Below are 126,333 nucleotides of genomic sequence, written 5' to 3'. Positions count from 1 at the left end.
TTTCTGTGACCGACCCAAACCCAGGGTGAGTGTTCTACAGACTCGATGGGTAGGCTGTATCACTCAGCTGTGTCTCACTCACAAGACGAGTGCGAATTTGGGGGGACTCCTGGAGTAATGACTCGAAAAGTCGGGGACGATTACTCACACGGAGCCCGCAGGTGCTATGTTTGCCGGGCCTGGGTGACTCTGGGATAGCCTGTGGACTGACTGGGAAAGCCTTGACAGTTCCACAGCAACGTGATATAGAGCGTGCTACATAGCCCTGTCACGTAGTCCCAAACCCGAATGGATCTCTGTAGCATTTTGTGTGTGTTTGTTTGTGTGTATTTGTCTGCATAACAGAAAATCACTGGGAGGAATTCCCAGCACAAAAATTTTATTAAAAAAAAAAAAAAAATAAAAAAGAATAAAAAAAAAAAAAGCTACATCAATAATATTTTCAGGACAAGTGCGCTTTGGTATCGCAAATGCATGTATCAAATTATATTGAATTTGAAGTATGCATTCTTGAGATCTAGCCTAATTACCGAAAACCATTAATTATGTAAATTTCTTGTTAATATTCTTGGGATGTTTACCGAAACCTAATCAGTTCTTGTCACTACCCTACAGAACACATGCAATAAATTCCGTTTGAATTGAGCCAGTCGTGTTTTAGAAAAAGGTGATAAAGTCGCACCACTTTAGACGACATTTCCTGATGAGAAACTATTTTTTTCTTTTTTGTGGCCAATCGAAAATATGCCAATAACTTATTAAAACTAAAAGCTACATTAGTAATATTTTCAGGACAGGTGCACTTTGGTATCACAAATGTGTGTACCAAGTTATAATGAATTTGAAGCGTGCATTCTTGAGATATAGCCTAATTACCGAAAATCATTAATTACGTAAATTGCTCATTAATATTCACGTGATTTTTACCAAAACCTAATCAGGTCTTGCCATTACCCTACGGAATACGTCTTCAAAATTTCGTTTGAATTGAGCAAGCCATTGTGGAGAAAATGATAACACAGACAAACAAACACACACAGACACAGACTTCCACCCATAAATATATATCTTCCTTACGGAAGAAAAATAACAGCGGTGACCAAGTTCAGCATCCATACATAATAAGAGATTTCTTTCATATTGGACTCTAACCTATACTTGAAGATACTTAGCCAGCAGGGTTTCCCCTTCAATCTTGATTTTGGGCCAAAACAGCATCACCATGATTGCAAGTGGGAGGCGGTGTCCCCTCTCATGGTGAACACTTTTTTTGAAAAAAAAAATGACTTGCAGGAAACCATTTAGAGGCATAACATTTCAAACAATGCACATTGTTGAAAGTCAAAGAGTACTTTAACATTGCCTTCAATACCCAACTTTTACTCTCAATACATTATTTAGCTATCATCATTATAATTATCTACATATTAACTTAATTGATTCATTATTGCCTCATAATTAAATATATGGTAGGTAAATGTAGTGAACAATTTTGCAAACATACAAGGTAAACAATTATCCTTGAGGTTTGATTCTGTTTTTTCTCCACAGAAATATATAAATATATTAAGGCATAGACCAACGCACACTGAGATGCTCCTGAAGTTGCTAGATCATAGAGAACTATTACAACTAGACTTTAAGATACGTCGTGACGTTTCGCCCTCACCGGCCTAGGGGTTGGCCGATGGTTGAGGGCGCCCCGTCACGGCGTACCTTACAGATTATATTACAACGAGAATTACGACAACTAATGTATGTTGATGTAATGGCTATATATAGACTCAGCCCAGTGTCACGTGAAGAGGGGAATTCCTGTCTAGAACACCCAATCAAAGAATAGCCTCAGTATCACATGACTTAATATATAAAAACGAAAGAACCCGGAAGAGACGTTCACTCGTCGCAAAAACTGCAGACTTGCCATGCGATCAATGACGACAATTTACGTCTGTGTGATGTAACAGTGTTACTATCGTTCACCCTATTGCAGTTTTATTTAACACTAGTACCTCGAATGTCGTGTGTCTATTGGAGCTACTGTACTGAACACGTACACGTACAGTATACTAGTATTACCATATCACTATAGTTAAAGTTATAAGGCAACCCACATCAACCCGTTGTGCACATGTGCCACTCGACATCAGCCACGGAGATACAGCAGGTAAGATACCTCGTACGAGAACACCAACAGTACAATACTTTCGTCTTCTGGCCTACCTGAGTTCAAAGTATATCATATTTGAAGAACTCCACAGTTCTAGTTCAGTGTATGGCATTCTAGGTTCATATATCATATGAGATCTGGGTAGGCAGATACAGAGGCAGCTGCGCCGGAGCCTAACGTTAACTTTTTTTTGCCGGTGGGTTTATCTTTTTAACACTTAAAGCCGTGAAGTAGGTAATGAGTATACATATTCCATCGGTTATTGGTCAGAGTTCGGTTTTTATAGTTTTTGATGGGTGTATTCGAGCTCGAGTTTTAGTCCCCGGGCTGCGTATGCCTCGCGACCGCGCCGGATGCGGATTGACAACGACACGGGACACTGCACTGCAATAACAAGGTCACCTACTTTTGATTTGCATTAGCGATCGGGTGAAACCCCAATCTCAATCTTTATTCAACTATCTCTGGACCCTGGGTGTAATCCGTCCATAATCTAGTCGGCTAACACGTCAGACCACTATCGATAAATCACCAATTTGCGTCCGTGCACTCTGTATGGTTATTACATGTATATGTAAGCATTTCATGTAGAGTCTAATGATTGTAACTCACAGACAAGGAAGGTATTTTACTTGTCTTGGAATATTACTTTAGTTATTTTCCACTCCGTGTTGATTTACATATTGGGATATTTTGACAGGAAATAAAATAAATTTAAAAAAAAAGAAAAGAAAAAAATAAATTAAATAAAACATGATAAAAAGAAGCTGCAAACAAATGCTACACATACTGCATATATCTAAACTTCCAAGCTAGCTACCAACACAACTTTCTACTAGCCAGACGTTAGGTATCACTGTGACTAGATTAAAGACCTCTAGAGATTATATATGGTGATATTTGAAGAATTTCACGGTTCACTGCATGACCTTTAACCCGTCATTTCGTAGTTACATAGTGTAGCGTCAAAAACCCGCGCAGGAGTCAGCCGCTACTCAACTGTTGCGTCTTATTTCTATTTTGTGTCTGTGTGAATGGTGGCTAAATCGCCACAGGTTATAATGTGTAAAAAGAATGTTCATGTCAAAGTGGCCGGATGTCGATGTTAATTTGTCTAAAGTTGAAAATTTATTTTGAATGCATATATATTTCATAGTTATTTTCTCTTGAACATAGAAAGGAACTCAGGTTGATAAACAAAAACTCCATTTGATTAAAAGTATATCTTCTCATACGTGAAAGCAGTAAAATAAAAATAACCCTCCCGAAACGACTCTTTATTAAATCAGTTACTATTACCGGCTATAAGAGCGTCCCCAGGTGGGGTGTGGGGCCGGGGGTGGGGTGGGGAGGGGTGGGGATTATGTATGTGGGTATATGTATGTCGACCCCTGTTCTCTGATAAATTATTATTGTATTTTGAACAAATTTACAACTTTCTAAAACAAAGAAATTGTCTACCCATACTGCCTAGCTTTCCTCCCAACCCTTCAGTAATAATTTGCAAACAAAAATTTCTCCTTTCAAACTTATTTTGTGGTAGTAAAAAAAGGTTCAATGTTACATTTTAATAAAGAAAGAAACCATGAAGTCAATTTTAAGTGTTTTGTTTGATGGATGTTGTGAGTTAGATAGTAATCATTATAATGGATATATTACAGGAAAAATTATGATAAATAAGGACTCGAAGTGTAAGCTCCGGTGCACCCAAAAAACTCACTGGGTCGCCTTTAGCTCCTTAAGCGTGTAGTGGTGACGCATGCGCAATGCGTAATGGTATTGTCGGTTCAGTTCATGGATCTATTATCATGTTGTATTCGTCATGTACGTTGGATACTGGTAATGTGGGGGAATTCCCAATATATATCAACCAATCAGCGAATAGAGTTATAAATAAGCTAAGTGTCACGTGAATTAACAAATAAAAACGAATAAACCCGGAAGAGCTGTTCAAACTTTGCTCAGAACTCTAACAACCCGCACCACCGCATATGCGCACCTGTATGTGAAACTCCAACTATATCGTATAGCTCCGAGTATTCTCAACGGGTTGAACGTTATTGAACACATACGTACGCTATCATAAAATTTGACCGCATTACATCGCTCGACATCTATAGACTCCAGTCCCGGCCGGCCCGCCGGGGTGGACGACTCGGCGACCACCATTCAACAGGTAAGCTACGATTGAAATTAACTACCAGTCTGAGTACCGCCTTCACGTCTATTCCTAACTACGGGCGTTGTTAATCGCCTCGACTTTAGACTGCTTGAGTTATAATAGTTGAACATAGTAGCTAGTTGAGTATAGTGTGATATTGAAGTCCGCAGGAGTCAGACGCTATGCAAACGTATTACATGTATTAGGACGTCGACAGTCGCTCGTCGGTCACTTATTTTCGCAACTGATAAATAAAACTCTGACGTGATGAGTGGTGATAAAGCAGGGTTGAATTTATTTCCTTATTATTTTTGAAAACCTAACTGAATTTTTTTTCTGTAATTCAAATTAATGTATGTTTTCTTGAACAATAAGTATTGGTTGAACAATAACATATCGGCTGCTGAGCGTAGCTCTGCTGGTCCATGGTTGATACGGTGCGCCGGAGCTTTAACTCGAGTACTCAGTCGGTGTTTTTTTTAATTATCTAAATTTCTCCCCAAACAAACTGAATTCTATCTATACACTGGATATATTATTTCAGAGGTTATATACAGCAAGCGCAGCATGAGTAAAGTATACAATAGTACATGTTATTCTGAAATATGTCCGACTATGATGATTACCCAGTCTCAGTTTTATCTAGACTGACAGAGCCGTCGTTGTGGGCGCTGTCTAAACTCCCTTTCTCCATCAGCATGATCAGAGCAGGCTGATAAGCCCGGACCGATGACGTCATTAATCTAACGCAAAACTGCACTCCGATCTACAAGAGACTCGAAAAATAATACATACCTTGGAACTGATGGTATTTACGAATTTATGACTTTCTAACACTAGGACATAATCTACCGATAATACACCCCCCCCCCCTCCTCAGCCAGTAAAAATACTCATTTGCAAAGTTAGTAGCAAAAAAAAATCAATTCAATTTCAAATTTCCAAGAATGGTTGCATTTGGTAGGACCAACACGTGAGGAAGGGAATCTCCGGTATAGATCTAGCCAATCAGCGAATAGGAAAGTGCATGTGTGTCGACGTCATACAAGGTATGACATAGACTGTCGACAGTCGCTAGCGCCTTTTTTCCCTACGTTTTACCTAAAACATAAGTCAATGCGGGGCTCCGATTAGTCTATCAGCTAGCCCTCGGATGTTCTTCCGATAAAATACGACACGCAGCCGAACAACGCTATCGAGGATGGAACATCCGTGTTCGGGCAGGCCCTCACATGCGAACTTCGTTCGCTTATAGTTAAAGCATCGAAAGAAAGCCCGAACGTCTAGCAGCAAGACTAGGCTCCGATCCGGCGCAATACTACTATAATCGCACACTGATATCGAGGGCCGAAGGCCCGATCTCTCGGGCCTTCGGCTGTCGATATCAGGATGCGATTATACAGACTAGAGGGCGATGATAGTAGTGTTGCGCCGGATCGGAGCGCGGCGACGACTTAAGTTTAGATAAAACGTAGGAAAAAAAGGCGCGAGCGACTGTCGACAGTCTAGCTATGACAATACTTATAGGCGTATGTAGATCCAGCATCGCGTGACTCTAACAACATAAAGAGGCAAAGGAAATCGTAAGTGCTGGTCATTTTTTCGCAGAGAATGTGTAATTTCACAATCTGAACTTCGGCGTTCTCTGAGTGTGTCTTGTAAAACGTAACAATCTACAGTAGTATTCTAGCTCGAGTATGCCTCGCGCCGGATCCATCTAACTCGTATTTTTATTGTACTGTTTCCTTTATTGCTTTTTTCCAGTGTTTTTTTTTTTAAATGTTAATGTTGATGGCTAGAACGCAAGAAAAGCCGACGTGTATTTCAAGACAAGTCGTCTTTCTTTGCTTTCTTTTAATGTACATGCATCACTCCCGTCAAAACGCGTACATCTTATTTCTCATATCAAGACAGTGTACGCGAATCACATTTAAACCCTTCCTATGATAAGTTCATTTCACTTTGAATTCTGATAATGTAACCTGTTTCAATAATTTAGCTTCATTTATTGATAGAGGAAATTCCCTCAATGAACTCAAACATTTGTAACATTGTTTGCGCTTTGGCCCTTGGCCTTATTGGTCTTAAAATAAACAATCGACTGATTGATTGATTGATTGATTGATTGATTGATTGATTGATTGATTGATTGATTGATTGACGATGATCATTACCTGTATGTCAAAGATTTTATCATTGTTCTGTAATAACTCATATACATAGGGTTATCTCCTTAACTAGTGAAATCAGTTATCATATCGATAATATCTCTCAAAGATAAACGAATATGAACATATAACTATTACTCCTATAATATAGAGTTTGTGAACATCTGCCACGCTCCGTTGTCGTAAAAACAAATGCCCCTTTACGGCACCATCCAAAACGTGCTCACTCACAGTCGCTAAGCTCTAGCTTGGGAAAATGTCGCTCTCCCCCATTGGTGTACGAGTCAATTTGACAATTTTTGAACATTATAAGATATTTGCTATAAACATTTAGTGTGGTACTTGGTAGCACATGTTATGATTGGACTTGGGGACTTAAAACCGGAGTAACTTTTTACCATGAGACTGCTATTGCCACAACAAGCATTGCTTTATCATAGTTATTTTCATTCCGATTTGATTTCCAGACTTTATCTATTATACCAAAACATTCTGATATCCGATATCCTCCAGGATTAATCATGGGCATCATAACTATGTACTAGTTATCAGTGACAATGATGAGCTTTCTTCAACCACAAATAAGTAACTTTCATGTGATTAGAGGTAAGCTATTAAACATTTTCGCACATTTTGTGGTTTTTCAAAACAGTTAAATTCACTGCATTTCAAGTCAGAGAACAATTGTCGAGTAATGCTGGAGTAAACTGTATTTCTGTGTTAGTGGGAGTCACTGAGCAAACTGATCACTCCAGACTTACTAAATATTGTCAGGTGCAGCCAATAAAGCTATCGTGCAAAAAGCTGTCCGTACGTACACGATTTTTCAGTGGGAGGTATTTTGTTGTCGTGGGTCGATCAGGGAAAACATCCAATATTTAAGTGGACAAAGCTTATATTTCAGACTGTGTGGATAAGGAAGGGGGGAAGGTAAAGGTACTGGCAATGCTGAATGATGGAAGAGGGTAGTAGGGAGTATTCAGATATAGGGGGAGAGAGAGAAATGGGATGGACACAGCTATAGTTTTTGTATATTGGGAGTGGGCATGTGGATACAGCGGGAGGACATTTATACTGTAAGCAGGTTGTAATTTAGGGATGAAAAGTGCATGCTTTAAATGCTATATAATTTGGTACATACATTGGTGGTAACAAAGTGCATGTGTCATATAAAGTTTGATAATATAGCTCATTTGCATAATTAATGATTTTCAGTAATCAGGCTATATCTTAAGAATACATGCGTCAAATTGAATATAATTTGGTACATATTTTTAAAAAAGGACGTATATCCTGAAAGGCTTGTTGATGCAGCTTTTAGTTTTAATGATCAATTTGGATAATCAATGATTTTCAGTACTTAGGGACTTAAAAGGATAGAGGTCAATATAAATTATGTGAATGCTTTAATCGTATGCGCTTACAGAGGCTGCAATGGATTGTATGTTCACCAGGGCAGGGAGTTGAGGATGTTTTTTGGACTGTTGCGCCGACATATAGATCTATGCTAAGGGTAATAATTGTAAAGGGCTATGATCACTCCTGTAACTGTAAATCAGTGTTTGCATATACTATGAAAAGGGTGCATTTCAGTTGTGGAAATAGGGGGTGTGATATATGAAAAGAATTTTCATTGGTGATTAGAAAAACAAATGTGATCAAATTAAACCAAACTGTACATAGAGGGCGCTGTGAAGAAATCGACCAGCCCATTTTGAACTTGGTACTGTACTTTGAAATGATCATTTGTAAGCTATTGATATTGAATGCTCGAGTCATTTTTGTGTCTTGCTGTAAGAATCTAACTGAATATCAACTCATTCAGTCTACATTCTTACATACTCAGTGATTTTTCAAATTTATAATTTAAGATTTATTCATACTGTATACCATGTAATGTGGAAAATATTGACCTATAAAGATAGAGTTGCTGAGGAACATGTAAAAAGCAAACAAAACTTAATGAGAATAAACCGTTCATATCAAAGCATGTCAAAATATCAAAGACATATAGCTATAAACAAAAACATTTCTGTTCAGTTCTACTTCTGTAAAACAGTCAGACATGCCAAGTCCATAAAAAGACAACCTGATATTAGTACAATATGTAGACAAAGATTCAATTTGACTGTGTGTGTTGTTAGCAATATATTTATATCCATTAATTATCTAAAATTGAATACTAATCTTTTAAAATTCTTTCTTGATAAAAACAAAGCATTATTAGATGCAGCTGAAGCTGGAGACGATGAAGGTGTAAAGAGGTCATTGGAGGAAGGGGCAGATATTGAATCAACGAAATCAAAATATTACAACGTAAGTGTATATTTGACAATATAGTTGAAGAACAAAGTTTAGATGTTGAATATAAAATATTATCTTCTCATGGCCCTACTAGTGAAGTGAGAAGATGTTTAGTTTGAATTTGTTTAGTTTTATGAAGTTTGTCCATTCTGATAAAATAGTGGTTTAATTTCTTCCTTACCAATACCACAATAAGATTCCTCATAGTAGAAAAGAAATTGATACTTGATTCCAAATGGCATAACATCATTACGTTGATGACAAAAACGACATAGTCACTTCAAAAACTAGACTCCACAATAAAGTAACTTCACTACTACTATGATTCATGTTCTGTGTCTAACTCTGATAAAATGTCATCACTTTCTTAGAATGTTAAATGCATATGAAATGAAAATACTGACATCATGTGGTGTGATATATCATTATACTGGTTATATCATAATAATGAACAAGAGTCAGCCATATTTAAATCTATCTATAGAAATACATGTAGGACTATAGGGCTGTTTCAGTTTACTTTTGATGACACTAAAATCACCTGTATTATATTTGAAAGTGAAAGTGACTGACTCTAAGTGTAATATATGCATTATTATTTCTACTGCAGTCTGATTATACCGCACTACACCTAGCTTCCAAAAATGGTCATGATGCTGTTGTGCTGACACTGTTGGAGAAAGGTGCAAAGATTGAAGCAAAAACAACAGACTTGGTAAGTCTAATTACAGCTATAATGTATGGACCTCACTGTTATCATTCTGTAAATAGATGTTAATTCTAAAAATGCATTCAGGTGAAAATGATCCTACAAAACTGATATCTCTAAATGAATGATATGAAATATTTACAACTCAAAATAAGTAAATGAAAATTCACATTATGTTGTTATACCTAATATTCTCCCTAAAAACCAAAACTTATAATCTTAATGATTGTTTGTACAACTGTGATTAAACATATGCATGATACTCTTGTTATTCTATGAATAGATATGAAGTCCAAGAATATATTCAGATAAACCATGAACCTGAAAAATGGATAACATTAAATAAATATAATATTTACAACTTACGTCAAATTAATATGAATCCATATTATATTGGCATACCCGAAATACTGCATAAAGTTAAACAAATCTTTTAGATTGCTTCTACAGATGACAAAGTCTAACAAATACTGAAATAGCTATCCATAATCATGCAAATATTTGGCAAGTTCATCATATGTAAACACCGGTGAACGACATATCTGCCACTTTTCATTTAGTTTAAAAATCTTGACTACTTACATTGGATTCTATATGAAGACAAAGATAAAATGTACAAAAATCTTTTTTTCAACAACACTTTAATCATCACTTGTACATTCAATAGTTTATGTGAATAAGATATGATAATTATTCTCTACGATAAAGTAACTTCACTACTACTATGATTCCTCATGTTCTGTGTCGAACACTGATAAAATGTCCATCACTTTCTTAGAATGTTAAATGCATATGAAATGCATACACTGACATCATGAGGTGTGAGATATCACTACACTGATCATATGTTAGCAATGAACAAGTCAGCCAATTTAAATCTATCTATAGGAATACTTGTAGGACTATAGGGCTGTTTCAGTTTATTTTTGATGACACTAAAATCACCTGTATTTTATTTGAAAGTGAAAGTGACTGACTGTTAGTGTAATATATGCATTGTTATTTCTATTGCAGGATAATTATACCGCACTACACCTAGCTTCCAAAAATGGTCATGGTGCTGTTGTGCAGACACTGTTGGAGAAAGGTGCAAAGATTGAAGCAAAATCAGCATGCTTTGTAAGTCTAATTACAGCTATAATGTAAACACCTCACTGTTATCATTCTGTAAATAGATGTTAATTCTAAAAATGCATTCAGGTGAAAATGATCCTACAAAACTGATATCTCTAAATGAATGATATGAAATATTTACTACTCAAAATAAGTAAATGTAAATTCACATTATGTTGTTATACCTAATATTCTCCCTAAAAACCAAAACTTATAATCTTAATGATTGTTTGTACAACTATGATTAAACATATGCATGATACTCTTGTTATTCTATGAATAGATATGAAGTTCAAGAATATATTCAGATAAACCATGAACCTGAAAATGGATAACATTAAATAAATATAATATTTACAACTTACATCAAATTAATATGAATCCATATTATATTGGCATACCCGAATTACTGCATAAAGTTAAACAAATCTTTTAGATTGCTTCTACAGATGACAAAGTCTAACAAATACTGAAATAGCTATCCATAATCATGCAAATATTTGGCAAGTTCATCATATGTAAACACCGGTGAACGACATATCTGCCGCTTTTCATTTGGTTTAAAAATCTTGACTACTTACATTGGATTCTATATGAAGACAAAGATAAAATGTACAAAAATCTTTTTTTCAACAACACTTTAATCATCACTTGTACATTCAATAGTTTATGTGAATAAGATATGATAATTATTCTCTACGATAAAGTAACTTCACTACTACTATGATTCCTCATGTTCTGTGTCTAACACTGATAAAATGTCATCACTTTCTTAGAATGTCAAATGCATATGAAATGCATACACTGACATCATGAGGTGTGAGATATCACTACACTGATCATATGTTAATAATGAACAAGAGTCAGCCAATTTAAATATATCTATAGGAATACCTGTAGGAATAAGGGCTGTTTCAGTTTAAATTTGATGACACTAAAATCACCTGTATTTTATTTGAAAGTGAAAGTGACTGACTGTTAGTGTAATATATGCATTGTTATTTCTATTGCAGGATAATTATACCGCACTACATCTAGCTTCCGAAAATGGTCACGATGCTGTTGTGCAGACACTGTTGGAGAAAGGTGCAATGATTGAAGTTAAAACAACATGCTTTGTAAGTCTAATTACAGCTATAATGTATAGACCTCACTGTTATCATTGTGTAAATAGATGTTAATTCTAAAAATGCATTCAGGTGAAAATGATCCTACAAAACTGATATCTCTAAATGAATGATATGAAATATTTACAACTCAAAATAAGTAAATGAAAATTCACATTATGTTGTTATACCTAATACTGTCCCTAAAAACCAAAACTTATAATCTTAATGATTGTTTGTACAACTGTGATTAAACATATGCATGATACTCTTGTTATTCTATGAATAGATATGAAGTCCAAGAATATATTCAGATAAACCATGAACCTGAAAAATGGATAACATTAAATAAATATAATATTTACAACTTACATCAAATTAATATGAATCCATATTATATTGGCATACCCGAAATACTGCATAAAGTTAAACAAATCTTTTAGATTGCTTCTACAGATGACAAAGTCTAACAAATACTGAAATAGCTATCCATAATCATGCAAATATTTGGCAAGTTCATCATATGTAAACACCGGTGAACGACATATCTGCCACTTTTCATTTGGTTTAAAAATCTTGACTACTTACATTGGATTCTATATGAAGACAAAGATAAAATGTACAAAAATCTTTTTTTCAACAACACTTTAATCATCACTTGTACATTCAATAGTTGATGTGAATAAGATATGATAATTATTGTCTTCGATAAAGTAACTTCAAATAAAATGAATAATAACTCCTAATAAATAAATGAAAATTCACATTATATTGTTATACTTAATATTCTCCCTAAAACCAAACGTATAATCTTAAAGATTGTTTGTACAACTGTTATTAAACAGACAACATATGCATGGTACTGTTATTATTCTATGAATAGATATGAAGTCCAAGAATATATTCAGATATACCATGAATCTGAAAACGGATAACATTAAATAAATATAATATTTACAACTTACATAAATTAACAGGAATCCATATCATATTGGCATACCAATAAAACAAGAAAAAATAAGAAAAAATAAAACTTTTAGATTGCTTCTACAGATGACAAAGTGTGACAAATAGACAATATACCATAATTATGCACATATTTCGCATTTTCAGCATATGTTAACAGCAGTGAAAGACATATCTGCCACTTTTGATGTAGTTTTGAAATCTTGACTTAGTTTACTATGAATTCTATAAAGACAAAGATAACTGTACAAAAATATTATTTTCAACAACACTTTAATCATCACTTGTACATTCAATAGTTTATGTCAATAAGATATGATAATTAATGAATAATCCAAGTTGGCTGGATTAGAATATAATATTCCCAATCACAATTCATTATTATGGAAAATGGAGAACACAAACTTCAGCATAATGTTAACACCAGAGGAAGACATATCTGTCACTTTTCATTTAGTTTTGAAAAGTTGAGTACTTATTATGACTCTATGAATACAAATATATTAATTTTAGCAACAATTAAATCACTACTCCTACATTTGATAGTTTATGTGAATAAGGTATGATAAATAAATAAATAATCTAAGTTGGCTGGATGAGATTATAATATTCACTATCATTATAATTCATTATTATGGAAAAGGCAGAACACTAAGTAAAATAAAACATTTATAACTTCCATAAATTAATGGGAATCCATATTATATTGGCATAACCAAAATGTCTCATTAAAAGAAACTCAAAACGTTTAAGATTGTTTGTAACACTCTTATTGAAACAAAGTGTGGCCAGACAGACAACATAACACTACCATATAAATATGTATGAAATTTCACTGTATGGAGAGTCGGAGACATCACTAGAAAATGTATATGTGGGTTTTCTTGTACTTTTAAATTGTTGACTAACTATACTAGATTGATTCTACATGTATGTAAAAGTCTTTTCAAGTCTTAAGTTATCATTTGTATATTCAATAGTTTATGTGAATAAGGTATTTAAAAAGGAATAATCCAAGTAATAAATTGAATGACAATATGATACATTCATTATACTTCACAGGAAAGAAAAAATTCTCTACTCCTAGCCTCGGGAAATGGACATAATACTGTTGTGCAGACACTGTTACATAAAGGTGCAGATATTGAAGCCACAGATGGAGTAAGTAGGATTTATTTTATGATTTATAATATGCATCATACTGCTATTATTCTATGAATAGATATGAAGTCCAAGAATGCATTCAGATAAACAATGAACCTGCAAAACTGATAACATTAAATGAATAAAATATTTTCAAGTTGCATAAATGAAATTGGAATCCATTATTGTTTTTGTTAGTATCTTCTTTACCCATACCATAATATGATTCCTTATGTTGTGTGTCTGACACTGATAAAAATCACCACTTCTTAACATTAAATGTACATATTGACATCACATAGTACAATCACTGATTAAATGTCAGTAATGAACAAGAGTTAGCCATATTTAAATTTATCTGTAGGAATACCTGTAGGAATAAGGGCTGTTTCAGTTTAAATTTGATGACACTAAAATCACCTGTATTATATTTGAAAGTGAAAGTGACTGCTCCTATGTCTAGTATAAGTGTTGTTATTCTACTGCAGTATACCACACTAGACCTAGCTTGCAAAATGGTCATGAATACAATATTTTCAACTTACATAAATTGACAGGAATCCTTATGTTATCATGGTATGCCAAAAATATTACATAAGAACAAACAAAACTTTTACATTGCTTTTACAGATGAGAAAGTGTGATATATAGACAATATACCATAATCATGCAAATATATGGCAAGTTCACCATATGTAAACACCGAAAAAAGACATATCTGCCACTTTTCATTTGGTTTAAAAATCTTGACTACTTACATTGGATTCTATATGAAGACAAAGATAAAATGTACAAAAATCTTTTTTTCAACAACACTTTAATCATCACTTGTACATTCAATAGTTGATGTGAATAAGATATGATAATTATTGTCTTCGATAAAGTAACTTCAAATAAAATGAATAATAACTCCTAATAAATAAATGAAAATTCACATTATATTGTTATACTTAATATTCTCCCTAAAACCAAACGTATAATCTTAAAGATTGTTTGTACAACTGTTATTAAACAGACAACATATGCATGGTACTGTTATTATTCTATGAATAGATATGAAGTCCAAGAATATATTCAGATATACCATGAATCTGAAAACGGATAACATTAAATAAATATAATATTTACAACTTACATAAATTAACAGGAATCCATATCATATTGGCATACCAATAAAACAAGAAAAAATAAGAAAAAATAAAACTTTTAGATTGCTTCTACAGATGACAAAGTGTGACAAATAGACAATATACCATAATTATGCACATATTTCGCATTTTCAGCATATGTTAACAGCAGTGAAAGACATATTTGCCACTTTTGATGTAGTTTTGAAATCTTGACTACTTACTATGAATTCTATGAAGACAAAGATAACTGTACAAAAATATTATTTCCAACAACACTTTAATCAACACTTGTACATTCAATAGTTTATGTCAATAAGATATGATAATTAATGAATAATCCAAGTTGGCTGGATTAGAATATAATTTTCCCAATCACAATTCATTATTATGGAAAATGGAGAACACAAACTTCAGCATAATGTTAACTCCGGAGGAAGACATATCTGTCACTTTTCATTTAGTTTTGAAAAGTTGAGTACTTATTATGACTCTATGAATACAAATATATTAATTTTAGCAACAATTAAATCACTACTCCTACATTTGATAGTTTATGTGAATAAGGTATGATAAATAAATAAATAATCTAAGTTGGCTGGATGAGATTATAATATTCACTATCATTATAATTCATTATTATGGAAAAGGCAGAACACTAAGTTAAATAAAACATTTATAACTTCCATAAATTAATGGGAATCCATATTATATTGGCATAACCAAAATGTCTCATTAAAAGAAACTCAAAACGTTTAAGATTGTTTGTAACACTCTTATTGAAACAAAGTGTGGCCAGACAGACAACATAACACTACCATATAAATATGTATGAAATTTCACTGTATGGAGAGTCGGAGACATCACTAGAAAATGTATATGTGGGTTTTATGTGGGTATATGTGGTGAAAGTGACTGCTCCTATGTCTAGTATAAGTGTTGTTATTCTACTGCAGTATACCACACTAGACCTAGCTTGCAAAATGGTCATGAATACAATATTTTCAACTTACATAAATTGACAGGAATCCTTATGTTATCATGGTATGCCAAAAATATTACATAAGAACAAACAAAACTTTTACATTGCTTTTACAGATGAGAAAGTGTGATATATAGACAATATACCATAATCATGCAAATATATGGCAAGTTCACCATATGTAAACACCGAAAAAAGACATATCTGCAACTTTTCATTAGCTCCGCTGTCAGCGAAAGCTGAAAGTGTAGCTTTAGGTATAGGTTGTATAGAGTATAGAGAGTAGAGTGAATCATAGGTGTCCATCAAACTTTTATACTTTCATCATCTTCTCCGAAAGTGACAGTCAGAATTCTTCGATATTTGGTGTGCATGTTCCCTGGGGGGAGGCTATTCAGATTTGTTCATGCCAAGTTGATTTGTGCCATTTTCAATTTTTTATGATTTTTTTTCATAAAATGACATTTTCATCATCTCCTTACGTACTTCTTGTCAGAATGCTTTGATATCTGGTGTGTTGATGCGCAGGGGGTAGCTTACTCAGATTTGTTAATTTCAAGTCAGCACATCTTCTTTTCTATTTTATATGATTTTTTTTTGTAATTTAAAGAAAAAATGAATATGTTAATGAGCATTATGGCCGACGCCATACTGGAAATCAGACTTTAGGTAAACTGCCACTTTTCAAAAGACACTATTGACGTCAAACAAGCAATGTAATATGTGCTATAGTCATAATTCTATGCATTGGGCGCCCAAATGACAAGTGTTTGTTCGAAACAGGGTTGTAAACTCCAAATCCAAATTTTGCACCCTCCTACAGAATGGTTCATTCCAGTATACGCACCTCACGATCAAGTGAGAAGTCGTGCATGCCTGAACTGAAGTGTATGGAACTATTTTTGACAGAGTCAGTCGTCAATAAAAACGATAATACTCTTTCTAAAATTACCACATTTTGAAAGGGAAAGTACTTTGTGGTTCATTTATGGAGTTTTGTTTTTGTACGATCAATATTGGTGGCAAAATTACAGCATCAAAATTGCCAATGTGGTAATGCACGACAATCCCAAGTACCCGGATGCACGAAGGACTAACCCGGAAGCAAGTCGTTGTCAGCCATACATTACAGTGCAGTGGTAACGTCGTCCGAGAAATCGCTGCGTTCAGAGTGTCATTATTCACAAAATTGTAACAGTTGCTTTTGAGTGAAAACCCGTCTTGAATTGTATAACTCTAACAAATGAAGACATGTCAAGTTATATTTTGAAAGTTGTATCGCTAGTTTGAGACGATTTTCTCACGTACTATCGGGGCTTACTTGGACTTGGACCTTACTCCAGTTCATCGGGAAGTTTAGCCAGTCCGATAATTCTTTCTGGTTTAGTTTACAACACTTTTGATCACACAGATTTTGTTGTTGTGATGAAAAGAAATTAAAAAAAAGATCACTTCAACCATTTCGTTGTGTTTTCTTTATGAAAGGTAATCGAACATGAACGAGTGTTACCACTGTAACGTATGGCTGAGAATGACTCTCTTCCGGGTACTTGGGATTGTCGCCGTACGGAAACTAAGATGGCGATTAATACATTTCTTCCCTATATATATCTACTACAACTAGTACAAGTTGAATGTTGTTGACTTGGTAAATTTGTTAGAAAATTGAAATTCAATTTGCCTCAAAATTATTTTAGATCCCTAGTTTATTTCATTCAACATTAAAATTTTCCAGGGTTACATCTGTAAGACACTGGAATTATTTATAGCCAACCTCAAAATCCTCTTTTTTTCCTTTTCATGTGTGCATTTCCCAGTCATTTTTTTTCTGAGATTTTGTGCAATTTTTCATAACAGAAGATTTTTGTTATAAAATGGTGACTATGGTATAAAAGTACAATACATTACCAACTTCTGTGTAAAATGTGTTTTATAGTGAGACATCATATGAAACCACTAACCACTTTATTGCATCGCTAAAACAAAACTGCATAGTGAAGAGCTGAAGAACTGAACCACTTCTACATGTCACCAAAATAAAAAATAAAATAAAAAATACCGCCAATGGCGTTGTAGCACAACTGTAGTTTTTAAAAATATTTATCCATATGCTAGTCCATGCTAACAATAGGTGTTTATTTGCTGAATAACTATCCAGTTGCCTATCCAACCATGTTGCTATCTTTACGATAAATGCTATCATTTGGCTGTTGCTATGGGCGTGGTCATGTTGTTAGATATATTTGCATACATTTGTGTATGTTTTTGTTCACTTGTGTATGAATTCCTGATATTGTCTTTGCAATATACGTGATCATTTGGCTGTTGCTATGGGCGTGGTCTTGTTGCTAGGAAAATTTACATACATTTTTTGAATGTTTATTCAATTGTCTATTAAACCCTGTTATCTTTGTGAAATACACCACCGTTTGGCTGTTGCTATGGGCGTGGTCATGGTTACTAGGGTATTTGCATACATTTTTTGAATGTTTATTCATCTGTCTTTCTATTCCTGTTGTTATCTTTGCAATATACGTGATTATTTGGCTGTTGTTATGCGCGTGGTCTTGTTGCTATGCAAATTTACATACATTTTTTGGATGTATATTCAATTATCTATTAAACCCTATTGTTATCTTTGTGAAATACACCACCGTTTGGCTGTTGCTATGGGCGTGGTCATGGTTGCTAGGGTATTTGCATACATTTTTTGAATGTTTACTCACTTGCTTACCAGATGATGTTGTTATTTGACCAAAATATACTGTCATTTGGTTGTTGCTAAAGGGTGTGGTCATGGTTGCTAGGGCCAATTTTGTCAAAATGTTTTTAAGAAAATCTGCAGAATAACAGTTTCAGAAACATCTTGCCAAGTTTCAGACTAATTGACCAAGTACTTTTTGAGATATAAGTTTTTGACCAAAAATGAACATTTTTACACCTAATTTGCATATCACTCATGGAATCATGGTATGCTTAATATTTCTTCGTCCATACATCCCTAGATACATTCCCATTAAATTTCAGCCCAATCTGCTCAGTAGTTTTAGAATTATAGATTTTTAACCAAAAAGACACATTTTTAGCTCTAATTTGCATATCACTGATGGAATCATCCCGTCATGAACAAATCTTACTTTACACCCCCTTAAGAATGTTCCCACCAAATTTCGCACCAATCTGTCCAGTAGTTTCTGAGTTTAAGTTTTTTGACCAAAAATCACATTTTTTTACCCAAATCACACACCTGTGATGCGATCATTTTGATTTGAACAATTTCCCAACTAGACACCCAAAGTAATGGACCCACCAAATATCGTGGCAATCGGTTCAGCGGTTTTTGACTTTAAGTTGTTTACACACACACACACACACACACACACATCCACACACACACACAGACAGACAGACGCCGGACGATCCCTATAGCACTACTGAACAAGTTCAGTTGTGCTAAAAACAACAACAGCGGAGCTCTTCTGATCGATAGGTCGCTTGTTTAGTTTTGAAATCTTGACTACGTACATTTGGATTTTATGAAGACTGTAGAGGTACCAACTAAATAACTTAGGCGAACACGGTCTTTATACTGATGGTATTCCTTTATTAATGAACTCTGCTTACACCAACGTAAGATCTGGTGAATCAATCAAATGGAACTTACATGAGAACTTGAAACATATTACAAACACTACATGACCTAGAAATACACATGGTCAAGTATACGCTGAATGTAATTACAAACTGGTGCTTGGTAAGACTTATAAGCACTCTATACTAACAAATTATGAAACAAAATGGTTTCTATCATTATAATAATCAAATATATAAAGGTTACACTACCTCGTGGGCCTTTTAGCTGGCACTCTAGGTAAATATTGATGACAAGTATGTTACTTCATCTTCGTTCGTTACAAAATGTGCTATCTGTTTACATACACTACTCTTTGTATTACTACATGATGTATGAAAGGAAATATGTACTAAATATCAATCTGATTGTCTCAAAACTACATCTACCACAGACTGACCATAAACAAGGTATAAAATGTTACAATAAAGTCAAAAATCTATGCATACCTTACTATAACCGTGGAACTATGTTTCAGTGCGTAAGAACATCTTTCATTACAAGTTGCGAGATATTGCTTTCAGCGGCACTGATTCATGGGACCAAAACATCAACAACTAGTCAGATATAAACTTTGTACAGAAACTACTAACAACGTCGATGTCCTTGATAGAGGGTGCTGTTGATGAAAATACTTTACTTCGATGATAAGTGCATTAAGTCCGTTACACTCCCATCAAATTACTCAGGAATAATTACTTATTTCATAAAACAAACACTGATTAATAACCTAATTGTAGTTAAAGATCAAGTCTGACAGTTATGGTAATTATAAGTAATTTCTAAGATAAACCTTAAATGTTCTATATACCAATTTAAAAACTTTGTTCGCTATATATCAAAGTCTAAACACAATGAAAATGTCCACTAATTTAACACTAATTAAAGTTATTCATTTCCCATCAACAGAATCAGCTTTTGGATTGGTCGCTCAAGGGTTGTGAGTCTTCCTTCACGTTTTCCCATCTTGTTCAGGTTCCTTGTACCAACTTGAACCTTGACCTTTCTCACTAAACCATCATCATCTTCTGTTGTCTCGATTACAATTGCTAATGGCCATTCCATGCGTGGAACTTGATCATCCTTTAGCAAAACTATATCTCCTCTCTTCATATTTCTTCTTGTTGTATTCCACTTCTGTCGTTGAGTGACAACGTTGAGATACTCCTTCCTCCATCTGCCCCAGAATTGCTCAGCTAAGTACTGCACTCTTCGCCAACGCTTTCTAATATACAAGTCCTCCCTAACAAATTTACCTGGCGGGGGAAGAGCTGCTCTTGATTTCATGGTGAGCAAATGATTGGGTGTCAGTGGTTCAGGACTCATTGGATCACTTAGATTCTCTGTTGTAAGTGGACGACTATTCACTATGGCCATAACTTCGTAGAGGAATGTTCGCAAAGATGACGTATCAAGTCGACCTTGCGATTGATGTATGATAGATGATAATACACTTCTCACTGTCTTGATCTGGCGCTCCCATACACCACCGACATGACTAGCGTGTGGAGGATTCATCACAAACTCACACTGATTCTCTGTGAGGAACACCTTTATCCTTTCTGTATCCAACTCTTTCAATGAATCTTCGAATTCATTCTTCGCTCCTACAAAATTGGTACCTTGGTCTGAGCGGAGTCGCTGTACTCTACCTCTGATGGCAATAAAACAGCGCAAACCATTGATAAAGCAATCTGTAGACATATCATCAAGGACTTCAATATGAATAGCTCTTGAACACATACAGGTGAAAAGCAATCCATATCTCTTACACTCCCTTCTTCCATCCTTTATCATAAAGGGACCAAAGCAGTCCATACCGCAAAAGGTGAAAGGTGGGGAAGGTTCTACTCTGTCTTCTGGAAGGTTGGCCATTTTCTGTTCAGCTACTGGACGGCGAAGTCGTCGACATTTGATGCACCTGTAGACATGAATAGCTACAGCCTTTAATCCACCTACTATCCAATAGCCATTGGCTCTTAGCTCATTGAAGGTCATTCCTCTTCCTTGATGCTGGACCTTGTTGTGGATGTGGGAAATGAGCAACCTTGCAACTTCACTATCTTTAGGAATGATGGCTGGATGTTTCACACTGTCTGAGACACCTGCCTTCTCTAATCGACCTCCCACTCTCAATACACCTTTGCTATCAAGGAATGGGTTTAACCTGTATATGCTACTGTTGCTCTTCATTGTATTCGATGATCTCAATGAATTGATTTCCGTGCCAAAAGTTTGACCTTGGATGACTTTGATTATATATGTTTCTGCTTCTTGTCTCTCTTTTTGGTTTGATGACTCATCACTACCTTTCTTATTCTTTAGAAGTCTTCTTATTCGTGCTACTGCACCAACAGCTTTGGACCATGTCGAGAAGCGTGATAGGCGATTCTCCAATCTGAATGGCTTTGGTGATGCAGCAGTCGTAAATGTCATCACGTTTCTCACCTCTGGATCACCGACACTCAACTCATAAGCTGGTTCTTCTGCCGTGGTTAACTCTGTATCCCACAGAAATGTAGGTCCTGTAAACCAGTTTGAGGCAAGCAATTCAGGTATGAAGGCACCTCTGGATGCAATGTCTGCAGGGTTTTCTTCTGTTGGTACATAGCGCCACTGATTGGGTGTAGAGGCTTGTCTGATTCTCTGGATTCTATTCGCTACAAACACATGAAACCTTCGAGCTTCATTGGCAATGTACCCTAACACCACTTTGGAGTCGGTCCAGAAGTATTCTCTATCTAACTTCAGCTCTAGTTCTTCCTTTAGAATGCTGCTCATGTTCGAAGATACCACTGCAGCTGTCAATTCTAAGCGAGGAATTGTGACAACTTTGATTGGCGTTACTCTTGCCTTGCCACAAATTAAGGAGCAGTGTACTTTATTCTCACCAATCAACCGTAAGTATGAGCACTGACCATAACCATTTGTACAGGCATCTGAAAAGTGGTGCAACTCTGCAGCTTTAATGCATCCGAATTCAGGTGGCTTGTAGCATCGAGGAATTTCTATTTCTCTCAGGTTAACAAATTCGGCTTTCCATCTCTCCCACCGTGGACGTAAGTTGTCTGGTAGGGGTTCATCCCAGTTGATCCCATTTCGACACATCTCTTGTAGGATTCCCTTGCCTATAAGTATGAATGGTGCAAGAAAACCCAATGGGTCATAAATAGACGCTACTGTGGACAGGATGCCACGCCGGGTAGGTGGTTGTTCCTTGACCTGAATTCCAAACTTGAATGTATCTGTCTCTACGCACCACTGGATCCCTAATGCTCTCTCTATTGGTAGACTGTCAAGACTTAGGTTGACATTCTTTATTCCTGCTGCTCTCTCACTAACAGGGATGGCTTCCATTACTTCTCTGCTATTAGATATGAACTTATGAAGATGCAATCCTCCTTTTGCACACACAGCTTGTGTTTCATTTACTAACTGGATTGCTTCTCTCTCTAACTCTGTACTGGTGAGGCCATCATCTACGTAGAAGTTCTTTCTTATGAAGTTTGCTGCCACTGGAAATTCTGCCTCATGTTGGCTTGCAAGATACTTCAATCCAAAGTTGGCACACCCAGGAGAAGAAGCAGCCCCAAATAGGTGTACCTTCATTCGGTAGACAACAGGCTCATTAGTAATGTCACCATTCTCCCACCATAAGAACCGTAAATAGTCACGATCTTCCTTGTTGACAAGGAACTGGTGGAACATTCTCTCTATATCGCACATCACTGCTACTGGATTCTTCCTGAACCTGCACAGTACTCCAACTAAGCCATTTATTAAGTCAGGACCAGTGAGGAGATGATTGTTCAGTGATGTTCCTTTGAATCGTGCAGAGCAGTCGAACACGACTCGTATCTTCTCAGGCTTTTGAGGATGGTAAACACCATGATGAGGGATGTACCACACTCTATCTTCTTCCTCTTTACTGCTAACTCTCTCTGCATCACCTTTATCTATGATGTCATCCATGAATTTCTTGTAATCATCATAGTACTTGGGGTTAGTTGTAAACTTTCTCTTCAGGTGATTGAGACGAACAACTGCTGTTCTCTTGTTATTTGGCAATGTAGGCCTTGTAGACTTGAAGGGAAGAGGCATACTGTAGTGACCGTTTTCTGTTTGCTGAATGCTTGTCTCCATACTGTTGAGAAACTGAAGATCTTCTTGAGATATGACTTTCTCTCCATGACCTTTCTCTTTGAAATCTGACTCCAGTGCACGGATTACCTCTTTGGGGGATATACATGGTGCCTCCTTGACTATTATACGATGACATACACTAGCAGCATAGCTACATGACTCTATTTCAGTGTAGCCAATGATACTCCATCCCAGATCTGTTTTGATAGCATATGGCTCTTCATTTTTTCCAACTATGGTTTCTCTTGGGGCCAATGCTTGTGGGCAATTATATCCAATAAGTATTCCAACTTCACAGCCTTGTAGGGGTGCAATGTCGTGAGCTATTCTTTGGAGATGTTGCCATTTCTGTGCTGTACTTGATGTAGGGATGTGTGATCTATCAGCTGGTATGAAGTCTCTTGTGTATGCCTGTTGAATCATTATGCGGTCAGGTGTTGACATTCCTCTGACACATAGATCGGAGACAGCATAGCAGTTAGTAACAGATGATGCTGAAGTCATCGTTGAAAGCTTCAATCTTACTGGCCGAAGGTTAACGGCTAGAGACTGTGCTATATCTTCCAGTACAAATGATGAGTCACTCTGGGTATCCAATAATGCATAAGTTAGGACTTCATTTGATGGTGACTCCCTGGATGAAACCCATACTGGCACAATCATAGACGTACTAAAGCCACTTCCTGATTGAACATTACATGACACCACTGAAGCTTCTACTTTACTCTCTGTGGTTGTCTCAGTAGATGCCTTTTCTCTCTTCTCATCGTGTAGAATAGTTGGGTGCCTCTTCTTACACTTTTCACAGGTTAGTTTTCGACGACAATCTCTTGAATTGTGTCCTACCTTGAGACAGCTGAAGCATACTCTGTTTTCTTGAATAAACTGCTTTCTTTGCTCCAGAGTCTTACTCTTGAATTCAGGACATGTGCTAAGTTGATGATCCGGCTTCTTACATAGCAGGCAAGGCTTAGGCACATATGTATTTTCCTTACTTTGTTTGTTGTTGACTTCTGTTGAACCTGTAGCTAGTGTGGTGCCTTTATTTCTGTTTACTCTTCTCCCTGTATCTTTCGTCTCCTTTGGTTCTGCAGCATTGCTGTATTCCCTCATACATGATAATGATGATATGGGGTTACATGCTATACGTGCTTCTTTGCTCGTATAGGTGACAAAGTCTTCAAATGTTGGGTATTCACCTGTACGATCCATTATGTCTGTGACCTGCCTATTCCATCGTGCAGCAGCCCAGTCTGGCAGTTTGGCCAATAACTTTCTATTCTCTTCACAATCGTCTAAGATCCTTAAACCTGGTACATGTGGGGTAGCGTCCCTGCAAGCCCTCAGAAAATCGGCAAATTCTTGTAGACCTGCAGAATCTTTTGGTCCTATTTTCTGCCACTTTGACAACCTGTCTCTGAATGCTTTCTGCACTCTGAATGGATGACCATAACGTTCTTCTAGGAGTTTCCATGCTCCCTTGTATGACTCTTCAGAAGTACTGTAGAAGAAACCTTCAACTGCCTTGGATGCTGTTCCTCCCAAATACCGCTTTAAGTAGTACATCTTTTCAGCTGATGAGATATTTCTGTTATCAATCAGTGTCTTGAAGCTTGTTTTCCACTGCACATACTGAAGTGGATCTCCACTGAATACAAAGGGCTCTGGCGTTGGAAGTCTGCTCATTGTTAAACTGTCTTGTAGAGCACGAGTTATAGACAATGTATCATCTGGAGCAGAAGTTTGGTGCATGAATTGGTTTGGTGTGTTGTGCCTTGAGACTGGAGTTGAACTATATGGGCCATTTGCCAGGAATGGTTTACTTTCATCAGCAATGCTGACCTTATTGAACTCTTCATCATATACTTTAAATCTGGCTCTGGCCTTCTCTATCTCCTTTTCCTTCTCTAGGCGCTCTATCTCTCTTGTCATCTGCTCCTGTTGATATTTAATCGCATCCAATTCATCTTGCTTTTCTTCTTTAACTTTCAAAATCCTTAATTCTGCTTCCTGTGCTGCAAGTTCAGCTGCAGCATCTGTGCGTTTTGCTGACGTGCTCTCTGAGGTTCTATGTGACACCGTACTGAATATAGAAGCATTGTCGTCACATAACAATACCTCTTGTAGTTGTTTAACAAGCTCCCCTTCGTTTCCCTTTCTTCTCGTTGTTGCTGCTTGTAGGAGTTGGCGAGTAACTGCTGTACATGTGTCAGTTCGTCGCAGCATCTCTTGGCCTGGAGGGCAAACTTCACGTAGTGCTTCATATGCTGTGATCACTTCATCTTGGGCCATTTCTATAGCAGTGTATAACTCAGCAATGGTGTCTTCTGGACACTGTCCCTTTAAGTTTCTACGTCCTAACTTGCTTGCTTTTTTCCAGGAATCATATTTTTGGTCAAATGCCCCTTTCAATTTCCTTTCCTTTTTCACCTTCTCTGTCTGTTTATATTCAGCCATTTTTTGTGTTGGTTTGTGAACTCTGTTACTTCTGCGTATTCTCTGGTTACCATCCTCTTGGCTGAATTCTGATTTCTTGTCTTCTTTTCTTTGCATGATACCTGGTGTTTTCTCTCTGTCAGTTGGATCACGCATTGTTTCTAAAGTGTCTTTATAGTACTCTATTTCCCTTTGCAGTATGTCCGCCATTCCTGCAGTTGCCATAGTGACACTGTTCACATTGTACACAAGTAAATTTGATACTGTATAAAGTTTGTCCAAAGTAGTGTACTCTAATTTAGCAGGCTTGGTAATATACTGGTAATACTGTATACTTCAATTACGTTTCTCCTTTTTCACCACATGAAGGGATGCGCTTCACTTGACAGTCAGTCTTCTTGGCCTTGCAGCTGTTGTATGATTTCCTTTCCTTGTAGTTGACAGTTTAGTTTCTTCTATGTCCTTTAATTAATTCCACAGACTTTGTGTCTCTCTTTTCTCTCTCTCTCTAACATCAACTATGGTCCATAAATCTTCTCTCACTTCATGAAATTTGACTCTCTCTTTGAAGTTCGAGGTTGGCTCTGCTCTCCCTCTCTCTCTCTCTGCAAGTTGATATTAAAGTTTGTTTCTTATCAGTCCCCTGGGACCCTTTCCGGTGGCTGTGGAATTCACACTGGCGACATGCTTGAGTTCTCAGGCTGCACAGATTTTACTTTAGGCTGAAATCTTACTTCTCTCTCTCTCTATGTTGCCTTGGTTGGCTGGAGATCTTACTGTAGAGGTACCAACTAAATAACTTAGGCGAACACGGTCTTTATACTGATGGTATTCCTTTATTAATGAACTCTGCTTACACCAACGTAAGATCTGGTGAATCAATCAAATGGAACTTACATGAGAACTTGAAACATATTACAAACACTACATGACCTAGAAATACACATGGTCAAGTATACGCTGAATGTAATTACAAACTGGTGCTTGGTAAGACTTATAAGCACTCTATACTAACAAATTATGAAACAAAATGGTTTCTATCATTATAATAATCAAATATATAAAGGTTACACTACCTCGTGGGCCTTTTAGCTGGCACTCTAGGTAAATATTGATGACAAGTATGTTACTTCATCTTCGTTCGTTACAAAATGTGCTATCTGTTTACATACACTACTCTTTGTATTACTACATGATGTATGAAAGGAAATATGTACTAAATATCAATCTGATTGTCTCAAAACTACATCTACCACAGACTGACCATAAACAAGGTATAAAATGTTACAATAAAGTCAAAAATCTATGCATACCTTACTATAACCGTGGAACTATGTTTCAGTGCGTAAGAACATCTTTCATTACAAGTTGCGAGATATTGCTTTCAGCGGCACTGATTCATGGGACCAAAACATCAACAACTAGTCAGATATAAACTTTGTACAGAAACTACTAACAACGTCGATGTCCTTGATAGAGGGTGCTGTTGATGAAAATACTTTACTTCGATGATAAGTGCATTAAGTCCGTTACAAAGACAAAGATAAAAGCACAAAAAAAGATTATTTTCAACAACACTTTAATCATCACTTGTACATTCAGTAGTTTATTTGAATAAGATGTGATACTTAAATCAATAATCCAATTTGGCTGGATGAGAATATAATGTTCATCATCATCATCATCATCATCATCATCATCATCATCATCATCATCATCATTATAATTCATTATTATTGAAAACTGAGATCAATAAGTGAATAACACATTTACAGCTTACATAACTGAATGGAAATACATATTATATTGGCATAACCAAAAGGTCAAAATGTTTAAGTTTGTAACACTCTTATTAAGACAAAGTGTGACAAAATAGACAACATAATACTACCATGTAAATATGTATGAAATTTCACTGTATGGAGACATCACTAGAAAATGTACCTGTGGGTTTTCTTCTAAGTTCAGAATATTGACAGTTTAATGTATGGACTCTACATGTATGAGGAGAAAAATGAATGTGTGAAAGTCTTATTTTCATCAATGCTTAATTTATCACCTGTATATTCAATAGTTTGTGTGAATAACATGTGATTAATGAATAATCCAAGCAGACTGATTGAGAATACAATACATTAATTTTTTGCAGTCTAATTCCACCTCTCTGTTCCTAGCCTCAGAAAATGGACATGATACTGTTGTAAAGACTCTTTTACAGGAAGGTGCAGATATTGAAGCCATTTATTATTCTATGAATAGACATTAAGTCCAAAAATCCGTTCAGATAACCATGAACCTACAAAACAGAGAACACTAAAAGAATAAAATATTTTCAACTTGTATAAACTAATGGGAATACATATTGTATTGGCACACCCAAAATTCCCGATTAACAATACAAATCTTATAGATTGCTTCTACTAGTATCATTATCACAAAGTGTGACAAAATAGACAACATTACACAACTATGGAAATATTGGTGTACTTTCATTGTATAACACCAATGGAAGATGTATCTGTCAGTTTTCTTGTTGTTTCAATATGTTAACATCTTACGATGGATACTATTAAGACAAACATTAATATAGAAAAGTATAATTTTCAACAATTTTACTTTAATCATCACTCATACATTTAAATAATTTGTGTGAATAAGAAATGATAAATAAATAATCCAAGAAGGCTTAATGAGAATATTTGAAACTTTTAGATTTCATTTACAGATGACAAAGTGTGATAAAATAGACAATAGACTACAACCATTCAAATATTTTCCAATTCAGCACAGTGGTGAAAGATATATTTGGTAGTTTTCATTTAGTTTTAAATTTTAACAACTTACTATAGATATACTGAAGACTAACATAAATGTACAAAAATATTACTTTTAGCAACAATCAAATAATTACTCCTACATTCAATAGTTTGTGTCAATAAGATATGATAATTAAATGAATAATCCAAGTTGGCTGGATGACAATATAATATTCACTATCATTATTGAGAATACTAAGTGAATGAAACATTTACAACATACATAAATTGATGAGAATCGATATTATATTGACATAACCAAAATGTCTCATTATAAAAACAAACTCAAAATGTTTAAAATTCTTTGTAATACTCTTATTAAGACAAAGTTTGACAGAATAGACCAAAAAACACCACCATTTAAATATGTATGGAGACATCACAAGAAAATGTATCTGTGGGTTTTCTTGTACTTTTAAAATGGTGACTAACTATACTACATGGACTCTAAATGTATGAAGAGGCACATCAATGTGTAAAAGTACTAGTCTTGTTTTCAACTCTTAAGTTGGCATTTGTATAAAGTGTTTAAAAATGAATAATCCAAGTAGGCTGAATGACAATATGTTACATTCATAACACTTTACAGGAGGAAAAAACTTCTCTACTCCTAGCCTTGAAAAATGGACATAATACTGTTGTGCAGACACTGTTACATAAAGGTGCAGATATTGAAGCTACAGATGAAGTAAGTAGGATTTATTTTATGATTTATAATAGGAATCATACTTCTATTATTGTATGAATAGCCATGAAATCCAAGAATGCATTCAGATAAACAATGAATTAAATATTTTCAATTCGAATAAAGGAATGGTAATCCATTATTGTATTTGTTAGTATCTTCTTTACCAATACCATAATATGATTCCTTATCTTCTATGTCTGACACTGATAAAAATGTCATCACTTTTTCACATTAAATGCATATATTGACATCACATGGTATGATCACTGATTAAATGTCAGCAATAAACAAGAATCAGCCATATTTAAATCTATGGACTAAGGGCTGTTTCTGTGTACTTTCATGACACAAAAATCACTTGTATTATATTTGAAAGTGAAAGTGACTGACCCTAAGTCTAAGCTACATTTTGTATGTATTGCCAAGTCTACTGCAGTATATCACACTAGTCCTAGCTTGCAAAATGGTCATGATTCTATTGTGCAGAATTTTGAAGAAAGTTGCAAATATTGAAGTTAAAGCAAACCGGATATTAAGTGTAATTTCAGCTATAATGTATACACCTCACTATTATCACTCTGTAAATAGATGTTAATTCTAAAAATGCATTCAGGTAAAAATGATCCTACAAAATTGATATCTTTAAATGAATAATAATAAGTAATGAGAATTCACATTATGTTAATTGTTATACCTAATATTCTCCCTAAACCCAAACTTGTAATCTTATTGGCATACCCAAAATAATACATAAGGACAAACAAAACTTTTAGATTGCTTCTACAGATGACAAAGTGTGACAAATAGACAATATACCACAACTGTGCAAATATTTTCCAAGTTCAGCACAGTGGTGAAAGATATATTTGGCAGTTTTCATTTAGTTTTAAATCTTGACAACTTACTATAGATATAATGAAGACAAACATATGGGAATGGGAATCCATATTATATTGACATAACCATGTCTTATTGAAACAAACTCAAAATGTTTAAAATTGTTTGTAATACTCTTATTAAGACAAAGTGTGACAGAATAGACCAAATAACACTAACATTTAAATATGTATGGAAATTAATGCACTGTATTGAGACATCACAAGAAAATGTATCTGTGGGTTTTCTTGTACTTTTGAAATGGTGACTAACTATACTACATGGACTCTAAATGTATGAAGAGAAACATCACTGTGTAAAAGTCTTGTTTTCAACTCTTAAGTTGGCATTTGCATAAGGTGTTTAAAATGAATAATCCAAGTAAGCTGAATGACAATATGTTACATTCATTACACTTTACAGGAGGAAAAGAATTCTCTACTACTCCTAGCCTCGAAAAATGGACATAATACTGTTGTGCAGACACTGTTACATAAAGGTGCAGATATTGAAGCCACAGATGAAGTAAGTAGGATTTATTTTATGATTTATAATATGCATCATACTGCTATTATTCTATGAATAGATATGAAGTCCAAGAATTCATTCAGATAAACAATGAAGCTGCAAAACTGATAACACTAAATGAATAAAATATTTTCAAGTTGTATGAATGAAATATGAATCCATTATTGTTTTTGTTAGTATCTTCTTAACCAATACCATAATATGATTCCTTATCTTCTGTGTCTGACACTGATAAAAATGTCACCACTTCTTAACATTAAATGCACATATTGACATCACATAGTACAATCATAGATTAAATGTCAGTAATGAACAAGAGTCAGCCACATTTAAATATATCTGTAGGAATACCTGTAGGATTAAGGGCTGTTTCAGTTTACATTTGGTGACACTAAAATCACCTGTATTATATTTGAAAGTGAAAGTGACTGCTCCTATGTCTAGTATATGTATTGGTATTTCTACTGCAGTATACCACACTAGACCTAGCTTTCACAATGGTCATGATGCTGTTGTAGAGACACTTTTGAAGAAAGTTGCAAATACTGAAGTTAAAACAAACTGGATATGAAGTCTAATTTCAGCTATAATGTATACGCCTCACTATTAGCACTCTGTAAATAGGTGTTAATTCTAAAAATGCATTCAGGTAAAAATGATCCTACAAAATTGATATCTCTAAATGAATGATATGAAAATATTCACAACCCATAATAAGTAAATGAGAATTCACAATACATTGTTATACCTAACATTCTCCCTAAAACCAAACTTATAATCTTAAAGATCTTAAAATTGTTAAACAGACAACATATGCATGATACTGTTATTATTCTATGAATAGATATAAAGTCAAAGAATATATTCAGATAAACCATAAATCTGAAAACGGATAACATTAAATGAATACAATATTTTCAACTTACAAAATTTAAAAGGAATCCTTATTTTATCATGCCATACCAAAAACACTACATAAGAACAAACAACACTTTTAAATTATGCTTTTACAAATGAGAAAGTGTGATGAATAGACAACATACCATAATCATGGGTCTTCTTCTAAGTTTACAATATTGACAAAGTTTACTGTATGGACTCTCTACATGTATGAGGAGACACATGAATGTGTCAAAAGTCTTATTTTCATCAATGCTTAATTTATCACCTGTATATTCAATAGTTTGTGTGAATAACATATGATAAATGAATAATCCAAGCAGACTGATTGAGAATACAATACATGTATTTTTTTTGCAGTGGAATTTCACCTCTCTGCTCCTAGCCTCAGACAATGGACATGATACTGTTGTAAAGACTCTTTTACAGGAAGGTGCAGATATTGAAGCCAAAGATTACGTAAGTAGATGATTTATATTTATTTTATAATTCATGCATCATACTTTTATTATTCTATGAATAGACATTCAGTCCAAAAATCCATACAGATAACCATGAACCTGCAAAACAGAGAACACTAAAAGAATAAAACATTTGCAACATGCATACATTAATGGGAATACATATTATATTGGCATACCCAAAATTCCCTGTAAACAATAACAAATCTTATATTGCTTCTACTACTATCATTACCACAAAGTGTGACAAAATAGACAACATTACACAACTATGGAAATATTGGTGTACTTTCATTGTATAACACCACTGGAAGATGTATCTGTCAGTTTTCTTGTTGTTTCAATATGTTAACATCTTACAATGGATACTATAAAGACAAACATTAATAAAAAAATGTATTATTTGCAACAATACCATAATCATCACTCATACATTCAAATAATTTGTGTGAATAAGTAATGATAAATAAATAATCCAAGAAGGCTTAATGACAATATTAGAAACTTTTAGATTTCTTCTACAGCTGTCAGATTGTGATAAAATAGAAAATATACCACAACCATGCAAATATTTTCCAAGTTCAGCACAGCAATGAAGATATATTTGGCAGTTTTCATTTAGTTTTAAATCTTGACAACTGACAGTATATACTATCAAGACAAACAAATGTACAAAAATATTACTTTAGCAACAATCAAATAATTACTCCTAGATTTGATAGTGTGTGTCAATAAGATATGATAATTAAATGAATAATCCAAGTTGGCTGGATGAGAATATAATATTCATTTTTATTATTATTTTTGTGTAATTCATTATTATGGAAAACGCAGAACACTAAGTAAACAAAAGATTTACAACTTACATAAGTAAATGGGACTCCATATTATATTGGCATAACCAAAATGTCTCATTAAAACAAACTCAAAATGTGAAACTCATCTTTTCATGTCCCTATACTAGTGAAGTGGGAAGAGGCTTAGTCTGAATTTGTTTAGTTCGGTGAAGTATGTCCATTCCACTAAAATAATGGTTTAATATCTTCTTTACCAATACCACAATATGATTCTTTATAGTAGAATTGAAATTAATACTTGACGCCAATCGGCATTACATCATTACGTTGATGACGTCTCAGTGATTCGGATGATATCTACATAGTCACTTCAAAAACTAGACTCTACAATAAAGTAACTTCACTACTACTATGATTCCTCATGTTCTGTGTCTAACACTGATAAAATCACTTTTTTTTTAGAATGTTAAATGCATATGAAATGCAAATACTGACATCATGAGGTGCCAAAAAAATCTATCTATAGGAATACTTGTAGGACTATAGGGCTGTTTCTGTTTATTTTTGATGACAATAAAATCACCTGTATTTTATTTGAAAGTGAAAGTGACTGGCTCTAAGTGTAATATATGCATTGTTATTTCTATTACAGTGTAATTATACTGCACTACACCTAGCTTCAAAAAATGGTCATGATGCTGTTGTGCTGACACTGTTGGAGAAAGGTGCAAAGATAGAAGTTAAAACAACAGGCTTGGTAAGTCTAATTACAGCTATAATGGATACACCTCACTATTATCACTCTGTAAATAGATGTTAATTCTAAAAATGCATTCATGTGAAAATGATCCTACAAAATTGATATCCCTAATAAAATGAATAATAACTCATAATAAATAAATGAAAATTCACATTATATTGTTATACTTAATATTCTCCCTAAAACCAAACGTATAATCTTAAAGATTGTTTGTACAACTGTTATTAAACAGACAACATATGCATGGTACTGTTATTATTCTATGAATAGATATGAAGTCCAAGAATATATTCAGATATACCATGAATCTGAAAACGGATAACATTAAATAAATATAATATTTACAACTTACATAAATTAACAGGAATCCATATCATATTGGCATACCAATAAAACAAGAAAAAATAAGAACAAATAAAACTTTTAGATTGCTTCTACAGATGACAAAGTGTGACAAATAGACAATATACCATAATTATGCACATATTTCGCATTTTCAGCATATGTTAACAGCAGTGAAAGACATATCTGCCACTTTTGATGTAGTTTTGAAATCTTGACTACTTACTATGAATTCTATGAAGACAAAGATAACTGTACAAAAATCTTTTTTTCAACAACACTTTAATCAACACTTGTACATTCAATAATTTATGTCAATAAGATATGATAATTAAATGAATAATCCAAGTTGGCTGGATTAGAATATAATATTCCCAGTCACAATTCATTATTATGGAAAATGGAGAACACAAACTTCAGCATAATGTTAACACCAGAGGAAGACATATCTGTCACTTTTCATTTAGTTTTGAAAACTTGAGTACTTATTATGACTCTATGAATACAAATATATTAATTTTAGCAACAATTAAATCACTACTCCTACATTTGATAGTTTATGTGAATAAGGTATGGTAAATAAATAAATAATCTAAGTTGGCTGGATGAGATTATAATATTCACTATCATTATAATTCATTATTATGGAAAAGGCAGAACACTAAGTAAAATAAAACATTTATAACTTCCATAAATTAATGGGAATCCATATTATATTGGCATAACCAAAATGTCTCATTAAAAGAAACTCAAAATGTTTAAGATTGTTTGTAACACTCTTAAGTTATTGAAACAAAGTGTGGCCAGACAGACAACGTAACACTACCATGTAAATATGTATGAAATTTCACTGTATGGAGCGTCGGAGACATCACTAGAAAATGTATCTGTGGGTTTTCTTGTACTTTTAAATTGTTGACCGACTATATACTATATGGATTCTACATGTATGTAAAAGTCTGTTCAACTCTAAAGTTAGCATTTGCATATTCAATAGTTTATGTGAATAAGGTATTTAAAAAGGAATAATCCAAGTAAACTGAATGACAGTATGATACATTCATTACACTTTACAGCAGGAATCTTCTCTACTCCTAGCCTCGGAAAATGGACATAATACTGTTGTGCAGACACTGTTACATAAAGGTGCAGATATTGAAGCTACAGATAGAGTAAGTAGGATTTATTTTATGACTTATAATAGGAATCATACTGCGATTATTATATGAATAGATATGAAGTCCAAGAATGCATTCTGATAACCATGAACCTGCAAAACTGATGAATAGAATATTTTCAACTTGCATATTAAATGGGATTTCATTATTGTTGGTCAGTATCTTCTTTACCAATACCATAATTTGATTCCTTATGGTGTGTGTCTTGCACTTATAAAAATGTCATCACTTTTTAACATTAAATGCACATACTGACATCACACCGTATGATCACTTATTAAATGTCAGCAATGAACAAGAGTCAGCCATATTTAAATCTGTCTGTAGGAATACCTGTCAGATTGAGGGCTGTTTCAGTTTACTTTTGATGACACTAAAATCACCTGTATTATATTTGAAAGTGAAACTGACTGACTCTAAGTCCAAGAATTCATTCAGATAAACAATGAAGCTGCAAAACTGATAACACTAAATGAATAAAATATTTTCAAGTTGCATGAATGAAATTGGAATCCATTATTGTTTTTGTTAGTATCTTCTTTACCCATACCATAATATGATTCCTTATGTTGTGTGTCTAACACTGATAAAAATCACCACTTCTTAACATTAAATGCACATATTGACATCACATAGTACAATCACTGATTAAATGTCAGTAATGAACAAGAGTTAGCCATATTTAAATTTATCTGTAGGAATACCTGTAGGAATAAGGGCTGTTTCAGTTTAAATTTGATGACACTAAAATCACCTGTATTTTATTTGAAAGTGAAAGTGACTGACTGTAAGTGTAATATATGCATTGTTATTTCTATTGCAGGATAAGTATAATGCACTACACCTAGCTTCCAAAAATGGTCATGATGCTGTTGTACTGACACTGTTGGAGAAAGGTGCAAAGATTGAAGCAAAAACAACAGACTTGGTAAGTCTAATTACAGCTATAATGGATACACCTCACTGTTATCATTCTGTAAATAGATGTTAATTCTAAAAATGCATTCAGGTGAAAATGATCCTAGAAAATTGATATCCCAAATAAAATGAATAATAACTCCTAATAAATAAATGAAAATTCACATTATATTGTTATACTTAATATTCTCCCTAAAACCAAACGTATAATCTTAAAGATTGTTTGTACAACTGTTATTAAACAGACAACATATGCATGGTACTGTTATTATTCTATGAATAGATATGAAGTCCAAGAATATATTCAGATATACCATGAATCTGAAAACGGATAACATTAAATAAATATAATATTTACAACTTACATAAATTAACAGGAATCCATATCATATTGGCATACCAATAAAACAAGAAAAAATAAGAACAAATAAAACTTTTAGATTGCTTCTACAGATGACAAAGTGTGACAAATAGACAATATACCATAATTATGCACATATTTCGCATTTTCAGCATATGTTAACAGCAGTGAAAGACATATCTGCCACTTTTGATGTAGTTTTGAAATCTTGACTACTTACTATGAATTCTATGAAGACAAAGATAACTGTACAAAAATCTTTTTTTTTCAACAACACTTTAATCAACACTTGTACATTCAATAATTTATGTCAATAAGATATGATAATTAAATGAATAATCCAAGTTGGCTGGATTAGAATATAATATTCCCAGTCACAATTCATTATTATGGAAAATGGAGAACACAAACTTCAGCATAATGTTAACACCAGAGGAAGACATATCTGTCACTTTTCATTTAGTTTTGAAAACTTGAGTACTTATTATGACTCTATGAATACAAATATATTAATTTTAGCAACAATTAAATCACTACTCCTACATTTGATAGTTTATGTGAATAAGGTATGATAAATAAATAAATAATCTAAGTTGGCTGGATGAGATTATAATATTCACTATCATTATAATTCATTATTATGGAAAAGGCAGAACACTAAGTAAAATAAAACATTTATAACTTCCATAAATTAATGGGAATCCATATTATATTGGCATAACCAAAATGTCTCATTAAAACAAACTCAAAATGTTTAAGATTGTTTGTAACACTCTTATTGAAACAAAGTGTGGCCAGACAGACAACGTAACACTACCATGTAAATATGTATGAAATTTCACTGTATGGAGCGTCGGAGACATCACTAGAAAATGTATCTGTGGGTTTTCTTGTACTTTTAAATTGTTGACCGACTATATACTATATGGATTCTACATGTATGTAAAAGTCTGTTCAACTCTAAAGTTAGCATTTGTATATTCAATAGTTTATGTGAATAAGGTATTTAAAAAGGAATAATCCAAGTAAACTGAATGACAGTATGATACATTCATTACACTTTACAGTGGGAAGCCACTTCTCTACTCCTAGCCTCGGAAAATGGACATAATACTGTTGTGCAGACACTGTTACATAAAGGTGCAGATATTGAAGCCACAGATGAAGTAAGTAGGATTTATTTTATGATTTATAATATGCATCATACTGCTATTATTCTATGTATAGATATGAAGTCCAAGAATTCATTCAGATAAACAATGAACCTGCAAAACTGATAACACTAAATGAATAAAATATTTTCAAGTTGCATAAATGAAATTGGAATCCATTATTGTTTTTGTTAGTATCTTCTTTACCCATACCATAATATGATTCCTTATGTTGTATGTCTGACACTGATAAAAATGTCACCACTTTTTAACATTAAATGCAAATATTGACATCACATACTAGTAGTACAATCACTGATTAAATGTCAGTAATGAACAAGAGTTAGCCATATTTAAATCTATCTGTAGGAATACCTGTAGGACTATAGGACTGTTTCAGTTTACTTTTGATGACACTAAAAGCCCCTGTATTATATTTGAAAGTGAAAGTGACTGCTCCTATGTCTAGTATAAGTATTGTTATTCTACTGCAGTATACCACACTAGACCTAGCTTGCAAAATGGTCATGAATATAATATTTTCAACTTACATAAATTGACAGGAATCCTTATATTATCATGGCATACCAAAAATATTACATAAGAACAAACAAAACTTTCAGATTGCTTTTACAGATGAGAAAGTGTGATAAATAGACAATATACCATAATCATGCAAATATATGGCAAGTTCACCATATGTAAACACCGGAAAAAGACATATCTGCCACTTTACATTTAGTTTTCAAATCTTGACTACGTACATTTGAATTTCATGAAGACAAAGATAAACGTACAAAAAAGAATATTTTCAACAACACTTTAATCATCACTTGTACATTCAGTAGTTTATTTGAATAAGATGTGATACTTAAATCAATAATCCAATTTGGCTAGATGAGAATATAATGTTCATCATCATCATCATCATCATCATCATCATCATCATCATCATCATCATCATTATAATTCATCATCATCATCATCATCAACATCATCATCATCATCATCATCATCATCATCATCATCATCATCATCATTATAATTCATTATTATTGAAAACTGAGATCAATAAGTGAATAAAACATTTACAGCTTACATAAATGAATGGAAATACATATTATATTGGCATAACCAAAAGGTCAAAATGTTTAAGTTTGTAACACTCTTATTAAGACAAAGTGTGACAAAATAGACAACATAATACTACCATGTAAATATGTATGAAATTTCACTGTATGGAGATTTCACTGTATGGAGAAAATGTACCTGTGGGTTTTCTTCTAAGTTCAGAATACTGACAGTTTACTGTATGGACTCTACATGTATTAGGAGATAAATGAATGTGTGAAAGTCTTATTTTCATCAATGCTTAATGTATCACCTGTATATTCAATAGTTTGTGTGAATAACATGTGATTAATGAATAATCCAAGCAGACTGACTGAGAATACAATACATTAATCTTTTGCAGTCTAATTCCACCTCTCTGTTCCTCGCCTCACAAACTGGACATGATACTGTTGTAAAGACTCTTTTACAGGAAGGTGCAGATATTGAAGCCATTTATTATTCTATGAATAGACATTAAGTCCAAAAATCCGTTCAGATAACCATGAACCTGCAAAACAGAGAACACTAAAAGAATAAAATATTTTCAACTTGTATAAACTAATGGGAATACATATTGTATTGGCACACCCAAAATTCCCGATTAACAATACAAATCTTATAGATTGCTTCTACTAGTATCATTATCACAAAGTGTGACAAAATAGACAACATTACACAACTATGGGAATATTGGTGTACTTTTATTGTATAACACCAATGGAAGATGTATCTGTCAGTTTTCTAGAAAATGTACGTGTGGGTCTTCTTCTAAGTTTAGAATATTGACAAAGTTTACTGTATGGACTCTACATGTATGAGGAGAAACATGAATGTGTCAAAAGTCTTATTTTCATCAATGCTTATCACCTGTATATTCAATATTTTGTGTGAATAACATGTGATAAATGAATAATCCAAGCAGAGTGATTGAGAATACAATACATTTATTTTTTTTGCAGTGGAATTCCACCTCTCTGCTCCTAGCCTCACAAAATGGACATGATACTGTTGTAAAGACTCTTTTACAGGAAGGTGCAGATATTGAAGCCAAAGATAACGTAAGTAGAGGATTTATATTTATTTTATAATTCATGCATCATACTTTTATTATTCTATGAATAGACATTAAGTCCAAAAATCCATTCAGATAACCATGAACCTGCAAAACAGAGAACACTAAAAGAATAAAATATTTTCAACTTGCGTAAATTAATGGGAATACATATTATATTGGCATACCCAAAATTCCCTGTAAACAATAAAAATCTTATAGATTGCTTCTACCAGTATCATTACCACAAAGTGTGACAAAATAGACAACATTACACAACTATGGAAATATTGGTGTACTTTCATTGTATAACACCAATGGAAGATGTATCTGTCAGTTTTCTTGTTGTTTGAATGTTAACATCTTACAATGGATACTATAAAGACAAACATTAATATAAAAAAGTATTATTTCAGCAGTACTTCAATCATTAGTCATACATTCAAGTAATTAGTGTGAATAAGAAATGATAAATAAATAATCCAAGAAGGCTTAATGAGAATATTAGAAACTTTTAGATTCCTTTTACAGCTGACAAAGTGTGATAAAATAGACAATAGACTACAACCATTCAAATATTTTCCAAATTCAGCACAGTGGTGAAAGATAAATTTGGTAGTTTTCATTTAGTTTTAAATCTTGACAACTTACTATATATACTATGAAGACAAAAATAAATGTACAAAATATTACTTTTAGCAATAATCAAATAATTACTCCTACATTTGATAGTTTGTGTGAACAAAATATGATAATTAAATGAATAATCCAAATTGGCCGGAAGAGAATATAATGTTTATTATCATTATAATTCATTATTATGGAAAATGGAGAAACTAAGTGAATAAAACATTTACAACTACATAAATGAATGGGAAACCATATTTTATTGGCATACCCAAAATGTCCTATGAAAAGAAACTCAAAATTTAAGATTGTTTAAGGTAATAGGTATTATATTATACCAGTACACTGATGGCGCAAATCGAGAGATCTGATTGGTCCAGACATCGAACTAGCACGTCTAAAATGAGCGATAATGCACAGTTGGCACTAATCCAAATTTTTATGTTCACTGTTTGTCATCTACTACAAACATTGTACTGGTACTCAAAGGTGATAGTGAACTCTGCAAATTTTCAGAGGAGGATTTGCTAAATTTTCTAGTTTATAGGAAGTTAGTTTGTATTTGTACAATTATCGCCTACTAAGGTCAAGATTGTTTGTACACTTCTTATTAGACAAAGAGTGAAATAATAGATTACAAAGAACAGCAACCATACAGATATTTATGTATAACACTGCTGGAAGGTGAATTTGCCATTTTTCTTTGAGTTTTAAAATGTTGACTACTTAATTACTATGGATACTAACATCAACATATATATTTTCAACAACACTTAAATCGTCACTTGTATATTTATTAGTTTATGTCAATAAGGTATGATAAATGAATACTCCAAGAAGGCTGAACAACAATATATTTACTATCTTTTTTTCAGTACAATTACACTTCTTCACAAACCTCAGAAAATGGGCATTGTATGTCCAATTTACTGTATAATGTATACATCGACATACTGTTATCATTCTATATAAATATAAACCATTATTATTAACTTCATATTCAAGTTTTGAAACAAATATTCCATTTTCTGTTTTGTTGACATCAATCTAATGATATTAACAAATAAAGGTATGTCATTTTATAGGGGTAATCAAAATTTGAACAAAAGTTGATTTACAAAAGATTACTTTAATAATATTTAGATTACTTAATAAATATGTTGTATAAAACAGGCACCAATAATATACATGTACTGAGAAATTGTCACAACCATGCATCTTTGTTTAAAATTTTGTATATGGCAAACACTGCTGAGAGAAGTATACCAGCCAGTGTTCCTGCACTTAAAAGTCTACTACTTGTTAAGGTTGTTATAAAGCGAAGCATCAAATTAAGTGATTATTTATGTCTTCACATTTCAACTATCACCCCAGTCATGTGACATTGACACTAATGTGTAAGTTGTATATAAGAATATAAGTTGATAAATGAATAATCCAAAAGTACGGGTAGGCTGAATGACAACATAATACATTCTGTATTGTTTGCAATCAAAATAAGTAAACATAGAGTCTTATATTGTGCAGACACTCTTGCAGAACAATGCAAATATTGACGCTAGAGACGAGGTAAGTCTGACATGTATTATAATATGTGTGCATGCACCACACTGTTGTTTGTAAATATTTACTTCTAGTTATAGGATTACACTTGCATACAGATATGAAGCTGTCAAAAAGAGAACTATTACTAATCCCTAGTGTTGTATTGTCTGGAGTCATGCAAAATGACATTATTCAATCACATTATCAAAACTGGTTACGAGTTCAAGTGTAAATTTTATATCCCTTGTTTTAGAATGATGGCAGTTTCCACATCCACTATTTCTCATGAGACTTCAACATTTTTGCGATTTTGTGATTTTTTTCTTGAAAACATAAAAAAAAGTTTAGGGTTGGCAGTGAAAAGCTAGGTGGGGTCGGGTAACCAGAACCAATGAATTATTTTGTTTAGCCCTTATGCAAAGCCCGGGAGTTAAGACACAAAATGTTCTCTATAATGAAAGTGGACTGCTCTACATTTAAGTTTTTACTATGGGTAAGACTCGCCAGTACAACACTCTTGCAGAAAGGTGTAAATATTGAAGCTACTGATCAAATAAATTAAACTGATAAAACACATGGTTTGTACACTCATTTTTCAAAAATACAATTTATTTAAACCCCCCCCCCACCCATGAAGTAATATTAAAATCACCATAAAGACTGAAAATGTATAATTGAGAATATATAACATACAAGAATAACATCTGATAATGATAGCAAATCCCACTAGATATTTTTACCTGTACAGCAGCGTGTGATTTAACATCTGAAGTAGTGGGTGTTTGTCAAATTTACTTTGAAGTTTGAACCTCATTACATTGATATTATTAGATCATTTGCTAAACCTCATCCATTGACCAGATTTAAATAGAATGCCTCCCATAAGGGCAAAACGTAATGCAAAATTCTAAACTATAGCTTTACACATGATGTAGTACTTAATTTGAAAATAAATTATATGCACCAGTATGAAATTTGAAGTTAGCATTATCAAAAGTAATTATGCAAATTATGCTTTAAAACTGTAAGCTACATCATCAACTTTATGGGACATAATGTGCTTTGTAGTGGTTAACTTAAGTACTAAATTATATTAAAATTGGAGTGTGCATTCTTAAGATATAGTCTAATTACCGGAGTTAATTAATCATGCAAATCATTCATCAAAGCTTTAAGCTAAATAGACGAAATTCATATGACATATGCACTTTGTTTTGGTTAACATATGAAACCAAATTATATTGAATTTGAAGTATGCATTCAAAAGATATAACCTAAACTGTACTAAAAAAACACTAATTATGCTAATGACTAATTAATGTTATTTGGATGTTTACCAATATCTAATCAGCTGTTGCCATTAGCATATGGAAGATGTGTACAAGTTTCATAAGAATCGATGAGATATCAGGTCCACAGAAAGACAGACAGACAGACACACACACACACACACACACAACCCTTACCAAAAATCCACTAGTTTAAAAAGTGTTCTAAACAAGTACAAAACAAGTTTGAGTGTTTCATTTTTGTGTTTTAAACATGTACATAAGTCATTAGTCAACTCATTTGAAACTAGTTTTAAACATGTTTTAAACCAGATTAATTTCAACACTTTTCAAAGTGTTTAAAACATGATTCCTTAATGTTGGATAATACACGTTGAGGAAATATATTTGATATATATCACAGGACTGACCATATTTGTTTTGAAACATATTTCAAACATGTCAGTTTCACAAACTGATAAAGTTTATTCACTTACATGTTTGAAACATACACAGGGGATAAGCATACATACATACGTACATACAACACACGCAGGCACATGCTTTTGCAGCCAGTAAATCATGCAGAAGAAGAAAATTCAATGAAAAGAAGAAGTAACTTTATTGCTTTTTCAAAATATCTAAAAGACTGTCTGTAGTGAAATGACAGTACCAACATACCTGAGTTGTTCATCACTACCTGTATTTATATGGATCCCTGGATTAGAATACAAATATTTTTGTTTTTCTAATTCATGTCACTTTGGCGTACTAATGATGGGCTGTGCCAAAAAATACAATATGTGGCTGTGAAAATATATGAACGATCTATATTCAAAGATATATATGTGTACTATATATATAAAAATGTATTTAAAAATGGATACATTTTGTGTTACAGGTAAAATACAGTGTGTGAGGTATATATATATATATATATATATATATATATATATATATATATATATATATATATATATATATATATATATATATATATATATATATATATATATTAAATGTAAATCTGAATAAAATATCTGACCCTTCTTCAAATCAAATCTAACAAATTGCTATGCATCTGGTCATGAATGCAGTACAGGAGCTTTAAAGCTATAATGTCACCAATGTTTCCCTAATAACAACTTCACATGTACCCGGTATTTGTTTCATTTCCCCAACCAAGCTTGGAAACAACATTCATTGCATTTGATATCATCAAATTATGGCTGAAAACCACAAGTTTTTGTGGGTGCAGCTATACATGTAGAACAAGGTGACAAGTCTGGACTACATGCAAACTCTACCAATCAGACTGTCGCCTTGTTCTTCCAAGTCAAGCTAGGGAAGCTGATGTGTTTGTTTGAATGACTAAACCATGAACAGTGAACATGTCGACTCCCTAACAAATTGAAAGTGTAAATGTGTCCATTGTTCCCAAGGGTTTTCTGAATGAAGTTTATCAGCCCAATACTTCTCCACAGGAATCTTTTTGGACACTAGCATTGAAAATATCTTGATAACTATGGCCTCATGACAAGACATTTTACAGATTGTCTGACTCATTAAAACCAACAACTTCATTTTGAAGATACTCTAGTGTATGTTTAAAAATATAAAAATTGAATTTTTGCTAGAAAATAAGTATATAAAACTGCTCTTGTAGACTTCATTAGTACTTTAAAGCTTAAGAGAAAAGCTGAGACCCATTTTCATGAATATTGCACAACAGCTATTCTTAATTTAAGTGTTTAACCCCACTGACAGTGTCTCCCTGACTGTATTACATTAGATTATATCAGTTTATGTTTGGTAAAAGTTGTATGGTTGGAAAGAAATGCTACTTAAAATATCTGTACTTGTCTTCAAACAGGAAATGAGGTGAAAGTGAAAATTTGTGCACTTTTGGTAAAGTTAGAATGCAATGTTCTAAACTAAAAATATTCAAACAAAAAGTCTCCAAAATTAGTTTAATTAAACCTTTTCACATTCTGAGAACAGTTGCCTATATACTTTGGAAGGGTTAGTTTAATTCATGATGTCATTTTAAATTTACTTCTCACCAATAGCAGCTTAGCATGTGGAGTTTCAAGTTATTAAGATTAATAGAAATGTAGTTGGAAATACTCTTTTAAAACTACAAAGACTATACAGCTACTGATCCTCTAATTACCTAAGAAACATTTCTATTGATATTGACTAATTTTTATGTTTATGTTTCTTTTTTGGTTTGGTTAGCTCAGAAATCATACACCATAGAAAGTATTTCTAACACTGTAACAGCCTGCACAGTTTAGAGACACAATGTAGTCTGAATCACAGGTTAGCCAATTTTGACCATCTCTTTTAATTAGTAGTACTAGTAATTGTTGAAAAACAATCCCACCAAAATGCTTCAAATTACAGCAAATCAGTACTCCCTCTGTCAAAAATTATATTTTAAAGTAAAATCAAGCAATAATAACAGTAAAAAAAATCAAGTAATAGTTAAGGTATTATTAAGTACAAGGTAAAATGTAGTGATGAATTTATACAGGACACAGCTACCATCATTTGATTTAACTTTCATTCCATCAAACTAGATGCAAGTCATGTAATTGTTATAGACAACTTTTTTTCTCAATTTTAGCGTTGCTATTCATTTTGCAGTAAAAATGACAAAACAATTTGTTCTTATACCATAATTAAAAATGTTTACTAATAGGACTGATTTAGAGGACAAGACATTGAATGTTTCAAAAGAATGGCTGAATGCCATGAAAGTTTTCTTATGAAACAAAATATCTAAAAGATGGAAACTGCGCCTCTTTACATGTCAGCACTAGAGTTACAAAGTACCTAAAAATGACAAAGTAGTTATCCAATAAAGTACAGCCAATAAGGCCTCACAACAAATGTTCAGTTACATTACCCAACTAAAACATTTTTAATAAGCACACATGTTGTAATATCAAAAGACTTTTAAAATGTCATTATTTGGGGCTGCACATCAACAGCAAGGTTGCTGAAAGTAACATAATGGGCACCTGAAGCTAAACAAGCTTGGGAACATGACAAAGCCAGCCTTACCAATTCTCCCATCAACAATTTTTAGTTATATACATATGCATGATACTAACTTACATATATCAAGTAATTCAAATGGAGTTAACTACGTTTGTTTTAAATGACAGAGAGAAGTGATCTTCCGGTCTGCATTATCTTGACAGAAGCCTATCAGAGAGATTAAGAAAAACATGAACTGGGGGTGTTATCATGGCAATTGATTATGGAAAACATTTTCATTTAAAATAGTGCCAATGGTATTGTAGCACAACTGTACAGTTTTTAAAAATGTTTAACCACATGCTGATCCATGCTAGGTATAGGTGTTCATTCGCTGGATGATTATCCAGTTGCCTATCCAACCCTGTTGTTATCTTTGCAATATACGTGATCATTTGGCTGTCGCTATAGGCATAGTCATATTGCAAGACATATCTGCATACACTTCAGTTACACAGAAGTCAGGTTTTGAATATTGCATATTGCATATTTAGAATTTATAGAATATGGTCACTAATTCATGAAGCAATCCAGTTGCATATAATTGAAATAGTGCCATTGGCGTTGTACCACAACTGTATTAGATAGATGTTAATGTGTGTCTGTATGACAGAGGGTGATAAACAGCTTGCCAGATATTGGGTCTTTGTCAAATGTGTGCATATCATTACAACGATTTTCTTATTTCTCTAAATGTGTTCAGGAACATTTCACACAATTATGTGGATGATTTATGATATTAAAGATAAAGCAGATTGATATTTAGATGAGAAATAGCAATTACTTTAAAAATAATTTCACACAATCAGAGTTTAGAATATGGTCTGTAATTCATGAAGTATTAAAGTCAATTGTATGTAATTAAAGGTGATTATGATTGTGGACATTCTACGTATGCGATATGCAAAGCTGGAGGTTAACATGTAAGTTGTTCTCTGGAGAAATAATGAACTGCTCTACATTAATGGTCTTACTAATGGGAACAATTCCTCAATACCTAAACTCTTACAGAAATGTTCATATAGTGAAGTAGAGCTATTTTTCAATCAATACAAAGTATCCCCTCTCCCCAAAGAATGAAGTCATAAATAATCACCATAAAGACTCAAAGTGTATTAATTGAAAACATACACAACATAACTCTGATAATGATAGTGAATCCTAGTAGATGTTGCTTTGTACCTCAGTGAAAAAGCATGTGATTTACACTGAATTAGTCACAACTGATTGGTCATCTCAGCCTGGTATGTTTAATTCCTGTTACATTGTTATGATGACTACCTGCATATTAAAGTGTCTGAATTTGTAGGTTAAGATTTGAGAATCTGAGCCAAAGTGTATATCAGATGTATTGGGAAATATTAAGTCGATACTGTTGTGGTTATTGTTACAAAAGAGCTACAACTTTGTCATTGATATATTTTTTCACTTAATCATTTTCAGGAGAAGAGGACTGCTTTACATTATGCTTTGAATGACAGTGTTGTTAGGATACTCTTACAGAATGGTGCAAATATTGAAGCTACTGATAATGTAAGTTGGACATATCAAGGAGAATATTTGTTGAGTGTACCGGTAGGGTATGGCAAGAGTTGTCACTGCAATACTAAAATGTGTTCACAAACATTAGGTACATGTAGCAAGTAGATGTTTTGTAATATCAAAAGTAAAATGGAACCTTTGTATTTCAATCAATACAAAGTATCCCCTCTCCCCCAAAGAATGAAGTCATAAATAATCACCATTGTAATCACATATTAATTGAAAATATACACAACATAACTAAATAATATAATAACTAAAAACATGTGTACACAAATGTCAATCAGTGACAATATGATAATAATATGTTCTATGATATTCCAGTCACATTTACTACACATATCATTCATTGAAAAGGGAATATTTTCTATGTGGACTTCATCAGTCACAATACTGGGTCTCTGAAATAAACTTGCCAGTATCATTGGCATTGTAGCACAACTGTATTATAAGTTTATGTGTTATTTGCAATGTTTATACACACCATGTTGGTAAGAACTGCCAGTATCATCTTTGCTAGGTGAATTATGCCAATTTTTTTAAAGCTTATCCATTTCCCTAACCACCCATTTTTAGCACAACTGAACTGAGGTTCAGTAGTGCTATAGGGATCGCCCGGCATCTGTCTGTCTGTCTGTCTGTCTGTCTGTCTGTCTGTGTAAACAACTTAATGTCAAAAACCACTGAACAGATTGCCATGATATTTGGTGGGTCCGTTACTTTGGGTGTCTAGTTGGGAAATTGTTCAAATCAAAATGATCGCGTCACAGGTGTGTGATTTTGGTCAAAAAATGTGATTTTTGGTCAAAAGACTTAAACTCAGAAACTACTGGGCAGATTGGTGCAAAATTTGGTGGGAACATTGTTAAGGGGGTGTAAAGTGATGATTCCATCAGTGAATTAGGGCTAAAAATGTGTCTTTTTGGTTAAAAATCTATAATTCCACAACTACTGAGCAGATTGGGCTGAAATTTAATGGGAATGCATCTAGGGATGTATGGACGAAAAAATACTAAGCATACAATGATTCCATGAGTGATATGCAAATAAGGTGTAAAAATGTTCATTTTTGGCCAAAAACTTTTATCTCAAAAAGAACTTGGTTACCGAGTCTGAAACTTGGTGAGATGTTTCTGAAAGTGTTATTCTTGAGATTTTCTTCAAAACATTTTGAGAAAATTGGCCCTAGCGACCATGACCACGCCCTTAGCAACAACCAAATGGCAGTATAGTTTGGTCAAATAACAACACTATCTGGTAGGCAAATGAGTAAACATTTAAAAAATGTATGCAAATACCCTAGCAACCGTGACTACGCCCATAGCAACAGCTAAACGGTCGTGTATTTAACAAAGATAACAACAGGGATTAATAGACAATTGAATAAACGTTCAAAAAATGTATGTAAATTTGCCTAGCAACAAGACCACGCCCATAGCAACAGCCAAATTATCACATAAAATGCAAAGATAACAACAGGGATTAATAGCCAATTGAATAAACATTCAAAAAATGTATGTAAATATGCTTAGCAACAAGACCACACCCATAGCAACAGCCAAATGATCACGTATATTGCAAAGATAATATCAGGAATTCATACACAAGTGAACAAAAACACACAAAAATGTATGCAAATATTTCTAACAACATGACCATGCCCATAGTAACAGTCAAATGATAGCATATATTGTAAAGATAGCAACATGGTTGGATAGGCAACTGGATAGTCATTCAACAAATGAACACTTCTTGTTAGCATGGACTACCATATTGATAAACATTTTTAAAAACTGTACAGTTGTGCTACAATGCCATTGGCGGTATTTTTAATTTTGCAATACACATCACCATTTCACTGCTGGTCATGTTGCTTGATGTATGTGTATTCACGTTTTGGATGTTTATCCACTTGTCGTACAGTCCCTATTTCATGTATTTTATCATTGCAATATACACCCTCATTTAGCTGTTGCTATGGGTGTGGTCTTAGTGCTATGCATATTTGCATATATCTGTTGAGTGTTTATTCACTTACCTACATGTACCTATCTTTGTAAATATACAGCATTGTTTGGTTGTTGCTAAGGGCATGGTTATGGTTGTTAGGGCCAGTTGTGAGAAAACATTTTTGATGATATTTGCAGAATAACACTTTCAGAACCATCCCCACCACATTTCAGTCCCATTTGCAATGTAGATTTTCCAAACATAACATTTTGACCAAAATTCAGATTTGTAGACCTAATTTGTGATGGATCATCATGTTGCGAAGAACTCTTATCTAGTCTGAGAGAGTTGCCACCAAAATTCAGATTAATCTGCCCAGTAGTGTTGGCATTTCAATTTCTTGACCAAAAATCATGTTTTTTGACCCAAAACACACATCTCTGATGCAATCATATTCATTTGAACAATGTTGTATCTACATGTATATACTCTATGTTATATTCCACCAAACACAATTGGTCTGGTGGTTTTTGACTTCAATTTGTTTTATACACACACACACACACAGACATTTCACCATGCCTATAGCACTATAGTGAACCTAAGTTCAGTTGTTCTAAAATGGATGCTACAATGGCATTCCAAGTATGATGTAGTTTAACTTAAAGGTGATTCAAAATCTCCTATACCACAATCTTGACAAATGTTCTTTATATGTCTCTTAATCAGTAAATGCAAAAGCTAACTATTCAAAATTGCATGAAGAAGACATTAAGCTTACAATTTCATATTATTTGACCATAAACATGGATGATAACAAAGTACATTTCTTGAATCATGAATCATTTGCGTAATTATAATGAAATTTACAAATTAAATCAAATACAATGTATTGAAGCTAAAAAATTGAAGGGACTATTTGAGAAAGAGAGAGCGCAAAGGTGCAAATAATATCACAACAGAAAACGATACAAGAAGTACATGTTAGTGTCACAGTAATGTGATATTAATCCATATAGGTAAACATAGAGTTGTATATTATACCAGCACTCAATATTGTTTTCAGTGTCATAGTACTGTGCTACACATTTCCCCATAAAACCCCTGCAGAAAGGTACATAATGATGAAGTTAAACCAATAGGTAATACACAAATGTTAATTATTAACATATATATCTAATGTGAAAGTCTTCAACTGTTAAATGTTGAAAAAAATAGCTGACACAGATTTGATTACTAAACAGCCTTAGTATATTTATGATAAGAATGCCACTTGAATAAAATCTACCTTGTACATTCAATTTAGTCTTACTAGTTACACAGTGAAGGAAGGAGTTTCACACTCTTGGAAGTCTGGCACAGTATATCAGTTGTACGGTGAAATATACACTGTTGTGGTGATTGGTATAAAAAATACATTTGTTATTTATCAGATTGAATGAGTGTTTAATCGGTGGATGGCGTAAATTGTTCAATTTCCTGTGTAGTTTATTAATATATTCCTGTCACATTAAAATCATCACCGCATTTTTTAAACCTTAAAATTTCATTGATAGAGAGAGAGAGAGAGAGAGAGACAGAGAGAGACAGAGAGAGAGAGAGAGAGAGAGAGAGAGAGAGAGAGAGAGAGAGAGAGAGAGAGAGAGAGAGAGAGAGAGAGGGAGCGCAAAGTTCCAAATAATATCACAACAGAAACAATACAAGAAGTACATTAAGTATCATAATAATGTGTGACAAATTATATTAATCCATATAGGTAAACATAGAGTTGTATATTATACCAGCTAGCACTCAGTATTGTTTTCAGTGTCATAGCACTGTGCTACACATTTCCCCATAAAACCCCTGCAGAGAGGAACATAATGATGAAGCATTTAGTTAAACCAATAGGTAATACACAAATGTCACTTCTGAACAAATATATCTAAAGAGAAAGTCTTCAACTGTTAAATTTTGAAAAAGCTAGTTGACAAAGATTTGATTACTGAACAGCTTCCCAGTATGTTTATGAAAAGTACCACTTGTCATTTACTGACTAAAATCTACCTTGTACAATCAATTTAGTCTTACTAGCTACACAAAGGGATTCATACACTTGGATGTCCGCACTGTATATCAGTTGTTCAGTGAAATATTAAGTTGTGGTGATTGTTACAAAACATCTATAACTCCGTCATTGATATATTTTTGCCATTCTCAAGAGAAGAGAACTATCTGATATAAAGTACTAGTATTTCCAAAATATAAAGACGGAATATAAGTTTAATACTGCTTGAATACTCACCATTCATCATAGATATCTAACCAACATGAAGACTTGGATTGTATTAATGGATATAATGACATCATATATTTCACTAGATGGATATTAAAGTGTGTCTGCATGACAGAGTGTGATAGACAGCTTGCCAGATAGTGAAGTATAGATAATCAAATATTTGTATATCATTACATTGATCGATGTTCTTGCATTAGTTCATAAATTTTTAGTTGTCACTGGGAAGAGATGTATACCCTTTTTTCAGGATGGCCCAACTTGAAATTAACATTGATTGATGAACCATATAATTTTTTCAGAGTTTGATACTGTTCACATTTGTGTGTAAATAAGGATCTCAATCCAAGTATATCATCTGTATTGTGACAAGTGTTGCCAAATCACTAAGCCTTGTGATTGATATCTTTTCAGATGAAGAGAACTCCTCTTCACTTAGCCTGTAAAGAGAGGCATGCAGGTGCTGTTGTAAAAATACTCTTACAGAAGGGTGCAAATATTGAAGCTACTGATACTGTAAGTTTGCATAAGATCGTACATTTGTTATTTATCAAATTGAATTGTTTTGAATGTGGCATTCAGAAAGCATGATGGTTATTTTTTGGATGGCCCTAATTATCCACAATTGATTTGTTGACTCAATTATGATTAACTCCAACTCCTTTCATGTTTACTTTCTGTTACATTGCAGTGATTACTTGTATTTTTAACTATCTAAGTTTGTATATGAGGATCGGAGACCCAACTAGCATATCAATTGTATAGTGAAATGTTAAAGTTGATGCTATGTCATACATAAGTGTTGCAAAACAGCTATAGCCTTGTGGTTGATATTTGTTTGCCTTTTTTCAGACAAACATGACTGCTCTCCACATTGCCTGTGAAATTAAGGGGAATGATGCTGTTGTAGAGATGCTTCTGGAGAAGGGAGCAAATGTTGAAGCTACTGATAATGTAAGTTTTAATTATCATGTACATGTGATTATGTATTGGCTATTCATCATACATAGAGTACACTGAGTGTTGTTCTGCGAATATGAAGATTACAATGGATGTTTGCACTGCAATAACGAAAAACGCTCATAAACAGTTCACACAGATTATGAGTGGATGTTTTATGATAATAAAGAACTGTATTTGTAGGAATGACACGGATGTTACGTATGTACTTGAATAGTTACAAAACCAACTGTTAGTGCAACTATTTTGTCAGAATACAGAAAAAAAGTTTACAACACATGGAGATTAATTGTTTATGAACCACTTCATCATCATTGCAATATAATCATGACCGGTATCTCGGTGACATTTATATTTCCCATATTAAAGGGGAAGATTTAAAATGGAGTTTGTCTGTCTGTTCACCCATCTGACTGTGTTTGTCTGTCTGTGAATCTGTTTACATATCCTTGTCTGTCTGTCTAAGTCTGTCTGTCCATCTGTCTGTCTCCGTCTATATGTTCTGACTCTGTCTGTCTGTCTGTCTGTCTGTCTGTCTGTCTCTGTCTGTCTGTCCATCAATCTGTCAATTTGTCTCTGCATCTCTCAGTCTGTCTGTCTGCGAGAAGCTGTAAATAAGCTTGAAAGTGCAGAATTTATTTGTGCTTCAGTGATCTTCCGGTCTAGATTATCTTGATAGAAGCCTATCAGAGAGATTAAGAAAAAACATGAACTGGGGGTGTTCATTTGCTGGATAATTATCCAGTTGCCTAACCAACCCTGTTGTTATCTTTGCAATATACGTGATCATCAATACAAAGTATCCCCTCTCCCCCACAGAATGAAGTCATAAATAATCACCATAAAAAAACTGAAAGTGTAAGAATTGAAAACATTCACAACATAACTCTGATAATGATAGTAAACCCTAGTAGATGCTTTGAACCTCAGTGCAAAAGCATGTGATTTTACACTGAATTAGTCACAACTGATTGGTCATCTCAGCCAGGTATATGTTTAATTCCTGTTACATTTATATGAGGACTTCCTGCATATTTAAGTGTCTGAATTTGTAGGTTAAGATTAGAGAATCTGATCCAAACTGTATATCAGATGTATAGGGAAAATATTAAGTCGATACTGTTGTGATGATTGTTACAAAAGAGCTATAACTTTGTCATTGATATATTTTTTGTGAATCATTTTTAGGGGAAGAGGACTGCTCTGCACGTCGCTAGTCTAAAGGGGGAGGACACTGTTGTTAAGATACTCTTAGAGAATGGTGCAAATATTGAAGCTACTGATAATGTAAGTTGGACATATAAAACAACATTTGTTGAATGTAAAGTATGGCAAGAGTTGTCACTGCAATACTAAAATGTGTTCACAAACATTAGGTACATGTAGCAAGTGGATGTTTTGTAATAACAAAAGTAAAACGAAACATTTGTATTGTAGAAATGACAAGGATGGCAAGCACTTTCAGAGTTACTTACCCAAAAAATTACTATAAGATGTTGATTCTGGTAATGAATTTCTTAAAGTCTCGAATTGTTTATGTAATAGAGTGACAATATGTGACATAGCTATTGTTCATACTCAAACCAAGTTATTATCTTTGAACAGTTATGTCATGACAATCTGTGTGTTACCTTGGTTGTTCTATGTCATGACAACCTGTTGCCACTGGTTTTGAGGTGCACAAAATATGAGTCAAAACGTTCGAACTCGTCATTACTTTTCCTGATTTTTCATAAATTATGCTTGAGGAGGTATAATTATATTATTCTCCAATATTTTACTTCATTCAGCCAGAAACTAGACATGACCAATGGGTTTGCCACTACTTGTCTAGCAACTCGAAGTGCCCTAAGATCACTCGTATTTTCCTTGGCTGAATGAAAACAAATATTTTAGAATAATAACTAAAAACATGTGTACACAAATGTTAATCAGTGACAGTACGATAATAATATGTTCGATAATATTCCAGTTATATTTGCTATGCATATCATTCATTGACAAGGGAATGTTTTCTATGTGGACTTCATCAGTTATAATACTGGGTCTCTGAAATAAACTTGCTAGTATCATTCCGGTTACACGGAAGTCAGGTTTTGAATATAGCATCATTGGATATTTAGAATTTATAGAATATTATCAGTAATTCATGAAGCAAGCCAATTGCATATAATTGTAATAGTGCCATGGGTGCTGTAGCACAACTGTATTACATAGATGTTAATGTGTGTCTGCATGACAGATGGTGATAGACAGCTTGCCAGATAGTTGGTTATTGTCAAATGTTTGCATATCATTACTGTAGCAATGATTTTCTTATTTCTCTAAATGTGTTCAGGAACATTTCACACAATTATGTGAGTGATCTATAATATTAAAGATAAAGCAGATTGATATTTAGATGAGAAAAATAATAATTACTGTAAGAATAATTTCACACAATCATCAGATTTTAGAATATGGTCTGTAATTCATGAAGTAAGTCAATTGTATGTAATTAAAGGTGATTATGATTGTGGGCATTATATGTATGCAAAGCTGGAGGTTAACATGTAAGTTGTTCTCTGGAGAAATAATGAACTGCTCTACATTAACGTTCTTACTATGCGAACAAATCCTTGATACTGACGCTCTCACAGTAATGTTCATATAATGAAGTAGACCTATTTTTCAATCAATACAAAGTATCCCCTCTCCCCCAAAGAATGAAGTCAGAAATCACCATAAAGACTGGAAGTGTATTGAATGAAAATATTCACAACATACCTGTGATAATGATAGTAAATCCTAGTAGATGTTGCTTTGTACCTCAGTGCAAAAGCATGTGATTTATACTGAATTAGTCACAATTGATTGGTTATCTCAGCCAGGTATGTTTATTTCCTGTTACATGGATATGATGACTACCTGCATTTCTTCGTAAATTGTTAGTTGTCACTGGGAAGAGATGTATACCTAATTTTTCAGGATGGCCCTACTTGAAATTAACATTGATTGATGAACCATGTAAATTTTTCAGAGTTTGATACTGTTTACATTTGTGTGTAAATAAGGATCTCAATCCAAGTATATCATCTGTATTGTGACAAGTGTTGCCAAATACCTAAGCCTTGTGAATGATATCTTTTCAGATGAATAGAACTCCTCTTCACATTGCCTGTACACAGAGGAAAGGTGCTGTTGTAAAAATACTCTTACAGAAGGGTGCAAATATGGAAGCTAATGATACTGTAAGTTTGCATAAATATCATACACTTGTTATTTATCAAATTGAATGAGTGTTTAATTGGTGGATGACGTAAATTATTCAATTTCCTGTGTAGTTTATTAATATATTCCTGTCACATTAAAGTCATCACCTGCATTTTTTAAACCTTAAAATTTCATTGATCGAGAGAGCGCAAAGATCTAAATAATATCACAACGGAAACAATACAAGAAGTACATGTAAGTGTCATAATAATGTGTGACAAATTATATTAATCCATATAGAACATAGCGTCATATATTATACCAGCACTCAATATTGTTTTCAGTGTCGTAGTACTGTGCTATATGTTTCCCCATAAAACCCCTGCAGAAAGGTACAAATTTTGAAGCTATAACGATGAAGTATTTAGCTAAAACCGAAAATAATATATTGATAGGGAATACACAAATGTCACTTCTTAACATATATATCTAAAGAGAAAGTCTTCAACTGTTAAATTTTGAAAAAGCTAGTTGACAAAGATTTGATTACTGAACAGCTTTCCAGTATGTTTATGAAAAGTACCACTTGCCATTTACTGACTAAAATCTACCTTGTACAATCAATTTAGTCTTTCTAGCTACACAAAGGGATTCATACACTTGGATGTCCGCACTGTATATCAGTTGTTCAGTGAAATATTAAGTTGTGGTGATTGTTACAAACATCTATAACTCCGTCATTGATATATTTTCGCCATTCTCAAGAGAAGAGAACTATCTGATATAAAGTACTAGTATTTCCAAATTATAAAGATTGGAATAAGTTTAATACCGCTTGAATACTCACCATGGATTGGTTGACTCAATTATGATTAATTCCAACTCTTATCATATTTACCTTCTGTTACATTGCAGTGATTACTTGTATTTTTAACTATCTAAGTTCGTATAGGTATGTGAGGATCGGAGACCCAACTAGCATATCAGTTGTATAGTGAAATGTTAAAGTTGATGCTATGTCATACATAAGTGTTGCAAAACAGCTATAGCCTTGTGGTTGATATTTGTTTGCCTTTTTTCAGACAAACATGACTGCTCTCCACATTGCCTGTGAAATTAAGGGGAATGATGCTGTTGTAGAGATGCTTCTGGAGAAGGGAGCAAATGTTGAAGCTACTGATAATGTAAGTTTTAATTATCATGTACATGTGATTATGTATTGGCTATTCATCATACATAGAGTACACTGAGTGTTGTTCTGCGAATATGAAGATTACAATGGATGTTTGCACTGCAATAACGAAAAACGCTCATAAACAGTTCACACAGATTATGAGTGGATGTTTTATGATAATAAAGAACTGTATTTGTAGGAATGACACGGATGTTACGTATGTACTTGAATAGTTACAAAACCAACTGTTAGTGCAACTATTTTGTCAGAATACAGAAAAAAAGTTTACAACACATGGAGATTAATTGTTTATGAACCACTTCATCATCATTGAAATATAATCATGACCGGTATCTCGGTGACATTTATATTTCCCATATTAAAGGGGAAGATTTAAAATGGAGTTTGTCTGTCTGTTCACCCATCTGACTGTGTTTGTCTGTCTGTGAATCTGTTTACATATCCTTGTCTGTCTGTCTAAGTCTGTCTGTCCATCTGTCTGTCTCCGTCTATATGTTCTGACTCTGTCTGTCTGTCTGTCTGTCTGTCTGTCTGTCTGTCTGTCTGTCTCTGTCTGTCTCTGTCTGTCTGTCCATCAATCTGTCAATTTGTCTCTGCATCTCTCAGTCTGTCTGTCTGCGAGAAGCTGTAAATAAGCTTGAAAGTGCAGAATTTATTTGTGCTTCAGTGATCTTCCGGTCTAGATTATCTTGATAGAAGCCTATCAGAGAGATTAAGAAAAAACATGAACTGGGGGTGTTCATTTGCTGGATAATTATCCAGTTGCCTAACCAACCCTGTTGTTATCTTTGCAATATACGTGATCATCAATACAAAGTATCCCCTCTCCCCCACAGAATGAAGTCATAAATAATCACCATAAAAAAACTGAAAGTGTAAGAATTGAAAACATTCACAACATAACTCTGATAATGATAGTAAACCCTAGTAGATGCTTTGAACCTCAGTGCAAAAGCATGTGATTTTACACTGAATTAGTCACAACTGATTGGTCATCTCAGCCAGGTATATGTTTAATTCCTGTTACATTTATATGAGGACTTCCTGCATATTTAAGTGTCTGAATTTGTAGGTTAAGATTAGAGAATCTGATCCAAACTGTATATCAGATGTATAGGGAAAATATTAAGTCGATACTGTTGTGATGATTGTTACAAAAGAGCTATAACTTTGTCATTGATATATTTTTTGTGAATCATTTTTAGGGGAAGAGGACTGCTCTGCACGTCGCTAGTCTAAAGGGGGAGGACACTGTTGTTAAGATACTCTTAGAGAATGGTGCAAATATTGAAGCTACTGATAATGTAAGTTGGACATATAAAACAACATTTGTTGAATGTAAAGTATGGCAAGAGTTGTCACTGCAATACTAAAATGTGTTCACAAACATTAGGTACATGTAGCAAGTGGATGTTTTGTAATAACAAAAGTAAAACGAAACATTTGTATTGTAGAAATGACAAGGATGGCAAGCACTTTCAGAGTTACTTACCCAAAAAATTACTATAAGATGTTGATTCTGGTAATGAATTTCTTAAAGTCTCGAATTGTTTATGTAATAGAGTGACAATATGTGACATAGCTATTGTTCATACTCAAACCAAGTTATTATCTTTGAACAGTTATGTCATGACAATCTGTGTGTTACCTTGGTTGTTCTATGTCATGACAACCTGTTGCCACTGGTTTTGAGGTGCACAAAATATGAGTCAAAACGTTCGAACTCGTCATTACTTTTCCTGATTTTTCATAAATTATGCTTGAGGAGGTATAATTATATTATTCTCCAATATTTTACTTCATTCAGCCAGAAACTAGACATGACCAATGGGTTTGCCACTACTTGTCTAGCAACTCGAAGTGCCCTAAGATCACTCGTATTTTCCTTGGCTGAATGAAAACAAATATTTTAGAATAATAACTAAAAACATGTGTACACAAATGTTAATCAGTGACAGTACGATAATAATATGTTCGATGATATTCCAGTTATATTTGCTATGCATATCATTCATTGACAAGGGAATGTTTTCTATGTGGACTTCATCAGTTATAATACTGGGTCTCTGAAATAAACTTGCTAGTATCATTCCGGTTACACGGAAGTCAGGTTTTGAATATAGCATCATTGGATATGTAGAATTTATAGAATATTATCAGTAATTCATGAAGCAAGCCAATTGCATATAATTGTAATAGTGCCATGGGTGCTGTAGCACAACTGTATTACATAGATGTTAATGTGTGTCTGCATGACAGATGGTGATAGACAGCTTGCCAGATAGTTGGTTATTGTCAAATGTTTGCATATCATTACTGTAGCAATGATTTTCTTATTTCTCTAAATGTGTTCAGGAACATTTCACACAATTATGTGAGTGATCTATAATATTAAAGATAAAGCAGATTGATATTTAGATGAGAAAAATAATAATTACTGTAAGAATAATTTCACACAATCATCAGATTTTAGAATATGGTCTGTAATTCATGAAGTAAGTCAATTGTATGTAATTAAAGGTGATTATGATTGTGGGCATTATATGTATGCAAAGCTGGAGGTTAACATGTAAGTTGTTCTCTGGAGAAATAATGAACTGCTCTACATTAACGTTCTTACTATGCGAACAAATCCTTGATACTGACGCTCTCACGGTAATGTTCATATAATGAAGTAGACCTATTTTTCAATCAATACAAAGTATCCCCTCTCCCCCAAAGAATGAAGTCAGAAATCACCATAAAGACTGGAAGTGTATTGAATGAAAATATTCACAACATACCTGTGATAATGATAGTAAATCCTAGTAGATGTTGCTTTGTACCTCAGTGCAAAAGCATGTGATTTATACTGAATTAGTCACAATTGATTGGTTATCTCAGCCAGGTATGTTTATTTCCTGTTACATGGATATGATGACTACCTGCATTTCTTCGTAAATTGTTAGTTGTCACTGGGAAGAGATGTATACCTAATTTTTCAGGATGGCCCTACTTGAAATTAACATTGATTGATGAACCATGTAAATTTTTCAGAGTTTGATACTGTTTACATTTGTGTGTAAATAAGGATCTCAATCCAAGTATATCATCTGTATTGTGACAAGTGTTGCCAAATACCTAAGCCTTGTGAATGATATCTTTTCAGATGAATAGAACTCCTCTTCACATTGCCTGTACACAGAGGAAAGGTGCTGTTGTAAAAATACTCTTACAGAAGGGTGCAAATATGGAAGCTAATGATACTGTAAGTTTGCATAAATATCATACACTTGTTATTTATCAAATTGAATGAGTGTTTAATTGGTGGATGACGTAAATTATTCAATTTCCTGTGTAGTTTATTAATATATTCCTGTCACATTAAAGTCATCACCTGCATTTTTTAAACCTTAAAATTTCATTGATCGAGAGAGCGCAAAGATCCAAATAATATCACAACGGAAACAATACAAGAAGTACATGTAAGTGTCATAATAATGTGTGACAAATTATATTAATCCATATAGAACATAGCGTCATATATTATACCAGCACTCAATATTGTTTTCAGTGTCGTAGTACTGTGCTATATGTTTCCCCATAAAACCCCTGCAGAAAGGTACAAATTTTGAAGCTATAACGATGAAGTATTTAGCTAAAACCGAAAATAATATATTGATAGGGAATACACAAATGTCACTTCTTAACATATATATCTAAAGAGAAAGTCTTCAACTGTTAAATTTTGAAAAAGCTAGTTGACAAAGATTTGATTACTGAACAGCTTTCCAGTATGTTTATGAAAAGTACCACTTGCCATTTAATGACTAAAATCTACCTTGTACAATCAATTTAGTCTTTCTAGCTACACAAAGGGATTCATACACTTGGATGTCCGCACTGTATATCAGTTGTTCAGTGAAATATTAAGTTGTGGTGATTGTTACAAACATCTATAACTCCGTCATTGATATATTTTCGCCATTCTCAAGAGAAGAGAACTATCTGATATAAAGTACTAGTATTTCCAAAATATAAAGACGGATTATAAGTTTAATACCGCTTGAATACTCACCATTCATCATAGATATCTAACCAACATGAAGACTTAGATTGTATTAATGGATATAATGACATCATATATTTCACTAGATGGATATTAAAGTGTGTCTGCATGACAGAGTGTGATAGACAGCTTGCCAGATAGTGAAGTATAGATAATCAAATATTTGTATATCATTACATTGATGTTCTTGTATTAGTTCATAAATCTTTAGTTGTCACAGGGAAGAGATTTATACCCTTTTTTCAGGATGGCCCAACTTGAAATTAACATTGATTGATGAACCATGTAAATTTTTCAGAGTTTGATACTGTTTACATTTGTGTGTAAATAAGGATCTCAATCCAAGTATATCATCTGTATTGTGACAAGTGTTGCCAAATACCTAAGCCTTGTAAATGATATCTTTTCAGATGAATAGAACTCCTCTTCACATTGCCTGTACACAGAGGAAAGGTGCTGTTGTAAAAATACTCTTACAGAAGGGTGCAAACATGGAAGCTAATGATACTGTAAGTTTGCATAAAGATCATACACTTGTTATTTATCAAATTGAATGAGTGTTTAATTGGTGGATGGCGTAAATTATTCAATTTCCTGTGTAGTTTATTAATATATTCCTGTCACATTAAAGTCATCACCTGCATTTTTTAAACCTTAAAATTTCATTGATAGAGAGAGCGCAAAGATCCAAATAATATCACAACGGAAACAATACAAGAAGTACATGTAAGTGTCATAATAATGTGTGACAAATCATATTAATCCATATAGAACATAGAGTCATATATTATACCAGCACTCAATATTGTTTTCAGTGTCGTAGTACTGTGCTATATGTTTCCCCATAAAACCCCTGCAGAAAGGTACAAATTTTGAAGCTATAACGATGAAGTATTTAGCTAAAACCGAAAATAATATATTGATAGGTAATACACAAATGTCACTTCTTAACATATATATCTAAAGAGAAAGTCTTCAACTGTTACATTTTGAAAAAGCTAGTTGACAAAGATTTGATTACTGAACAGCTTTCCAGTATGTTTATGAAAAGTACCACTTGTCATTTACTTACTAAAATCTACCTTATACAATCAATTTAGTCTTACTAGCTACACAAAGGGATTCATACACTTGGATGTCCGCACTGTATATCAGTTGTTCAGTGAAATATTAAGTTGTGGTGATTGTTACAAAACATCTATAACTCCGTCATTGATATATTTTTGCCATTCTCAAGAGAAGAGAACTATCTGATATAAAGTACTAGTATTTCCAAAATATAAAGACGGAATATAAGTTTAATACTGCTTGAATACTCACCATTCATCATAGATATCTAACCAACATGAAGACTTAGATTGTATTAATGGATATAATGACATCATATATTTCACTAGATGGATATTAAAGTGTGTCTGCATGACAGAGTGTGATAGACAGCTTGCCAGATAGTGAAGTATAGATAATCAAATATTTGTATATCATTACATTGATCGATGTTCTTGCATTAGTTCATAAATTTTTAGTTGTCACTGGGAAGAGATGTATACCCTTTTTTCAGGATGGCCCAACTTGAAATTAACATTGATTGATGAACCATATAATTTTTTCAGAGTTTGATACTGTTCACATTTGTGTGTAAATAAGGATCTCAATCCAAGTATATCATCTGTATTGTGACAAGTGTTGCCAAATCACTAAGCCTTGTGATTGATATCTTTTCAGATGAAGAGAACTCCTCTTCACTTAGCCTGTAAAGAGAGGCATGCAGGTGCTGTTGTAAAAATACTCTTACAGAAGGGTGCAAATATTGAAGCTACTGATACTGTAAGTTTGCATAAGATCGTACATTTGTTATTTATCAAATTGAATTGTTTTGAATGTGGCATTCAGAAAGCATGATGGTTATTTTTTGGATGGCCCTAATTATCCACAATTGATTTGTTGACTCAATTATGATTAACTCCAACTCCTTTCATGTTTACTTTCTGTTACATTGCAGTGATTACTTGTATTTTTAACTATCTAAGTTTGTATATGAGGATCGGAGACCCAACTAGCATATCAGTTGTATAGTGAAATGTTAAAGTTGATGCTATGTCATACATAAGTGTTGCAAAACAGCTATAGCCTTGTGGTTGATATTTGTTTGCCTTTTTCAGACAAACATGACTGCTCTCCACATTGCCTGTGAAATTAAGGGGAATGATGCTGTTGTAGAGATGCTTCTGGAGAAGGGAGCAAATGTTGACGCTACTGATAATGTAAGTTTTAATTATCATGTACATGTGATTATGTATTGGCTATTCATCATACATAGAATACACTGAATGTTGTTTTGCGAATATGAAGATTACAATGGATGATTGCCCTGTGATAATGAAAAACATTCATAAACAGTTCACACAGATAATGAGTGGATGTTTTCTAATAATAAAGAACAGTGTTTGTAGGAATGGCACATGCCATGTACTTGAATAGTTACAAAACCAACTGTTAGCACAATGCCAGTGGTAATTAAAAATTATGCGTACTAATGTACCCATGTAACAGACAGTGCCAACTCAGACACTCGATTAGTGTGAATAACTATCTTGTTAGACTAAAGAAAAAAGTTTACAAACATTGAGATTAATTCTTCTATATGAACCCCTTCATTATCATTGAAATATAACCATGACTGTGGTATCGCAGTGACATTTATACTTTCCGTAAGGGGAATATTTGAAATGGCGCCTGTCTGTATGTTTGTTTTCTGTCTTATCCATCTACCTGCCTATGGTTGTCTTTGTCTGTGAAAGTCCATTTGATTATCCCTTCTGTCCATCTGTCTGTCCATCTGTTTGTCTGTCTTTCTGTCTATATTTATCTCTCCATGTCTGTCTGTGTCCCTCTGTCCATCCATTCACCCGTTTATCTGTCCATTTGTCTCTGCATCCCTCTGTCTGTCTGTCTCTGGCTGTCCATCCATCTGTATGTTTGTCTGTGTCATCGTTTTCACTAAAAACGGATGGATCAACTTAAATGAAACTTGGTTCATATCTTCCGTATGGGAGTGATCAGGTTTTGATAAACATCTGATACTATGTGTAATTAAGTATCTATCAGTACTGCATGGCGGAAATCTAAATGTTGCCCTCAGTGGCAGTTGTAAATGCTGCCCTCAGTGGCAGTTGTAATGTACTGCAATAAACTATCAGTACAGTATAAGCCAGAAATGTAAATGCTGCCCTCAGTGGCAGTTGTGATGCACTGCTGATGGTGTAATTTGACACATTAAAAAAACGTGAAATAGTGCAAACATTATCATAAATGCAAATATCACCAATATGCTTCAGTTTTCCTTATTTTCTGACATTTCCACATTATTTGTAATGACCACAGCCTCCTTGAATCATCTCAGCCTTCGAAGCATGATTCAGTTTATGTTTGGTAATATGATAAGGTAAATCTAATTTATCGCATTTCCACTCAATGCCTACTCATCCTGTTTGGGTGTTGATCATGTGACAGATAGTGATGTGCAATATGAATTATCTATTATGAAATATATATACTCGAAATCAAGTTGATATTAAAATCAAGCTTAAAATGGGTTGTATTAGTATTTAGAATTGCTTCGAATAATGAGTTTATGTCCTTCCTCAGTTTTTCTAAATTTGGCTTACATGTCACACTTAGTTTGAAATTTCTGCAAAGTGTTTTCACTTTATGTTCCAAATACATATGTTTGTCATTTATAGGATGGTATGACTGCTGTACAACTAGCCCATCATCATGGCCATGATTCTCTTGTGAACTTATTTGTGAAGGCAGAAAATACAGAAGAATCTGAAGATGTAAGTGAATTAGCCTGTTAAACCAGTGAAAAGGTTTAACTTTGAAAATGCATCAAATAGTAATTGCTACTGGATTATCAGTATTATAAGGCATTATGTAAACTGTTCGTTAATTTTAAGTACATAATACAAAAATGCAGCTGGCAACATTCAGTCCCTCATTCAAAAGTACATTTATACTTTAGCATTTAAGCTTAAAGTTATAAACCCAAGCATTTAAGCTCCTATATATATGGCCATGGGTTGCTAGTGTTTTATTAGTCTTGGTTACCCAGCCTCTTGCCATTTAGGGCATAGCCCCCATATCCCTCAACGGCAAGAGGATGGGTAACCGAGACTAGTGTTTTAGAAGACGAGCATAAGGATTTCTCTTTCTTTTTCGAGTTAAAACTTGTTCAACAATTCTCTTCACAGCTGCATACTAACCACATAAGAATGCAATCCGACATTGCTTTCGGGGGTATTTAGCCACAATTAAGTCTAATTTGATATCAAAATGAAACATTTTCTGGTTTATCAATGCAGTTATCAATACCCTTGAACAGTATGTGTTCAAAAGTGAATTATTTTGTATTGAGTCTCTCAAAATAACAATTTTTGCAATTTGTTTTCTTTATGTTAAAAAAGGATGAGATGCTGACAACAACCCTTGATAGTTTAGCTGATGAAAACAATTTGATGGACATTGGTAAGTTTATTTTTGTTAACTTTGTAGAACTGGTGGAGGTTCTTTATCTTTGGAAGAGCAATATTTTTACAAGTATTGAATTAGTAGCAGTTACTGACATTGTGTGACATTTATAGGAACAATGGCGTTAAATTTGTACTGTTTTCATCAAAGGAAACAAAATATATTCTCCCAAGGTCACCATGGATGGTTCTGAATGCAATCCATGTCGCTATTAAAATTTAAAATTTAGCATGGTGATAAGATTTTGTGAAGACATGATACTTGATTACACCATAGCATACATTAAATAAGGCCTAAAAAACTGTTCAGTAGTGCTAAAACTTTACCTACCCTACCTGTTCTAAAATTTAGTGTAATCGGAATCACACAATTTAATTGTTTAGACCTTATATAACTTTAAGTTTAATGCATGCTATGGTGTAGTAGTGCTGCCATAGGTATGGTAGTGTGTGTGTGTGTGTGTGTGTGTGTGTGTGTGTGTGTGTGTGTGTGTGTGTGTGAATGAACAATTTAAATTGAAAAAATCTACTGGAGCGACTGAGATAACACACCATGCCTATAGCACTACTGAATCTTATCAATTCAGTTGTGCTAAAAAGTTCAGGGTTGGCAGTGAAAAAGTAGGTGGGGTCGGACAATTTTAAAAGGTCTAATTGGGTGAATAAATTATTCACAGTTTCCAAATTTGCTGAAAGTGAAGATGATGTAGGTTCAACTGATCAGAGATTGAATGGGTATAATAACATCTCCCCGAAAGAAAGTAAATCATGGCCCATTTTTCGGAAATCGGTATGTATGTTATGTGACATGTTACTTATATATTCCATGTATTCATATTTTTAAAGAAAATACTTTTAAGCTTATTTGACGGAAATCTTACAATTTTATGACAGGAAAATGATAACTGTGAGACAAAATGGCAAACTTCTGGACTTAAGGTCTTTAATTTGGAGATATGTTTTCTGATAAGTGCCAGATTATATCCAATAGAATTACACTGAAATGTAAGGTGTTTAGTACCTGCACTCGTTGTTAATGACCCTTTATAATACTCTTATTTGGTATATACTTTCACATCTATTATACTTTGGAATTCCTTTTTTTTAAAAACATGTTATGATCCTCTTTAATTTAGGTGTCCCACGGCAAGGGGGTGTATAAGAAAAGGCCTATGAAGTGTTCAAAATGTTCATTGAGATTCTATGATTCAAAGCACAAGAATGAACATGAAAAAATACATGCTACGGTGAGAAACTTTGGCATTTCAAATAATATTCATTGAAGTAATAAATTTGAAAGCCATGTTCAGATATGGTTGAACATTAAAATTTTTGAAGAAAAAATACTTCGATTTTTATTAAAAGTTTCATTGATAAGCTTCAAATGTAGTTAATGTATGAGATTGATAGTTTAAGCAGCGATTGCTTTATTATAATAAGAATATAGTATACCAAGAACTTTGAAAGGAACAAATGATTATGTCCATTAGTTTGCAGCTGTGAAGAAAGCTATGAAAAAGACATCCAAAAAGGGTGATTATCCACAACTTGAACAGCAAACCATTCAGGTAAGATTAAGACTATATTAACCTGATGCACATATGACAGTGAGTGTGTACTAGGAGTATTTGCAAGAATGTTTGTTGCGTTAAAGAAAGTCATGAAAAGGATATCTAGAATTTAGAAAGGGTGATAACCAACCACAGACATTAGATAGCAAACCATCAGGGTAAAAATTACAGCGACATTACATGATTTCAAGGTATCTGTATGACTGTATTATGGTGTTCTATGACGCTGTATTTTCTTGAACAAATTGAGTGAAAGTACAGCAAAACAACCTAGAGAGAGGAAATTGCACCAAGCAATACTAATACTCAACCATCCTATGCATTGCATACAGGTGTGCAATACTTTTTGGTATACAAATAAATATAGATTTGATTGATTCTCTCATTTGGTTATTTATTTATATTGATTTCTGTATCAATAATTAATTATTGATATTCATATATTAATTAAATCAATGATATAGAAAACCAAATATTAATAATAGTCTTTATATCATTATAGTAACCCATTCCCTCCATCCATGATGTTGGATTATAATTATATTACATACTGAATAGTTCTATCATATTCATTGTCATTTAATTATTATTTTGAGATTTGGGTTCAGAACCTTGACAATCTTTCCTGTTTTTTTTTCTTATATTTTGTCACTTATCAGCTTATTCAGAGAAAAACACGAGGTAAATGTTCAGTAAGCTGTCAATTCTGTAGCGAGGAGTTCTTCAGTACTCAAGAAAAAAAAGAGCATGAAAAAATGCATGCTAAGAAAACAAATACTGGTGATGATGGAGGAGAAGACAAAATGCCTTCAAGGGCTCATAGCGGTAATGTTGGTGATACATATATTAATAAGGTATGTTATATTTCTGGCAATTCTATATCTAAATGGATGGAAAAACCTTGAAATTGTTTGTCTTATGTTGTGTTAACTTAGGACACACTTTCCTAGCATGAATTGTACTCAAGGAAACAATTAAAGGAGAGTGCCAGTCCAGGAAGTAAAGAGATTTTCACAAACTATTGGTTATAGAGAGCTGTTTCATGATTTTATATCATCTACAATTATACGGTTTCAGGAAAGACATGAAGTTAATTTTTTGCCTTTATAGAGTATCTTTGCTATTGGCTATTGCATCATGGGAAGTCGGCGGAAATAATGCATTGAAGTTGCACACTGAATATTCATTAGAGATGTTTTACACTGCTAAGGTATAGGCACTCAGGACTCATGAATATTCAGTGTGCAACTTGAATGATTGACCTAAGGGGCTTTGTTTGCCTTTTTGTCAAAACCCTCAGGTAACGAGTATTTTCCAGCTGATTGAAGAGAAATATTGGAGAATAATAATTATACCAGCAGTAGTAATAAGAAAAATTCGGGAAAGTAATGGTACTTTTGAACATTTTGACTCTTATTTTGAACACAGCAGAACCAGTGACGTAGACCCATGTTGTCACGACATAAATGTGCTTTGTCATGATGTTAAGACAACAAGGTATATATAGAAAGTATATAGAAAGGCAAGTGTGAATAATAAACACATGTCACGTAGATTAACAAGAACGTCCAGCTGGTCAAGTCAAGATTATCAAGTGATTCACTGTCGCTCAGCAGAGTAAATAAAAACAGAAAGCACACAGATAAAAATGATAAAAGGTTAAAGATTTAAAATGCAGATAACAAATGTAGTAGCCAGGGCTCTATCAGCTTACTTCTCAAATCATTAATTTAATATTTTATTTCATTATGCGTTAATATTGCAGATAGTCCGAAGAAATGGGAAATGTGTATTGAAGTGTTCAACGTGCAATGAGTACATCTTCAGTGTGGATGATAAAAATGAACATGAGAAAAGACACATCGCAGAAACTATATCTAGTGGTGCAGAAGACCACATAATCGAGAGATCACTGAATGATGACATGGGGGTAAGTCAGTGTATATTACAGAGAGTAAACTTTGTAAGTATTCATATGTTGGTGTAGGAAAACATGTAATTTACACTGTAACAAGAAAAGTTCAAATCAGATTTATTTCTGCCCTTAGTACATTAACGTTTGTATTGGTTACTGCTACAAACTTACAGTATGATTTTAGTTGATAACACAACACTTAAGTAATTTGCTACATGCTTCGAAATGTTGTAAGATGCAGACTACATTTTACATTTGTTCAACCATATTTATGATTTCCTGCAAGGGTGTATGGGAAACCTCTGTTGATATCACAAATACCCCTATCTCTCTGTTTCTACACTTTTTTACCATTTTACAAAGAGCTTACGTTATTTCTTACATTATGAAAGGCATTCCTATTAACCCTTGCAGGAAATTCGCAAAATATCCAAACACATGTCAATTGTAGTTACAGGTTTTATATATCAAATTCAGGTGAGTAACTGAAGTGATATTTTGTTATTCCAAATCAGATGCAAGTTGATAGTAGTAATCAATACAATCTAAGTTTACTGAAGACAGGAATAAATCTGACAGAACCTTACCTTTAATGTACAACTGTTTAGTTGTAGCAAAATATGATAATTTGACAAATGAAAAAAATGCCTCTTTGTCTCTTTCATGTCTTTTGTTTTACATAACATGTATGTTATTCCTTCTTACCTAATTCTTTCACCTTCAATATGGCTTATTATACCTTTGTTCTGTGTCACAAGTTACTGATGATATTGTGATTGTAGATATACTTAATACTGGAAAACTAGCTTCTTTGTACTGAGTTGAAAAATGACCACCTAAGATTGCACCTTTTGATAAAAGTATATCACTTTGAAAATACCAAAATATGGACCCCATACCTTGTACAGTGCTCAGTGTCCTATGTTTGATACAGGCACAAACTATTAGATTTCAACTTGTATTATCTTGTACATAATCTAATATTTGCAAAACAGAGCTAAGAATGATTGACAGGCCATTGAATTTCAATTTTTCGAGTTTGAATCAATGATTCAGAAACACCTCTTTTGCTAGGTTGTGGACACAGACAATTCAACCAAGCCATCACAGAATGAGGAAAGTTTGACAGTGGTTGAGGATAGCGAACCATCCCGAAAAAGGAAGAGTATTCATGGGAATTGGGACAGTGTTTGTCAAGATAGCAATACCATAGGACATAGTGACAAGACAGAAGCAGAATGTGAATTGTTGAATGAAGTTAAAAGCTGTGATACAGACCATGCAGAGACTGTTGTGAAAAATGTGGTAACAGAAAGTAAGGAACAAACACAGGTTATACCAAGAGACGGGCAAGAATGTAGTAGTACTTATGTACGCGATGATGATATTGTCCCTATCAAGAAGCAAAAGAAAGGACACAAGCTACAAGGTAGCGCACCTTCAGGAAAACTTGCCAAACATTTCATGCTAGTGAATGAGTTGTCATCTGGAGTCAGAAAACGAAAGAATACCATAAAGAACAAAGGTTGTGAGACAAAGGAAACTCATACTATTGATGTTGTAAAACCTTTCAAGAAGCAGAAGATGGAATCTTCTTCACTTGACAGAGCACTTGAAAGATCTGTTGTCAGGTGTGCAGGAAAACCTTCAAGACCTGACTTGTTAGAAGTCTTATCTGGAGTGAGAGATCCAAAACAGATTAGTGACAAAGGAAACCAAACACCATGTGACACTGCCAGAAACAGAAAAAGAGCTAAAAGAAGAAAAATAGCAAAGAATGTAAGTGAGTTAAAAGAGCAGCCAGATTGTCCTATCCCTCCTGAGAAAGCTGCAGTACAGAAAAGCACTCTTAGTGAAGCACAGTTACTCCTCCATCTGTCAACATCTCAACCAATAAACTCACCAGTTCAAGATGTTAATATACCAAGGGAAGATCAAGAGAAGCAAACCGAAGATTCTAAAGTAAAGACGACGTTAATATCTACAAACAACGCAACCTCTTCCTGTAACTTTAACACTGCAAGTGATGAAGTACCCATTGGCTCTACTACATTAACTGAGAGCCCTGAAACCCTTGTACATGATGAAAAGTCAATACAGTATGCCAAAACCAGGGATAAAACTATTAGTGTTAGTGAAAGTTATGAGACTCTGTTACGTAATGACGAATGTGTAAGTAGTGGAAGTGTAGAAATTAATGTTCCAATGGGGGAAACTGTCAAGACTGGAAAAGACCTTGGAGAGGCCAGTGAAGACTGTATGCAAGATACAAACGATGACAAACCCACAGAAAGCTGTGTTGATACAGTCCCTCCCACACAAAGAATGGGATACAGAGAAGTGGAGAGTGGTATTAATCTGATTTTTCCAGATGCTGATCCTGGGATGACTATTGAAAATAATGCAGCCACGGTGAATGTTGAAACAGTGAGAATATCCATGGAAACCTCTTCACGTAAGCACAATTATTCAGATGATGCCGAAGAACATCATGACATGCACAACGAAAATGAGACAAAAGCAAGGGATACAGAAATAGAGGTTGCAAATATGGATGGAATTGACAAAAACACCACAAATGAACTGAGCCTCGATGTTGGGACAATGAAGAATGGACAGGTATCAGTCAGCAATCAAGTCATACAAAATGATGTTGAGAAACAAACAGGCAGTGCAGATGCTTTGAATGAATCTGTTGACACAACTGATGAGAACTCTCATAGTACATCGAAATCCACAGGCAAGATGGAACAAGCTGAACAAATTCCTACAGATGAAAATCTTGCGGCTAGCCAAGGCCAGGAGGTGCAGGCAGTGACTCCTAGAGCACGATCGAAGACCAATGGACGAAAATGTGACATCTGTGGGAAAATATTCTCTAAAAGTAGCAATATGCTTCGTCACAAACGTCAACATTCTGAAACGTCTACCACAGTCACGTGTAAAATATGTGATGCTACATTTACAACTAAACAGAACTTAAAAGAACATCTGGTTGTCCATAATGATGCAAGAGCTTTCATTTGTGATATTTGTAACAACAGTTACAAAAGAAACAAGGATTTACTAAGACATAAGAGGGAGAAGCATTAAACAAACATATTCTAGTCATAAATGACGTCATTCTTGTACAATGTGGATAGGATCATTATTGGAATGGGACCTCAAAGACATATCAAGACCGGATAAGACTTTCCTTTGATGTTTGCCGCAGTAGCAAGCCATTTTCCGCCACATTGTCTATGATTAAATATAGTCACAAATTGTTACCTTAAAAGAGACTTTATCATCACAGATTTCCAACAAATGTTGTATTGACAAACGACCAACATTTCAAAGAATTTGGTCTGACTTTGAAGAGCTTTGCACTATGCCATGAACGAAAGCAACGTTTGAGTGATATACTTTATTCTGTTTTGCATCTGGAAATCCGTAACTATTTTGTGTGTGGGTTATTGTTTTAAAATTCTGTACACTACACTACACTACACTACACTACATGTACACTACACTACACTACACTACACTACACTACACTACATGTAGGGAGAGATCGTACATGTAGGGAGAGATCGTACATATACATATCTGACAATTATTCTCTCAATAATTGTTTATCTCAAGCTGGCTAGCTGTTACTACTAAAAGAAATGGGTATACTGAGTATGGCAAATGTATGATGTAAATTATCTATCACCAATCTGTGTCTACCCATAACATGTTTGTATATATGCTTTCACACATACAGCACACATACTTTCAGTGAGCAATATGTTTACAAGTATCATCTCTCACACAACACATAAGATCCTAAGCATACATACAGTACTTTGAAGTTTGAGTGAGCATTTGTTTATATTTCAGCTGAGTAGGTTTTGTTAGGAAAATAATTTGGTTATTACAAAGATGAGTACTGCAGTTTTTTGTCTGTCAATAAATATACTGATGTATTTTTGAAACAAAATTATAATCTCATTCTTCCTAACGCGTTTAGTATGACTTGCATATTTCTAGGCTAGTACAGGGACAGGGGTTGTTTTCAATTTTCACTCATCTGGGATTCCATGCTTTTGTCACATGATTCCAGCACTGAGTCATGTGACCAACCCAGAACATCAGACTGGTGAACAAGTCCACAGATGTGGACGAAAGCTTCAGTTTTGCATTTATTAATTATATATTGTGTGTAGTGTTTCAAAACTTTAAGTTCTATGTTAGTACTTAGGCATTCCTTTATATAGTTTTATAACATGCTAATGAGCATGTTTTCTATCTTCTATGAATACCTTTGGTCTTCGTTGAGTATTTAGACTCCCTGTCTTAAACCACATGCAAATAATTTTGATATTTTTGAATACTGATCGCAGCTTTTGCATATTTGATGTCTTTTGGTATTCCTTGATATTCAGACATTCATCATATACACCTAGAAATACAAATAGATCTTATATCTTTACTAATGGTTTAATTTAATATTGTCTGGAAAGCGGTTATTGTTTTAAGTTCTTTTGTTTTTTATTCAAAGGGTAAGGGGCACTGAGGGGCAAAACTACTTGACGATCCAAGCCACATTTATATATTCATGTACTGAATAAAACTTTTCATAATTTCCATCATAATTTCCATGATTTGCCAATTAGATAATTTTGTTGTTTGTGGAAAAATAAACTTGTCTTCTTAGATAGCATTATATATGCTTAGTTCTGGTTCAATATAGTTGACACACCAAAAAGTAACACAAAATACAACAAAAACACAAACTCACCTTATGCGCCTCTTTTATGTCTGATCCTTAGATAGATAACGTTCTTTTTCATGTTCTGTTTACCCGTGTTTTGCTGAAGCGACCATATGTACGAGGATTTGGTATTTATTTTGGATTTTTCAATTATAAAACAATATAAAACATCGTATCATGGCTTCCTACTTGAAAAATCAATGTGAAACAAGATATGCCAAGTCTTTGTTTGTAACTCAGTAAATTGCAAAAGATTAATAGATGAGTAAAATATTTGTCATTATGCGTACAATAACAAAAACTTTTAGTCATATATCTTTCAAATTTGGATTACAAACACAGACTTGGTCTATGTTTGTTTCACCTAGATTTCAAGTAGGAAGTCATGATAAAATTGTTTTATACATTAAGAATGCAATTGAAATCCCCAATTTTCACCCATATGGTCACTTTAAACAGAGGGAGAATTCTTTGAATAAAAACATCTAGAACATATTAGAGTGTCTGGTTAAATTTACTTTACAATCTCTCGCCGTTTCCCTTCCCAACCTCTACTATCAAATATATGTATACTGCCATCGTTCTTGTATGGCCCATCTCCTTGTATTTACAACCCTAATACATATAGACTTTCTTACATTCCTCACTGACTTAGCTAAATTGACTATGTTTACATTGACTTTGTCCAAGCTTATATACAAGTACCTTCAGGTTAATGGTCTCGATTGAATTAGGATCAACGGTTATGTGTTCCAATAGTTTCATTCACTGTGTAGAATTCTCTACAAATCTTAATTCCGTCAATCAACAGTGCAACAAAATATCATAGTCTTCCAACATTTCTACGACTGACAGCCATCTTCATCTGATAATGAGGCAATGACCTAAAAAAGACTAAGGTGGTGTAAAAGTTATGACCGGTTCCACCGAGTCTCTTCCCGTAGCAATAGTAGACACGGATCTGGTAGAATAGATCCACCATTTCTGTTCAGTGTTCTTTCCTATTAATTTGATATGTATAGCCTCATCAAGCACTTTTCTGTATTGATCTCTTGATTCCTTATCTAATATTGTTACCTCTGATACCCGTCGATACCTATTGATTGATGAAATAATTAAGTGTTGTTGGGATAAACAGTTAGGTTTGTTAAACAGTTGTCTTGCAGAGCTTAAGAAAAAGTTGGTCCAATATCTTTAAAAAATGATCCCCTGTTAATGATGCCACTGTAAACATAGCAATAATGCAAGAATCTGGATTGATCTCTAAGAAAATCTGTCTTCAAGCCAACACCCACATGCGGTGCGCCCTCGACGGTTACATTGCAATAACAACTCACCTAGCACGACGAGTGGGTTGTCTACGAAACCGATGAGGGCTCACTGTACAACTTACAAGACTTGGATTGAACTTGCGATTGACCCAAGGTCGTAGCTGCAAGGTCAAAGTGAATATGGCGACAATTTAGCCAAGCTGGTGAATGCTATGAAAGAGTTTAACCACCCCTGTCATGACGGCTAATTGTTTGCTAAAACCCCATTCAATTCAAGACGAAAATGACACAGAAAACTACATTTTGTTATTTTATAAATTTATTCATTCATATCTTTTATATATAGAATATTATGGGATGTCAGCCATTCAAATGTATATGTGGACCGGGAACATATGTATATACAATATCGTGAATACATAAATGATCACACGTGATAAAAATCTATGAAAACTGGCCAACAAAAATTACACAAAACGATATTTACAAATATTTTGTTTGAGGTGTTTTGTTTTATACTTTTATAAGTTTTAAACGTGATATGTATAAACATATGCTACATAAAATGTAGAGGTGAAAATTAAAATGAACAACGATAGATACATTCAATGGATCCAGGATACGAAGTGTTAATTGATATAAAAAACCCAAATAAAGTTACGACAATCTCAATTCAAATATCATACAGGAGAAATGTTGTAACCCTGATATTTCTGGTGAATTTGGGCTAGGTGGTTGTAGTAGTAGTAGTAGTAGTAGTAGTAGTAGTCTGTCTGTCTGTCTGTCTGTCTGTCTGTCTGTCTGTCTGTCTGTCCGTCCGTCTGTCTGCCTGTTTGTCACTGTATGTCTGTCTGTCATAAAGTAAAGGATAATTTTGAAACTTGTCATTGTTCATCTTGTATAACTGTTCAGTTACATCCCTTAGTTTTTAGATATATATTATTTGTATGGTTTCATGACAGCGTCAACCATTCACTCTATACTAAGTATTGACAAATGGGAACAAAGGTGAGACTAATGTTAACTTATCTGCATTTATTTACATAAGGGGACCCAGAAAGATCATTTTCACCAATTCTGCATCGTGCAACCTCTCTTTGTTACAAAATTGGTATATTGGTTTAGAAGAAGCCCGCTGTTCACTGAGGCATTCTGGGAAATAAACAAAGTTAGGAAATCCTCTCCTTTCGAAACACTAGCAACAAAATACGGACAGTTGTGAGACTAAAGAGAAGCTCCTAACATTGTGTATTTCCCATGATGCCAGACATATAGCAGGCCTTTTACTAGGCTAGGTTTGTTAATTTGTGTAACTCTGTCTTAGATGTCCAATTGGTGAAAATGTCTTAAAGTGGCCATATGGACGAGAATTTTGTATTTATTTTGGATTTTTATTCGATAAAACAACTTAACTGTGTTTTTATACTTGAAAAAATAACGTGAAAGAGCATATACCAAGTCCATGTTCATAACTCAATACATTGCAAAAAGGTGGAAAAAGTGTAAAAAGTTTGTTATTGTACGTACAATAACAAACATTTTATGCATTGTTTAATGTTTTGCAGTTTATTGAGATGTGAACATGAACTTGGTATATGTTATTTCACATTGTTTTTTCAAGTAGAAAAACATAGTGAAGCTGTTTTATCAAATAAAAATCCAAAATAAATACCAAATTCTCATCCATATGGCCACTTTAATATTTTGTGGTCTTAGGTGGTATACAAATGGAGTATTTGGTGGACAGGGAATATAACAGTCACAAATTTAAATATCCTGATACGATTAGAAACTAGTATTACATTTGAATGAAATCTATAGTTAACGCAAAAACGCACAGACTTCAAAAGTTGCATACCGCAAGACATCAATGTTTACACTCGTGCTGTCCAAAATCTCAATAACTTCATATACATATAATGTTCATATCATTTATAAAAGACTTTGGTCTTTTTCCTATTTACAAATATTTACATAAAACAGGTGGTGAAATATTAATTTATGCACTGCATGATCCGAAGTCAATGAATATTCAACATTTATAAGGAATCCTTACAATCGAATTTGCAAATGGTAATAATTTTCATGAATATAATTTGCATAAATTGTTATCCAACATTGATAACGAATCCTAGCAATCGAATTTGCAAATGGTAGCAATTTCCATGCATATAATTTGCATAATTTAATACTAATTACCTCTGGATCGCACACTAGATGCGGTTCTGTGATTAGCGCACCGAGTCCGAAAACCGCGGTGTACTTTATGCCTGATTATTTCCCTCTGGAATGTGTCATAAATATCAAAATGTGCACGGTTATAAATAGACCACGTGATGAAGTTTATGTTGCTAGTATATTGCAATCAGTTAAGTAAATTTTGGATAATAGGGAACTTGCAAACCCGCCGTGTTGAATGTTGCATTACGGGAAATGTGATAATAAATGCTAATCAATTAGTATTATGAACAATATTTTTATATTGTTGGTAACAATAATCAATTCATAGTCAAGCTGACCATTGTGTGTGTGTGTGTGTGTGGGGGGGGGGGTTATTTTATCGGTAGCTCCAGATTAGGTAATACGATAACCTCAGATAATCCCATAGACCTTTGCGTCTGAGCATGCTCAGTCTGGATTGCAAGTTCCCTATCAATCAGCACGGAGACTTTAATCTTTGAATTTCGTATAAAATTGGTTTTCATTACTCAGGGACTTGACTTCATTGTTCACAATGTAACAGTTCAAGTATACCAAATGACTGGTTAACAATTCAAGGTGGTTTCTTCTATCTCTTCAAGTAAATTAATTTATGTAAATATTTATAGCTAAACCCTAACAGGTTCGAATATATAGTTCTCTATTTGTATTAACTCTTTTGAACTGATTGGAACACTATGTTAGTAGTTATGCCCTCTCTCAGTCCATTTTCAGCAATGAAACTACTGAGATATTTTCAAAGAAAGTTCAACAATGATTTGGAAGTCTAGATTTATCTTTCAATCATAAATTAGGCCTGGAAATATTTGCATACTTGCTCCAATTTTGTATTCGGTTTACGTTTATCAATCACTAGCTATAGTGTGAAATCTCACAATATATGTAATCACACATGATACAGCTTTGGTTGCCAAGACCATTACAGGAGGGATCTCCCGATCACCCAAGGTACTTTAGTAGTACCATAACTATTAAATTAAAAGAATAGTCCAACAGTCCTTTGGATCTGAGCATGCTCAGTCACGGTTACCCAGACTGCACTTTGAGTTCTGACTTCTGCCGCTGGGCTATGTCATAGAATAATCATAGAAGAAATCATTTCCATAGTTCTTAGCATACTATATTTTCAAGAGTTTTCATTTCATTGCCAGAACCTAATTTGCACAGATTTAGGAAAATCCTTGGTAACTATGATGCTATTTTCACGGATTTTCATTTCGTGGCACTATAGTGGAAATGGAAAATGTAGTATATACTTTTTGAGCGGCGAAAGTGAGCTCTCCAACTGAATTTTGGGTAACCGAGACTAATTTACATTTAGGTTAATTGACGTGACAACGATTACGCTTTTGTGACGTATGCGGCTGGCGAAACGAAGACTACATCTTTAGTACTGACGTTAGCATTTACTGAACTTTGCTGTGACATCACACCTTTCCTCTTGTCCTCATTTTTATTTGTCCAGTTGTTTTCAGCAGTTGGTGTCATTGCATCTGATGATTCATCCAGTGTAGTCGAATACTTGGAATAACTAGCTATGGGGATCTCAATTGTCTTGATTGCCGGCTGCAAACTCACGTAGCGTGATTTCTCAGTTTGTTCCTCTGAGGGCGCTGCAGTTGTACTAGAATTTTCACTGACTGTACATATGTCGGTTTGCTTGCGACTGCTCAGAGCTGGTGGGTAACCGACGTTACTGTCTTCGTATCTTTCGGAAGATACCTCAACAAGTACGCTTAATTTGTCTTCCTTGAGGCTGTAATGCTCTGTACGTTTTTCATTTTCGGTTTCAGTTTGGAAATCAACTTCGGTGGTACTGTCTTGTTTCTTGTCGTTTTTTCTCTCCTCAGAATCAGACTTTTTGTCATCGTCGAGGTTAACACTCTCTGGTTTATTTACTTCCTCCACTTTTTCATCCGTAACAATATTAACTGCTTCAATCAATATTGGCGATTTCATATTTTTAGGACTGTCTGTTTTTTGTTCCCTCTCGTTTGTTTCACTTTTGACGCTGGTGGCGTCATGCTTCTCCACCGGCGTGGGAGGAGGTTGTCTGGTGAAAATCATTCCTTTATTTTCTCTGTATTGCGCATGCTCAATAGATGCTTGTAAATCAAGTTCATCGTCTTCACCAGTATACTCGTAGACGTCAGAAAAATTGACAGTTTTTAGATGAGGTGGAAAAGAATCGGTTATTTCGTCCCGAGGTGATTTTTTATTCCTCCGTTTTGACCTCTTTGTGATCAGAGTTTCTTGTCCGAGAGAGGAGGGAATCCTGAACATTTTACACTGTACAGAACTATTAGCAGTACTACTACTCGATATTGTGGACAGACTTTCTAAGCTTGGCATTTTCCGCGGAGTTTGGTTGCCAAGGTAACTACCGATACCGTTATAACTTTCTAATGATCGATGACGACTTTGCAACTTCGAATCATACATCGGATACAGGGATCGCAGTTCTTTTTTCTGTTTGTCTGTGAAATTTTTGGGAATATGTTTTCCGACCTCAACTTTGTGAGTCCTTGCATGACGAGGTGTAAGCTCGTCAACTATTTTCTCTGACAGCTGTTCATGGTTTTGTAAACAGTATACATCGAGTGATTTCACTGGCTCGTCTTGGTGAAGTTGACCTGTACCTTGAATATGTAATTTCCCGGCATCCTCAGCTCGCTTTTTGTGAGTTTTGTCCTCACCTTGCACATTCGGTAGTGACATTTGTTTCAAATAGTTAGAGTAACTCATTTTGTTTTGGAACGATTTTGTGTATGACGTCACAGGATTAAACCGATCTGGGTTTGTAGACATGCGCACATCATTCCAGCTGTTAGTGTCGTCAAAATCGTCTTCGGAATTTGACCTGTCGTCAGCAGGATGGTGATTTTGTTTTCTTTCCGACCAGGTGAGCTGTTTGTTTTTGTTTATATGTGGTAATTTAGGGTGTGAAGTGTTCACATTGTTTGATTGTCTCACAGCTTCGATGGGATCGGTGGTAACGGATCTGTTCGCCGCAACAGCGTGCACTAAAACGGGTTCAATCGGAGGGATACGTGCGGGAACACGGTTCGTGGCGTCGGTCAATTTGTTTTTCTGAGCCTTTTCATTCTTGTCCCCTTGTTGTTGGATTTTCCAATTGTTACCTTCTCTGTCCGTAATTTCCATGATTTTAGGCAGACGGAAATTATCGTCGCTATCCCGGGGACTCGTTGCTGCCGCTGGTTTAGAGATTTTTACCGTTCGTTCTACTTGTACTTTCAGTGGCCTATTACTTTGTGTGATTAACTCGCGAACATTAGATGTGGCACCTAACTTTGAGATCGTCGGTAATTGTAACTGTACTGAGGTTCCTTTGCCGTTCTCGTAACTGGTGTTCGTTGCAGTAAAAATGGCTGGGTTAGCTTTAGCGTACAGTTCCTCAGCGGAGAATCGTTTACTGCGGGCCGTGTCCTTATGCAGAGCTTTACTCACGCTGTTGGTGAACTGGTGAAGAAACATCCCTGTTTGCAGACTCCGGGAGTCCATATTGTAGGAGTGACGGTGAAGGTTTTCTCGCCATTGTTCGTATGCGAGATTGTCTTGTCTGTAAATATAAGAGAAAGAAAATAGTTTTAGAAATATATTCTCCCAGTGAATGTCATCTGTCATTGTAGTCGTTTCATACACCACAGAGTGACAAGGAAGACACATGTTCTAAGATTATGTTTAGTGATGTGCTATATAATGTACGTCTCGTCACTAATACGCTGAGAGAGAGAGAGAGAGAGAGAGAGAGAGAGAGAGAGAGAGAGAGAGAGAGAGAGAGAGAGAGAGAGAGAGAGAGAGAGAGAGAGAGAGAGAGAGAGAGAGAGAGAGAGAGAGAGAGAGAGAGAGAGAGAGAGAGAGCAAACAGATAAACAGACAGATATACCATGAGACAGGCAGAGAGAGGGGTAAGATACACAGAGACACCGAGAGAGATGGGACAGATGGGGTGAATTTCCTTCACGATATGACATTTTCTTCAGCTGAATTTCTACAAAATAATATCATCCACGTGTTGTATTTGTATCACTGAGAGAAACAAAATGACAGTAAATACACAGTATAACTCAAAAATACATGTCAAGTTGAGATCAACAAATTTTACCCATCGAGACAGATTTATGAACGTTCAGCAATTGTAGTGCAACATTTTTACACGGACGCATTGCTTTGAACCTATTCCGCGCCAAAACCAAATTGAGAGGTGTCGAAACATTAACTTAAACGTATAATTTTCTTTTCATGAATTTATAGAGGGCGCTGTAATGAAAGTAGTAGCGCAATCAAGTAGTTTTTAATGGGCATTGAATTAATTCAAGTACATAGTTTGTTGTGAAAAGGGCAAGCTGTACGTTTCAGTATTTGTTTGTTTTGTCTGTTTATTTAATTCAGATACAATAGTGGTAACAAACATTGAATAAATATCTTCAAACACTGAGTGTACTTTCGTCGCTATGAATGGAAGAGTTACTACAAGACCTAGAAGACTATAGGGTTTCAATTAGGTGGCATGGTGTTTTTTATTTTTTTATTTTTTTATTTTTTTTTTACATCTGACACGTTTTTTTTTTTTTTTTTTACCAATTACGTATACACAAACAAAATACTGGTGCTAATAGTGTGCACGTGAAATGTCACATTTTATCTAGATCTGTGAAAACATATGATCAGTTTTATGTTTGAATCTTCCTTGAGTACATCCGACATTGATGTTGATTTGTGTTCACAGTCAGATAAAATGTATCATTTTGTGTGATTGCAGGCTATCAGTGTCTGTATTTTGTGTTATATATAATTTGCAGCAAAATACCTTGTGTGAGTCATAAAAAACCCACCGCACTGCCTAAGTTGAAATTCTATAATAGTCCCTCTGGTTTGATAGTAACTTTAGAATTCACACATTGTGTTGATGGTGAGCAAAGAAACAAACAAACATGGAGACTCGTGCCGATCAAATACAAATGAGATGTACAAATGCAGTCACGTGGTTGAAATTGCAGTTGTGTATCACGACGTGACCAAGCCCCTTGAAGCGCGAGTGTCCGAGCAGTCTGATGTACTCGGAAGACTTGGAATATGTGATGTTCTCTAATATATGCAGCAGAAAACATCACAGCATGATACAAGTGTGAATACTCCTGAGTACCCACACTAGCACTCGCGTTCCATGAGGTTGTCCTTGTAATAAGTTTATCCGAAACAGCAAATATAATGGTGTGTTCACATGATTTGGTGTGTATGGAACGCTCGCGCGCTCATTTGCAGAGCATAGTGTAGAAGTGCATAGTCATACAAGCATATGTGTTATATTGATACATAAGAAATAAAAATAATTATGTAATAGTAACTCGAATTGTGCAGTGTGCAAAATGTGTACGTGTGCTGACCATTAATAAAACCTACCGTGCCTCCATCGCCCTGCAAGCATTGCAAAAATTAAAAGAAAAAAAAGAAACAACTTCAATAAACGTGGGTAAGGTATATGTGAAACTGATCAAACAAAGAAGCAAGCAAAAATAATCTATGCTATATATAAAAGAAAATTATTTAGCAAGCAAAATAAAACATATATATGTCTGTATGTCTAAGGATTGGACGGTGTAGAATATAAGAAATAGTACAGCGTTTGACCAAACAAAAAATACAAACTAATAATTAATTATGAATTACGTTTAAATGCCCCTCTGTAACAAATAAAAAGCGTTCGGAGTGTTTAACTTCAGAAGTTGAATTAGTTTAAATGAATTCCAAGACCTCGACTATGATAGTTTACGAAGAAAAAAATGAAGGCTTAAAATGGAATCGCGCTTCCGATTTTTTTTTCTGCTTATAAAAAGATATGGGGTTTATTAGGTAAACTGTTGGTGTTCATGTTAACCTGTGACCAGCAACCACTTTGTTTTAAAATTGTTTTTCAGGAAGTTTAGAAAGATGTCAGGTAAAAAAAATACTGGAAGAAAGTTAACTGCATAGTGTAATTTTCAGGTTTTTTTGACGGAAATACAGTTTTTTTGTATAAAATTACTACCAGAACAACAAATATAAATAATCGATGTATTTGATAACAAAACTTGAAAATGAAAATTTTAACTAAATCGTTTTAAATGTGCAAGTAGTCATAAACAAAAATGTTTGTATTCACTAAAATAGTACTTGTTAGTTTAACGTCACTTTTCTGTGTAATAATCGCTGCTTGATAATTTCGGCGTCAAATAAATTTACTGTCATGCCAAGAATCTGGACTGTTGTTCACCGTAAACGAAACACGCACTGAACGTTAACCCGAGTATGGTTGCTCCGAAATTCACACACGGACAAAAATCATTACCTCTCCGTTGTCTTCACACCCATCCCGCCTTCTGGGTTGTTTTGGACCGCCACAAATATCTCAAACTGTCGAGATTCTCCCCGCATTTCGACTACATATTTACAGGTACGCCGCTACCATTGAACGCTACGTAACTAAGCAGTGTAATTAGAGACCCCGAATCCTTTTAAATCATTCAAATAGAGTTTGGTTGTCGGTAGACAAACTCTCACACATCGATAAGTTTATAAAGCAAGTCATCGATTTTTTTTTGTTGCTGCACATTCTCGGTCACAGAGAACCGTCTTGTTGGTACATAAACGGGTTCGCCATTGTTCAAAGTGTAACACGGATCGCGATCTTTTCATTCGAGGCACCATCTTATCTTATCTTATATCACATTATCTCATTTTGGAACAAAAGTGTGTTGTATAGATCGTGTCGAGTTTGACTAAAGTAGAGTTTTGCTTAATGTTGTTAAGTACTGGTACAAACATAGCAATGCCAAGGCGGAAAACTTTCTTTCGACATTCACCGTAGGCTACCTATCCATTAACATTTCAATCAGCAAATGTGTTGCTCACTTTTACACAGCGTGTAACGAGTACATTAGCTGTAAGTACACTCAATGAAATCCAAGTTTGGTAAAAAGTGATAATTAAATTTCAAAGACCAAAACTTATCATACACAATTTCATTCTTACGACGCAACATATTTAATTTTTAAGTTTAAATTCCCAGTAAAACAAGTTATATTTGACGATGTTCAGCGGAATATTCCACAATCAAAAAATTAATAAGCGGAGTCTCCTTAATTAAGTCGGCACCCAATCTACCGTTTAATAACGCATTCTTATGGCGTGATAATCTGACTTAATAAGGAGGATACCTGTATGTGTTGCTACGCATATATTTAATCAAGAATAAGTTGGTAATAATCAATAGTGAAGTAGTCAAGTGTTTCGGGGTGATCCTAATGGGATATTTCCTGCCAACTGAAGTATCTTCTGTTATGAAATTTCTTGGTGATACCCAAAATTGAATTCTTTTGCGTCCACCGTCCATTCCAATACTGCAAGACCGTGTGATCTTCATCGATCTAGGTCAACGGTGCCAAACAGTATTTGAAACACAAATTATATGATTTTTTTTCAATTATGATTACATTTTCAACAAAATTGTGATGTCAGTTCATAAATAAATATCATTTCATTTATTCCTATCCTTTCTATAATCCAAAAATTATTACAAGATATTTTTTTTCACTTTTGCTCAGTTGATCTTATAGAATGGACGTAATTTCCAAATAACACATCGTTTACATTTGGGGGGGGGGGGTCAAGATAAAAACCAATAAAGTCATTCTAAAATACACAGATACTTCATGAAGATGGAAAACAACAAACCATAATTTGTCCCGCTTACTTTACTATCCACAGAAAGGGGTTAAACTAGCGACATACTGTAGTACCAAAATGAATTGTTGCTAAGTTACTCTTTGAAGTTGAATTCTTTCGACTTCTTTTTTCTGGGTGCGGACCCAATAATATTTGTTCTCGCGTTTGTGGCGTCGTGTAAAATTTAGGCTGCTATTAATACTAGCAGCTACATACGTTTGGATGAACAAATATATACTGCATGATGTCACGGTACTATATCAAGACAAGGATAAGTCATTATATGTACAATATTTGAAGAAAAAAAACCACGAGAAAAGCCTCACCTACAGCGCATAAACTTTGTAGAACGTCCAGTTGTACTTTGAATATTAAAATTGACATGACTTTACAAGCGTCACGATGTTAGATTTGTTGGAGTAGAGAGTATCACGTTTTCAAACCGGAAACAAGACAAAGCACTGAATTGTTGACAGCGATTAGCAAAAAGAAACACAAATGGAGTAATAACAAATGTATTGGCAGACACAAATGAAAAGGTTTCGTAGTTGCTAAATTTCATGTTCATATAAACAGGTATTATAAATGTACCATCTCTAAAGCTCAAAACTGTGTCGATATATTTGTAAATAAGTGCAACCTGATTGCCTTTTAGTAAAATGTAGAAGTATATTTCTATAAAATTAATTTCATACTTATATCTATAAAGATATGCCACGCACATGAATATATACACAATTATCTATTCATTCGAGAATCGTGATTAATTTGTTTTCAAACCAGGCGAAATGTTCAAGCATTGGTAGACTTAAGTAAACTTGAAATCGAAACAAAATTATCTAAAAAGTCGAAACCATGGCAACATTTTAAACATGTTATCTTACCATTCTGTCAGAATAAGCCGAAGATACAACCGTTCCCTTGGATACAACATGATGTTAGAACGTATCACTTTTTAGCGATTTTCACACAAAAAAGGACTTCATCGAGAATGAATAAAACTCGCTTTAACAGGTAATATATATAGGTGTGCAGTCCAGAGCGACAACAATTTGCAACTGCCAGCCAGCTAGACTCAAACAGACAAACAAACGCAAAGCAAAATAATACACTCTCTAGGCTACGGATATAGATGAGAAATGAAAAACACCTGCACATGTATTTGCATCAATAGCTTTCATTAAGTTCCTAATTTGTAAACGTCCATATGCTACGATTGAGTCATTCCACTTATTTAAATGTTCTTTTTATTGCACGTCTTTATCAAAACACAATAGAGGTATTTCTAGTCGACAATATCCGATCATTATTATAAACATAACTCGGAGAGACATAATTTTTTATACAGCCGTTCAAGTTAAGGAAGTTTGTACAGTTTCCTGATCAAATGTGGAGCGGTGGTCATTTTTAGTCGACGCGTACAAATCTTAGTTACGGGGTATTTTGCTAATCTTAGACAGTATAATCGTAAACTTATCTCCCCTAGTCTTAATAAAATTGTGAGTTTGCATGTTTGTACCACTGTTCTTTATTTTTGTCCTCGAGACAAATCAGTGTTATACTAGGGAGTCTAAAGCTATACCTATCCTGAACCTAAAACTAACTAACTCCCTAGCTTTGATGATATAACTTGATCAAATAAGTGTATATGTAGTATATAACATCTACTTGTCTGCATTCATGTATAAATGTTTTCCACCACATTTACACACACATATGTATATACATGTATACACTTTAGATTATGTCAGTTTTTTTTTCAAATTCCAGAATAATTCTGTAAATGAAGCCATTTAGACGATCAACTTCTTACGCACTGCCAAGTTCACAGGTATTGAGTATGTTGTAACACTTAATATTCAAAACGTTTTATTTCGTACTTATAAAGAACACTTATGTCTCGATGGGTTTCAGATTGATCACCTATATACAAGTAGGTAATTTTCTTAAGTGGATTTCAATTGACAGCTTTGTGCGTGAATGATTTGTCAAATGATTCATTGTGATATTTATCAAAACTCAATGGAATTTCTGTATTCCAATATAGGCGAGGTTTAATGTTCACTCGCACCTCGAAAGGACACATCTTCGCATGCGCACAACTTTGGTACACCCTACGTATCTTTGTCGTTGACGCCTTCTCGGCGGGCGCGTACGACACATTGGTCGCCACCCCTCCCCCTCCATATTTCTCTCTTTAAATCATACAGTTCTACAGTGGAAGCCAGTTGGCTTGAACCGAAAATTTGTGTAGGTCGACAAACTTTCTTATTAAATATTGCTACATTTTATCGTCTAGCTTGATAGGTATCCAACATTGCTACATTTTATCGTCTAGCTTGATAAGTATCCAACATTGCTACATTTTATCGTCTAGGTATCTTAAAGTTACCAACACCTCAGACCACCAAACAATGTGTCTGAGTTAACACTGACTCTTTCCATTGTCTAGTGTAACATAAATCTTACCAACATCGATACATTTTTACAAAGTTATACTTTTTTCCAAGTAGATAAATGGTTTAATATGTAACAATTAACTTCCCTTTTAAATTTTGTCGAGTCACACAGTAACATGTTTGCAATGTTAATAAGAATTTTGTCGAACCAGACGATTATTAATGTAAGATATTTGTCTAGCCTGGGACAATAAAATGTAGCGAAGTTACTAAGGTTTTTGTAGAGTCAGGCAGCGATTTCTTTAATAATTTGTTGTAAATATACGAAAGCCACGACAGCATAATGAAAACTAACTGAACATTTGCTACAACGGAATTTTCCAAACTAATTATTACAAACATGACATGATTGACAGCTAAGAGTTTAAATTCAAATCCACTATAAAATACAGAGTTTAGTAAAGACGTTTTGTCAGGGCTCCAAAAATCGCTTCCATCATGTCATCAGACTTTCCAGCCTACTTCAGTCACCTCCTTAAAGAACACCTGTCGTCAAAATTAATCTCCAAATGACGTAACTCATTTTACACTAACGAGGTTGCTCGTATTCAGAAGTGATGTTAAATGTTTCATGAAATTTAAATGCGTTTACTAAAGTTCGTCTGCTCAGGGGACCGTACACTCCCGCCAAATGGAGGATACGATTTTTAAAGTCCGGTTCAGATAAGGATTACAAATCAGGCTCCTCTGATAAGATAACACCATACGAAAACCCGAGGTTCAAATAGTGGGGTTTGAAAAACTTAAATAAAGTGGGAGTTGTGCACAAAGATCATGAAAAATGAAATTTCACACAAATTTGAAAAATAATTACCAATATTTTCAAACTAATGGAAATGCAATTTCGTCCATTCACTGAACTAGGGTACTTCAAGTTCAATGTCATGACCACGTGATCACGTAATCTTTCGTGTTCTGAAAACAAATATTCTCAGTGTACAGAGTTATCGCTGGAGAAAAAAGTTAAGATTCGGTACAAGTAACATGATATTTCTGACGAGAAAGTAAACGTTTTTAACGCATGCGCAAGGCATTGTCACGGGAGACAACCTAATCTGTGTTTAGAATTCTTGAAAATAACAAAGGCGTCGATTTTAAAACCAATAAATTTAGAAATTAAAATAGTCGAAAAGTTGTATTTCTCAAACAAAAAAGAACAATATACAAATTAAGTATTTTGTAGTACGTAAACGGAGAATGTCAGCGTTGCCATGGAAACAAGCTATGACGTGTTTCGTTTGGCAGTTGGTGGAGGGTCTATGGTTTGGCTTAAACATAACAGTGTACATCAATATTTCACCCCATGATAGGAATGGTTTCGAAATAAAATGTTCTATCCTCGAGATCGAAGATGGCTACATACCGCCGATAAAGTAGACGGGTATCGGACTTAAAATCACATTCTAATAACCGTCGATTGATGGGTCTACGACGTTTTGAAATACTCGAAAGAAATTTTGAAGCCTACCTGTTGCTCTTTGGAATACATTTTCAAAAATGTTGTTTTAGGTTTCCTACTTTAAATGGACGGCAGCGTGTTATAAAACACAGGACGTTAAAATCGACCAAAATATATACCCGCAGCTACAATCTTTTTCGTCGAAGTTGCACTTCCGTAGTGAACATGGAAACTATACACATATCGACACGTAACGACAAAGCCTACCCACTGGCACAGTGATTAAACTTTATTATCGTCAATTTAACAACTTGCTAGTTCGTTGAAAAGATATTTTACTCAATGTGCTGGTTTTTTTTGTTTTCCTACTACAGTAACCTTACTAATAACAATATATTAGTGTCACTGACGGCTGAATAAAGACCCATACCTTTTAAGGACTATTGCAGGGGAAATGAAACCAGGGCAGCTTTGACGAACTGAGATTGGATTTCCCGTCATAGAATTGGAAAGTGAGAAAATTGTCAAAATTTGAGTCATTGATATTAGGTGTCTTTAATAAATCGATTCCATAATTATGTTCTTCTGTAGTGACGTCGACGGATGAAACTCTGGCAATGTGTTACCTGGTTCGATTGGCTGGATCACTCGTAACTGAAAGCAACCGGCCAATGAAAATAACTGTAACACTCTTATTATATTGTGTCCTCCAGAACAGGTGTAATACGTTTGGGATTTTAATCATGGCTAATCAAGATTAGCGTCGTTAAAGCAACTCGTCGTTTAGTGCAGATTTTTAGTATCCAATTACAGCGCGTATTTTAATTTATGCATAATATCAAATAATTTCTACTTGTTTGGTGGTCTGAGCTTAGACATATTGGGGGTGGGGATGTGCGGTTGGGGGGGGGGGTATTTGGATATTTTCTAGACCTGAGTATGCCACTCAAGTTTCAAATATGTGCCAATTTCTAGGGTTGAAAAAGAGACTCACCATTGACTACGGTACACGTTGATGTACCAGTGTCGAAGTCTTTAAAGACGCAAACTCGCAGTTATTGCATGTACTTTTCAAGGATTTAGCGACCCTTTGTTTTAACAATTGTCTATCGATCAGTACATCTTCTTTAATTGGAGTTTCATTATCTATTATTGCAGACTATGGTTGGAAAAACAAAAGCAATCTTCGAGTGGGGTAGACAATCTATAATTCTTTTAAAATCTGTCACTGATAATTGTCTTTTGAGATTGGTTTTATTTCCACGTCACTGATTTTCAGGATTTTACAGAAACTGTAATTATTGTGTTTACTGGTTGCTATGCGATGAGAACTGCATAGCAACAATATTTAGTCCATGAAGAAGGCAGACCTTAACTTATGTAATGCTATAATCATATTTCATTTTTATAGTTAAGTTGAGACTTAAATTTACGCAAGATAGTTTGGAAATTGTTGAGTTTTACTTCACATGATGGGGCTTATACCACCCGGTTATAAACTTAGATAGTGAACTTTTCAACTGAAGAGATGAATATTCAAATGTGAGGACTATAAAGAACTGATGTATAACTTTGTGAAAAAAAAAACAGAAAAAAACCAAGATTTTTTTTTATTTCATTAATTTGCACCAAAGTACATAAAAAAGCATGACTGAACTTATCTGACTCAGTTTGCTTCCGAATCGTTGAAAAGTTGTAATTTCATTTTCGGTCAAAGTAAAAATCAACGTATAGCTATGGCGGCGCACTTTCGTAGAGTCAAAAGTGCAAATAAGGTTTATTCCAGCAATTGTGGAGTTAAGGTGACTGTTTTGTCATGCTTAATTATACGCAATGGTTTCCATAGCAACATTAAGTACGTCCTAATAGTTGAAAAGTCGAGTATTGACACAACGTACCGATAGCAAAGTCAACGTCACGCCCTTGGAGTAAAGTGAAGACATTACACTACACCATCACAAAGCTGTACTATTTTGGAGGCTACTTAAATAAAAATGTTCCGTTTTAATCCCCTTAATAGATGATAACACTCGGACTTCTTTATCTTAATCCTATTCAAAAACCGGAGAAATCACCCCAGGGTTAAATTCACACTGTGAACAGATTCTTACGGTCGCGCAGATAATAAGACTCATATGTAACATACGTCATGTATTTCTGCCCTAATTTGGCTTCTCTTTACAGTGGTGTATCTGATAGAGTGGCAGAACACGTCGTATCTTACAGACTAGTAGCACCAGAAATCTATGGTCTTACTAGCAAAATGTCGAAATGATCATTAACGTTGCTTTAAAAGTTGAAAATTAAATCTTAGTAGAAACCAAATAAAAATCAATCATATTACAGCGCTGTTTATTTTCATAGGTTGTACGATTTGTGCTTGATTTGCCATAAACTTTTTAGTTTGAAACGTAAAAGTCAGAATTTTATTTCGAAAACAACATTTCGGGCAAAGTAGTATTATAAGAAATTGGCCCACTTTTAAGTCACCCCTTAACATAAAGAATTGTATAAATAGATATGATCGTAAATAGACAGTATTCCTACATGTGAACGCGTTCAGAATTTTGCAATTAAATCTTTCATTTCTCTTCGCTATCCGAACTACTAGTACCAAACCATTCAAAGTTGTCTGGGGCTTGAGCAAGATGGTTAGTCTACAACAATACACTTTGAATGTGTTAGTACTCGGCGTCTTTCACGGTATTTCTATGGCTCTCAGTAACGATAGCACTTTGTTGTTCCGTGGAACACAATTTATTTATGTCGTTACATAACTGCTACTCGTGCATTTGTACATGAGATGATACAACACCTGAGGTTAATGGAAAACAGAAACAGACCTACAGTAAACAAAAGTCAAGATCAACCGAATACACGGGAAAACATTCACTGACTTTTTCTAGTGATCGGGTGTTGGCCCGTACGTCGTACTGTTCTGAGTTAACTTTGGAATAAAGTCTGCCGAACGCCATAAAACTTTTGCCATAATGAATTCGGCTGCTTTTAAAGCAAGACTACCCAAAATTAGCTTCTGAACAAGATTCAGCTCTAGTTAGACATGTTACCCAAGACTGATAACAGGTTTTTTTTTATGCGTCAGTCGTTTTGCATACATTCGGTGTTTTTCAATACCCGGCAACAGATCAATACGTTGCTGTAAGCTAGAATTTGTGGCTTCATTATTCTTTCTCTTTCACGTTTTGTTTCCTTCGCATTGCCAGGGGTGAATTTTAAATCTAGTTCGACGTGTACAGTACGTTTACATCTCCGACACCGAAGAACAAATTGTTATCTTGAAATGTATATGGTTATGCGATATCCGAATCATCGAGTTTCTCAACGTAGACGCCATACTGGTTGCATAATTTTTTTTCGTGTATCGTTGTAAAAATTGGACGTGCAATTTCTTAACTCTCTAATGCACTACACAGATGTATGTGGAACGGACCTAAATTTCAGAGGGACAAATTTCTTGCAAAAATAATATTCTGCGACTTGATTCCCGATTGCGAGTAGTTTTCTATATATACTCACCTTGTTATCAAACAGCTTGTAGCTGGGTACGGATATAAAAGTTAACCAGTAACAGTTGCGAACCTAACAGTATACACTCGAGCTGTGACTCAATAACTTCATTTTACATAAACTTGGGCGCAATAAACTGTACCACAGCCGTTTTCACTTTCTTTTCCGGAAAATTACAAAATATAATGGACGTCATTGGTGGTGTGTCATGTTGGTGACAGGCAACACAAAAATCGGACGTAGATACCATTGATTAGTCCCCTTAGCTATATCATTATTCGCGTCAATGTTGTTCGTCGATAAAATTCGTTCCCTCAATCTTGTAGAATCTGAACTTGAACTTGAGAAAATTGTAATTCTCTACAAAAATAACAAAAGAGGGATTCTCTTACTAGCTTCAATCTTGCATGATATCGCAATAAATTTTTTATACGTTTATCTTTGCAACGCGTAAAAATTTTACGACGGGCATTAATTATTTCTGCTGACCTAGAGGGCTTAGTAAGTTTGACAGTAATATGCAAATTAGGTTGAATAATGACTACCCTTTCAAGAACTTCCGTTCAACAGTAAAGTAGACTTTTGAAAAATGTTAACAGTCGTGAAGGCAAGCTTATTTTTAGTAAATGGATGTATTTGTCGTCCATATCACATTTTCGTTTGCACAAATGCAGCAATTTTCGTGAGAGTTCAGTCACGCCAGCTAGGAAGGGTATTGATCAGTCTTTGCATAGTACAGTACTCGCACCTCGTAGAGATTGCATAATTTATGAAGCGGTCAATACTTAAGTTGTTTTATCTCTTACAAATTAGGTTTGTAGAGAATATCGGTCATTAAATATAGATTACTACAAACACTAGCTGACCGCGTGATATATGTGGATGTCCACATGACATGAGTCTGTAACTGGGTTCTATTTTTGGCGCGAGTTGGAGTACAAAATGCGAACACGCAACATGCTAAATTTTATTTAGGAGTAAAAAAAATGATAGAAGTGGTTGCGAATGCACATTGACACAAAGGCTAGAGTGTTTCGACTGGGACGGGGTGGGTATCATTGCATTAACATGCATAACGATTCATATACAGCGAAGTAATACAAACACTATAACCTTAATCCACGAATTGAATATTACGTCACTTCACTTGCAAGCGTCTACAAATTTGCATAAAGATGATGTCAATATTTTGGTAACTAAAATATTATGTCATAATGCCATTTTCATATCATACTTGAATACCTGGTGAGATCCCTCCATCGCTAGACTCAATCCTACATGTTTTAGTGGACGGAGTAATATATGTATTCGAATTTGAAGCAAATATTTTACACCAAATCCACAGACTTACAGACAGTGCCCCTTTAATGACGTTCGCCAAAATATGCGGGAATTGTCGTTAGCCAAGGTGGTGGAGGGTCTATGGCTTATTAAGGTGATCACTTTCGCGCCATTGCCACCAGGTGTATCAACTCTATTCGATGACGTCATAGTTATGCTGTGTGGCGGTCTCAAATATCTAAACAATTGCAAAATATAAAGGTTTTCTTAAGCTTCAAAATTATGTAAGTGTGGTGAAGCGGAAAGTGTTGTTAAATTTAGCTCGTAGGAAATACCATCCCGCACTTTTCTCACCAATCGTACCTCGTGGCGTCTTTTCACATCTCTTGTACCGTTACCGAAATGTGTTCTTTTAAAACCACTATTAAAAGATCCAAATAAACCCGTTCATTATTCCCTGTGTATTCAAGTGTAATGTTTACTCGTGTTGTCTTGGTAACCACCTGTTTGAGTCTTTAACCCATTGCATTTCGACACTGAAAGGAGCGCTTCCTAAGGGGTGAGATCAATAGTTCAATGTAGGATTAAAAATAATTCCCCCCTCCCCCACCTAAATTGGCCAAAATTGAAATTTTTCAGACAGCACAATCAATTGCAAATCTCTACGTAGTAGTATGTAGTATAATGAATACAAAGCCGGTATGTAGTTAAGAAAAAAAATCGTTCTTTCTTGACACTTTACTTTGATTTAGTACCATGCGAAAATTCTTCAAATATCGAATATGTTTACTAGAATATCAAAGAAATATAACGGTCTTACAAATGTGCCGCCTCAGGTTGTGAAAGTGAACAAACCAGGATTTACGATGAATTTTAGGTTGGGTAAAGTCGTACCCTGAACCATGCCGTCGTGGTGGTCTATATATAACAATATAATATGTTATGTTGTTATTCCTTTCAAAGTATACAAAAAGTATAAACTATATATAATTAGATAAGAAGAGACGACGGCCCCCGATTATCTTCGTACAATCACTACTTTTGTTCCCCAGTACAGTGATGGTAAAGTCGGCAGAAATTTAATTAAATTCAAGGACTTAAAATAAAGAGTCCAGCTACTTGTTTTATTTAACGTTTCCCGGATGAGTAAAACGTTATCGGTGTGGTTTTGTTCATAAAACGGAGATTAATAAACTAAGAAAGCATGATTACTTCCAAGGACGGAATGTCTCATGAAATATAAAGATAATTGGCAACATCTTTAATACAATAATGATATTTTGTATTTTACTGTCTGTGAGAATTGTGTCTCAGGTCACATCGTGTGAAGGTCAGTACTTGATAACGAGCTAAGACGAACAGTTATACGGACTATTGAAACCGGTTAATACTTTACTCTCATTATAATAAATCGCAAACAGTATTGTTTAAAAATCAGAGTGGGTGCCGCTTCGAACTTCCTGTACACAAGGACCACTGTCAATGAACTGTGACGGTTGCACGTCCGGGTATTTTTTTTTCAGAGCAGTGACGATGGGACGATTTCACGTATTGCGCCCCCAACGTTTGAAAAGCGGGATTCGAGTCTTGCGACTCTGGCAACAAATGATTTGGAAGTTTGTGTACGTATTAAAATTAACAAATGTGTATATCTCAAGAGTTTTTCACAAAGCCTGCCTCGTAAGAAATTTTGCTACATTAGAATGGGTAAATGTATATCTTCACAACAAAGAAAATGATTTTTATTCGTGAGAAAATTCGTAAACCCTAACCTGAAATCCTAAGCCTCACACAATATACTTTGTAGAGATTCATCCCATTCCTAGAGTATCCGATATCGACCCAGCTCCTTAGATACAACCCGTGAAAAAACACCGATGCGTTTGCTTGTTGTTGGTAAGCAGGAAATAGACATTAAATATGAAGACATGATGTAATCAGAGTTTATAACATATCAAGTATAAATACCTGTACTCTAGAGCCAGGATCCCATAATTTGTGCATACTGTTATACAAGTGAGTATGACTGTTAGTTTTACATTATAACTTCCAAAGATATAAAAAAAAAGGATAAAAGCATCATCTGAACTTACATCAGATGTACCTATTTTTGTTGTAAGTTTTTTTAGTATCAGTTTGTATTGTTTTGATCAATTTTGTCGTTGCATGAAGTCTTTCCTCGGCTCACGTCATTCAAGCAAATACGCGCCTGTGTTTGTTTCGCTGGTTGCATTGTACATGGAATTCAAATCACTATTCTACAATTATGCCGGATACATAAAAGTTTTTAAAAAGTGCATGACACACTTCGGTGAAAGCTACGAATACTGTCAATATTTGGGGAGATTCGGTACGCCTGGTAGTATGTCAACCAGGTCAAGTTGATATCTATGGTTATGGAATGTCGGCCTCTGTTGTAGTGAATTCGTTTATCTGTTTACACAGGATATATACCGTGATGAGATGGATTTGAAATGAACTCATTTAACAAGTGATTGGCATTATTGTACATGGTTTAAAGCTAAGTAAAGCCCACAAGGTCTTTATGAAAATGTCTGCGTTTAACTTGTTTTCAACGTTGGATACATACATACTAGGCTGTCGACAGTCGCTCGCGCCATTTTTCCCTACGTTTTATCTAAACTTAAATCGTCGCCGCGCTCAGTTCCGGCGCAATACTACTATAATCGCGCGCATACTGATATATAGGAAAAAAAGGCGCGAGCGACTGTCGACAGTATACATACATACATACATACATACATACATACATACATACATACATACATACATACATACATACATACATACATACATACGCACGCACGCACGCACGCACACACACACACACACACACACACATACATACATACATACATACATACATACATACATACATACATACATACATACATACAAGCTAAAACTCCCGTCCTGTTGTTCTTGACGTTGCCTTCAGTGTTCAATATTATTTTTTGATCTCCATACACCTTATTTTATCATACTGTGGGATCGTACCACTGCAGGTTTAGATTTGTAACCTTGGAAACGTTAAAGTACATGATAAGTCATAATTCATGATCGACCAGTTTGCGACACTTGAACTGTCTGTACTTTATGAACATAACTTAGACTTTGACCATTGGTGACGGTCACAAGTACTGTGTCAATACCCAACAGTGGAGGCGATAACGGTGTATCAAAAAACAAACTAATTTATAATTTTACTAGCCAGGGGGAGGTTCTTTGTGAGTGTGTTTTATACAGTTGGCGAAAATTCTATGTGGTTTGAGTCTGCTTATAGTTCAGTCTCTTCTAATGCGCATGTCTGAAACATTATGGAACAATTTTATGTGTTGATAAACATTCTTGACTTGTGTCTAAAATTGTAATGTATTTCTGAACTGTTTACCCATCCTAAGTTTTGACCACAAAATGGCTTATTTGCACATGGTGTCAAAGTTCACTTGGGGAAAAAAACTTTCTTAAACCATGTTAATTTCAGCTCAGAAATAAAGCTGTGTGGATCACGTAGCGTGAGACCCTCTGAAGCACCCGTCGGCGAATCAGACGACTGCCGCCCCTTTAACTTTCTCATTATTTGTACTGTCGCTAAATTTAGAATGGAAAATAACCATGGATGATATATTTCATAATATTTGTTCTTGAATTTTGTATGGAAGTTGGTGAGCCATGTGTGCAAACAACGGTCATATATCTCCAGTAATAGTTTAGTTTAGATTAGATTAGATTAGACTAGATCAGATGATATAGATTAGGTAGTAATACATTAGATTAGTAAGACTGGTTTATTTCTGTAAATCAACAAAAATGAGCAGAACAGAAAACTGATATGCTGATTAAAAACGTACACTATATTACGTTATTGTGTACTCGAGTTAAGCTGGTTGATTTTGCCTATGGATGTCCTCTGAAGATCAACCAGCGAAGATACTATAATAATACAGTTTGTATGAATACCTCTAAACACTCGTGTCATTCTAACTATCTGAAATACCAACATTCACATCTACAGTAAGACTTGAGATTTTCCCATTCAGTTTTAATGGCATTTTATTTGAAATAAAATTCTCATTACTTTTCTATATGGTGGCGTAATCTGATAGGATGTCACTATGGCAACGTTATCACATATTACGTGATCTGGAACTTAATAATGTCTATAAGTCTCAATTAGTGTGTTCTCAGTTTACTTTCCCACTGTATGTAGTCGTTAACAAATGTATTTGCTAACAATTATATCACAACTTTGAATGAAAGTGAAGAAAACAAATATTTGACCGTTGTCCATAAACTAATATTATCAACAACGAGGCTACGTTTATGACGTCACCTTTTATTGCATTAATTCTCTTGAATTTCATTTCAACTATTTTATATTTATGCAGCTACATAGTCCCAAGATTTCACCGTTATTAACATGACTTTATATGTTTTGGTGAGCAGAATAGTTGAAAATTGGATATTTTTTGGATTAGTCAGAGAAAATACGAGTGACCTAAGGGGCCTTGTCACTACGAGTCGATATTAAATTAAAAAAGGTTTGAAGAATTGTTTCAAGGAGAAATTTGGTTCAGAAAAGTAACTTTTTGTTCCTATACTGTATACATTTCATTTATATATTCAGATATGAAAATGTATGTTTCTATACTATTGGGACAAATGTTTGCTTCACACACACACACACACACACACACACACACACATCCACACACACACACACACACATACACATACACATATATATTTTGCACATTATTCATGCGTTTTACGCGTTAGACACTGGAGAGACCTCATTGTTTATGGTTACGCCAAGACTTTTGAAAATACACGTTCATCATTCAGTGATTTGAATCGGTCTAGGTTCAATTTAACACAGAGAATAAACAATAAAGAACAGAACATGTCCGGTCATTCCCCGTTACAAACAGACATTGCGTGCAGAGAGTATTCATGACTGTATTTTATGCTAACATAGATATGTCTGTCGTCGCAATCGTTTTCCTATATACACAGTATACATTGACATCTTTATTTACAGAGCAGTCTTTGAAGCAAATGCCAAACTGTGTTTACCATGTACTTTTAATCTAAAAAAAGTATTGCGATGTAATTTGTACAGTGGATCCGTACAGATGTTGATAGCAGGTCACACGCACGTAATCTTCTTTGATGGTATTTTCTGAATAGACTACACAAAGATTTGCTTACATTTTCTAAGTCTGTTAACATGTTAAAGGATTCAATGGACTGATGTGTACTCATGTACTGGGTGTGTTACGTGAGGTGAGCAAGAAGTGACGTCAACACCCACGATTATCAATGAAGTAAATTGAGTATTTTACCCCGCCTTTGTTGAAGTGTCATCATCGGGAAAATATTTGTGTATGCTCGAGTGTTTTTTGAGTAGTACAAATGAAAACTTAGCGGACAACGTCTTTATAAGGCGAAAGAATTTGAAATTAAAAAATGGATATGCTGAGTAAATATCGGATTTGATAAACAGTCAAATAGAACCAGTTATAGTCCGACGCGAGTGTTTGACTCAATTAGATATTATTTCCCAAAATTTGTCTTCGTTCAACTGGGGAAAATATGAATGACCTAAGGGACCTTGTCGCTACGAGTCGCTAGACGAGTGGTGATAAACTCTTGGGTCACGAATTTTCTGGATGAATGGAGGAAAATATTGGGAAATACTATAATAATACCCCCTCGAACATAATTATGAAATATTGGGGGGGGGGGGGGGCGTAATGAACGCTTTGAGTAATATTACCCATAATGTCTGGTAATTAAATAAAATAATCCGAAGTGGATAATTAGTGGTTTCTTTCTTCTAATTTCGTCTACAGTTTTTCCATCTAAGAAGACACAAATAAGTGGAGTATGTTACAAATAAAAGTGGACTAAATGCCGTACAAGACAATGATGGCTGTGTGCGACTTCGATGTCTGCCTTGTGGTTGTTCCAGAGAGGAAATCGCAGAGTGTTTTGGTGGTAAGTTTTGTCTTCTAAGATTTACACTTCCTTAGAAAGTTGTGATGAATTTACAAACTTCAACTAAATGTTAAGGTTAAGCTGAAATGTGTGACTGTAGACATTTGTATGATAGCTAACACACCGTAAATAGTTCAGAATTCCAAACATTGACATATTAAATAAATGTTACCGTAGTATCGTTAATCCCACAACGTAAAGGTGAACTTATTTTATTGGTCTGTAATCTCTCTTGTCACTAAACTGAAAGAATTCATTGCGTTGTTCGCACTTCATAACACTGTTGTCGACATCAATGTGGTAGAGCCCAAAGAACGACAAAAATTACACACCAATCCCCTACAGCATATTATACATAAACATGATTTTGCCGTCATTTGTATATGTCGTAATCACAAACAACTTTTCGTATAAAATCATTATTATTTTCGTAATTTTGAGACTAAATTTTACCTAAGATTTGAAAAGTTAGAGAAATATTTGGTTTAATAATTCTGATGGTACATAAATGATTATTCAGACGAGAATTAAAAAATTTAAAAAGTTTTTCTCAAACTTTTGAAATGTTTGATTTAGTAATTCTGGTGGTAAATAGGTCAGCTGCTTATCCAGGTAATTATAAGTAAAATTTCATCCTATCAATGACGTGACAATTAGTAGTTCTTAATTAAGTAAATTACATTGTACAAACATTTTGATATTAAGTAATGACTTACTTGTAATAAGCACTCATGCGTAGTATGACGTTTCCAAGACACTGACAACTTGATGGGAGGTTTACTTGCGTTTATGAATTGGTGAAAAACAACGAAATGAGATCTAGAGAATTTGAAGATTTAGAAGAGTGAGACTTTAACACTATCTTTACTAATATACGTTAATTGTCATAAATGCATAATTTAATTTGTTGACACAACTTAAATTTTGCATTGGTGATTTGTGGGTAAAATTCGTTCTATTAAATTACACGTGTCTCTCACTACTGTTGTATACGAGTATAAATTGAAAATTGGTGGAATTTCCAACTTGTACTATACCCCAGTGGTCTTTTACACATTACTAACCCAGCCAAATAAAACACAAATATCCACTCAAAATTAGTCGAAGGAGACTCTAGTGGCCATAATTGTCTTTATATATACAAATATTAGCTGTGATACTGAGGCAGCTCAGCAAAACCTGAGCGAAATGACTAGGCCAGAAACACTATTTACTGTTTATTGTATATGTTCAAATGAAACTGTTTAGTGTGTGTATGTGTGTGTATTATATATATATATATATATATATATATATATATATATATATATATATATATATATATATATATATATATATATATATATATATATATATATATATATATATATATATATATATATATATATATATATCCACTAATTAATAAAAAGTTCACATCCTCTTGGAAACGTAATAATATTTATCAATAAATTTATGGTAGAGTGCAATTATCCGATGCTACCTCTTACAGTCGTTATAGATGGACGTCGGTATCGAAATTTCAATTCAACTTTGAAAAAATAAAATATTCCCATGACAGTCAAAAATAGAGTATACATATTTTCAGCTGTTTTTACGAGTAACTGAGTTAAAGAACGAAAAAGTTGACTATCCACGAGTCAGTGAGTTCCACAGCCATGCTAATTAAGTGTCGAATAGGTGAAATTATATCCTATATTTTGAGGTTTAAGCATGGGTGCTCAAGCAGAAGGTTGACTGTCCTGTTGTTGTTGTTTAGAAAGACCTCACTACATCAGTGGACAGAGTCACAACTCTGAGGAAACCTACATTTATTCGCATTCAAAAGTATTTGTGTATATTTACTTGAAGATGTGATGTATATGTTAATGTTTACTTCGCTACCTTAGCAGTAGTCTTGAAATTAACCATACACATAACACTATTGAATTTCTTGCCCCAAGGATAAATATTGAATTTTCACTGACGTTTTGTGTGTGTCACTGAACAGTTTCAGAGTAATCGTTGTGTAAATACTGCTTTCTTTGCCAGTGTAAATCATTTGTCACGTTTATAACAAATGTGAGACGGGTCATGAATACTGTCCTGTTCCACAGTATAACTTTGAATAGATGTCCCGTCTACAGTATACGATAGCCCACAATTCATGCTGTGGTGTTCTACACTATAACCTTGAATCCATACTGTCCTGTTTTACAGTATAGTCTGAAATCTATACTGTCCTGTTCTACAGTATAGCCTGGGATCCATACTGTCCTGTTCTACAGTGTAGCCTGGATTCCATACTGTCCTGTTCTACAGTATAGCCTGGAATCCATACTGTCCTTTTTTTTTACAGTATAGCCAGGAATCCACTGTTGTCCTGTTCTACAGTATAGCCTGGAATCTAAACAGTCCTGTTCTACAGTATAGCCTGGAATCCATACTGTCTTATTCTACAGTATAGCCTTGAATCAAAGCTGTCCTGTTTTTTAGTATGGATGCCAGGCTTTTCAGAGTACAATTTGTACGGGGATACTTTGTAGGCGCTAACAATAAGACGTAATATTGACTCAAGCAAAAATAGAAACCTCCTACAGTCAAAAGTCTAAACTGACCATGGAGCAGTGGAAAAGCAAACCATTCTGTTCTTTGTAACATTTCCTTTTCTGAAGAACAGATTTGAACACGTGTTGCCCCCAAGCTATGGTACAACAATTACACCAACAATCTGCTTTGGTTTGCAACTGAGAGTTAATTCTGTTTTCTTAAGACTATTTGTCACGTGAAATGCTCGGAACCACCATCAGATAGAAAAATAACAAAACAGTTCATAGCTTATTCTAACCCGTAGACATTCCATGGAAACACCTTTCGAACAACCTGAAAGAATGCCAACAGTAGTAAGTTTAGCCAAAAGATATTTCCCGCCAAAATTCCGTGCATAACTTATCTCGGATGTGTAGAGTGCAGCCAGTTTATTATCCACCCGATTTGAATAAAAATGTGCTCTTATTTCTAATCAAATATGTAAAATACTATAGAATTGTTGATTTGAAAGTTAAAAATTACCGAGAAAATTTTTATAATTTTTTTTCCTCCATGACAGCGAACAGGTTATCCAGTCACATCTGATTTTGATGATGGTTGGCCACCACAGCTATAAATGTAGACTAGTAGACGTAAATTATACGTCAACAAGAGGGCTTTTTCTTTCAGTTGCTTTCGTTTGGCGAAAGTCACACTGCCAACAAACCAACTTGTTTGAATTCAGTTAATCTCTTTCTCGCTCCAGTTGGAACATTTTGTTTAAATTACCATACCCGTGCCAAAATTTTAGACAAAATATTTTACCGTTAAATGTAAATTGAATTTGCACTTTGTTCCAAGATGTATACAATTTTATAGCGATATTATAATTCTTCAAAATGGCGGACATTCTCAATTTCCAGTCGTCTGATTTTGACGACAGTTAGCGTAAAATATATCGACAATAGAACGCGCCGTTTTCTTTCCTTTCTTTTGCGGTACGCCACATCGAACAAACCAACATATGTTCCTGTTTGTATATCCTGTGATTTCATCCCTTTCATACGTCTGTGGGAACATTTTGTTGGAGTGGCTTTACAGCAACCTTTTGAGCCAAAATATTTTACCTGTATTGGTACATTGTGTCGTGAACAACTTGAGAACTTTAAGCTATATCATGTAATTGGGATTTTACGCCTGAGGGAGACTCGTCAAAACAGCTCATTGTTACACTCCGTGTAAGAAATTTTCGTTCCACTGTTGTGAACCTCAAAACAAATTGTTTTGACGTGTAATACGTATTTAGACATGTAGCATAGTTACTAATACATGAACAAATGGTTCCATCCGGGATATAACGAAGTACCTTCGAATCTGACCATTCGTTACTTTAGGACATCTTGACCCCAACTGGGGGTGGGGGTGGGGGTGGGAGTGGGGGTGAATACGGATGGGGTGAGATGACACTGTTGAACCCAACAGTGAAGGGTTCTGAGTTAGGTTCAAAAGTTACTAGTGCTATACATAAATTACAATGGGCCCGGGTAGTAATTTTTAGATATTCGTTGCGATCGTAGAATGAGATGAGGACTGAATGTATTTCGAGCCTACGCTAAATTCAATTTCAAAATAGTGTTTTCGATTCTGGTATGCGGGTCTGTATTACATGTACTACTACTATACTGATAACTAGCAAATGGCAGTGGTTGTCTGCACGGTCCAGATATAAACCCGTTCTTGGTGTTAGCCTGCTAATAGCATATACTATTAGTTTGGTCTGTGAAGGGCTTATAGTGAAGTGGCTTCGAGTTGGCTTCGATTCCAGATTATCCTAATGGGTGTTTTGTGCAAAAGAGGGCAATTGCATTACATTTGTATTTTTCACACGCCTGACAATAGGCAGATCTCGTTACATACAAAGGGCATACGTGCATTCATTCATTATTCATTGGTTTTGAAACAATATTGAATTGTAATTCTCCGCAAACAGGTACAGTTACTAGGTGCTAGGTCTACGGCCCAATATCTACCTCAGACCACTAACTTAGTAGTCTGAGCATCTACCAATTTGAAGTGTGTAATGCTTGGTACCGTTATGCTCAAATTCTGAATGCGTATACACAGACGAGAGAAAAAAATTAAATCGAAGAACGCCAGAAACGTGAACATTATTGTCACCTACCAGAAATTTGCAAAGGAGTATTTGGAGGACAAACATGAAGGCTGAATTCTTTTGTTACTGTTTATGACAGGGTAGGCTCAGAGGCGATGGGTCGGTGATATATTGAAGGGATAACGTTGTCTGCCCATCAACAACACTTACGATAATCCATCTTCCCATTAACCTAACACTACCGGACATGTGTATTTAACACATTTCTTATCAGTGTTCGGCAACCGTATAAACCCATTGTAGTTGCGAAGTCGAAGTCTTATACATGGACATGTTGGATAGTGGTGGTTGTGGTGTGTGTGTGTGGGGGGGGGGGGCGTGCGTTTAGCTTTAGGTGTACATGTACTTTGAGTAAAGCAACACATTGTTTCAATCAACGTCAGAGTTCAAGTTCAAAACACTCAGTCAATTAACCTAATTGTGTTTGTAATTGTCTGCCCAGCATAAACCTGGGTCGGACACTATATAGCGTTGCTAAGACTTACTCGATGTGTGTAGTAGATTGGTATATTACCGTGGTCAACATGGCAAAGGTCGGGGTGACTGGACCACCTGTTATGATGTACAATTAGTCCGAACTAACTTATTTACTGACACTCAACGGCCATTATACCTTCATAATAATAAAGTTCTTCAAGACAGACAAAGCCAGTACTTAATTTATCGTCCAATCGCTGCTCCTAAAACGGGAGTTACACTTGTTCAGAAAGTTTACGCACTAAGAACTGGGTTGGGAACCGCAGTCAATTTACACCCGGCCCGGGTTTACACCTTAGGTTTACAGCCTTTTCGAATTAGTTACCTTTTATACGATGTATCTCCGTTTTCTGTTATCATTGACGAAATTCCATATCATACCGTGTGTTAATAAACCATGTGAACTCCCAGCTTGGAAAAAACCGTATGAGGCGAGAGTTGTAAATGAGATGGGAAAACTCGTAAGTCACTGTAAGTGGTATACTAAGGCGGAAAAGGCAGAAGGTGGATAATTTTATACATTAAGTGGTGACGAATCTAATGCGCAGTTTACTTTACTCACCGTAGGCCTGCACGGCACATCGGACATCGAACACAATTCACTCGAGGCTGCTTCGTCCGTTTAAGTTTCGGCAGCGGTAGAGACAAGTACACAGCCGCCATGGTGCAGGCTGTCAACGAACTGTAGTCCTAGGTTCGGCAGCACTCGCGGTTGACGTGCGGTATATGACTCTTCACTGAAGTCTGACGTTTAAAAGGTGATTTGTCAGAGTAAATTCTTTTGTCTGACTTCGTCTACTTTACATGCGCGACTGTTGACAATACGCTAACTACTTACTGGCGTACACTGCGCACTTAATTTCATAACGCGTGTTTGGTTGCCATGACGACAATTAATCCCCGAATCGTGCTACTTCGCCATACACGCGATAACAAGAACCAGTCCAACTACGATACTTAGAAAATTGCTCAACATTTTTTAGCTGAAGTACAGAGCACATTTTATATTACAGAGAGCGATATACTGCGACAAATACATGAATGGTTACTTCCTGTGAGGCTGCATCGGAAGGAGACAACGACATAAAAGTAAAGTGCAGACCCCAGAAATTGTGAATAATTCAGAAGCTAAAGTTGACGCTAATTTTTAATATTTGACGTAATTGCTCAATAAAATAAATCCGTTCGGCAGTCTGTACTAATAATATTGCAAAATTATCATCTGCTTCTTAAATACCGTCAATAAATGGTGGCTGGTTGTCGTCTGACTGTCAGCAAATATTTCCCGCGTAAATATTTATGTCCAGTGTTTGCAATTCACGAACTACAACAGCGATGTGCTGCATACAGATATCGATTTCATGCCGTGTATGTTTATGTTTCAAAATTGAAAATAATACCATTTTCTACCAGGAAATACACCATGAATGATTCTTACATGTAGTTTCGTACAGTTTCTTATCAAGGGACCCTTCGGAATTCCTTTTCTTTCTTTATTCTTTCTTTATTCATTATTTCTTTCTTTCTTTCTTTTTCTGTCTGTCTGTCTGTCTGTCTGTCTGTCTGTCTGTCTGTCTGTCTGTCTGTCTGTCTGGCTGTCTGTCTATCTGTCTGTCTGTCTGTCTCTGTCTCTGTCTTTTCCCCTCCCAGTCTTTCTTTCTTTCTTTCTTTCTTTCTTTCTTTCTTTCTTTCTTTCTTTCTTTCTTTCTTTCTTTCTTTCTTTCTTTCTTTCTTTCTTTCTTTCTTTCTTAAATTTGTTAAATTTCTTTTGTCCTTTTAATGTTTCGTAAAGTTTCTTTCTTTGTCATTGTATACATTGACCGTGTCTGAGTCCTTGAACGTCTGTTAATGTGATCATGAATAAGATGACACAATCTAAAGAACAGATTTTCATATCTAAAGTTTCTTGTTTGTGTTCTGGAGTCTCATGATCAGTACCTGGATTATTTTGATAATGGGTTCCAAACAATCGTATAATATACAATAACAAACGGATTAAGGTTTACTTTATTATAGGCATGTTCATATTGCTTTTTTCGTGTGTTTTTTTCTCCGGCGTAAATAGGTGAGAACGATTAGTAAACAAAGGGGATCAGCTGTATGTGTTCACACATGGAATGTGACTCCATTATCCGCCGGCGTAAACGATAAGTTCAACGATAAGTGCATAGTGCGATCACTGTAAACAACATGAGTTGTAAAGATTGCCTTGTGTTTTTTATTGCTGTATACGTTCATGCGTTCGAGAAATAAGCGAAGACATCTTTTCATGCATGTTTACAATTTCACTCGTCGTCGCGTTGTGATGCCCAGCTTAACTTTCGACAAGCCACGCAACACGCTCGACGTTGACATGTCGACCAACGTGTTTTCTATTCGTACAAATTCTGAATTCAGTCACACCAGTTGTTACCTCTTTCGCTGTTGTGGACCATGGGTGTATTACTATTAGCGAGGGACATGCTGTATGCTCTGTGACGATTGATAACCTTGATTCGAATGTTGACTTCGTAATGATAGTTTGACATGTCGACATGATAGCCTACAGTACAGCAGATAGCCTTTGAACTTTTATGGCTGTGATGCTCGCATGTCGGCCAAAATGTACCGTTAAAACTTACAATCGAGAGTTAATACAAAGGAAATCCACAAAATCTGAAGAGAATATTTACGCAAATTACGGTGCTATCTCGGCAACAACTTCTTTGATAGCAGTTTCCGTAAATACGGTGGCGAAGACATTGTGTGCTAAACATAAGGTATCTTTTCAGATAACGAAAAAACGTATCTCACACGTGTTAAATTTTGGGCAATACGGTGGTTGAAATAGCAAATTAACGAGTCTTGTTCTCCTAATAATATTTCGCGTAGTTTGGCTCTGCAATTCGACGGTTAGGAAAACCTAAAAGTAGCAACATTTTGAAACAGCGTTTTCAGTGTGACCTCGGCCATTTGCGTTACCGTTGGAGAAATTGTAGCGATTGCTTCCAGTCAAACATCGGAACGGAAAAAGGTACAAAAACAGAGGAAAGAACCCCAAAATCACAGTACACGCTAACGATATTTATGATTCATTGCCGACTTCAATGTTTTTTTATACATTGGTGGTTCTGAATAAAGATTAGCAAGCTTACCAAAGTGTGACAGTAAAGTTGAGTATATAAATACAAATATGTTTATGCCAACTTATAACCAGTACATGAAATGGTTTCTTCCGGACAAAGTTTTATGACTTCACCCATGGTGCTGCACACCACTGTTCTAATAAACAAGAAAGGCCTAAGTACACGGCGACATCAGTTTACAATATAAACATGTGGCTCGGTAATTGTCGATCGAACTCAGATATTGCGCACTAATTAGCTGGCAACATCGGTATGTTGCTGTCCGGGAAATTAGTGCGATGACTGTAATACACCGATTGAGGGTGCTTACACCGGCGTAAAGCGTTCACACCTACAACTTAGTACACGCTAATCCTTGCCTCCGGAGGATCTGCGGAGCTGAATCAACCAAAACCTCCGCAGTAAAATAATCCACAGATTCTCCGGAGTCGACCATTCACACACGCAAATTACCTCCGGAGTTAATTTAAGTCACTGATTCTCCGGAGGATAGGTCCTAGTGTGAACGGAGTATATGAGTCGTGTCAGCCGAAATTGTTTTACCAGGAACCACTAAAAATACATTGAAAATAAAAGATTGATATAAACTGCGCGATGTGATGCCATCAAAAGAACGAATGTACAACATTAAACAATACAAATAAAAGCTATCATTACGGAGAATAGACACCGAATAGAACTGGTTTGAACTCGCAAGGGTCTTAAGGTTACGTATTCCATCCGCCCGACTTCTTATACACCTAGAAAATGTGATTGTAAAATCCAGTCCAGCAAGAATTTGGAGATCGATTTCTCGGTATGGCCCGCTTTGTCAGCAGATATTCGATTGTGTCTTATAGCGCTCTTTGTCTGTGTGTCACTAGGAAGAACCTGTATTCCTTGACAGCAGGTGACGTAGTGGATGTTATGACCAGCAGTATCACAGTTGTGGACCAAAATATGACCACTAATTAAGAATAAAATGAGGTAAACAATATGTTCTGATATGCTCTGTGACTATTGCTATGATATAACGGGACACTGTTTGCTGAGATCGGTGAAAGGAATATTCCCCGGGTGCCGGTACCAGTGGCCAGCTCTGGTAGAGTGTGTGGCCAGTGCTGGAAACCCCAGGCCCATTTTAGACCCACTTTGACCAAAAATCAATCATCCCATTTTAGACCATGACAGGTTTTTAAGATGAAAGTTTAGACCTAAATACAGTTTTTTTAGGAGGCAACATTTGGTGGCAATTAATGGCAGTTATGATTTTGTAAAGGACAATGGGTCACATTTTAGACCAAGCAATATCGACAATAATGCAAAGTGGACCCCGTTTTTCCTTCATCTCGAAAACACTGACCCCATTTTAGACAAAGGGCTAGAAAACGCACCCGAAAGGGTGGCACATACACGTATGCTCAAATAAGGGGAATATTCAAGGCAGCTGACTGCTGAGTAGGACACTAGCCCTGCTTTAACTTGATCCAGTCGTGTGGTGGAGGAAAGGTGATAGCCAAAAATTCCCTCAATACTGGATTCTAGGCTAGTACGGCTTACTAGCCGGGTGTGGATTTCGTACCGTAACAACTGGGCAACCGTAGCTAGACAACCTGTACTCTGAAGCTGTCAAACCAATGCTAGTCTAGTTCCTCTACGGGATATCGTTACGATTTATACCTCCAGCTCCACCTCCAGTCAGAGACCATGTTGGTATCCAGACTGAACCAACGTTAACTGGTCACTTTTAATAACACTGTTGAAATAACTCCTTCGTCTAGTTCTTGGCGATGGATAAGATAGGTTGCTCGGCTCCAGTTGGAGAGACAGTTATCACGTAATGTAACGATTGGAGAGGCTTTAATCACATTAAAGGCTTAGTAGTGAGTGATTCGTCTCCCTGTGCTGATAGGAAATAGACTGACACCGAGAAGTGTAATGTTGCCTGGATTGAGGTTTATACCAGCGACGGATACGAACTGTCGAATAATGTTGCTACGTATAAGTGTATTCTCAATACTATTCATGCTAGCTTCATATCAGGCAGCGTATAGTGGCAGCATAATTAGTCGTGATATTTATTTTGCATCCATCCATCCATCCATCCATCCATCCATCCATCCATCCATACATACATACATACATACATACATACGTACATACGTACATACATACATGAGTACATACGTACATATGTACATACATACATACATACATACATACATACATACATACATACATACACATACATACATACATACATACATACATACATACGTACATACACATACATACATACATACATACATACACACACATACACGCATACATACATACATACATACATACATACATACATACATACATACATACATGCAAATGTACATACATACATACATACATACATACATACATACATACATACATACATACATACATACATACATACATACAAGCGAGATGGAGTAAAAATCGTAACATCATTCAGATTCGTAACTTTATATCCTGCATATTCACCCATACAAGCAACGGTTACGATACGTGTACGCGTCCTTATGGACAGACACGACTTTAGACTGATTCACCGTGTCGTACTGCTCTACCAGACGTCACCTCTGCAACAGTCCAGCGCCGCCCACGCATCGATCTCAAGATCTCTCAAGATATGATTCAATACCACATGTAGCTTGACTACCTCTAAAGAACGATATGATAGTACGGCATGTCATGTTGTATCTTTCATCTCAGCTTACATGTACACCGTGACACTTGGCACAAGTCCCCCTCCCCCCGTGGCATTTACCGGATGAAAATTATCCAAACACAAAGTATGCATTTTTAATGATGCTGCAAAAAAAATTGTATGCCTCTGGATCTCGCAAAAACTCTAACACAGTATAATTCAAACTTCTGAGTCAGTGAAAGCATTGTCTAAACGTTCGAGACGTTCAGCGCCTCTGAACTCTACTTCGTATTGGACACAGGCGCTCTATAAATTTTTTGATTGATTGATTGATTGATTGATTGATTGATTGATTGATTGATTGATTGATTGATTGAGAGATACTCTCTTCACGTGAATATTGGGGTGAAACAAAGTTAGAGGTAGCTATGGGCTTGAACAAGTCTGTGATAGTGCATGTGGTAGGTAGGACCCTTTGCCAGTGTCTCACACAGGACAAATCGATCGGTTGCCATAGTTACTGTAGGTTTGTGTACTCAAAAAATTTTCAATAATGTTAAGTTATTGATTTACTATCACATTTCATGTAAGTAATCAGTCAACGACTTAATTAGTTTACTCTAGAAACATAACTGTTATCAGGTAATTAGTTTTAAATTGTGAATTGCCTATTGATGTCACCTCGTCATCTCAATTCGTGTGCGATGATTCTAGACAGGCAGAAACGCAAAATTGTGATGTAATGTAGTTCAAAGGTCGGGATTTCAATCCCAAGTTCTCAGTGGTGCTATAATAATATATAGGATCATTCTGTACTGTACGTAAAGCTCTACCAGACAACTGTTTTCACGCCCTAATTTACAATACTAATACGACTTGGACCTTTAACAACCAACTGTAATCGGATAATGAATTATGGCAGTCTGTTCAATGCACTGTTCAGATACATCGTTAGCTGCACTGGTTGTACCTCCTAGCCCTCGTGTTGAGGTATGACCAGCTGACTATGTATCTCAACCTATAGGACAGATGTATCTCAATTTACCTATAGGAAAGATGTATCTTAACCTAGGAAAGATGTATCTTAACCTATAGGAAAGATGTATCTCAACCTATAGGAAAGATGTATCTTAACCTATAGGAAAGATGTATCTCAACCTATAGGAAAGATGTATCTCAACCTATAGGAAAGATGTATCTCAACCTATAGGAAAGATGTATCTTAACCTATAGGAAAGATGTATCTTAACCTATAGGAAAGATGTATCTCAACCTATAGGAAAGATGTATCTTAACCTATAGGAAAGATGTATCTCAACCTATAGGAAAGACGTATCTCAACCTATAGGAAAGATGTATCTCAACCTATAGGAAAGATGTATCTTAACCTATAGGAAAGATGTATCTTAACCTATAGGAAAGATGTATCTCAACCTATAGGAAAGATGTATCTCAACCTATAGGAAAGATGTATCTCAACCTATAGGAAAGATGTATCTTAACCTATAGGAAAGATGTATCTCAACCTATAGGAAAGACGTATCTCAACCTATAGGAAAGATGTATCTCAACCTATAGGAAAGATGTATCTTAACCTATAGGAAAGATGTATCTTAACCTATAGGAAAGACGTATCTCAACCTATAGGAAAGATGTATCTCAACCTATAGGAAAGATGTATCTCAACCTATAGGAAAGACGTATCTCAACCTATAGGAAAGATGTATCTCAACCTATAGGAAAGATGTATCTCAACCTATAGGAAAGATGTATCTTAACCTATAGGAAAGACGTATCTCAACCTATAGGAAAGATGTATCTTAACCTATAGGAAAGATGTATCTTAACCTATAGGAAAGATGTATCTCAACCTAGGCCTTGTGTTGAGGTATGACCAGCCTCAGGCTAACGATATATCCCAACAGCGCAGTGAACAGGCCAGTTATAGGGATGTAGCAACCCAACTTAAGAAATCGACCACGTGACTTGTATTACACCTGGTTTAGATGCATTGCAAGTGATACAACAACACTGAGTGTGGAACAAAGACACTTGAAAGTTGCCAAAATTACAACCTATTTTCCTTTGAAGGTTGGCAGGGCAGAAGAACGACGTTTGACAAGAACGTCTTGCCTGACACATTGCTATGGTTCATGATACATTATACACCATTGAACTTTGTTTTATATTGTCTGTCGCTTTGTTTGCAACCGTTCAAGTGAACCAAATCTAGTCATTCGTTTAAATGCGTACAATTGTATACGATGACTCTATTCAGAATTACTCACATATAAAACTATCAAACGACATGTCGGCTTTTTATTTTCCAAAACTCCACCAAGCCATGCCATCAACTATTTGTCACAATGACGACTTTGGAACGACTTTGTGCTTGTAGCCTGTAAGCATGGTGAGATACTACATGCTGTGCCCTCATGTAAGCTTACTGCAGAACTTATTAATCATAATTAGAGAACTGAATAATACGACGTATGCTTACAGAGCATAGGAATAGCTGCTCATGTAGGCGAGGGAAAAATCCTGCTTGCAGACGGAGCACGAGACTCGATTCTGACATGGTACATGTCCTTAAACACGAATGAAAGGGGCATTGGGAGAATCGAGTCCCCGTTTACCCGTACTTCATCTGCAAGCAGGACTAGTCAGGGAACAGAACACACAGTGTTTGCTTGGGATAAACTACCAAATAGTTTGAAGAAAGAATATTAGTTCTGAGACGTGCTTTTGGCGGTAAATATCGGGTTGCAAAAGATACAGTACTTTATTGTAGAAGGGTTTTAAAACTTAGCCAAATATTGTGCTCTCTATTCTTATTGTTTAAGCTGACCTTCAGGTCAGATAGCAACCTCGAGCGTGTCATGCTTTCTTTGGCTCTAAGTCTGATGACCTTGTTTTTTCGTCCATATGTCGTCTTTGTTGAGTGTCGATCGGTGAGAGGTCGGATACATTAGAAGCAAGTTGACCTACATCGTCGTAAAGCTAAGTGTCTCTTTACGGCACCGTCAAAGACGTACCGTAAAGAGGCCGGACTTCCATTCACCTACGAAAGCTTTAGCTAGGAAAGTCACTTTGCACGTGCACGCTCAGTGACAACCAATCAGAACACATGTTTAAAAGAAGATTGTCGGAAACCATGCATGTACATCAAAGTTAACAATCCGTCGATTAATGTCAATGTAGGGAAATATGACATTCCACCAATCTACAGTGACATCATCACATAAGGTGGACAGTTATATGTAAATAACTGATAAGTACTTTCACACCTGATTTACATATATTGAAGCTAACCTTTTCACAACTCTGGTTACTCAACACCGCCAACAAATTTGGATGATTCTCTCAGATCCAGTTAGACACTCAAGAAGGACAAGTGATTTATTCGAAACATGTCTGTTGCTCAATCAAAAATGGAATAAAAGATCTAGAACTTGTGTATAAACACCTGAAGGGTAACATCATGTATATGCATTGTTATATTATAGTCCATTTCCATCTCTATGTGACTCGTCAGTTCATACCTGCTCACAAATTGCACAATTATTACATGTTTTCAATGTCTGGTCAATCCAAGATACACACAAAATTATAGAGTGTGAATGGCGCCACTTACGTTATCGTCTGCTGATTAAAATTAGATCGAGCTCTTTTTAGCCGGTAGGCATTGTCACTTTTTGAAAACGAATGTGTAACGTAATTACATTCTATGTACGATAAATACAAAAAAGTGCCTTCGGGTGTATTCATCAAAGGAGTATTAAAACGAACTGGACGGAAATTTGTGATGAGAAGTCTGGCGCTATCGCTATATCACCTCCGGGTGTAGGTGTTTTTGTCACACACATTGCACATATGCAAGTTGTATTACTTAATCACAGCAAGGGTTCATACACTGTCAATCGTGTGACTGATAGTTCGTGTCTGTACAACCCGTTTGAACATTTATAAAGGATAGATAAAATCAGTCGTATCTCACCAGGCAAACGCTCATACAAAAGTTATGGTACCCATTGTTCATCTAATGCATATGCAGCCTGATAAGTCCCATTATGCAACATTGGACGACTACTAGTACAATCAAGGTGAAATAGAGTAGTCAAGTTGGTGTGATTTATATGATGTGAAATCATGCGATGATTCCGAGTCTCCGGAACCCAACTTTTATGAAAATACCTGCATTTCCTGATGTGGTATTCCTCTATGTAACTATTCTAATGCAAGTGTCCTGTATGGTCAATTGTTTTGCTTGTGTGGAGTTTTAGGTTAATATAGATGACGCCACGACCATTTACAATTATGTTGTGTAATTGTAAATAAACCCTTGAACTTGATAGATTACAATATGTATAAGTATTGTAAACATGTCGTGTAACTGTATTTTGTACATGTACACTTCAAATGTATTCATAACACTCTCAAAAAAGCCAATCATTAAATTGATCGATCGACATACAGTCAGACAGACAGACAGACAGACAGACAGGCAGGCAGGCAGACATACAGACAGGCAGGCTGGCAGGCAGACAGACAGACAGACAGACAGACATATGATAATGAATACATAATTTGTTATATGATATAACTGATTTTATTCTTAATTGTCAAAAAATATTTTTTGTATCATGATTTTTAGATGATTCATACAACTAAATCTGTTAACAAATTGAAATTGAAATGCCCGTGTAGTGCACCTCCCCCGCTGACGGTAAAATCCAGTCGTTGATGGCGCTGTAATAATCTACACCTTAAACACTAAGCCCATCCCTCTACCCATGTACAATAACGATTTCATTTGATATTTTATCTAAGTGAAGCTTTTCGACTCGCGATGTCCGTAATAGTATCTCTAATGCGTAAATAAGGTACTCGAATCTGAATTTGAATATATGCTAATTTGTGACGTCATATAATTGCCACGTTTATAACATATGCAATGGAAATACCTAACTATAAGTTTGTAAATATGATAAAGTTGGAAACTTTAATGATACGGATTGATAATTGGAAAGAAAGAATTGATGAATTAATTTATTTCAAGTTTCTGTATAATACTGTTCCCTTTTACTTCAGTAAGAAATCGAACTCAGAATGCAGTAAATTTTGTCTGACGTCAAGGATGGATAGGACGTAATAGTACGAAGCTGTGTCGTCATCATCAAGGTCAAATGCCATAATCATAGGTCATCCGGTGTCGGATCAACGCCACCATATTTGTTTAGTAGACAACAAAGACGCGAAGTTGCGGTATATGTGTATATTTGATAGTACGCTTGATGGAACCATGGAGATACCTTCATGATGGAACCTTTAACATATAGACAGGGCTTACACTTCATAAAATACACATTCTTTGAAAATTTGCAAAAATTGTTCTAAACTTGGCAAAACTAGTTCTCAGACAGTTAACATTTTGTCCACCGACAAAAAGTTAGACACCATGAATGTACCAATTTTGATATCTATTCTTAAAATTATACATTTGCCTTGTACTTAGACCACCTAGAAGTAATATTCATGTTTTGCCACTTGGTGGCGCTATATAAAGACTATGAACTGCCTGGTCCGGACTTATCAGTATTCATAATACTATATTTTAAAAATTATTTGTTCAATTTGGTTTCACCGGAAATGACGTTGAGTCTTCATTTTAATTTGTGCTTTGGCCGTCCGATTCATTTTTGACACTATTTACGTTCATTGAATTGTCCCTATTTTGGTCGTTAGTTTTTATGACGTCACTTTCTCCTTTGTTGTCAGCCGTGTTGTCATTTTCTTTGTTATCTTCAATACCATTCTCGACATTATTTTCTATTGGGAGGTTGTTTTGGTCGTCATCATAAGTGATGTCATTCCCAATTTCTGCCTCGTTTTCACCATTGACTGACTCTTCAACTTTTTGTTGGTTCGTAACTCCGTCATCCGCACTTGTATCATTCACATGTTTTGAGTCATTACTTGGTGCAATGTCGTCAACTTCTTCACTTTTGCCGCCTTGTAAAGATTCATCTTTGTCAATGACGTCATTTTTGTTAATTGTGTCATCTTTATTTTCAACCATTTGATCATGGTTCTTTGATACAGGTTGTACATTTTTCTCCGCCTCATCATCACACTTGTCCTTCTCTTCTCCTGTTATTTCTTCATCCTTTCCTGTTTTCTTCGACACATTACTCCTCTTTTTACTATTGTATTCAGACTCCACTTCTTTTTCATTAAAGGGTCGTAATTTATTGAATTTTTTCATCGGTTCTTTTGTGGGTGACCCTGGCTGAAGTATATTTTTGTCAAGTAACCTTTCAGCAGCCTGTTCACTACCCTCCTCATCACAAATTTCATCCTCAGTTTTATTATTGGTCGTCGCTATAGAAACAGCAGATCCCTTACTGCGTGTTTCAAAATCTTTTTGGCTGCCACCAGGAAGTGTGTCCTTCGCCATTTCTAAATTTACAACTGATAGTTTACTTTTATCCGGGCTTTCTCTTGAAACTAATCCATTCTTTGCATACACATACTTAGCGTCTGTTTTAATACTTTCCTTATCCTCGTTTGCGATACCCTCTTTAGATATATCTGTACTTTTGTCGCCTTTGTCTTCGACGCCATTTTGATTTTCATTGTCGTCTGCTCGAACGTTTCCTGGACCTTCCCCAGGGTCAACTCTAGCGTCTTCGTTGTCCTCTGCGACTCCATTTGTTCTGACTTCTTCAATAGTGTCCGTCTTAGTAGGAGACACTTTGACAGGTGTTGCTTCGATAACAAGTTCTTTTTTATCCCCCTGAGTTGAAATATCATCACTTTTACTCTTCGGAGCCTCTCTGTTGACAATTTTATGAAGCGACGATGTAGATTGGTACAACTTTCCAATCTCATTTCCAATAGAATCGATTTTATTTTCCACTTTTGAAATTTTTGCGTTGAAATCACTCGCGGTACTACCAGACGATAGACTGCGTGGTAGAGCCTGACCCTTTTGCCGGTATCGCTTCAGTTGATTGTTCATCTGATTCAAGCTCAGACTATATACCGATTTTTGTCGTAGGGTATGGAAGTACATACCAGCGGTAGGTTTCTCATTTGGGGCAAGTTCGGGATATTTCTCGGGCAAGTCAACAAGTGCGTTATCTTTCATTGTGTGAGCATTCTGTTGTTTTTGTTCTTCTTTCTGCCCATGTTTGGCTTTGTATATTCCAGGATCGAAATTCCGTTTCAATTCTGATTGGAATCTCTTTGTCTTTGCTCTGGTTTTACCAGAATTTCCTTTATTCAAACGATGAATCCACCCTTCCACATACTCTCGCTTTCGCTGATCTGGTGTACTCAAATCAGACGGGTCTGTTTTCTGGAGTTCACGCACGCGTACAAGATCGTCTATCATTGGAAGTTGGACTTTCTCCGTTTCTTCTCTCTGTCCCGGACGGTAAAAATGCGCCCGTTTTCGCGGTTTCACCTTGCCGACAGATTCATCAGATTTCCGTGTATTTATTTGAATTACAGGAAACACTGTCTCCTCTTCTTCATTTTGTTTGGTAGTGCGTTGTTCTCGTGGTAGAAAGCTCTTATGAATATTCGGCAATGTATCTACTTTTTCACTTGGTTTTCTGTTGTAAGCTTCAAGAACTTCTTCACTATCGAAATGTTGGTCTTGTTCTTGACTTTTCAATATCCTATACTGTTCCATTTCAATGGAAATATGAGATGGTTCCTCTTCACCGTCCAGGAATTCTCCATTCATTCCAAGCCTCTCTGTTGACTGAGCTGTGTTATCAGAATTTTCAGTCGCAGATTCGCTCACACTAACCACATTCATTGTGATGGCATGACCAGTTACATATTTGGGGCCATCATTAAAATCTCTAGAAGGCCACGTTTTTCTTCGTTTCCATGCCAACTTCCCCTTTCGACCATGTTTACCCTTCTTGTGTTTCTGTTGCCCGGCTTTCTGCTGGTGAGCTTTTCGAAATTCTCTGTCTAAATTTTCAAGCTGACGATAACTTTGCAATAAGCTTACTTGTTCGTCTGCCGTGTAGGCTGATCTGTCGTAATTCTCAGTCTGGTTGTGTACAAGTGAATAATTACCCGCCGACCTTGTCATTACATGAACCAACTGCCGTGGATAATGACTGTTATACCAGTATCTCGGGTTTGTCAAGTCGTCAGCTTTTGACAAAATGTCGTCTGCTTTCAAATTGACTTTATCGACCGATTTCTCGAGATCAGAGGTCAGAGATTCCCGCAAACTAGTTTTGATTTCTTCGATGGAAGACATTTTGGATTTTGAGTTCATCATGTACCAGTGAACACCGACTCCTCAAAGCCTGCAAGAACATAAAATATGTATATGTATAAAGTAAAACAGGTATGAAGAAAATCATTTTGTTCAATTCTATTCTATTCTATTCTATTCTGTTCTATTCTATTCTATTCTATTCTATTCTATTCTATTCTATTCTATTCTATTCTATTCTATTCTATTCTATTCTATGCTATTCTAATATATTTATACATGCAAAATGATTTAATTGTGAAAGTTATTTTGCATTAAACAATAAATGAACGCTGAAATATATTTAGATCGGTGATCCTGCTTGCGTTGATGAATCTAACAAGCATGCGCACAAAGACTAACCTCGAGGTGAGAGTAAACGTACATTGTTGGAATAAATTTTCAAAAAAGGCATACATGCCCTGGTCATATATACACATGTAAAACCTCCCAACTTGAAAGAGTTGCTTTATAGAATAATTAATGTCTAGAAGTAATCATAAATAGAGTGCATATTGAGATAGTTAAAAGTTTGTTATCAATTCTGACGACATCAATTGAATGGCCTTTCCCGCCCTTATTGAAAACTACAAGAAGACGAAAAGATATGAACTACCAAGTTTTAAAACCAGTTTACTAATGGTATTTATATATACAGCTTTAAATATGTCAATAATTGAATATTTTATTGGTCGTAATCTTGTCGGATAAGGCAGGTGTTTGGTGAAATAGTTTCCTGTCGTCATATCAAATGCAGTTATACCTTCCTTATAGCTATGGCAACGACCTATCATGATGATGAATTTCTTGTAGCAATTAATAAACCAGTGGCATTTCTTCTGCAGAGTTACAGCACACTCAGACTTTTTCGACTTTGCCATATAACACACCGTATCCATCATAAATAACACAATCTCGTATAATTTTGACAAAGTTTAATGAACTTTTGGTAAATTACATAATTATAATGAATATTTTTATTGTTACTACCAATCCAGAGTGACTATAGCATTTCACTTAGGCGGTGTTTTTTATGTCTCACACAAGGTGTTTTGTTGTACATAAAACAACAAAACAACATTATTGTCGGATGAAACTAGGAAGAGTCACACAGAGAACTGTTTATTTGTGATCACAGAGATATAAAATGTAACACTTCTTATGTGCGTGCATGCTATCAGTATTCTCTTTTTGTAATTCGTCACAAAAAATGAGAGATGTAAAAACACCCATACCATGCCGCCTATAAATAAAACTATAATAGTCTTTCTCAATGGTTGATTGGGATATTCAAATTTCCGTTCTATCTCTTCGGCAACTGTGAAATATTAGCTATTTCCTTCAAAATATTTGTAAAATACTGCTTAACAAGATTTGCGTATGAAAACTATCAGTCGCGTTTGATATGATATCAGTTCACCGAGCAAAAATGTTCTGAACAAAGCTTCACAAAGTTAACTTACGAATTTTCAACACGTACTACACATTTTGTCAGCCGAGTATTTTTGTCAGACTTTGAGAGCTCTAATTGATTTAATCTATTTGACATGAATAGTACAAACACCTCGTTGCTCAGAAAGGGCATCCATTTTCTAAACAGCCCCTCCAGACTTCGTCTTCAAATAAGCAATACTTAAGATTCCATAAAAAGGTGTTCTTCTTCTAACTACAAAAAGCCATTGGAAGTATTAACAAAGGAAAGAACGAGAGGGGATGTATGGATAATACACTGTTGTTATATTATGGGCTGTGTTCCAACACATGTATACATATCTGTACAAAGGATTTGGACAGCCAATTACAAGAAAGTCAGGTATTGGTTTTACATCCAGACATGTTTTGTTGGATACACATACATTTTTGTGCTTGTTGAGATGTTGAAAACAGAACTGATGTGCTTGTTGCTATTTACACATTTGAATAATTGAGGACGATACAACAACGTTATGGCTGCCCAAAAAACTTTTCGAATTTGCAAATTTCCCCCTGTTGATCTGTATTACCAAATTCAGATATATACATGTGTTTGTAGAACATGCAACAAATTAAAAACTTTTGCAATTTCGTACTGCCAGTATGTCTATCAGTTAAACTATTTTAACATTCCGATATTTCGACAAGCCTTATGGTAGCTTTTGTCGCCTTAACAATAAAATTACTGGAGGAAAGACCAGGTACGCTATCGAACTCGTACCCTTAGCAACGAAAATCTAGGACAAATATATATAGAACAGTGTCCGATTATGGTAAACCGTACATATTGGGGTTTGCGTTAGAGGTCTTCATGTATTAGGTTTCCATCACTAATCCTGACTCTGACTCCCTAACTCAAGAACTAAAAGTGTTACATACATACGTGTACCAACACAGTCAGTCCATTGTACTAAATTCTTGTAGCAAAATGTGTACTCTATTGTGTCATTTTATCAAAATAACAGTGCGTTGTCAGTCTTTTCGATTTCTGGACCCAATCCCTTCCCTACCAAACGTATGTTAACGAATCAATATATTTGGTTGATTTTGACAATTTTTTTTTTTCTAATTTGACTAGATTAGTATTTTCTTAACTGCAATATGAGAGGTAATTTACTTTGATGTTCACGAACACTGTAAGAAAAAAAATTGCCCTTTTTCGGAGAGGGGAGGGGTTACATATTGTAGACTATAAGTTTACAGAGAAGGTTTTGTGTTATAGTAAGAACACGAGTGTCCTTTAAATTTAAATTTGGACATGCCATTGCCAAGTCCAGGTAGTCATTGGAGACATTCTCAGTAAATTACAAAATAATATCTTTGCTTTAGACCTATATGATGGCGGGGTGGGGTGGGGATGGAGGGAAGGGTACTACCATAGAAAGATATACGGGTAATACTATGTGTCCGGCGCTCGAATGGGTAACTTTTTAACGAAACATCCTTAATATGGGTCGACTTTTCATATGCAAATTTCATAATCATGGTGTTGATAACATGAGAAACGTACATGCTTTAGCAGCATAAATTTTTCCCAAAAATGGGTGTTTTTTTTGGATTGTAGATGTTTTGAACTTGGGCCGCACCCCCACCCACCCCGACTGAACATTAGGGGAGTACACCCCACACATACCCAACGCAACCTTACCCCACCTCCGTGTGATGATCAACGGTGCGGATATACTAAAATCGTCTTCCTTTATATTGAAGACTTTGCTCATTATGTTTAAAGGGGAAGAAGCAATTGCAACAAATCAAATCTCATGTGACATATTGTATTTTGTTTCATTCCATCATCTCATATCGACAATAGTTACAACGACCTTTAGTATCAAAGAACCCCATTCAACGGCAGAGACAATATCGTATTTTTCTTAGCACGCGATTCGTCAGACGCGAAGCAGGTTAAAATATCACAGTTCTCCATTGTCATACTGTTCAAGTGGGTAAACACGTTAGAATAATATTAGTTCTTTCTAAAGCTTAGTTATGTAACTAACTTATCTGTATGGACTGTTTCAAATACTTATTTTTATCATTTGTGCAAAAGCAATAACCAGAAAAATACTCAAATTAAAACTTGTATCATCACAGTCATGGTAACTGACAAAAGTCAGGGTAACCGACGATACAATCGACACTGGAGTTGAAATTTGGTATCATTTTAGTGAGTCTTGAACACCAAAAGTTATCTCTTGGTAGACAAACAAGGTGATATGTAATGTTTTGTATCACTATGCATAAAGCCAATCGGCGAAGCTTAGATTCAAGTATACGAATATTGAAATATATATAGTGGGCAAATTTGCAAGATTATGACTACCAAGGTGAATGATAAGACTTGCTATGCACAAATGACGGGATTAGGAGATAGAAAGGGGACTTGAGAAAGCAAATAACTGATATCGCATGTCTTTTCAAAGCTACGTGATTAGGTAGGGGTCGTCAGCCTTTTCGACATTGCAAACTTCAATATCTCCTCCCAAGCTGTGAGAATTCACTGTGAATTGTTAACATAGACATAACTGATGTCTACAAAGGAGGCTACAAAACTAAAAGACATACATGTACAACAAAGCATTCTTTGCAACTAATAGTTACGTTTTGTATAGTTGAAAGCTAAGGTTGTGCGAATGTTGTTGTAATGTGTCCCCTTTTTATGACCACAGCTTTTGAGTTCTATTGTCTGCAGTCCATACTGTCTTGTTTTACAGGGTATGTTCTTGTATTGGGTATTAGGTTCAAGGCTGTTAGCTATAGGTTGTATTATCCTGGCTTACGGCTATGTACATTCAAACACAGGCTTTACTTGTTTAGCAGTGCATACAATAACTGTAACTATCTGATCACATTTAGAGGACAGTTATGTTATAATACAATGACTTATTCTTGATGCTGTGCGTACTGACATATAGAATCAACTATAGCGAGCTTGTCCTCGAGCTGCTCACATGATGGCAACTAGTTATATGTTTGGGGGTACTGTATAACAAAAGTAGTTTAACTGCAGGTTTATAAAAATGAAAATCGAGCTATTGAACAACCGTCGTCTGCATACCCAAATAAGGTTCTAGTATGACCTAGCGAAGGTACAAACAAACCGGTGAACTTGTATGTGTAGCAGCTGACATTAGGACAAGGGTTCCACACCCAGTACTATTGTTATCGTGTGTGTACAACACCAGGAGTAAACTAGTTATATGTTTGGGCGTAATGTATAGCAAAAGTAATTTAACTGCAGCTTTAAAATAAGTTCTAAATCGAGCGATTGAACAATCGTCGCCTGCATATTCAAATAAGGTTCTAGTATCATGACATAGCGAAAATTGACTGTAGATTTTCAAATGGGTAGTACTGTATTTTTTACGTCTCACACATGCACAAGGCTTTTTGTTATTTACAAATTACATAAAACAAAATATAGACACTGGTATCACACAAGGATATAATTATGATATATTCTACCTCACTCTGAACACAAATCAATATTGCTGTCGGTTGAATTTTTTTTTTTCGATTCTTCGAGTTGAATTTTGCTATGCAAAATCATGGTAGCACTGTGGATTAACTTTCATGCGAATTCTTAACTACCAGACACATATTAAAATATATAGACTCCTTCTTTAGTATATCTGACGAATTTTTTACCACTATTGTGACATGCATATGATTACTTTGAATATGAACACCCTCCCCTTTCCTAGACGTCCCTCCACACATAACTCTCATGTAGTTGTCATGGGAACGACATAATAAGGCTTACATGTGGTAAACATTTACAATATTCTGTGTAGCTACCGTTATTTACATTGGTTACCACACTGACTATTTAAATAGTAATCAATGACTGTGTTATCACTATTCAACACAAATATCCAGTGTTCAATCAGACCGAAATTCCGGTTAGCCATTCTGAACTTACTAAACATGTACGGGAGCAAATTTCTGCAGGGACTTCCAGAGGCTTGAAATTCAACCAGAATAGTGTAGCCATAAGTATGAGAATTTGAGTATTTATTTTGGATATTTAATCCATAAAACAACTTTTACCATATTTTTCTACAATGTGAAACAACCTTAGACCAAGTCTGTGTTTGTAATTCAATACATTGCAAAAAACTAAAATATGTGTGAAATGTTTGTTTTTGTACGTACAATAACAAGAATTTTATACTTTGTTCACCTTTTGTAACTTAATAAGGTTACAAACAAGGACTTCGTATAGATATGCTCTTTTAGTTTTTTAGTATGGATACGATAGAATAATTGTTTTATCAATTCAAAATGCCAGACAACTGACCAATTATCATCCATATGGCCGTTTTAATACATGTTTATACAATATACCATCATGTTGATTAGTTAAAGGTGCACAATCTTAAATATTATGGTTCTTGGTGGGTACATTTTTTTCATATTGAAATATCCCCATATTATTTCAACAACTATGTGGAATAATGCCTAGCAACTGAAATGTTTAGTCCTCACTATATATTCAGGTATGATCTTATATTGTGAAATATTTTGTGGTTACCAAAATATTGGATAAGTCTCGGTTCACAAATCTCTTGAGCATACTCGTCCATCTCTCTACCATTATGTCGATATTATATTTCTTCTAGGATAGTGTTGGCGTGTATTAATATTTTGTATTTTGAACACAGACCTTAGAGAAACATGTTGCATAAATCACTCAAGTGCTAAGCATTTTTGACAAGGAGTTTGTGTGTCTTAACACCATTTTGTAACGACGAGCGAGTGTAGAAAAAATGGTGCACAGTTAGACATTTTAAAGTTGACCTAGTTTTTAAACCCAGTTACTAGGCATACTTCTGGCAACCAACTCTTACCGTAGCAGTTAGACTTAAATTTCTAAGACAAAGTTAGCAAGCTTTTCAAATAAGTCATTGGGACAATGACCCTCCTGCTAAAAGATTGAGTTTAACGAGTGAACCCAAACCTTGTGGAATAGGAGAGTACCAGAAAATGCAACAATTGCTGAGAGTTTTCAAGTTTACTGACGCAAATAAACGTTCCAGCATGCTTGGTTGCATATACTGGTAAGCTGAATTCAGACCCAACGTTTGAATGGAGAATCGAATGAACAGTGGTTCATGTCAACTGTAAGAGAACCCTAAGCTATTGTCCAGTGCATGTTTATGAAAATCCCACCATGGCAAGACTAATTTATTTTCTTTGACCATGTTTCACTGCGAGTGTAAATACAA

At 34.9% G+C, this 126,333-nt stretch overlaps 3 protein-coding genes across 3 annotated transcripts in view; 1 reads left to right on the top strand and 2 right to left on the bottom strand.

Moving 5' to 3' along the window:
* Positions 1-6,999: 6,999 nt before the first annotated feature.
* Positions 7,000-74,932, top strand: LOC144453197 (uncharacterized). Its single transcript, XM_078144473.1, has 31 exons — positions 7,000-7,105; positions 8,718-8,815; positions 9,414-9,518; positions 10,527-10,631; positions 11,639-11,743; positions 13,760-13,858; positions 29,565-29,663; positions 30,963-31,064; positions 32,328-32,426; positions 33,878-33,982; positions 35,404-35,499; positions 36,329-36,433; positions 37,852-37,950; positions 40,008-40,106; positions 48,028-48,117; positions 52,766-52,867; positions 53,204-53,305; positions 54,500-54,598; positions 56,443-56,541; positions 60,847-60,945; positions 62,157-62,255; positions 63,472-63,573; positions 63,909-64,010; positions 65,490-65,585; positions 66,213-66,273; positions 66,953-67,065; positions 67,412-67,522; positions 67,766-67,843; positions 68,506-68,700; positions 69,612-69,776; positions 70,836-74,932. The coding sequence occupies exons 1-31, from the start codon at positions 7,057-7,059 to the stop codon at positions 72,852-72,854; spliced, it is 5,097 nt and encodes a 1,698-aa protein (XP_078000599.1). The 5' UTR covers positions 7,000-7,056; the 3' UTR covers positions 72,855-74,932.
* Positions 74,933-78,324: 3,392 nt separating this feature from the next.
* On the bottom strand, positions 78,325-106,294 carry LOC144452808 (uncharacterized). The gene is made up of 2 exons (XM_078143963.1): positions 106,124-106,294; positions 78,325-81,570 (listed from the first exon to the last, which is right to left on the bottom strand). Exons 1-2 carry the CDS (start codon positions 106,222-106,224, stop codon positions 79,332-79,334), a joined length of 2,340 nt encoding a protein of 779 aa, XP_078000089.1. The 5' UTR covers positions 106,225-106,294; the 3' UTR covers positions 78,325-79,331.
* A 9,658-nt stretch (positions 106,295-115,952) lies between these two features.
* The window catches only part of LOC144452666 (uncharacterized), a 16,687-nt gene continuing 6,306 nt past the window's right edge, over positions 115,953-126,333 (bottom strand). The window contains exon 2 of the mRNA XM_078143810.1: positions 115,953-119,684. Within this exon, the coding sequence (XP_077999936.1) occupies positions 117,017-119,656 (2,640 nt within the window). The 5' untranslated portion in view covers positions 119,657-119,684 and the 3' untranslated portion in view covers positions 115,953-117,016. The remainder of the gene's footprint in view (positions 119,685-126,333) is intronic.

This window comes from Glandiceps talaboti, chromosome 23 (genome assembly GCF_964340395.1).
Source record: "Glandiceps talaboti chromosome 23, keGlaTala1.1, whole genome shotgun sequence".
NCBI classification, from domain to species: Eukaryota; Metazoa; Hemichordata; class Enteropneusta; family Spengelidae; genus Glandiceps; species Glandiceps talaboti.
This window is presented reverse-complemented; position numbering and strand designations above follow the sequence as displayed.

Coding starts and splice junctions, on each gene's coding strand:
- LOC144453197 (XM_078144473.1), top strand. CDS start 7,057: ATGATGAGCTTTCTTCAACCACAAATAAGTAACTTTCATGTGATTAGA. Junction 7,106..8,717: donor TAACTTTCATGTGATTAGAG/GTAAGCTATTAA, acceptor ATAAAAACAAAG/CATTATTAGATGCAGCTGAA. Junction 9,519..10,526: donor AAGCAAAAACAACAGACTTG/GTAAGTCTAATT, acceptor TTTCTATTGCAG/GATAATTATACCGCACTACA.
- LOC144452808 (XM_078143963.1), bottom strand. CDS start 106,224: ATGGCGGCTGTGTACTTGTCTCTACCGCTGCCGAAACTTAAACGGACG. Junction 81,571..106,123: donor ATGTGCCGTGCAGGCCTACG/GTGAGTAAAGTA, acceptor TTATATTTACAG/ACAAGACAATCTCGCATACG.